Source organism: Terrapene carolina, unplaced genomic scaffold, assembly GCF_002925995.2.
Source record: "Terrapene carolina triunguis isolate 2854851 unplaced genomic scaffold, T_m_triunguis-2.0 Scaffold210, whole genome shotgun sequence".
NCBI lineage: Eukaryota > Metazoa > Chordata > Testudines > Emydidae > Terrapene > Terrapene triunguis.
Window position 1 is genome coordinate 14,415,652 of NW_020664561.1, and position 131,583 is coordinate 14,547,234.

At 45.3% G+C, this 131,583-nt stretch overlaps 2 protein-coding genes across 2 annotated transcripts in view; one reads left to right on the top strand and one right to left on the bottom strand.

Moving 5' to 3' along the window:
* LOC113405076 (ATP-dependent RNA helicase A-like) overlaps positions 1–43,462 on the top strand; it is a 47,415-nt gene extending 3,953 nt beyond the window's left edge. Inside the window, exons 4-28 of the mRNA XM_026655365.2 lie at positions 2,672–2,789; positions 3,044–3,156; positions 3,641–3,789; positions 8,171–8,217; positions 9,430–9,566; positions 11,397–11,486; positions 13,180–13,341; positions 16,751–16,828; positions 17,226–17,417; positions 18,686–18,827; positions 19,694–19,776; positions 22,312–22,468; positions 23,096–23,196; positions 25,110–25,323; positions 25,585–25,679; positions 25,847–25,920; positions 26,709–26,861; positions 29,623–29,783; positions 31,364–31,475; positions 32,199–32,360; positions 32,539–32,666; positions 34,543–34,772; positions 36,114–36,229; positions 37,186–37,386; positions 42,918–43,462. Of these exons, the coding sequence (XP_026511150.1) occupies positions 2,672–2,789; positions 3,044–3,156; positions 3,641–3,789; positions 8,171–8,217; positions 9,430–9,566; positions 11,397–11,486; positions 13,180–13,341; positions 16,751–16,828; positions 17,226–17,417; positions 18,686–18,827; positions 19,694–19,776; positions 22,312–22,468; positions 23,096–23,196; positions 25,110–25,323; positions 25,585–25,679; positions 25,847–25,920; positions 26,709–26,861; positions 29,623–29,783; positions 31,364–31,475; positions 32,199–32,360; positions 32,539–32,666; positions 34,543–34,772; positions 36,114–36,229; positions 37,186–37,386; positions 42,918–43,242 (3,540 nt within the window). The 3' untranslated portion in view covers positions 43,243–43,462. The remainder of the gene's footprint in view (positions 1–2,671; positions 2,790–3,043; positions 3,157–3,640; positions 3,790–8,170; positions 8,218–9,429; positions 9,567–11,396; positions 11,487–13,179; positions 13,342–16,750; positions 16,829–17,225; positions 17,418–18,685; positions 18,828–19,693; positions 19,777–22,311; positions 22,469–23,095; positions 23,197–25,109; positions 25,324–25,584; positions 25,680–25,846; positions 25,921–26,708; positions 26,862–29,622; positions 29,784–31,363; positions 31,476–32,198; positions 32,361–32,538; positions 32,667–34,542; positions 34,773–36,113; positions 36,230–37,185; positions 37,387–42,917) is intronic.
* A 7,429-nt stretch (positions 43,463–50,891) lies between these two features.
* Positions 50,892–109,969, bottom strand: LOC113407257 (testicular spindle-associated protein SHCBP1L-like). The gene is given in 13 exon segments (XM_026655560.1): positions 50,892–51,128; positions 56,434–56,556; positions 57,208–57,458; positions 67,172–67,325; positions 81,942–82,074; positions 85,216–85,434; positions 87,057–87,143; positions 97,367–97,581; positions 98,265–98,281; positions 98,284–98,409; position 105,941; positions 106,444–106,593; positions 109,724–109,969. Coding segments are annotated over 13 exon segments (1,959 nt in total).
* Between the last annotated feature and the right edge of the window lie 21,614 nt (positions 109,970–131,583).

Below are 131,583 nucleotides of genomic sequence, written 5' to 3' on the forward strand. Positions count from 1 at the left end.
GAGGGAGGGCGGAGAAGCGGAGCAGCGGCGCGTTCAGGGGAGCAGGCGGAGCGGAGGTGAGCTAGGGTGGGGGGGGCGCAGGAAGTAATGGGCGGGTAGAGGAACCGCTCCCCGCTCCAGCTCACCTCCGCCGAGTGCCCCGCCGCTTGGCTTCTCCTCCCTCCCAGTCTTGCTGCGCGAAACAGCTGTTTCACGCGCGGCAAGCCTGGGAGGGAGGGTGGAGAAGCGGAGCGGCGGCAGCGTGCTCAGGGGAGCAGGCGGAGCGGAGGTGAGCTGGGGCGGCAAGGGCACTTTTTCCCCATGCCCCGGAGTCGATACCTATGATGGCCGGCGCCAGAATGCCGCCCCTAGAAATGTGCCACCCCAAGCACCTGCTTGTTTTGTTGGTGCCGGCCCTGGGAGAGGGGATGGGAGGCAGATCAGATCAGTAGAATAAGTCAGCCACTGACTCACCACTCGCCTCCACAGCCCCCCTCCCCTGGCTTGCCTACTCACCCCCCACCACTGCCTGCTCGCTCGCCTCCTCAGCCCCCCACCCCACCTGCCCCCCCGCCACTGCCTGCCCACTCACCTCCTCAGCCCTCCACCCACCCGGCTCGCCTACTCATTCCTCGCCACTGCCTGCCCGCTTGCCTACTCAGCCACTGTCCCGCACCTGCCGCTTGCCTACTTGCCCCCCCCTCCCCCCACGCGGGCCGCACAGTGAGCCCACGCGGGCCGCATGCGGCCCCTGGGCCGCATGTTGTGCAGGCCTGCTTTATAGAATATTTAGCATTATAAAACAGGCTCCCGTTGACTTCAGTACTTCTACAAATCAGACCCTGGGTCTCAAGTCAGGCACTGAGAAATTGAGGAACATTCAGTTAATAACCACTGGTGAAAAGTCTGGTTTAAGTAACTTGCCTAACATCATGTAGGTACTCTGTGGTAGAGGCAAGGCTAGAATCTGTTTCTCCGTTCACCTGCCCTAACCATGAGACTATACTTTATCTTCCTTCAGTCCCCTACCTCATTCACTATGCACTTTGTAATGGTGCTGGCCAAGATGGTCAGAAGAGGAATTTGACCTGGGGAGGTGGAGCGGGGGCTTGCAGGGGGGGTGCTCTGCAACTGTGGGGCCTACTTCTGATCCCTAGTGCAGTCATTTCTCTGAGCAGTTTTCCTCTGGGCAGTGTCCATTGACTCCTTGGATGTCTTTGAGCACTCATGGGTGCTGTCAGGGGTTCTCTGCTCGGTGTCCCCTTCCAGTTCCCTGATTTTTCACACTATGAACTTCACTCCCATCTCTGTTTTTTTCATTTGTTGTCCCCAGTATTCAGTTGTGGCCTAGGTTCACTGTCCCCCTCCCTCTTAGCCGGGGGAAGGGCCTTTAGCTACCGGTGTGCGTAGGCCCGCTTAGGGTGACCAGACATCCCGATATTTGCTTGTTTGTCCTGCGTCCTGACCGATGTTCGGTCGGGACACTGAACAAACAAGCAATTTTGCCCTCCGCTCTGGCGCACAGGTGGAGCCGGGAGGGGCTCTCGCTCCCCCCCTCACTGCCCCATTGGATCCCTCCCCAAATCCCCGCCCTGGCCCCGCCTCTTCCCCAAGCACGCCGCATTCCTCCTCTCTCCCAGGCTTGCGCTGATCAGCTGTATGGCGGTGCAAGCCTGGAGGGAGGGGGTGGCCCCCAGCACTCACCCTGCAAACTGCTCCAGTCCAGCTTCTCCAGGAAGGCAAGCACGGCCCGGCAGAGATCCCACAGCGGCTCCCTCCGCCCGAGCCCCCGGTAGAAGGCGAGGCAGGCCTGGGCTTCCTGCGCTGCGCGCATGGCTCATGGAGGGTGGCCGGGAAGAGAGCCAGGCTGCCCTGGGGATCTAGCACAGCATGTGGGCTTGGCAGCTCCGGGCTGGGCCCCGCTCAGCTGTTGCTGCCACCATAGAGTTGGGTGGAGACTGGGCTGTGCCGCGGGGGGGGGGGGGGGGGGCCCCCCCGCCCCCCCCCCCCCCCCCCCCCCCCCGCCCCCGCCGCGTCCCGACATTTCATCTTTGTGACATCTGGTCACCCTAGGCCCGCTGTGTCCTGGAACCCGCAATAGGTACTCATTTTCCAACTTTTACAGCAAATGAAGAATGGTGTTTTATGGATAAATCTCCTTCACTACACAATTGTGATTCATTCCTAGAGCAGATCCTTTCTGCTAGCTGAATGGGCTGAGGTCCTGTGGGAAAACTATATGTGATTGTGTAATTAGACTATCATAATGCATATGTATAATGGGGCTGAATTAAGGTTGTCTAGCTAACTGCTTAACTTTTGAGTGCTTGATTTTTGCGATATTAGTAATGTTCTTTTAACATAGGTTTTTGTGTGTAATTATACAGTGCATTCAGTGTATCCTGTTTATCATGGATATAAGCCATGGGCCATAAGTTTGCATTTTTCCTGTCGCTTGAAGCAGCTAGGAATGTTAAATTGTGAGTTTTAGTAGGACACCTGAAAGAGTTTAAATGCTCAGCAGTCAAGCTTTTTAAATGTTTTAAATGGAAGCGTCTGACAGCAATGTTATATAATGAACATATCTTTAAATTGTATGACAACTTTTCTGACATGAGTGTTGAGTGAAAAGTTCTGTCATTTTATATGAAGTTGGTGGCATTGCCATTCATGGGCTGTTTCCCTTCCCCAGGCAGGAGCTGCTGATGCTCCGGATGGAATAGTGCCTGAAGCAAGGGGAGATGCTGGTGAACGTGTTTCTACTCTGGGCGGACCTCTTCCTCCACATTTGGCACTGAAGAGTGAAACAGGCAAGACTTTGAATATCTGTAACTTACATTATATATAGAGAATACATTTTTTTACCTTATAATATCAATGTCTCCTATGTGTGTTTCTTCATAAAGAAAATAACTAAAAGTAATTGAGTATTTCTGAGGCGTGGCTGGGAACAGTTCAGATTTTTCTCTTTCCTCTTCAGAGCACCTGACTTCTCAGCATGCATCTCACAATTGTTAGGAGAGGGGTTAACCTTTCTTCTCTCTTCCCCCCTCCCCCCCCTTAGGTGGTGGTCCGGCTGCTGGAGTTGGAAGCTCTGGCTATGGTGGGGCTCAGTGGGACCGTGGAGCCAATCTGAAGGATTACTATTCAAGGAAGGAGGAGCAGGAGGCACAGGCTGTAAGTTAACCTATCTAATTCTACTTTAGCTCTGAAACAAGTGTTTTCCACCCCTTTTAATGATTGATTAGAGTTTGCAGCCAGGCTTGTAATTTTTAGGAGTTCAGTATTTTGTAATTTTTTAACTGGCAGAAGATTTATCAGTGAAGAAACTAGCTGGGTACTGTTAACATCCGACAAACTGCTAACCACTGTAACTAATTTACTATCTTAAATTAGTAACAGAATAATTCTGGGTACACTGACGGTCAGATTGTCCTCATATCAACATTTATATTGTTTATACAGACTCTTTGCTGAGGCAGTCTGCGGAAATAGTCTTGAGGCCGTAAAGACACTTAAATTTCTTGTGAAAATTCCTGACTATTCTGTGGCACACTGACCAATTACTTAGGAAACTTGACTTTTACATTTTGTTTTAAACATATTTGTAACAAAACTTTACAGTTAGAGCCAGTAACTTTTAAATTGTTTTCAATATTAGACCTTGGAGTCAGAAGAAGTGGACTTAAATGCCGGTCTTCATGGAAATTGGACCTTGGAGAATGCTAAGGCGCGTCTGAACCAGTTTTTCCAAAAGGAGAAGGTCCAGGGAGAATATAAATACACTCAAGTGGGGCCTGATCACAACAGGTTTGCTAGTTTCACTCATATCCTTCTGTAACAAGGGGTAGAAACATTTGTGGGCAAGAGGAATCCTTTCTGGGACCCATCCTATTGATTTAGTTTGTAGCACTCCGCAGTCCTATGCGGGAAAGCTTTGTTTCTTGGTCAGTAGCTCTTAAAAAAAGGCAATGAGCAGTAGTCCCTGGAGAGAGGGGATTGTGCCTCATGTTAATCTTCAGCAGCTCCTTTTTTACTTTCTCAGTTGATTTTAAAAAGTGCCTTTGGCTTTGCAGTGTCCTATCCAGTGTGTTAGAAGAATGGCGACTGTGCTTCTGGACCTTGGGAGGGAGGGGGAAGAGATCCTTGGCATTGGGATGTGGATGACACTGTGGAGAAATCTTTGCCTGATGGTTTTGGCACTTGCTTAAAGAAATGCCTTTTTGTTTTGCATTTTATAGTGGTAATATTGCTATGATCTGGGTAACTGGGAGGTCTCAGTTTGATTGCAAGGCGATTATCCCAGCAGTAAATAATCATTTGTGCTACTCACTATAAAATGCATTAAGGAAACATTAATTTAACATGTAATGCTTAAATTAGGTTAAGCAGGGAATGTATCTAATGGAGACTTAACAATTGTTACCGCTAGAGCTGGTTGAAAATTTCCATTGGAATATGCTGATTCAATGGAATCAGTATTCTGTGGGAATGTGTTGTGATAGCATTGACAGTTTTGGCAGAAACCAGGAAGTCTGGCCAACCTGGTTTCCTGCCAACCGGTCAGGGTCCCAGGCTGCTCAGCTCCCTGGTGAGTGAGGCAGCAAGCTGAAAAATTCTATTTCAGTTCTTCTGAAATGGAATTCTTTCCAAGCTGTGGAAAAATTCACAATTTAGAGTTTTCATCCAAACTTGGGACACTTCTTCTCTCCCTTCCCCCCCCCCCCCCCCCCCCCAAAAATGTGAAACTTTTTGTGGCAGGGAAAGTCTGTTTTCTATCTTAATAGAATCTTTTTGTGGTGAGAAACGCTGTCATACTGTTTTTTAATACATCAGTTCTGTATAAATAAGCCTTTTTGGAAAGCTGCTGTGCCCTTTGCCATCCTAAATGTGTTCTCCAAAGGTTATGCTATTATCAAAAGAGACAGCTGGATTTTTGTTTTCTCTGATTCCAATATCCCTTGATCTACTCACAGAAGATTGCCAGGAACTCTGAAGTACCTCTCCAGTCAATTCCTATTAATGGTGGGAAATTTCATAAAAATCTTTTTCAGATATATGAACACATTATGTGTTTGACATCAAGATACAAGGTTTACATGAGTACCAGGGTATTGCCATTGCTTCAAGTCAGTTCACTTCCATTTCAGTTTCCAAATGTTGGGCACTTACCTCTTTCAAATCAATGGGGTGAGGATTAACTGTATACTACTGAGTACATATAAAATTCAAGTTCTAAGTGTTGTTCAGCAGAGTGTTTACTTCTGTAATCTGCAGGTTGCTGTTAGTGTATTTGGTGGTATGGGTTCCTTGTGGGTGGAGACCTTAAATCCATGTATTTGAGGAAAGTGGGGGTAGTGGTTGGTACTAGTATGTTTCTCAGCCTGCTTGCTGTTCTTCCAGAGAGCATTCCAGGGTGTAGTATTTATTACTCCCAGGAAGGCTCGTATGGATTACTCTCATGTGGATCAGCATGTTGGAAAGAGTGGATTGTGAGAGAAACCTGTTGCAGTGCATCTGACTCTTCAGAGCTATTCTAATATTAGAGGCCAGGAGTAAATTCCCCAGGGTTGAGTTCAATCCTTGAGGGGGCCACTTAGGGATCTGGGGCAAAATCAGTACTTGGTCCTGCTAGTGAAGGCAGGGGGCTGGACTCGATGACCTTTCAAGGTCCCTTCCAGTTCTAGGAGATGGGAAAGCTGCATTTAATAAAAAAAAAAAAAAAATGCATATTAGGTGAATATCCAGTAAAAGCAGAGGAATAGTTGCACTATATCTCTGGATTGAAGAAGTAGGGTGGTGGTAGTATTTTCAGGAAGCACCAATCCTCACATATATCTAGGCTTGGCAGAATTCAGTTTTTGATTTATTTATTTATTTATTTATTTATTTTTTAATAATAATTTTGACATATCATCAATGTTTTAAATTTTCAGGTGTCCAAAACTGAGTTTGTCAGACAGTTGATAATAACAGACACTGAGATTCAGAAAGTTAAAGCTTTAGAAACCAAACACAAATTGTAAATTGTCAAAAGATACAAGGAAAATAACCTTAAATCAAACTGTAAGTTCTCAAGCAGCATTTTTCTTACTTTGCTTATCTGTAAATTTAGATTATTATTGATGGTAATGTCTTTTGTCCGTTTGTATGTGTATGATGAAATCTAAACTTGCTGACATTTACCAATAAAAATCTAATCCTTCCAAGTCTACATATAACTTGCCAGTTCTGATCTTTTTAATATTCTTTATATTGAGTGTCAGTTTTACTCTTCCATACGTGAGAAATTTTAAAGGAGAAATATGTCTCTTCAGTGGATTTTGTCACTGTCCCTTCAAAACTGAGTGGGTACGGGTACTTGATAATAGCATACATTTGGAATCAAGAGGGTTTATTTTGAGTGACAGGAATGTAAATGTAGAACTTCTGGGGCACAGAATACAAAATGAATATTTTAGCAAATGATGGGACAAGACTTTTACCTTTTGGGGACTTCACTGGCAGTCTGGGTACAGCATTGCTGCTTGTTTCATGCTGAAAGGGGTAGCAGACGGCGACACCAGAGATCTGTGCTCATTCACACATGTGCTTCTGCTTAGGCCGAACTAAGCAATCACATGGGAGTCTATTGTAAACTGATTTCTGGTGTCGCTGTTCCCCCCTTAGGTGGAGGAGAATGAGATTGAGTGCTGACTATAAGCCTGGCTGAGAAACATACTGGCATCGGTGTCATTAATGAAAGGGTGGCTGTTGTATCCCTGAGAGCCAGTGGCCTTTGACTCATGAAGCCGCTGTGCCTGAAGGTCAGTTCACTGGTGGTGCAGGAAGGAGTCTAACATTTAACTTAAATCCTCACCTAACCTTTGTTTTATTTACAGCGAGAAATCAAGGCCGTGTCCTAGCTGCAAGGTTCTGCCTGCAGCAGTGGAAGCACCAGAGGCATAGTTTTCAGAGAGGAACTGCATCTGTTAGAGCCCAAACAACTTGGATCAGATTTGCAAGTTTAAACCCAGAGTTATAACAACATGGTTTTCATTTCTAATCTTCGAACACGCATTTATTTGTGCTGTGATTTAAAAAAAAAAAAGGGGGGGGGCAAAACTTGTGAGGTAGGTGCCCAATGCCCATTGAATTTCAGTGGAAGTTGGGTGTCTTACTCCCTTAAGCGTCTCTGAAAATCACAGCCTTAATCAATGTACTAGTAGTCTCTTTAACAAGTTTATTATATGGTTAGCAGTCTGAATGTTTGTGTTCTGACTGAAGTCAAAGCCAGAACACATGGAAATGAGGGCAATCTGAGCAGATTGCTCTAGATTTCAGTGTTAGGCAGTACTGCATATAGGATTCTTGTTAACAGAACAATTGACTACAATGCAAAAGCAACTCTGTTATCTGCCTATTTGGTCACACTTCACCATTTGATTCCAGGCAGGGTAGGAGCCTGTTCTTGTGTTGAAACATATATACCTTGATGCTGGAGTAAACAAGTGAAGATATCCAACACACACACACCCCATCCATCCATCCTCTTTCAGGCTCGTCAGATAGTTCTGTCTGGTGCTGTCAGTTTCTTAAGGTTCTGTTCTGAAAAGTAACTGTAAAATGACATCATGGGTATGTGTGTTCATGAATCCAGATCAGACATACTCAAATTACCAGACTTTTTTTTTTTCCAATTGCCACTCCTTCAAAGTCACTCTTCAGTTCAAAAGTTAAGCTGCATTTTTACTAGTATATCAGTCCAAATAGTGAGTGTGTGGGTTTTTTTGGTGTTGCCCATTAACTGTCAAGTTGCATAGGGAACAAATAAGGGAAGAATCTGGATCTGCAACTGGAACAATTGATCCATCAGTCAAACTAGAATCCAGTTTACTCAGCTGAATTAGTTTTTATGGGATTAAAAGCACTAGAATCTTATTTTAGTCATTAGTTGTTGAAGTATGACTGCTGCTCAAAATACACAGGAAGCAGATCGCACGATTGAGAAGGTGTCACTGTACAGAGGAAAAACCTTACATTTTAAGGTTAATGTTTCATTTGTTCTAGAATTAAGGAGGAAGTAATTGTTTTATAATTGAGTTTTGATAAGCTTTGTCTAAACAGTTGGAAAGCCTGGCCATCTTGGAAATGTCGGGTTCAGCCACTCTCAGGAATTAAAGCCTTAACTGTGTCTCTTTGTGTGTTACAGGAGCTTTATTGCAGAAATGACCATTTATGTCAAGCAGCTGGGCAGAAGTAAGTGTCCTCCTTTTCCTCCTGTCTGGCTAGTTATGGGTCTTAGAGCAGAGAAACATGAGAATAATTCTGAGTACATGCAACACTAGTTGGATGGTGTTCCATGCAATAATGCACTGCTGCCAGTGTCCCAGTGGGCCCCAGTAAGCAGCTTGCTGAATTGTGTGAAGTCTTCTCACCATTGACTGCTATTATGGAAATGTTCTTTTACCTTTTTCCCCCAGTAAACCTTTCAGCTGCTTGTTTATTAAACACATAGGCCTTTCCTTTGTACATTGTAAAGGGATGGCCTGTGATAACTGGCTACATAGTGTATGTCTGGTTAGTGAAATAGCTTAAGACTCTTGGCCTTGAACCACCTGAGAGATGCACGTATCTAGTATTGCACTGCTTGAATTATTGCTTTTAGAAATTATTTTTAACGAGCTGGCCTCTGCCTTCATGGAAGTCTATTTCAGTAAAGTCCAAAGCAAGCAAAGAGCTAGAAATAGGACCATTCAAGAAGACACCTTGCTCAGGTTAAGTATCTAGTCAGTGATCCAGGATAGAGATATATAAAGGACTAGGATGGGTGGGGAACCTTGGAGAATCACAAAAATTACGCAGTCTCAAACAGCTAGTTAGAAACCTGTGGGTTGTGTGGGTTGTTTTTTTTAAGATACCAAGCACACAAGTCTTACTCTTGTGATCTGAACTTATAGCAGATATCTACACAATTAGAAACTTCACCAGTCAATTAGTGATCTTTTTATAATGTCCATAATGCAGTAAAATTGATGTAGTGTGGTGCCTTAAAATGACCAAACTGTTAGGTATTTGAAGACACAAGAAAAACAAGTGTCAAGTCTTTACTGGATTTGTGGACTGGTGCCTTGAGATTGAAAATGGGCCTGCAGCATAGCCTGGTCCAGGTGGGTGCTGTAAGGGAGTCCTGGCTTTCACAAATATTGTGGAAAAAGCCCTGTTAAGCATGGGTAGGCTGAGTGCTATAAGGTAAACCTGCTTGCGTGAATACTATAATGTGAATTAACTTTTGTTGGTTACAGCCTGGCTGGAGCTGGGAGTCCCTCTTCTCAGTAGGGATCATTACTGAAACCTGCTTCTAAGTAGCCACTAAACCCATCTCATATTGCTATCTTATGCTAAAGCTGTTTACCCACACAGACAACATGCATCACTGGCTACTATAACCTTAATGTTTGTATGCTACAGGAATCTTTGCTCGTGAGCATGGATCAAACAAAAAGCTGGCAGCACAGTCCTGTGCTCTGTCCCTGGTCAGACAGCTCTACCATCTTGGGGTCATCGAGCCCTACACTGGGCAGACAAAGAAGAAGGAAGGAGAAACAGTGAGTCTGCTATAGGAGAAGCAGATACTATTCCTCTGAGTCAGAAGGAGCAGTGAACTGGTGTAAATTTGTCTCTGCTTGCTTATGCTCCATATTTAATGCTTGGGAAGCTAATGCAATTTTCTGATCTCCAGGACCAGAGATTGATTTTGATCTGGGGAAAGATGAGTGGCTGGGATGAACAGAGAAGCAACTGTGTGTGTATTTGTGTGTGTATGTATGTGTGTGCACATGCGCGCTTGGAGCAACAGAGAGGTATGCATGAATAACGAGTGGGGTACCGCAGGGGTCTGTTTTGGGACCGGCTCTGTTCAATATCTTCATCAACGACTTAGATATTGGCATAGAAAGTATGCTTATTAAGTTTGCGCATGATACCAAACTGGGAGGGATTGCAACTGCTTTGGAGGACAGGGTCATAATTCAAAATGATCTGGACAAATTGGAGAAATGGTCTGAGTTAAACAGGATGAAGTTTAACAAAGACAAATGCAAAGTGCTCCACTTAGGAAGGAACAATCAGTTTCACACATACAGAATGGGAAGAGACTGTCTAGGAAGGAGTACGGCAGAAAGGGATCTAGGGGTTATAGTGGACCACAAGCTAAATATGAGTCAACAGTGTGATGCTGTTGCAAAAATAGCAAACATGATTCTGGGATGTATTAACAGGTGTGTTGTGAGCAAGACACAAGAAGTCATTCTTCCGCTCTACTCTACTCCTGGTTAGGCCTCAGCTGGAGTATTGTGTCCAGTTCTGGGCACTGCATTTCAAGAAAGATGTGGAGAAATTGGAAAGGGTCCAGAGAAGAGCAACAAGAATGATTAAAGGTCTTGAGAACATGACCTATGAAGGAAGGCTGAAAGAATTGGGTTTGTTTAGTTTGGAAAAGAGAAGACTGAGAGGGGACATGATAGCAGTTTTCAGGTATTTAAAAGGGTGTCATAAGGAGGAGGGAGAAAACTTGTTCACCTTAGCCTCTAAGGATAGAACAAGAAGCAATGGGTTTAAACTGCAGCAAGGGAGGTCTAGGTTGGACATTAGGAAAAAGTTCCTAACGATCAGGGTGGTTAAACACTGGAATAAATTGCCTAGGGAGGTTGTGGAATCTCCATCTCTGGAGATATTTAAGAGTAGGTTAGATAAATGTCTATCAGGGATGGTCTAGACAGTATTTGGTCCTGTCATGAGGGCAGGGGACTGGACTCGATGACCTCTCGTGGTCCCTTCCAGTCCTAGAATCTATGAATCTATAATATTGGGGGGAGGGGAAGGGTTTTTTATTTGTGGTCACATTCTACAATAGTAAAACTAAAAATAAAAAATATCTATTTTTCAACTTAAGAACATAAGAACGGCCATACTGGGTCAGACCAAAGGTCTGTCTAGCCTGATATCCTGTCTCTGACAGTGGCCAATGCCAGGTGCCCCAGAGGGAGTGAACAGAACAGGTGTAATCGTCAAGTGATCCATCCCATCTCTCCCATTCCCAGCTTCTGGCAAACTTGATTTAACTTGTCAGCAGACCAGTCAGTTTCGGGTTCTCTTGTGTTAGCAGTGCTGCAGTATTTTGATTGCAAACACTGAAAGGAATGTTTACGTGTTCATTTTAACAAACAAACAAAAAAGCTTTGGTTTTTTTTAAAAACATAGATTTTTATTGAACTTAAATTTTGTTTAAAAAGTACCTTTAATAAATGTGAGTTCTGAGCTGTCAGCATCCCTTTTCACTTCTCTCCCCTTAGAAGCCTCTCGGTGTTCCGATATATTCTCCAGTGAGGTTCTTGTGGATATCTTGGGTTTTTATTATAGTATTTTTAATTTCACAGGTAGAACCTTATGAAGTGGTGATCTCTCCTGATTTGGAAAATCAGCTGAATAGCATCATACAGGAGCTTTCTCTTGAGGTCATGCCACAGGTGGGTGTATGGTTCAGACTTGGGCTGTCAAGTGATTAAAAAAATTAATCGTGAGATTAATCGCGCGATGTTAAACAATAATAGAATATAATTTATTTAAATATTTTTGGATGGTTTCTACATTTTCAAATATATTGATTTCAATTACAACACAGAATACAAAGTGTACAGTGCTCACTTTATTTTTGATTTCAAATATTTGCACTGTAAAAAGATAAGAAATAGTATATTTCAGTTCACCTAATACAAGTACTGTAGTGCCATCTTTATCATGAAAGTTGAACATACAAATGCAGAATTATGTACAAATAATAACTGCACTCAAAAATAAAACCGTAAAACTTTAGAGCCTACAAGTCCACTGAGTCCTTCTTCTTATCAGCGAATCGCTCAGACAAACAAGTTTGTTTACATTTACTGGAGATAATGCTACCTGCTTCTTGTTTACAATGTCACCTGAAAGTAAGAACAGGCATTCACATGGCATTGTTGTAGCTGGTGTCGCAAGATACTTACGTGCCGGATGCTCTAAAGATTCATATGTTCCTTCATGCTTCAACCACCATGCTGATGATGGGTTCTGCACGATAACAATCCAAAGCAGTGTGGACTAACACATGTTCATTTTCATCATCTGAGTCAAATGCCAACAGCAGGTTGATTTTCCTTTTTGTGGTTTGGTTTCTGTAGTTTCCACTTCAGTGTGTTGCTCTTTTAAGACTTCTGAAAACATGCTCCACACTTCATCTCTCTCAGATTTTGGAAGGCACTTCAGATTCCTAAACCTTGGCGCAAGTGCTGTAGCTATCTTTTTAGAAATCTCACATTGGTACCTTCTTTGCATTTTGTCAAATCTGCAGTGAAAGTGTTCTTGAAACGAACATATGCTGGGTCATCTGAGACTGCTATAACATGAAATATATGCAGGTAACACAGAGCAGGAGACACACAATTCTCCCCCAAGGAGTTCATTCCCAAATTTCATTAACACATGATTTTTTTGGAAGCACGAAGGGGCATGTGCGGCTCTCTATGAGCTGAGGGGTGAAAACGTTACCTACTATCTGGCACATAATACCTTGCAATGCCCACTACAAAAGTGCTATGTGAACACCTGTTTTCACTTTCAGGTGATGTAAATAAAGTGGGCAGTATTATCTCCCGTAAATGTAAACAAACTTATTTGTCTTAGTGATTGGCTGAAGTAGGACTGAGTGGACTTGTAGGCTCTGAAGTTTTACATTGTTTTGTTTTTGAGTGCACTTATGTAACACAAAAAATCTACATTTGTAAGTTGCACTTTCACGATAGAGATTGCATTATGGTACTTGTATGAGGTAAATTGAAAAATACTATTTCTTTTGTATATCACTTTTGCAGTGCAAATATTTGGAATCAAAAATAATATAAAGTGAGCGCTGTACACTTTGTATTCTGTGTTGTAATGGAAATAAATATATTTGAAAATGTAGAAAAACATCCAAAAATATGTAATTTCAATTGGTATTCTATTGTTTAGCAGCGCAATTAAAACTGCGATTAATCGCAATTAATTTTTTTAATTGCAATTAATTTTTTGTTAATCGCATGAGTTAACTGATTAATCGACAGCCCTAGTTCAGACACTTCATTACACTGTTTTTCCCCATCAGTCGTACAGTTTGTTTAAACATTTTTTTTTCTGAACTTGTAGCCTGAAGATCCAAGCTGTCCAGTTTTGCTCAACATTGGAAAGCTGGCCCATTTTGAACCATCTGTGAGACAGAATCAAATGGGAGTTGTCCCATGGTCACCCCCTCAGTCAAACTGGAACCCTTGGACCAGCTGCAATATTGATGAGGGTCCTCTGGCATATGTAAGTCTAAGGCAGTTTCTTAGAATGGATCTGTGCCTATTTTCATATTCCTGGAACTTGTAAATGCATTTTTCCAGGTTTCTGGGGAAAGTTCCAATAATCCATGGGACTTCATGGATTTTGGATTTGGCTGTCTGACAGCAGCCCCTTGCTTGTCCTGTTTGGCCATTTTGTTTCACACTGTCATTTTTGCAGCCCTTAAACAATTCCCATTAACTTCATAAGGCAAGCATATAGGCTTCTTTAAATTTCAGTTTATAACTATTCTCAGCCTGTCTCCCCAGGAATCCTGCTTTTGAAAGGAGAAACTGCTTCAAGCAGGTGTCACTTTCTTACCAGTCTGCTTTTCCATGGCTTCCAGCTACATAGAGAACAATGATGTGGCCTAGTAAAGAAAATGAAATGTTGGCTTGGCGGATGCAGCTGGCTTGACTTGAGTACCAACATAACCTGGTCAAAATAGGATACCCATAGCAAGAGTCTTGTTTTCTATTTTTCTGATCCAGTTTATGTCCCTATCGCCTCCCTGAGCTTTGCTTGCTTGGCTGAAACAATTATGCATTGTTTTTCAAAACACGGCCCTAGCAACAGTCCATTAAATGCAAGCTTGAGATGTGTTTGTTATTAAGATGTTGAATGATACTGCAGATTGAACATATACTTCATATCACTCACAAGATTTGCTCGGCAGGGTGTAGCTTCCTTTTTGCAACGGAGATTAATTGATCCTTTAGTAGCAAAGTTGAAAAATTATCACTATATTTAATATTGCCATTAATCGCACAATTAATTTTTAAGATTAATCGCGGTAGTAAAAAGATTAATCGTGTGATCTAAACAATAGAATACCATTTATTTAAATATTTTTGGATGTTTTCTACGTTTTCAAATATATTGATTTCAATTACAACACAGATACAAAGTGTACAGTGCTAACTTTATATTTATTACAAATATTTGCTGTAAAAAACAAAATAAATAGTATTTTTAAATTCACCTCCTACAAGTACTGTAATGCAATCTCTTTATCATGAAAGTTGAACGTACAAATGTAGAAGTACGTACAAAAAAAACTGCATTCAAAAATAAAACAATGTAAAACTTTAGAGCCTACAAGCCCACTCAGTCGTCCTTCTTTTCAGCCAATCACTCAGACGAACAAGTTTGTTTACATTTACAGGAGATAATGCTTCCTGCTTTTGTTTACAGTGTCATCTGAAAGTGAGAACAGATGTTCGCATGGCCCTGTTGTAGCCGGCGTTGCAAGATATTTATGTGCCAGATGTGTTAAAAATTCATATGTCCCTTCATCTTTAACCACCATTCCAGAGGATGTGTGTCTGTGCTGATAACTGGTTCTGCTTGATAACGATCCAAAGCAGTGCATGTTCACATCATCTGAGTCAGATGACACCAGCAGAAGGTTGATTTTCTTTGTTGATGGTTCAGGTTCTGTAGTTTCTACATCGGAGTGTTTCTCTTTTAAGACTCCTGACAGCGTGCTCCACAGCTCGTCCCCCTCAGATTTTCGAAGGCACTTATTCTTAAACCTTGGGTTGAGTGCTGTAGCTATCTTTAGAAATCTCCCATTGGTACCTTCTTTGCGTTTTGTCAAATCTGCAGTGAAAGTGTTCTTAAAAGGAACAACATACGCTGGGTCATCATCTAAGACTGCTGTAATATGAAATACATGGCAGAATGCTGGTAAAACAGAGCAGGAGACATACTATTCTTCCCCAAGGAGTTCAGTCAAAATTTAATTAATGCATGATTTTTGTAAGGAGCATGATCAGCATGGAAGCATGTCTTCTGGAATGGTACCCGAAGCATGAAGGGGCATACGAATGGCATATGAATACCTTGCATTGCCAGCTACAAAAGTGCTATGCAAACTCCTGTTCTCACTTTCAGGTGACGTAAATAAGAAGCCGGCAGCATTCTCTCCTGTAAATGTAAACAAACTTGTTTGTCTTAGCAATTGGCTGAATAAGAAGTAGGACTGAGTGGACTTGTAGGCTCTAAAATTTTACATTGTTTTGGTTTTGAGTGCAGTTATGTAACAAAAAATATATACATTTGTAAGTTGCACTTTACGATAAAGAGATTGCATTATGGTACTTGTATGAGGGGAATTAAAAAATACAATTTCTTTTATCATTTTTACAGTGCAAATATTTGTAATAAAAATAATATAAAGTGAGCACTGTACACTTTGTATTTTGTGTTGTCATTTAAATCAATATATTGGAGAATGTAGAAAAACATCCAAAAATAGTCAAACAATAAAATACCAGTTGAAATTTATTAACAGTGCAATTAAAACTGCGATTAATTTTTTTAGTTAATTGCATGAGTTAACTGCGATTAATCGACAGCCCTACTTATTAAGTATTGGAGGTGGTAGTTCAGCTAAGGTTTTTACTGCATCCTGCCCTTTTGTGCAGAATGGCTAATCTGTGGATGATGCATGTGAAAGATTGCCATTAGAGTGATCACTTCAGCAGTTCCTTGATGTATAGTTTTTCCATTCAGTCAGAGTACAATGCATTTGTATCTAGGCCTAAAACAGAGAGTTAGACTGTTACTGAAAACTTTTTGGGAAAACTAACTTTTTTAGAAAAATGGTCCATCCAAACTCTAGCATGCTGGTCTGGGTAGGTAAAGAAATGGTAGGATAGCTCAGGGAACTAAATGAAAAGATCCTGTTTCTTTTGGGATTGCCTGCGTTCTTCAGTCATTACTGATTAGAAAGTGAAGCTAAATCCTCACTATCATGGTTTTAAAAAATAAAACCTCACATCTTTGCAGTAGACTTTTCCAAAGGGCCTCTTACTATAAATTAGAAATCCATTTTCATCTTTTTTTAATATATATATTCTCGCATCCAAAGTTATGTAGAGTAGGAAGCTGCAATTTGGCACAGTGTCTCAAAGAGAATATTTCTACTGATGATCTCACCGCAAAAAGGGTGGTAGGTCTTCGTTATGAGAGGAAATAACCTGTTCCATGAGTCAACTTTCATATGGCATTCTAATGCCATAACATGAAAGATTACTGCATGTGATCTTTGTGATAAATACTCAACCAAACTCCTGGTCCATCGGTTCCCATATCCTGTCTTTGGAAGTGGCAGGCATGTCTTCTGATAATGGACTGTCAAAGTAATATTGATGGTGTACTCCTGATTTGTTCAAACTGCATCTTTTTAGAACTACAGATTTGCACATATAACTTAATACTGAATATTTGGATGATGAAGTATATGGGTAATGGGTCAGAGTTAAGGTTATTGTGGTAACATTGCATTAGTACCACTTAAACTTCTTATTGCATTAATGTGGTTATTTTCATTGTAAATATAAATAGATGTCTTCCTGACAAGTCTCTTAACCCTTTGTGTACTTTCCAGGCCACCCCAGAACAGATAAGCATGGACTTGAAAAATGATCTCATGTACCGCCTGGAGCAGGATCAAGAGTTACAGAGGGTAAGTCTGCTGCCTGTGATTTTTGGCATGCTGGTAAGTTTGCAGAAGCAATGCTTGCTGTAATTTTCTTCACCCTAGCCCTGGAGTTGCTGCTGTTTCTGAGTGCAGTAGACAATTCTTTGTGCTGGGGATTGTGGGTTTTACTCGGGATTGCTGGCAAGTGCTTTCAGGGGCATGGGGCACTACTGCTGTAGGAATGGTTGCTTTAATATGTTTTGCCCAAGTTCAAGAATGCTACCATTATGGGTTTTGCAGGAAAAGATCTCTCAGGTTCACAGATCCCACTAATGTGGAGTAGAGTACATGTTTTGCAAGAGTGGGACACTCTTGATGTAGATAGCGAGCAGAATGGGTTGAATTGCTGAATATTACGGGAAAGATCTGGGTCTCTTTTCAGATCCTACAAGAGAGGGAGACCCTGCCTGTGAAGAAATTTGAGACTGAAATTCTTGATGCAATCCATCACAGTCCTGTTGTCGTCATTCGTGGTGCCACTGGTTGTGGCAAAACCACACAGGTTCCACAGTACATCCTGGATGAATACATCAAAAATGGCAAAGCTGCAGAATGCAACATTGTAGTAACACAAGTGAGGAACGCGTTATAAATTGAAATTATTTAGGTTTCATGGTGGATTATGATAAAATACCCTTCTGGACATGCTATTAAATCTGAATGTAATTAAAACCATTCACGAAGGCTGGAGAAACTAAATCACATTCTAGACAGTTGTGAAAACATCTGCGATACTGATTACACTAAATTCATTACTCCCTATGCATGTGTCTGTGTAATGATTATTCATGTTGCAGTGGGCATCTGATAAGACTTGATCAAATAATCTTTGTGGACAGCACCAGAAAACTCTGCACTTGCATATACAGTGCAGTCCTTTCTGATACTTAGTAATGGAATATCCTAGTTCAGGGATCGGCAACCTTTGGCACGCGGCTTGCCAGGGCAAGTACCCTGGCGGGCCGGGCTGGTTTGTTTACCTGCCGCGTCTGCAGATTCGGCCGATCGCTGCTTCCACTGGCCGCGGTTCATCGCTCCAGGCCAATGGGGGCTGTGGGAAGCGGTGCGGGCCCAGGGATGTGCTGGCCGCCACTTCCTGCCGCCCCCATTGGCCTAGGATGGCGAACCGCAGCCAGTGGGAGCAGCGATCGGCCGAACCTGCGGACGCGGCAGGTAAACAAACCAGCCCTGCCCGTCAGGGTGCTTACCCTGGTGAGCCGTGTGCCAAAGGTTGCCGATCCCTGTCCTAGTTGATAGGTGGGGCAGGTCAGACCTATTGGTTATCTGAAGGAATGGGATCCAGCAGATAAGGGATATGGGGGCCTATGGAGATCAGCTGGCATATGCAAGATGAACCATTTTTTAAGGAAAACCCTGAGCTTGCACCTTTCTGGTGATCTGGTTTCCTCCATCATTCCCAGCTTAAGTAGTTTGCTTCTTGCAGTGTCTGCATTGTGATACTGTCCATTAGAAGCAGCTACTGACTTGCATCCTAGCTTCTATTTATTCACATTGTGCAGCAGGATCTGCTTAAGATAAAAATGTTTTGAGGTGCACTGGCAGCTGTGTAGAACTTTCCTATTACCTGCCCAAACTATACATGGCTCAAGCCAGTGCGGTTAGTAACATACTTTCATGAGTATTTTAAGAGTTTGGATTGTAGTTCTCATCTTTTTTGGGTGCTCACCAATGAGATTTGTCTTTAAATAACTATCCTCAACATTAAAGTTTGGGGAGAGGCACAGCTAACTTCCCCAGTCTCTCTCTACTTGTAGGTCTTTGAAATAGGTAAGTTTGCACAGTTTCATCTTTACAATGTGCAAAAAATGTTTCACCTCTCAGCCCAGGAGGATCAGTGCAGTTTCCGTGGCAGAGCGTGTGTCGTATGAGAGAGGAGAAGAACCTGGGCAAAGCTGTGGATACAGTGTACGATTTGAATCTGTACTTCCCCGCCCCCATGCCAGTGTGATGTTCTGCACTGTAGGTCTGTATTGCTTTGTTACCCAACCAGCCTAATATCTGAGTAACAGCTTAGATGCCTGGCACTAGTGCATGGGTAGGCAACCTATGGCACGTGCGCCAAAGGCGGCACGCGAGCTGATTTTCAGTGGCACTCACACTGCCCGGGTCCTGGCCACCAGTCCAGGGGGCTCTGCATTTTAATTTAATTTTAAATGAAGCTTCTTAAATATTTTAAAAACCTTATTTACTTTACATATAACAATAGTTTAGTTATATATTATAGACTTATAGAAAGAGACCTTCTAAAAACGTTAAAATGTATTACTGGCATGTGAAACCTTAAATTAGAGTGAATAAATGAAGACTCGGCACACCACTTCTGAAAAGTTGCCTACCCCTGCACTAGTGGCACTGATGACAGTGAGAAAACAGCTTTTGTTTTCAGGGAGAATCTGAATGAAAATCGCAAGTTTTGTTCACCTGCTCAGCAAACTTTTCTCCAATTACGGAAAGGGAAATGTGCCAGTTTAGTTTGGTCATTGGGCTCATTAGAGGTTTGAGAATGAATACAGATCAGATACCATATCCACAATATTCCCTCTAAGTGAGATGAGGAGTAGCCACCTGAAGTTTAGGATGGGGAGGTGGTGGGTGGGGAGAGGTGGTCTCTCTAGTCTCAACACTTGGGCCCCCTCCCCTCATTACATACAGGTGTAAATGTGGGGTTTAGACAAAGGGTTTCAAAATGTGCACAGTTCTTGTTGTAAACTGTTGTTGGCAACTCTCATAAGAGCATAGCTGAGGCTTTGTTATAAATGTTTGAACTGCTGTGATCCATGTCAACATTCAGCTGTTACTATCCCCATTAATGTGAATTCCTTTTTTAAGGTGTCCTCCTAAGAAAACTGGAGGCTGGGATCCGTGGAATTAGTCACGTTATTGTGGATGAGATCCATGAGAGAGACATTAATGTGAGTTACTGAGTTGGAGATCTGGATTGCTTTACCTGTTTACCAGGTCTTTTGTGTTTGCTTACTGTTTACTCTGTATGCTGTGTATGTGTTCCTGTCTTATGTGAAAGGGAATTGTGCATTTTACTAAATTGTATGGATCTGAGTCTTCTGTAATTGTTCTCAGTTGTAGTACTGGTTGAAATACTTCTGAGATGTTTCCAGCTGAAGATCAAGGCTTCACAGCTGCTTCTTACGTCCCTTTATAGGTCTTAGTAGGACTCTCTCCTACACTTTTGGCTTTCTCTTGCAAATAGAGCACTACAGTGCAAGTACTCTTTGTACAAAGTGGTTTGGTGCTGAAGATAAGAGTGAAAATTGGATAGACTGAAATGTTGTTGTCCTTCCCTTCCATTTTCTTATCTACAGTAATATACCACTTAATATGCTAGTACTTAAGCCACAATCATCAAGTTGACAACTACAATGCAGTAGTTCATCTTTAGTACAAAAATCTGCAACAAATTGAAAACTTGAAAGCACTGCAAAATGAGCAACATTTAATATAAAAGTGGGGATATTGTGCTGAATTTATTCACAATTAATTAAAAACTCTTTATTTTTTAATCTACCTGAATCTACCTTGGTTTTCCTAAGAATGGCCATACTGGGTCGGACCAGTGGTCCAACTAGCCTATTTATCCTATCTTCTGATTGTGGCTGGTGCCAGATGCTTCAGAAGGAGTGAACAGGGCAGTTTATCGAGTGATCCATCCCCTGTCATCCAGTCCCAGGGTCCCTTACCATCTTAGGTCTATCAGTGAGTTATTAGCCACCCTCAAGGAACTTATCTATTTGTTTTTTTGAACCCTGTTATAATTTTGGCTTTCACAACATCCCCTGGCAATGAGTTCTACAGGTTGACTCTGCATTGTGTGAACATGTCTTCCTTTTGTTTGTTTTGAACCTGCTGCCTATTAATTTCATAGGGTGAACCCTAGTTCTTATGTGAAGGGTAAATAACACTTCCTTATTCATTCTCCACAGCAGTCATGATTTTATCACATCAACCCTTAATTATCTTTTTCTAAGATGAGTAGTCCCAGTCCTTTTCATCTCTCCTCGTGTGAAAGGTGTTCCATATCCCTGATCATTTTTGTTGCCCTTCTCTGTACTTTTTACAATTCTAATATAGCTTTTTTTTTTCTTTTGAGATGGGGCAACCAGAATTGTATGCATTATTCAAGGAGTGGGTATACCATGGATTTATAAAGTAGCATCATGATTATTTTTTCTCATTATCTATCCCTTTCCTAATGGTTCCTAATGTTTGTTCCTTTCTGTTTTCCTCAGTAAGATTTGATTTCCAATTTTTAAAGGATGTCTTTTTGTCTCTAACCATCTCTATTACTCTGTTTAACCATGGTGGTGTTTCTTAGTCCTCGTGCAATTTTTTTATTTGGGGTATACATACAGTTTAAGCCTTTGTGGTGTTTCCATGCAACTTGCAGGCATTTCAGTCTTGACTGTTCCTTTTAATTTCCATTTAACTAGCCTCTTCATTTTTGTGTCATTCCCCTTTCTTTGGAATTTCTTTTTCTCTCTCCTCCCCCCCTCCCCCCCCCCCCCCCCCCCAAAAAGGGGATGTTAAATTTAATTACATTATGGTTTCTGTTACTGAGCTGTTCATCTATATTCGTTCTTGGACCAGATCCCACACATCACTTATGATTAAATCAAGGATTGGCTCTGCCCTTATGGGTTCCAGGACTAGGTGCTCCAAGAAGCAGTCATTAATGGTATCTTTCAGCTTGCCATACCAGAAAGCTGAATCTTATCACATGATTAAAGTTCAGTTTGTCAAAGTTAGGTTCCTCATTTGTACTATGAATCCTCCTATGAGCAAATGTACGTGCGTTTGTGGCATCCAGACTGGATGAGATGCACCTTTTCCTCTTCTAATAGGAGAGATGCTATTAAGGGCATGTACTGTATTGAGTAGTTAGATTTTTTTGTACAGAATTGGTGTTTTTTAAACTAAGAGGTGGTCTGAATGCAGGGAAAGCTAAACAGATAAGCCAGACTTAAACCGATAAATGTTTTCATAGTATGGATCACCACTTTATAGTGCCTCATCAATTACTTTCCTTCTCATTTACAGTTGTAGAATGTCCGTGTGTAGAACTACAGCAATTGTTCAGTTGTATTTTTTTAATGTGGACTGGAAACTAGAACTGCAAAGGGTTCTTTGGTGCTAACTTGTTGACATGGAAGTCAAAACCGCTTTAAGGAGGCACTCTAGAAGCAACTGAGACACTAGTCTAATCTGGTAGGGGGAAAATGAGCATAGGGAGTTGATAACTAGGTGCTTAATTCTCCAATATGCTAGCTGTTTTTCAGAAGTTAGTTTAGTTTGAAAGGTTCTTAGTAGAAGTGCTGTTCATGTGAATAGGCGATTACATAGTTGCTTATCTATTGTTAGGGTTACTGGAGAAATGAAAATGTTTCTGGCAGCCTTGGCTAGTTGGTTAACACTCCTGTTTTCTCTATATACAGACTGACTTCCTCATGGTGGTGCTGAGAGACGTAGTTGAGGCATATCCTGAAATCAGAGTTATCCTTATGTCTGCCACTATTGATACCAGCATGTTCTGTGAATACTTCTTCAATTGCCCCATCATTGAGGTCTATGGTAGAACCTTCCCAGTTGAAGGTAAAACACTGGCTGAGCATGTATTTTGAGTAGTTGCTTTTATTCAGTCTCTTTTCAATCTTGCACAGAGTAGAGGGGACAAAAGCTTAAACAGGTCACGTGAATCACAGCGTATCCTGAGATCTGGTCTATACCCTATGTCAGCAAAGAAGTCAGAGAACATTAACTACTACAGAGTGAAATTTTTCTGTTTCTCTTAGAGGGTTAAATAGTGATAGTGATTTAACAATGAGTTGCTTCTACATAATGCATACATCTATTGTCTTGAATAAACCAGCCTAAATGATCCAGTATAAAAATACACGGGAAGAGCCTGAATGGACAGGCTGGCTGGTTAGAGGTGAGGAACAATGGTGGGAGAGTGTGGGGAAGCTTGTAGTGCCATTGCCCATACTGTACTTATTCTTTGTATAAATTGAGGAGTTTGGTTTCCAAGGCTGTCAGTCAAGCACTCATCTCCAGCACTAGCTTCAAACTCTGAGTCCTCATCCTGCTCTTTCGAAACTTTATGGCTATCTTTAGGAAGGGCCTGTGTAGAGCTATGGTTAGAATATGTCCCTCTAGTGAAGCTTATGTGACTGGTTGATGGGCATCCTCTATACTAACTTGATGGATCTGTCCCTGCAGAGTATTTTCTGGAAGACTGTATTCAGATGACTCAGTTTGTTCCTCCATTAAAGGATAAGAAGAGGAAAGACAAAGATGAAGAAGGTGGTGAAGATGACGATGTATGTTGGGCTTGTTTATATATGTAAATTAAACAAGCACTGGCTGGAACCAGCGCACCAACGTAATGCATGCATTGCTGTACTCCTTTCTTACTTGGACATCAATGAGGCATTTGTCCTGTTAGGGACAGAACACAATTTAACCAAGTTAAATTATAGTACTGTATAGTAAAATTTTTCAGATTCTCTTTGTGGGTTAAATATTTGCAGTGTTTCAGAAAAGTATTGTTCCTACATTATTATACAAAGACTAATGGGTGAGCAAGAGTAACTAATCAGGGGACAGAGGTAGTGGTCAGACGGCAGAACAATGGTATAAAATGAATTCCTGTATAATTCACTGGCTGTGTTTTAATGACTGCAACATTGTTGCACTAAAATGCTTTCAGAAACCTTGTAACTATTGAAATAGTATGTGGGATTGCTGTTGATATATTTAACTGAATTTTCTGAATGCTCCTCTAATTGATGTACAGTAAAAGCTGTTTTATACAGCACTTCAACTGGAAAGCTCTATAAACCGGCATTTCTGATCTTCATTGAAAGTCCGGTTTATAGTCCAGTTGGTGTGTGGCTGGCAGGGGGTTGGGGTGCGGCGCGCAGACTCTGAGAGGGAGTTTGGGTGCAGGTGGGGTGCAGGGTGCCGGATCTGGGGGCCGCTCACCTTGGGTGGCTCTCTGGAAGCAGCGACCTGTCCCAGCTGCTCCTGGTTCCTGGCCAATGGGAGCTGCGGAGCCAGCACTTGGGGCGGGGGCAGCGCGCAGAGCTGCCTCCCACACCTCCGCCTAGAAATAGCCAGGACAGATTACTGCTTGTGGGGAGCCGCCAGAGGTGAGCAGCACCCCCCAGATCTGGCCCATCCGGCCCCCTCCTGCACCCAAACTCCCTCCCCCTTAGTTAACCGGCTTTTTTCATTTACTGGCACCCCCCATTCCTCCAACATGCTGGATAAAACAGCTTTTATTGTATTTATTTACCTTATAAAGTTCCAGTCCCATTTTGTCACGTCACCTGTGTTTTAAAAAATTGAACTGATTTGTGAATTCAAGCTTACTTCTTTTACTGCAGTAGATATTGCCAGCAACTATGCCTACCAAGAATTTGTATTCCTTACATGGCTGTAGGTGATGGTATCTTCTGTAAAAAGATACAGTCCTGAATCTTGTAATGACTAAGATCATTTAACTAGGGCCCTACCAAATTCACGGTCCATTTTGGTCAATTTCACGGTCATAGGATTTTAAAAATAAATTTCATGATTTCAGCTATTTAAATCTGAAATTTCACTTTGTTGTAATTGTAGGGGTCCTGACCCAAAGGAGTTGTGGAGGGGTTGCAAGGTTATTGGGGGGGGGGGGGGGGGGGGTACTCTATATAGTTCCTAATTTTCCCCAGCTGGCACTGTAGGTCTGTCTTATAGCAACCGAGGAGAGATCAACACCTCAGCAGGAAAAACTTAGTTGTAAAATCACAAAAAAAAATCGTTAGAGGGTTTGCGCACAGGTGTAGAACCTGTACTTCTTACTCCTTTTTTAACTTGATTGCAAATTGACCATTTCTCCTTAAAAGAAACAATTTTTTTTTTCAAACCTACATATTGGTATTTCCTTAAAGAAAAGCAGTTTGATGCTGTAATTATGGCTCCATTTGTTCTAATGGAGATTTAATTGGTTTGATAGTTTCCTACTCTTAAATTATAATTTTACTGGTTTATAATTCTGAAAAGTGAATATGTATAGAAAAAAGCTGGGGAACAAGGCCAGGCCAACTTGTCCTGTGAGCCAGGACTGAGCATAGGACAGTGTTTCCCATCCATCCATCCCATTCATCTATCTGGTTTGCATGGCCCTCATCCCCATAGTATCAGAGTGCCATCTGGTTAAAGGGTTTTTGTTTGTTCTCTACATCTGCAGGCCAACTGTAATCTTATATGTAGTGATGAATATGGTCCAGAAACAAAACGTTGTATGGCCCAGTTGAATGAGAAGGAAACTCCCTTTGAGCTCATTGAGGCCTTGCTAAAGTACATCGAGACCCTGAATGTTCCAGGAGCTGTGCTTGTCTTCTTGCCTGGCTGGAACCTGATATACACCATGCAAAAGCATCTGGAAATGAATCCACATTTTGGTACAAACAGCATTTGGTTATTTTCTACTCTGTGTCCTTCCCTCAGAACAGTTACTGGATGAATGTAAAGATGACTTGACTGAAGGAGTTGGTCCTTGTGTGTGTCTATATAGGATGAGAGCTGGGTTTGAGTAGATGGATGAGAGAAAGTGGAAGGAAGGTGTTTAGGTATGAAGCAGTGGATGGATAAGAGAGAGTTGAACTTTAATGTCTGATATATAACAGTTATAGTTGTTTAACCTCCCGGTGTTCATATTGTAGGAAGCCACCGCTATAGAATTCTGCCCCTGCATTCACAAATTCCTCGAGACGAACAGCGCAGAGTGTTTGATCCAGTGCCTTCTGGAGTGACCAAGGTGTGAAACTATGTCACCTACACAGAGACAGAGTGTAGTATCGTCTCTCTCTCCTGTACTTTTGAGAGGAGTTTTTTAATGCTGGCATTCTACATGTTACCTTACAGACCGTCCTTGGCTCCTTGTTACAATACATGTATTCTAATACAATTTTCCTGTTTTCATAGGTGATTTTATCCACCAACATTGCTGAGACTAGCATTACCATCAATGACGTTGTCTACGTTATAGACTCTTGCAAGTGAGTTCCCAATCCAGATCTCTATTTTACACAACGTATTCTTTGTTGGAATGCCAAGTAGTTTTTGCGAACATGCAGTACTTCCTTGTATTGCTGTAGCCCCAAGACTGAGTTTGGAGACCTAATCTGCAGTGGTTGTGTGCTTCCCCAAGCAATCTACACAGTTAAACAACCATATTGGTGTATCTGTAAATTGTCCTTGGTCAATTGAATACCATGCTAATGGTATTTATATGGGTGTCAGTGGGATTCCTGTATGCTGTTTTCCAAATGGATGATTTCATACTACAGACCTTGGTGTCCCTAGCCTCTGTTTGTCAGCGGGTGGAGATGGATGGCAGGAGAGAGATCACTTGATCATTACCTGTTAGGTTCACTCCCTCTGTGACACCTGGCATTGGTCACTGTTGGTAGACAGGATACTAGGCTGGTTGGACCTTTGGTCTGACCCAGAATGGCCATTCTTATGTTTAAACTCTCATTGTATGGTTGCTGGGGGAATATTAAGCCTTCCTATATTAGTCTGTTATGCACTCTGACTTGCTGTATGCACTTTGAGCATGTTATAGTCATGAATCACTAATTGCATTAGAGCTTTGAGCTGAGATTTAAACTTTTGGGAGAAGTCCAGGAAATACGGGTTCTGATGCAGTGAGTGGGGGCACTATTCTTTAAGCAGAAAGACTAGCACAGTTAACTTTTTTTATTCCAGTTTTGCTGCATTAAATGATACAGTGCAGACCTGCTTTGGCAATATTTGCTCTTCATTGTTTTTACTACTTTTACAGACAAAAGGTGAAGCTGTTCACTGCTCACAACAATATGACAAACTATGCCACCGTCTGGGCATCAAAAACTAACCTTGAGCAACGGAAAGGGCGAGCTGGCCGAGTGCGGGCTGGATTCTGTTTCCATCTGTGCAGCAGAGCTCGCTTTGAAAGGTGAGGCTGTGCCTCTTCTTCTGGGACAAAGGGACATTTGGGAGCACTCCATAAATTACAGAGCATGCAGTTGTGACCTACTTCAAACCAAGCAGAGGAAGCAGATTAATGCAAAATCATGGGGATAAGATTGCCGTGAACTATTGCATTTCCTCAGACACAGAATTTAGTTCCCGCTCTAGAATCTGTGGGTCCCCTTAGAAAACTGCCATGGAAAGCAGGGAAATTGTTTGAGATGTGACTTCAGGAGCAGTCCCCACTTGACTAGACAAGTATGGCCCAGCAGCCTGATGGAGTAACTGGGAAGAAAGAGCCCCATGCTTCACCCAGTGAGACACTGTTGAGGCCCAAGGTATTGAAAAGAAAAGAAAAGGGATTCTAGAATGAGATGCCACAAAAGACATCTGGATCCTACCAACCAAAAAGTGCATGCTTGTGTAGAGAGATGCTGGGATCCTACTCCTCTCCTAGAGAGGACAGCAAGTGTGGAAGGTGGTGAGAACCAGGTGAGGGGGAAAGATCTCAGAGGAGAGGAGGCAGGTAGACAGATGTTCTTCCTTTTTCCCAACTCCCTGGCCAGAAGCTGCTAACACCTCTTTTTGCTGCCAAAATGTTGTTTTTCTCCCACTTCCATCTGCTCTAACATTCCCAAACTGCTGAAACCTGACCCCTTCTCATTCCTATCTGCCAAACCTTTCCCCAAAGACACAGCCATGTAACCCTCACTGCCCAGCTGCAGGGGCTTACACAGCTGTCAGATTCTACTATATTTCACCCACTACCCTGCAAAACATCACCGTACACCCATTCCCCTGGACAACAGCTGCAGGATAGCTGTATGTTTATAGTGATTGATGTTAAGAAATCTCAGTTTCTGAAGCAGCATGTAATAAAAACATTCCTAAAATCTTTGTTGAATTAAACATTTAAACACATTATAGTATAATGTGATCATCTTAATTCATTATGAACTTCTGACAGCAAACTAGTTGCATGCTGTTAAAGAAATCATGGGGTCTTGTCAGAATTTAAGTTCAGCTTACCACAGAGAACATGGAACCCCAGGAATTACTGTGCTTAAACAGACAAATTGTAAACAGGAGATTGAGTCGTGTATTTCCAATGGGGTCCCACAGGGATTGGTTCTTGATCCTACACTATTTAACTTTTTTTTTTTTTTGTCAGTGATCTGGAAGAAAATATAACAACTGATAGTCTGTGGATGACACAGACTGAGGGAATGATAAATAATGACGAGAACAGGCCATTGATAGAATGAACAGGATTGCATGGTAAACAGGGTGCAAGCAATCAGTTTTAATAGGCTAAATGTAGACATCTGAGAACAAAGAATGTAGGCCATACTTACAGATTGGGGAACTGTAGCCACCATGATCTCTCTCTCAAAAAAATCAAAAACATCCTGCTTCCCAGGATAATGAGGAGAACATGAGCTCCCAGTGCAGTGCTGTGGCTGAAAAGGCTAATGCAATCCTTGCCTGAATTGGAATCTCTATTAGAAGCATAGGTTATTTTAGCTCTGTATTTGGCACTGGTGCAACTGCTGCTGGAATACTCTGTACGGTTCTGATGTCATTTTATGAAGAAAGTTGATAAATTGGAGAGGGTTTAGAGAAGAGCCACAAGAATGATTAAAGGATTAGAAAACATGTTTTATCATGATAGACTCAAGGTGCTCAATGTGAGATTAACAAAGAAAAAGTTTAAGGGGTGACCTAATTGTATAAGTGCCTGCATGGGGAACAAATATTGAATGGACTCTTCACTCTAGCAGAGAAAGGTATAACATGAGCCAGTTGAAAATAAGACATAAATTTTTTACCATGGGAATAATTAACCCTTGGAACAATTTACCAAACGTTGTGGTGGATCCTCCCATCACTGGCAGTTTTAAAATCAAGATTGGATGTTTCTCTAAATTATATGCATGAGGAATTATTTTGGGAAATTCTATGGCCTGTGTTGTACAGGAGATAAGACTAGATGATTACAATGATTTCTTCTGGCCTTGGAATCTCTGAAAGCCTAGCTTCATGCAGCGTAGAAGGAGAAAGACAGTTTGAACTGTGGAAGCAAGGGTAAGAAGTAGAAATGGATGGGACCATGTTCATTTGGGAGGCATGTTTATCCCAAACATCACATAGGATACTAACTGTTCAAAAACTCAATAATTTCTAGGGGTTAACACTTGAACTGTGGTCCTCAAGGCAAAGAGACTGAAGGCACTGTGTTAGGGAGAAAGGGGCCCAAGAGCTCCATCCCCACCACATCTCCATGTTTCTAGAAATAAATACTTGGCCTGTTTCCAGTAAGAGCACTCCTCCTTGTTGTTAACCCAAATGAACCAGGGACCAGCAGATGGTGTTGGGAGTGGAGGTGACAAAGTAGCCAGCATGGAAACTGGAAACAGGGTAGTGGTAATAGGCAGCCTGGAAGTAATTGACCTGCCTGAGGAATGGAAGATCTGTTCTAGCATTCAAGTTTGGTTGTGGAAAGGCAAGGAGATGAGAGAGGGAGAGAGAGGGTTCCAGTTGGAAGGGAAATGGGAATTTCTGAAGATAAGTACTGTTAATCAGTGCAGGTTGCAGGAAGTCACTGAGGGTGGATTGATGAGGTAACTTGGTGAATGTATTCATGTAGGAAGGCTAGGTTGCACTTGATTGGGATGATCTGTATTGGGGATCGGGAATGCATATGTCTAGAAGGTTGACTTGTTTTGTTCTCCCCTCACTGTTTTCAGGCTTGAAACTCACATGACACCTGAAATGTTCAGAACACCACTGCATGAAATTGCTTTGAGCATCAAACTTCTGCGACTGGGAGGGATTGGACAATTCTTGGCCAAAGCGATAGAACCACCACCTTTGGATGCAGTGATTGAAGCAGAGCACACACTCAGAGGTACTCCTGTTGGGCCACAAGGTTCTTTGTTAGCAAACCAAGAGATGTGACATTTACAGCTTTGAATGGTTGAGGGTCTCAAGGTCAGTTGTAAGTAGCTTTGACATTTATATTGCTAGATAGACATTTATATTTCTAGGTTTTCTTTGGCTGGAACAACCTGATGTCTGAAGACCTCCTTTGTGGCTCTGGAATGCATTTTCTGGGTAGCAGTGAGTTTCTGAAACTGGAGCAGTACTTAGAAGAACACACATGTTCCTCTATTTGACTTCCTAGCTTCAGGCTTGTTTTGTTACATTTTACGAGGATCTTGTGAAGCTGGCTACTACTGTATCTTCAGCTGTGAGACTCATATATATGAGATGCGACTGAGTCCACTGCATTAAAGCATTTGGGAGACTGGTTCAAAAGAAGTCTGATCTAGGCTGATGGATTGTGTTATAATTATTTTGCACTTCTATACTGCCTGGTCACCCAGTTTTGTGAGATCCCTTTGTAACTCCTTGCAGCTTTGGATTTAACTATCTTGAGTACCATAGTCTCAAATTTTGCCACCTGACTGTTCACGCCCCTTTCCAGATCACTTATGAATATGTTGAACAGCACAGGTGGTCAATACAGATCCTTAGGTAGCCCCCACTATTTACCTCTCTCCATTGTGAAAACTGACTATATATTTCTACCCTTTGTTTCCTATCTTTTAACAAGTTATTGATCCGTGAGAGGACCTTCCTCTTATCCCATGACTGCTTAGTTTACTTAAGAGCCTTTGGTGAGGGACCTTGTCAAGGGCTTTCTGAAAGTCCAAATAGGCTATTTTGACTGGATCTCCCTTGTCTTCAGGCTTTTTGATACCCTCAAGGAATTCTGATTATTGAGGCATGATTTCCCTTTACAAAAGCGGTGTTGACTCTTCCCCAACATAATGTGTTTATCTGTGTCCAGTCGTTCTGTCCTTTCCTATAGTTTCAACTAATTTTCTTGTTACTGAAGTTAGGCTTACTGGCCTATAATTGCCAGATCGCCTCTGGAGCCCTTTTTTGAAAATTGGTGTTACAGTAGTTACTTTCCAGTAGTCTCTAAGGTGCCACAAGTACTCCTGTTCTTTTTGTGGTTACAGAGGCTGATTTAAGCAAAGGTTGTATATCACAGTTAGTAGTTCTGCAATTTCATATGAGTTCCTTCAGAACACTTGGGTGAACTTCATTGTTTAAGTTCTTAAACTTCTCAATCTGTCATCCAATGGCTAATTAAATCTTTGGTTTGACTTTGGGCTTGTCTACACTGGCAATTTACAGTGCTGCAAAAAACACCCCCCTGAGCGCAGCAAGTTTCAGTGCTGTAAAGCACCAGTGTAGCCAGTGCACCAGCACTAGTAGCCACGCTCCCAGCGCTGGTAGCTACGCCCCTCGTGGAGGTGGGTTTTTTTAGAGCGCTGGGAGCTCTCTCCCAGCACTCTGCTATGACCACACAAGCCACGTTAAAGCACTGCCATGGCATCGCTTTAGCGTTGTCAGTGTAGACTAGCCTTAGGCAACTGCCAGAACCATCTTTGCTGATCAGTTAATCACTTGTTTCAGAGCTGGATGCCCTGGACTCTAATGATGAGTTGACACCTCTTGGGAGAATCCTTGCTAAACTCCCCATTGAACCTCGTCTGGGCAAGATGATGATAATGGGCTGCATTTTCTAGTAAGTTCCTCAGTATCAATGATGATTCTTGGCTGTCTTGCCCTGTGTTCTTGAATCTTCAGGCATCCAATAATGTCAAAAAAAAGATGCACCCAGATGGGCCGTGAATGGCACTGTGGGTGGTGGCGTGGAGGGGAAGGGGAGGAAACTGAATATTCATGAGATTAGGAGACAAATAACATCACTGAGTGTAGGGAGCCAAATATTCATGAGCTAGGGAGGAACTGAATGGCACCAGTAGAGACTGAATATTTATGAAGTGGGGGAATGGGACACTGAACACTTGTAAGATCGGAGTGAACTGTGGTTGGGGAGATGTGAACAGTTAGCATTTGAGAGACGAGGTGAAAAGAACCACGGGACTGAATATTCATCAATAGAGGTATGCGGGCGTTGGTTTTAATCATGAGGGGTGGTGTTGGAGAGCCCATTATCTGGAAGAGGGTAGTGAACAGGATTGTGAGAACAGATGGGGGAGGGGAAGAGGCATAATATTCATGAATGTGCTGTGAAATTCCAGCCACTGTCATTTGATCTAATTAATGTCTTTACCCTGGGAAGAGCTGCTGTAAAGAAGTCTCTCTCTAAGAATAAGTACTGAGGTAATGAGGCCCATGTCCTTAAGCAGGAAGTTTTTACTCATGTCAGTGGGCCTGTAACAGCTGTTGGCAACAAGTCTAGGAACGAACCCAGTCATAAATACTTCTATGGTTTTTGTTTCAGTGTAGGAGATGCTGTGTGTACCATCTCCGCTGCCACCTGCTTCCCTGAGCCTTTCATCAGTGAGGGTAAACGACTGGGTTACGTCCATAGGAATTTTGCGGGGAACAGGTTTTCAGATCATGTAGCCTTGCTTTCAGTCTTCCAGGCCTGGGATGACGCAAGGTATGTTGGCTTAGCACAGAACTTGATGGAAGATTAAGGGTAATATTGGGTGAGCAACTATGTGACCTGACTAGATAGCCAAATGGCTGTGTTAGAGTTTCCGTTTGTGGCACTCATTCTTCTCTTGTACAGATCTTCTTGAGTCCAAGTGAGTCTGTCTTGACTGTTTCCTTTTTAGAATGGGCGGTGAAGATGCAGAAATAAGATTCTGTGAACACAAAAGGCTCAACATGGCTACACTCAGGATGACTTGGGAAGCCAAAGTCCAGCTTAAAGATATTCTTATCAATTCTGGCTTTCCGGAAGGTAATATTCCATGGAAGTAGTCATTTCAGTATTGTCCTCTTCAATCTTTGAGAGTTGAGGGATAGGTTTCCAACCTGTTGGCTGGCTAATAGCCCAATAATGGTGAATACACAGCATATGGGCCCATGGTGAATTTGCCCCAGCACTGTTGTGCTGTCAAAACAGCTTCCACCTGAGTGTTGTTGCATGCATTCTGCCTCTCCTAGCGGAAGAGCAATTTAAGGACTTGTCTACACTGCATTAGTGCGCATATTGGGACTACGTTAATGAGCACTAGGGAACTTAGTGTGTGCCAGCAGGGTCCATGCGGACCAATCAGTGTGGAACACCCTAGTGCACACTAGAACTTACACCCCTCTAGTGTGGACTAATGCACAGTGTAAACAAGCCCTACAACTGCTTGTGAATTTAGCACTGCAGTGGTGGTAAATTCTGGAGGGCAAGGTTATGAGGAATTTGACGTTTTAAGTGGTAGTTGTCTTTTCAGATCCATCTCCATGGTTTTGCTTCTCATACTTCTCTGCCTCTTACCTCTGCCATATATGCTCCATATTGCAGTGATATTCCTTCTAGATGAGAAGAGCTAGAGACTGCCCTTCCAAAATCACTTGGCATAGCTGTTGCATTATCCGAAGGGAATTACTCAGGGCATTACCTCCCCACAGGATCTGAACACTGCCTTTCCTGCTCTGTAGTTTTCTGGGCTTGTGCTCAATCTTCACTACATAGCATGTTAGCTTAGAATTCTTTGTATTTGAGTTTTCATTTCCATTAAGCAGTGAGAATGTTACAATACATAGCAAAATCTCTCAGCTAGTCACCAATATAGGATTGAGCAAGACATGACTTAACACAGCCATGTGCAAATGGCAAGAAGTCAGATTTACTTTCAAATGGAGTCTATTCAGAGAGAAGACCAAATTTAAGGAAGGTACCTATAAGTATCCAAATTAGGTTGAATTTATAGAGACGTTGTCAACTTGAAATCTAGTAAATTTTAGTGCCTTCTGCGTAAAATTAATAGCAATGGCTAGGTCCCTAGTGGACTTTATGGGGTCCTTGCCTCTCACCCATTTTCAAGGTAAAAACTTTGATTGGGGTAGGGTTTGGGGCGGTTTACATTTATTTTGTTCTTGTAAGGTTGACTTTGTTTGAGGAGTATGCTTGGGTTGGGGTCTTTGGGTTAGGAGTCAATGCAGAGAGTTTCCATTCTTGTGGTGGAAGAAAAGCCCTTTTTTTTGAAGAGGAAGGTTTTGCAGTGTTTCCTAAAGATGGGACAGGTTCTAGATTTGATAATCTCTGGAAGTTTTGTTCCATGTTAAAAAGTTGATGGGAATCCAAAGTGTTGCTCTCCCTTTCATTTTCTTAATATCCAATAGTCTTTCTCCCTCTGTTCTCAAGGATAAATGCTACAATAATTCTCTTTCTGGGCTGAATGACCCAACAACCCCCAACCTGGGACTCCAGGTTTATTGTGACAAGCAGTGACACTATTACAACATCCAACTTGACCTCTTTGGGAGGTCCTATGTCTCCAAAAAAAAGATGTGATACAGCTACTCCTGGACAAGCTTTTATGTCCTTGTTCTTGAGCGTGTGGGAAGGGGAATGGCTTTAATTTGTAGTTTATTTTTCAGCTCTTTCCTCATTGAATACTAGAAAATGTGTGTTCAGTTTACTCATTACAAATACAATTCTTTAATGTTGTTGTGATGCAGCATTAAAATGCCCTTTTCTAAGGGCAGAGGTGTCTTGAGAACCAATGCCTAAATAAATAGTTGAGTCAGTAAATGTTCAGATCAAAGATCCTGAATAACTTAGTTGCACTGCACTATGCGAGATCTGGAAAGTAGCCTGTTTTCTGTTCTGTCAACAGAGTGTTTGATGACTCAGATATTTAACAACACTGGACCAGATAACAATCTAGATGTTGTGATTTCCCTGCTTGCTTTTGGTGTATACCCTAACGTCTGCTATCACAAGGAGAAGAGGAAAATTCTTACCACTGAGGGGCGCAATGCACTTATCCACAAGTCATCCGTCAACTGTCCTTTCAGCAGCCAGGACATGAAGTATCCATCTCCTTTCTTTGTTTTTGGTGAAAAGGTAAAGAGAACCGTGAAATACCTTCTTTGATAAGGTTACGAAACGTTATGCCCATTCTTCATTTCAAAAGGAGTCTCTCTGGCACTGTTCTATTTCTTTAATGAAAATGTTAGTGCTAGTGAAACAGAGTGGATTGCAGCCCTGGAATCCTGTATTCCAAGGCTTTTCTGTTGTATGGCAAAAAAAACCTGGAATTAGCCCTCTCCTCTTGCTGTTCCCTGCTCAAGGTCAGCTGATTCAGAATTCCATGTTCATTTATTTTATATTGTGCACAGTCCCCAAGTGTTCAGTGTGCTGCATATCTTTGTATTGACAAGTAACTGCTTTATAGAGTCAAGGGGCATGATGGAGGTTTAAGGAGCTGAACAGGGGACAGCTATGGCTTGTGGCACCCATGAAGGTGAGGGCAAGTAGCTTGTGTTTTGTTACCCAGAATGCATTTGAGTCTTTTGGTGCTGGGGAGGGGATTCCATCTCCTCTTCACTCCTGCGCAAAAAGGGGAGGGAGAGAGAATTATAAATTTGGGGGGCTGCAGGCATTAATTCCTTGCTCCCGTCACTCTAGCAACCCTGGATAACAGGCTGCCTCATTGGGGAGGAGTGCAATATCTGCCACAACAGCCAGCAGTGACTGATCTCTAACCGTAACTGGGCTTGCTAACACACCATTGAAATGAATGAGGCAGTTCATAGAGCCATTGTCTGTCTGTCTGCAGAGTTGGGCAGATGTCACTGAATTGGTTTATGCCAGATCCTATTTTGAAGGTATTCTCAACAAGTACCAAGTTCAGGTTTTTGTTTATATAAACAAAAGCCCAAGTTTTTAGCACAGTTATGCAGGAATTTAAAAATCTGCAATTGTGGGACAGTTGTATAATCACCAGGAATATATGGATCACTGACTATCCAAAGAACAGATTGCAAGCTTCCCCTAGAGTGCCCTACCAAAGTGCAGCATCCCAGATCTGTTGTATGGACTGTCTTTAGGGTGAGAGGAGAGTTCCATCTGATGCTGGGGCATTGTGCTGAGACTGACAAAACTTGAGGTGTTTTTGGTAAAGTGACACCTGTTCCTTAGGAACTGCATTGAGACCACAAAATTCACTTCACATGGACAAATGAACAGCTTTTAAATGGTAATGAATTTGTTTCAACCAACCAAAGCTGGATTCACAGCATCTGTCCTGATCTGACGAGCTCTGTGTCTCAATGGATTAGTAATAAATACAATCTCCCAGGGATTATCCTGTTTGTAAAAAATTCTGTTAGTTTCCATGGCCAGTGGAAGAAAGAGCCGTCTTAGTTCTTGAAATGGGAAACCATGTTCCTCTTCTACCTGCAGATCCGAACACGAGCTATCTCTGCTAAAGGAATGACTTTGGTGAGCCCGCTGCAGCTGCTTCTGTTTGCCTCAAAGAAAGTCTTATCTGATGGAGAGATCATTCTGGTGGATGACTGGTATGAACTTCTTAGTTGATCATGGATAACTGTGAGGAGAAACAGCTGGTGACATAGCTATAAGTATGTTTAGTATGGGAAATGTAGGTCAGGCCGTGCAGTAACAGATGAATTTCATCAGAGTATTCTCGTTGGTGTGTGTAAGGATGGGGGAACAGTTTATTTTGACAGCTCCTGTTTTTTCTGTAGATTATGTTCCTAAATTGAAAACATGAGGCACTGGCTGGATTCCACAAAAGCTGCTTTCCCTGAGATCAGTTCTGAATTAGAGGCAGTGTAGAATTTGGGTCACCGCCTCATAGACAAGCAGGAGGAAAGATAGCCTCATCGTTAAGACACAGGACTGGGTCAGGAGTGCTGGCTCTGCTACTGACTTCCTGTGACCTTTGGCAAGTAATTGGGGAAACAGAGGTAAAAAGACAGTCTTTACAATGAGGTTAATGCCTACCCACTTCTCAGAGTTGAAGCTTAGTTCACTAACATTTGTCAAATTTGAGATTATGGGATGGTGAGTAGTTTTTGATGATATCTTTGTGTCCGTAACAGAGCCTTGAAGAGCTCCTGTATTTTTGAGCCTGCTTTAACGTTTTGGCATCTTTTATTCCCAGAGGGTAATGGAGTAGTAACTGGTAGTACCTGAAGCGTTCCCCAGGTCCGAAGAGCAGGGAGTCAAAAATGTAGCAGCTGTTCTAATTGGCTTCTGATTTCTCTCAGTGCTGGGGAATCTCTCATGTTGCCAATCATACTTTTTCGGTTCCAGATGGCGGCATTCCCCATTGTTAGGGTGTTATCCATACTCTTAACTTTGAAGTTCTAAGTGTTTTCTGTGGTGGTTGGCACTAGACGCACTGAACACCTGCTCTGTGGAACATTGTTCTCTACAGCCTCTCTCCTGTAGGCTATGATGCTCTATATCTAGAGAGATCTTCATTTTGAAATCGTTTTTCCTGCTCTAGGATTAAATTGCGGATGTCTCATGATGCAGCTGCCTGTGTCACTGCCCTACGTGCAGCAATGGAAGCTCTTGTTGTTGAAGTAACTAAAGATCCTGAAATCATTAGCCAGCTGGACCCAGTGAATGAGCGAATGCTGAATGTGATCCGCCAAATCTCCAGGCCTTCAGCGGCTGGCATCAACCTCATGGCGGGCAACACAAGGTTAGCGCCAGTCTGTTCACGTATACAGCTGGATCCTTGGAGTAGGAAAACATTCCTGGTAACTTGGAAAGCCTAAACATTCCGAAGGCCAAAATGTGTCTGAACTCCTATGCCAGCAAAAACTCCTGTTGTGGGATTTAGTTTGGAAGCAGGCTGCCTGATGTGGATAATGAGTGTTGAAGTTTTTATATACTCATATTTTCAGTGAATCATAATGTCTGAAAATCTTCCTAAGAAACTGTGCAAGCAGTGAAGTTGCAGGTTGATGGAGGATGACAAAAGGAGAGTAAAATGATGGCTCCTGTAGTTAAGAGTTAATGAGGTTTGGTGTGATTGGCTATCCTGTGATACAGCATGTACCAAGGATCTTCTGGATTTCACAAACGAATTGAGGGGGCTGCTCTACTCATGCATGATTTTGAACTGTTTGGGAAATGCACACCATCACATACACAAAGTATACTGACTGTAATTCCTTCCCCAGGCCACGTATGTCACCCTCCCATTACTAGCAGAATTATAAAAAATGATGCATAGTAGTTTCAGGAAACTGAAATAACATAACCGTTAGGCCCTGAAGTAGAAATCTTTCAAAAACCTGGGAGAGTATGGTTAAACTATAGCAACTTGGTACGCACAGATGGTTACTCTGCAGAGAGTAACCGTTTCACTGGCCTGCAATAAACTTCACACCAGAAGACTGATCTTGGTATGAAGTGTTTGAACAAGTTAATTTCAATTTAACCCTACTGTCAAATTCAGAATATGGTACAGGTCTGTCGCATCTTACACTGGGGTTACGTTCCGCAGTCAACGCGTAAAGCAAAAATCGCATATCGTCAAAATTACATTGAGTGTAATGGCGGGCGGAATTGCCCGCACTACAGGTACAGTATTAAAATTGTTATTTTTCTTTTTTTTGTTTTTGCCGACTGCGTAAAGCTGAAATCGCACATGTTAAATGCGTGTAATATGTGACAGACCTGTAGTTGTAATCCAAGAGGCCATGGTACCCTGGTGTGTACATCATATGGCTTGAACATTCTGGCAGCTGTAGAGTTGATTTGGATTTGCAGTGGTGGGCATTAACTTGTCTACTGAATTTTACATACTCTGAGCATGTGTGATTTCCACCTACTCAAGGATATTTAGATTGCCTGCAATTTCATACCCTTCACATCAATTTGTGTTGCTCATTATACAAAACAGATTTAAGATGTAAAGATGACTTTTCCCAAATCTCTGGAGATATAGTAATGGTTGAACTGCAGGCAAGGAGAGAAATGTATTTGGTTGATAGTGTTTGACTTCTCCATTCTACCACAAATACTCTTCCTGAAGAGATCAGTGCATCATTTCTTGAGTGCTTGTCTAATACTGTGTGATGCTAGAATTCCCCCTTGGTCCTAATGGCTGCCTAAGAGCAGAAAACACTACTCTAACATTAGACTCATAGACTTTAAGGTCAGAAGGGACCATTATGATCATCTAGTCCGACCTCCCGCATGATGCAGGCCACAAAAGCTGACCCACCCACTCCTGGAATAATTCTCTCCCTTGACTCAGCTGTTGAAGTCCCCAAATCATGATTTAAAGACTTCAAGTTGCAGAGAATCCTCCAGCCAGCGACCCCTGCCCCATGCTGCGGAGGAAGGCGAAAAACCTCCAGGGCCTCTGCCAAACTACCCTGGAGGGAAAATTCCTTCCCGACCCCAAATATGGCGATCAGCAGAACCCCGAGCATGCGGGCAAGATTCTCCAGCCAGACCCGCATTGACCATTGATACTAATTACCAGTGATGGCACGTTATTGACCTATTGACTAGAATCACGTTATCCTATCAAACCATCCCCTCCATAAACTTATCAAGCTTAATCTTAAAGCCAGAGAGGTCTTTCGCCCCCACCGTTTCCCTCGGAAGGCTGTTCCAGAACTTCACCCCTCTGACGGTTAGAAACCGTCGTCTAATTTCAAGCCTAAACTTCCCGACGGCCAGTTTATATCCATTTGTTCTCGTGTCCACATTAGTACTGAGCTGAAATAATTCCTCTCCCTCCCTGGTATTTATCCCTCTGATATATTTAAAGAGAGCAATCATATCCCCCCCTCAGCCTTCTTTTGGTTAGGGTAAACAAACCGAGCTCCTCGAGTCTCCTTTCATAAGACAGGTTTTCCATTCCTCGGATCATCCTAGTGGCCCTTCTCTGTACCCGTTCCAGTTTGAGTTCATCCTTTTTAAACATGGGAGACCAGAACTGCACACAGTACTCCAAATGAGGTCTTACCAGTGCCTTGTATAACGGAAGCAGCACCTCCTTATCCCTACTAGAAATACCTCGCCTAATGCATCCCAAGACCGCATTAGCTTTTTTTCACGGCCACGTCACATTGCCGACTCATAGTCATCCTGTGATCAACCAGGACTCCGAGGTCCTTCTCCTCCTCCATTACTTCCAACCGATGCATCCCCAGCTTATAACTAAAATTCTTGTTAGTCATCCCTAAATGCATCACCTTACACTTCTCACTATTAAATTTCATCCTATTACTATTACTCCAGTTTACAAGGATATCCCGATCCTTCTCCGAATTGGCAATACCTCCCAACTTTGTGTCATCCGCAAACTTTATCAGCCCACTTCTACATTCAGTTCAGAGGTCAGTAATAAATAGATTAAATAAAATCGGACCCAAAACCGAACCTTGAGGAACTCCACTGGTCACTTCCCTCCAACCTGACAGTTCACCTTTCAGTACGACCCGCTGCAGTCTCCCCTTTAACCAGTTCTTTATCCACCTCTGGATTTTCATATCGATCCCCATCTTTTCCAATTTAACCAATAATTCCTCATGCGGTACCGTATCAAACGCTTTACTGAAATCGAGGTATATTAGATCCACCGCATTTCCTTTATCTAAAAAATCTGTTACTTTCTCAAAGAAGGAGATCAGGTTGGTTTGGCACGATCTGCCTTTCGTAAAACCATGTTGTAATTTGTCCCAATTGCCATTGACCTCAAGGTCCTTAACTACTTTCTCCTTCAAAATTTTTTCCAAGACCTTGCATATTACAGATGTTAAACTAACAGGCCTGTAGTTACCCGGGTCACTTTTTTTCCCCTTCTTGAAAATAGGAACCACGTTAGCTATTCTCCAGTCCAACGGTACCACCCCCGAGTTTACAGATTCATTAAAAATTATCGCTAACGGGCTTGCAATTTCTCGCGCCAGTTCCTTTAATATTCTCGGATGAAGATCATCCGGTCCGCCCGATTTAGTCCTGTTAAGCTGTTCGAGTTTGGCTTCTACCTCGGATACGGTAATGTCAATCCCCCCTCCTTTATTCCCCTCTGTCACGCTGCCTCTATTCCTAAGCCCTTCATTAGCCTCATTAAAGACCGATGCAAAATATTCGTTTAGATATTGTGCCATGCCTAGATTATCCTTAATCTCCACTCATAGACTTTAAGGTCAGAAGGGACCAATATGATCATCTAGTCTGACCTCCCGCATGATGCAGGCAACAAAAGCTGACCCACCCACTCCTGGAATAATTCTCTCCCTTGACTCAGCTGTTGAAGTCCCCAAATCATGATTTGAAGACTTCAAGTCGCAGAGAATCCTCCAGCCAGTGACCCCTGCCCCATGCTGCGGAGGAAGGCGAAAAACTCCATCTACAGTCTTCAGCGGTCCCACTTCTTCTTTCTTTGTTTTCTTCCTATTTATATGGCTATAAAACCTCTTAATATTGGTTTTAATTCCCCTCGCAAGGTCCAACTCTACACGGCTTTTGGCCTTTCTCACTCCATCTCTACATGCTCTGACCTCAATAAGGTAGGTTTCTTTGCTGATCCCTCCCCTCTTCCACTCTTCGTACGCTTTCTGTTTTTTCTTAATAACCCCTCTGAGACGCTCGCTCATCCAGCTCGGTCTAAATCTCCTGCCTACGTTTTCCCTTTCTCGGGATACAGGCCTCCGACAGCTCCTGCAACTTCAATTTGAAATAATCCCAGGCGCCTTCCGCCTTTAGATCCATAAATATGTTAGTCCAATCCACTTCCCTAACTAGTCGCCTTAATTTATTAAAGTTAGCCCTTTTGAAATCGTAAACACTAGTCTCTGATTTAATTCTGTTAATCCTTCCATTTAGTTTAAACCGAATTAGCTCAGATTCAGATTTAGTCAGATTCAGTGTGGGCAAAGCACACATCAGGGTTGGGATTTCTCTTGTAGAGTATGGGTGCTGAAGCTCCTCATCCAGTCTGTATAAAGAATGATAGAAATCAAAAGTTCTCCAGGCTCATAAACCACTATAAACTGTACCTGTGTTGCTCAGCACAGCAAACCATTAGACAGCAAGAACCACTTTTGCAGTTTTTACAAAAATATCTGAAAATAGTTGGTCTCAGTCCACACGAGTCTCACCACTTCTCATAATACAATACCTATTTGTGCTTTTCCATACCACTGGTAAACATGGCTGTGTATGGGGAAAGGGAGCTGTAGAGCTCTGTGATGTATACACATGAAAGTTCTAACAAAGAATCTTTTCTCTGCTTCAGTATCAGTCCTAGTACAGCTGCTGAAGGGGTGCGGGGGGGGGGGGGGGGAAAGTTCCTGTTTCAGTATCTTTTCTGCTTTAAGGAACAGGCTGACTCTCTTTCCCCTCCACCCCACCCCTTCCCTAACTATGTCAAGCACATCCTATTTCCAGTCCGCTCTTCCTTCTCCTGCAGGCTGTTTCCCATTATTTTCTCAAATGCTGGGTGAATTTACAGGGCTAAATGTTAATGACTTCAGAGACTTTAATGTTCGTTATTCTGCTGTTATATAAGCAGAACAGAAACTGTGCTTTCTGTGTATCATTGGACCATTGTTAGCAGTAGCCTCAAACGGAAACGGCTGAACCACTTTGGTTGAAATTCCGCCTGAGGCAAGTGACTGGCATGGAAAACTTCAGCCCCATAATGGGACTTTGGCAAAGTTATAAACAATTGAAAACAGAGTCTTATAGTAGGACATGTCAGGCAGCCCTGCCTCTAATAGCCTGTTTCATTCCTTATTTCTGATGTAAATAATTTAATAAAAGTGGGGGAGACTCCACTGTATGGAGTATAGGTAACTGATCAAAATGAGGGACCAACTTCTATTTTTTCTTAAACATACCTACGAGGGGCAAAATTGAGAGCCCAGCACTTCCCACATAAGCTGAAAACTGCCACCCCTACCTATGAGTGGTTATTTTTGACAAAGTCCACATCAGTGGACAATTTTATCTCCGCTTTAGAATTTTTTCAGAATGGGTGTGGTCCTGGACCAGATGAGATCACTCCGGGCTGCTCTTTAATGAAGCTTTACAGGGAGCAAATGTCTAAGTTGGGTGTGGGATTTGAGCATACTGCTCTGCTGCATAAGAGAAGTGGGAGTTTTTATGTTTTTGGAACTCTCCACTCTGATTGTGATGAAAATATTGAATCCTATAAAGTTGTGGGTGTTAAATTAATTTTTTCTTAAAACTTTTCTTTCCTAGGTTTGGAGATGGTCCTCGTCCACCCAAAATGGCTCGATATGACAATGGAGGTGGATTCAGAGGACGGGGAGTTAACCAGCGTGGCTCTGGCTATAGAGGTGGAGGCTATGGTGGTGGAGGCTATAACTCGTACCAAGGTGGCTCTGGAGGAAGAGGATACCAAGGTGGTTCTGGGGGAGGTTATAGAGGTGGGGGGGGATATAGAGGGTCTGGGGGAGGGTATCGAGGCTCGGGTGGGGGATATAGAGGGTACCAAGGTGGTGGGAATAGAGGTAATTATGGAGGTGGGTATGGGGGCCAAGGAAGGGGGCGTGGTGGTTATTGAAATCCATTGAAGTCTTTCTTGTACTCTACAAAAATGTGCATGTTTCCTTCTGGAATTTCTTTGTTACTAATACAGAAGTCTGTTTGTCATTCTACTTGTTCACAGTAGCTTGAAACGAATTGTTTAGGACTACTGGTGATATTATGTAAAATAGAGTCCTTACTACAGAGTACCACAGTCTGTATACTTTGTTCTTAATAAAGTGTTCTGTTCACAAGACGTAACATGTTTTGTCTCTGTATGATGTTTGGATTCTGGACTTGAGCATGGCTGTTTCCTTTTAGGTTTAGCATTTGTCTATAGGAGGTATGAGAAATTTGGGAGAAACGTCTCTTTATTGTCTCCAGGGTGTAAAAGAGCATGTGGGACAGATAGCAACAATTCTTCAGAATTGCAAGGGTTACTAGTCGTTGCTGCTTCAGACCATGATTGCACTGAATGGACAGAAGAAGAGGTTTGAAATCCTAGGACTTTGTTAGCCAATACGTAGTGAGGTGTAGAATACACTACATTAATAGATATTATGAACACAATATTAATATAATGAACCCGATTATATGTGTGTTGGGAAGCTACATTAAGTATTGTGCTCTCCCCACAATTCTGTTCACCCATGTCAAATATCCTACTACATTTGTCAAAGCTGAAATCGGCTTTACAATTAGAAAAATAGGAAACATGGCAAAGCAAAGATGCATGAATGCTTTGTATCAAGTTCAGTTAGGATTTACTTTCATGGCTCATCAACACATGGAGTGTAATATTCAAAACAAAATATGGGAAAGTACAGGGAGATACCAAGGACAAAACTGGCACAAACTCGTGGGTTAAACTTTAAAGTGATGTGTAAAGAGTTGTAACTTGTAAAATCATTACTACTAGCTGAAATGCATATCTTTGAAGCATATAGCTGCAAGCATTTGCTTCCCAGGAAGGTATGCATGTCTCCTTTTATTGTACTGCTTTGTCTTTAGACCATATATTTAGCTAAATTGGATTATTTGGTCTTGAACACTTTTAAGAATGATCCTTGAGTGTAGTCAAACAATTGGCTACACCTTTTAGTCGATAACTTGAACAGCTGATGTGAGGGGAATCTCTTCCTTTGCTTTAGACTGCACTGTGCAAATAGGCCCTGCTGCAGTGCCAGATGACACTGTCCCCTTTTACTGCAGATTTACAGCAATTTAGGTTGTCCACTGGTTGGCTACTAGTATGTGCTGCCTTGCTCTATAGAGAACTGTGCCTAGTGAGGTAATAACATGGGCTAGGTTTCTCTGGCTCAGATACAGGAACCTCCAAGGGAAGTGTTTGAGGTTGATGTAGAGATGTTTGCTGACTCTGAAATTAACTCGGAAGTATGAAAAACCCCATTAATCTAAACAGATATTAACTTACAATGTTGACAGGTAAGCAGTGAAATAACTTGTATGATGAGAGAGGATTTCTGTTATCTGCCCATTCTACTAGGAGTGGCAGCATTTTGGCACCATGAGTAAGGACAAAGGACCTGAGAGTCCAGTATGTATCTGACCTGCTGCAAGGGGGAGCCAAACTAACTCGGAGGGGCAAGCACAGGGAATCCAGCAGAACTCCTAGGTGTGTTTGGAAGCTAATAAATAGAGCCAAGGCCAGAGAATGTGATATATCATGCTTGTAATCAGGTGCTGTCTCAGATGAAGAGCTATGGACAGAACTTGAGTGTTACAACCTTTCCCTTGCCCCCACCACCCCTGATTTTAGGGGTCTAATTCTAAAAGAAACAGCCCCTCCCATAAGCCACAAAAATCATTAGACAGCAGTACAGTTCAGTAATTACCAACCTGGGCTGGATGTAAACTGGTAATGTATTGCTTAAAGACTTTATTCCATTACCAACTATCTGAGCTATCCACTCCTATTTTTTCCTCTAGTTTACTGTATGGTGCTCCTTTTTCTCCCTATTTTTGATTTCCTTAATCTTAGTATAAGGTGTAATATAGCCTATTGTACTAAATTATTGCACATGTACACTGAAACAAATATGCAGAAAACTGTATTTTGTAATTAGATGTGTATATAAAACAAACAAAACAACTTTAAACTAAAACAGATATATATATATTTTGCACAACTTCTATCCTCTCAGCTACTGAGCTTGTTAAGTGATATATGAATACTGCTAAGAATTCCCTCAAGGTTTCTCTTATTAATAGTATTGGGAAGTTCTTACTTCTGTTTTAGCAAGGTGGGAGAAGGCAGTGGGCTGATCTCTTGTGAACCACCATTGATGCTGTAACCTATTGTGGACTCAAATTACAGGCAATGAAAACTAAATTTAAATTAGTTGTCTTACACTGAGAAAATATAAATGTATATAATGGGGAAAATCCTATATAGTACAGCTTTCTGCAGCCCTGTGTCTCCCACAATTCTGCTACTTATAGGCTATTCCCCCACTCCTATCTGCTGGTTTCAGAGGCAATTAAAAGCTGTATCATAGCCTGTGCTAGACACATTCCCTTTCTTGACCTGAGGGCAAGATATTGCTTCCACCCAGCAATCAGTCATGGTTCTCTCTGCTCCTAATGTTGCCTCTTACATTTTTTTTCATTTTGGGGCATTAATAAGTAGCCTTCTTTGTTCTCTCCTCCTCTTGGACCACGTATTTAGAAGCAGGTGGCTGAAGCCACACACAGTCTCCACTGCAGTGCCTCTCTGCTGAGCTCTTCTTCCTCCTTTCAGGGATAGCAGAGCAGCTGCACAAGCACTGCGGTGGCTAAGCCTAAAAGGCTCTTCAGAGAGCAAATTATGCCCTGCCTGTTCTCAGCCACCTGACCGTAGTGTGGCTAGGCACAGAGTTTGGAGTTGGACAGGCATGTTGAGACTCCTATCCTTTCAAGCAGCTGTGATTTCATTCCAGAAATGCCCAACTGGCCAGAAAGAGCTGAACAGGGAGACCTAAGGATGCGGATTTCATTCAGCTGGCCCAGGGGCTAAGTCCTGAACTTTGAAACCACGTTCAAAAAAGTGGAATCCACAGTCCAGATCCAACCTAAGCAGGGCCCTCTAAGGTAAGCCTCAGAGTAAATACCTCCCTTCCAAATTTTCTCCTTAGACAGTGATTCCACTGCACTCACCTTTTGAAGAAATAATCGGGGCGGAATGGGTCTCTTGAAAAGGGTGAACACACTAACAGGAGGTTCTGATTCTTTGGCGCTTTCCGCTTGTAGAATGCTCTCTGATGTACTTAAGGTTGATGCTGCTATAGCACCTCTACCAAAAGATATGATTATTCCAACTGAAGGGGACTTCTTCCCCAAGGATCCAGTGGACAGCAAGGTGGAAGGCCATCCTTAGCAGGGATTCTGATGCCTCCTCAGAGCATCTCTGGCAGCCACAGGCTTTGCTTGAGTCACAATGTCATAGCTAAAGGACTTTAAAGCCCTTAAGGGCAGAGACCAACTGGACTTTATACTCAAGAAAATCTCCCAAACAGCATTGGTAGCAGATGCTTCAATGGATGCTATAAGATTTTTCTGCCCGTACCATGGCATCCAGCTCAGCAGCCAAGAGACGCATGGCTTCATCCCTGTAAGGTAGATACTCACTCCAAACAAATCCTGTGCTCCTCTGAATTCACAGGACCTCCCCTGGGAGAAAAATTAGACAAAAGTCAGTCCCTGCCCTCTCCAATTAGTGCTCAAAGAACAGACTACAAAGCTACTATCAGACACACTCCTTTTTTCCACCTTCCTCCCATAGGTTCCAGAGGAATGATAACACATGTTAAGAGAGAACCTTGGAACTGAGAAGTGATCAGAAAATCTAAGGGTGGCTTCCATGACCTCCACGAGTTCATTATGACAATGAATGAGTGTGCCTCCACCTAGACCTCAGTTTAGAGGCAGAAATTCTCAATTTCCAGATGAATATCTTGCTTTTACCACACAAGTAGATGCGAGAGAGGGTGCACCAGGGATACTTCCTCATGCTAAGGGCCCTGCCCCCTCACTTCTTCATCCAGTCTCCCATAACCAGTGACCCCACAAAGCGTTAGCAGGTCTGAAATGAGATTTCCCATCTGGACATAGGAGTGATGGACATTCCCCCAGAAAAACACTTCTCAAGGTTTTACTCCTCCTCCTTCATTGTTCAGAAGTGCACTGGAGGAGTCAGGGCCATACTCAACCTCTTCAAAAAGAGATGAAGAAAATTCTGGATGGAGTCCCTAGCTTTGATAGTGACATCCCTGTCTCAAGGCTACTTCCTAACCTCAGTGGATTTGGCAGACTCAACCTCCACATTCCACCACAGGCTTTTAAGATTTGCTTAATGGCACAGATCACTACCAGTACGGAACACTGCCATTTGGTCTCTTGGTCCCCAGGGATTTATGAAGATGCTGGCAGTGATCATGGGCAGACTCAGATCCCACAGTATTCACCTGTATCCCTTTCTGGACGAGCCCTGCCCCACAGCACGTAGTACCACGATCCAGACTTTGAATCTTCTGCAAGCACACGGATTTGTGATAAACACAAAGAAAAGTTCCTGGATTTTGTTGACAAGGATTATTCATCTGGATGTGGAGAAACACGTTAGCGACACTGATCTGTCAACCATCACTCAACAGATTCCAGAAGATTCAGGATCTGATATCCATGATGGACCAGTGCATGAGCCCAACCATAGCTGTGCGGATTCAGCTACTGAGCTTCCCGGTCTCATGCACCGGAATCTCCCCAGGGCAAGGTCACACATCAGGTGCCTCCATGGCCTTTCTTCTGAAAGTATGAGACCAATCCCCAGAGCGCATACAAAATCAGGTACTAGTCCGAAACCAGATTTCCTCCCTGAGATGGGCAGTCCCGGACAAGTTCCACAGAGCAGTCTCCATATGCCTTCCAGACACTCAGGCTGGCATTGGTAAGAACCTAGCAGATGGGGAGTACATATGGAGCCCAGGGAAAGGAATCATAGCATCAATTTCTTGGAGCTCAGTGGGTCAAACCAGCTGTTCTGAGATTCCAGAGCCACGTGGAAGGCAACTACATCATGGTGAGTCAGACAGAATGACAATGGTTGCATACATAAACAACTAAGGAGGGAGAAGCAGCGTTGCTCTACATGTAGAAGTGATGGAGATAAAAGTGTGGGCAGAAAAGATTCTCTGTTACATAAAAATAATCCACAGAAAAGAGGAACTGAACCAAAAGGCAAACTAGCTCAGCCATTACAATCTCAACAACCCAGAATTATCTTCAATCTGATCACACAGATGTTCGGTTCCCTTCAGCTGACCGGCTTGCCAATCACAAGAATGCAAAGTGGCCGAAATACTTCACGAGGGAAGCAGATCCAAGTCTATGGGAACAGATGCTCTGTCAAACGGATGGTCTGAAGGCTGACTATGCACGTTCTCGCCCTTCTTTCTCATAGGGAAAATGAGCCAAAAGATGCGGCGAGAAAAAGCAAGGGTGATGTTAACTCTACACTGGGCATAGAGACCCTGGTTCTCTGACATGATAGATCTAAAGCTGAAACCACCATTGCAGCTACTGGTGAACTCAGACATCCTTTATCAAGGACCATTTCTCCATCTGGATGCAGCTCACCTTTATGTGACAACCTGGCTGTTAAAAGGGATGTTAGCGCCACACGTGGCATATCTTCCAAAGTGATGGGGATTCTGCTGTCTTCTATGAGGGGTTCCACACTAAAATCCTATTTCTCCAGCTGGACCAAATTCAGCAGTTGGTGTCAAGAGCACAGAGTAAAAGATCGTGGGACTCCAGTTAATTTGGAATTTCTTCAGAAAGGAGAGGATAAGAGTTCATGCCAAGCACCGCAGCTTGCTAAGTGTCAGCCCTTCATAGTGTACTGGTTTACACTATCCCCTGGCTCCCTGGCCAATAAGCCTCAGGTATCCAGGTTCCTCATAGTATTTTCACTGGCCAGATCAGCCGTCAAACTGATTTTCCTGAAGTGGGGCCTAGCATTGGTGTTGAAAGCCCTAACCATCCATCCCTTTGAGCCTTGGACATAGCTGTATCACCATGTCACCTCTCCATCAAAACCTGTTTTCTAGTTGCCATCACAACCACCAGATATGGCTGCTAGTTCTGGAACTCATCTATGCATGAACCTTATTATGTAACCCATGATGGTAAGGGTGGTGCTAAGAATTTCAAAAACGTTCTTGCATAAGGAGAATTTGCCTTTCCATGTCTCATAGGAGACTGTCCTCCCTTCATCCTGTCCAAAGCCACAGCCACTGACTGGGAAGCTATGGCACACCTTGTATGTCAGATGAGCACTAAAGATTTATATCAAGTGTACAGAATCCATAAGGAGATCAGGCTCTCTGTTGGCTTCTTTTCACCCAGTATGCTAGGGCCTTAGGGTATCCAAGCTATCCCTGGTCAGATAGATCAGACTATGTATTGTGCAGACATACAAGGCATATGTGTGCTGGTCCAGAAGGAATTGAGGCCTATTCCACAAGACCCTATGCAACCTCTTGGGCCAAAAGAGCATGTGCTTCCACCACAGGGGTCTGCAGAATAGCGACATGGAGAAGGGCTAACATTTATTAGACACTATAGAGAATCTTCTGAAGAGGCTTCCTTTGGCAAGAGGGTGCTACAGACTGTAATCCAGTAATAACCTTGCTTTTTGAGCAATCCTGAAAATGTTTTTCCTTTTCTTCATTTGTTCTCTTACCCCTCCTTACTCCTGTCCACTGCTTGCTTTTTCCTATAGGTAGTAGAATTGTGGGAGATGCTGGGCTGCAGAATGGAAAATTTCCTACCTGATCATTTTGTCTGCTAGCAGCATCTCCAACGATTCTACCCCCCTCGGATGGCTTGTCAGCTGAGGGTGAACATCTTATTTGGATAGTTACCTTCCAAGCAAGGACTTACTGTACATAGTTATTTGGTTGGCATTGGAATTATTGTTACTAATTATTTTCTACAAGTTTTGACACAGCTTTTGAATGAATCATCTGGCAGTAGACTGGAGAAGGGGGTGTAGCTAGCACAGCTTTGAAATGCCTCTGCAAACTGCAGCCAGGAGAGAAATTGCCCATATGTAGCAGAATTGTGGAAGAGACTGCTAGCAGAAAGAAAATTACCAGGTAAGAGATTTTCCATTATCTACATTTTCTTGTGCAGCTCTACTGATAGTAACCACAATAGAAGGGTCACTGTGAATAAGTTAGCACTGGCATTTTAGTCAGAGTTGTCTAATCCTACTCAGAGTAGGTCTGGATAATGACTATGTAAGGGTGTTCTACATTAGTGCTCAACTGTTATTGCCAGTGCAGTTCTACCAGTGGTAGTAACAGTGGAGAAACTAAGGATCAGACAACTGTAGACACTAGGCTGTTGTTCAGTGTTATAAAATGACCTTTCCTAGCCTGCTGAGAGGAAAAATATCTGTTCCCAGTTTAAACTATTAAGTCAAAGGACACACACTGTAACCCAGGACTGAAGGTGTGTGTTAGAGTTAGATGCTCTAAAAGTTAACAAAGCACAAAGGGCAACTCTAGTCATTTTCCATAACATTAATTCAAAGAAGCATTTAAGACTAACAGTCTTCAACTTGGAGTACTGTTGCTTTAATCAAACAATTTTTATATACCAAAACATACATCAAATGCATGTTTAACTATTAACTATGCTGAGACCCTTGATATCATCTAGTGTGTTACTACTCATCTCTAGGCTCAATTCATGCATTAGTTTGGAAAGCATATCTTCCTCTGCATCTCCCGATGCAGTAAATTCCAGTATCCCTCCTGTAGTAGAGAGTTGGTCCATAGGCTGAAGGATGGTCACTCCATAACCATTGTTACTATAAATGTGATTATTTTTCATCTTCAGTTTAGGGACAGGAACAACCTGTTAAGGATTCAAAACAAACTAGTTTTGAAGGGTGCATTGTGCTCTTACACACTCAAACATGGCATAAAAGAATGCTTGCACTGTTCACATTCAAAAGAAACTCACTTTCCTTTATAGTTCTAAGTATTCCTCTCAAAATGACAATGCCTTATCTCAGATTTTTAGATTCTCTCATAACTGTTAAAAGGAGCAACCTAATTCAAATCTGAAAAGACTTAGCAAATACATTTTAACTTTTAAAACTACTGATTTTAGTACTAAGACTACAGTTTCAATTTATTGAAATTTGATCTAACATCCTTTGAAGCTTCCCACTTTCTATATTTAAGCAAGTATCTTTCTCAAAGTATAGTATAACTAGTAGCTTGCAATCCATTCACCATAGCCAGCTCTGCTGCCCTAGCAGCAGTTCACAATGGGACTGAAATTGTCAATCTTCCATTTTCTGACTGAAATCCTAATACAGGTCTGTAGCATCTTATGCTGGGGTTACGTTCCGCAGTCAGCGCGTGAAGCGAAAATCGCATATAGTCAAAATGACCCTTGAAAATCCCTTAAATCACCCATAAAGTACAGTTGTGTATACCACTCTGTACAGTACTATGTATCATACACAGCAATGTACAGTACAGTATATAAAGACTACCTATGCAAAATATAATTTTACAGTATTTTTAATAACATAACAGATGGAAGAATGAAAGAATAAAAAATGAAAACAGTACAGTACTGTAAACCTGAACAGTCACCGGTCATCCTGGATATTCTTGCTAGTCTTGTACTGTACACACTCCAATGATTAGTCTTCCTCTTCCCCTGACAACACGATCATTGAATCGCCAGGCTTGGGTGACGGAGAGCGAGTCGTAGACTAAGTGGTTGGCTCTGGTTCAGCTCGAGAAGTTGATTGTGTAGGCTCTGCTGCTGGTTGTTTTTTCTTTAAAAACATGGTGATTGGCAACTGTCACTGTTGTCTCTTGAGCTCCTCAAACATTTCTTGGTACGGTCTCTCATCATCCGTAATACAACGTGTGATTTTGAGGCTTCGTTCCATAGAAGGATCATATTCAGAAATTAAATCATTCAAGTGTTTCGCTGGTTGGAACACTTCAGAAAATTTATGAAGATTCCAACTTGCTGGCTCTTCCTGTTCGTCGTCATCTTCTGTAGACGATTTTATCAGTTCCTCTAACTCTTAATTAGTCAGTGTTTCTCTATGGCCCTCAATTAATTCCTCAATTTCTTCCTCGAGGATGTCGATGAAGCCATCACCACTCACTTGCCTGGCCACCTGAACAATGAGTTTCACTTCTTTGTCAATGGTTGGGAAACCCTTAAAATCATTCACACAGTCCCATAGGTTTCGCCAATATGCATTGACTGTTTCAGGCTTGATTGCATCCGTTGCCTGTTTAATATAAGTGATGCAATCCGCAATGTTGAAGGACTTCCAACACTCCATCACATTAACATTGGGATCATCATCCATAGCGGTAAGGATCTGTGAGAATGTAAGCCTCGTGTACGTGGCCTTGAAACAGCTAATGACGCCTTGGTTGAGAGGTTGGAGGATGGAGGTGGTATTGGGGGGGAGAAAGACGACTTCAACGTCGTTATGCGCAAACCGGAGTGCCTCAGGGTGGCCAGGAGCATTGTCTACGATCAGCAACGCTTTAAAGTCAAGTCCTTTCTCTTCAAGATACTGGTTGACCTCCAGAATGAAACACTTGTGGAACCAATCCAGAAATAATGCCGCCGTCACCCAAGCCTTTTTATTTGATTGCCAGAACACAGGCAGGAGATTTTTGTTCTTGCCTTTTAGGGCACGGGGATTTATTTATTTTTATATGGAGATATACCTATCTCATAGAACTGGAAGGGACCCTGAAAGGTCATAGAGTCCAGCCCCCTGCCTTCACTAGCAGGACCAATACTGATTTTGCCCCAGATCCCTAAGTGGCCCCCTCAAGGACTGAACTCACAACCCTGGGTTTAGCAGGCCAATGCTCAAACCACTGAGCTATCCCTCCCATTTGCAGCCCTGTAGAGCAAGCCCGGCTTTATTAAATGCCCAGTCGCATTGCCACAAAGCAACACGGTCTTTAGCTGCTTTGAAGCCAGGGGCTTGTCTTTCTGATTTCGAAATGTAAGTGCGGGTGGGCATTTTTTTCCAGACGAGCCCAGTCTCGTCAGCATTAAAAACTTGTTCTGGAAGATAGCCCCTTTCCTCTATGATTTTCTTTAATTGTTCGGGGTAGGCTTTTGCAGCCTCCTCATTGGCAGATGCAGCTTCACCAGTAGTCTGCACGTTTTTGAGGTTGAAGCGGTTCCTAAAACCGTTAAGCCAACCTTGGCTGGCTTTGAATTCCTTCTTATCAGAAGGCTGTCCCTTTTCGGTGAGAGGTTTGAACAGCGCATAGATGCTAAGAGCCTTTTCTCGCAACATGTTGCCATTGATAGGCACACGTTTACGGTTCATGTCTTCCAGCCATAAGTTTAATGCCTTTTCAGTCTTCTCTAAAGTCTTATCACGCACTTGGCTCGTCACCTTAGCAGTTACTGGAGCACTTGATGCCACGGCTTGACAAATTTCTCTCTCTCGAATCTTGATGGCACAGATGCTAGATTCGTTGCAGCCGTATTTACGCGCCACGTTGGCGATGGACATACCGTCTAAGTCAACACAGCCAGTTTTTCCTCCAGCGTTGGAACAGATCGCTGTTTCTTCGGTTGAGCACCAGATGAAGTAGGTGGCTTGCGTTTAGGGGCCATGTTATACGAAAAATATGTACTGTATCTTTAAACAGTACAGGTACAGTAGAATCTCACTCAGCGCGGCGAGATGCGCACAGTATGAGAGGCACAGGGGGACTGAGTACTGCAGTGGGAACAGCAGATTTGCTTCTCCCATCTCACACTCACTCCGGGGCATACGCACTATTTAAACTTTTTTTTTTTGGCCAACCCTCCAGGGTTATTATAGGGGAGAACCTTATCACAGGCCTAAAGACATGCTGTTGCTGTCAAGTCACAAAGCAAAAAATATTTTAGTGGGAACAGCAAATTCACGTCTCACGCTGGTGGAATCGCCCGCACTTCCCTCCCCACCCACCCCACCCCCCGACCGCGTAAAGGTGAAATCGCGCATGTTAAATGCACGTAAGATGCGACAGACCTGTACTGCTCAGCAGTTTGATAGCACAGCTACACAAGACACATGACCTATTCCATGTCCAACTCACTATTTAGTACAGATACTGACAAGAGAACACTGTGAAAAACTGTTTTGCTGAGAATTTAAATGTCAGGAAATTGATTTATTCCTTATGTATGTATTTTTACTCCTACAGCAAAACCCATATTGTAATTGTCTCAATGATTACCAGATCAGTCTTGCTCAATTTTTTTTTTTTTTTAAATGCCAGTTCCTACAAGCTCAGCCTGGTACCTGAAGTGAGTGATTAACCATTGGAACAAACTACAATGTGAAGTGGTGATTTCTCCATCTCTTGATGGCTTCAAATCAAGATTGGAGGCCTTTATGGAAAATATGCTTTAGTTCAGTCAAAAAAATTGTAGGGTTTCACACACGAGTAACTTGGTGAAACACAAAAGCCTGTGATCTACAAGTAGTCAGAGTAGATGGGACCATTAGTTTCTAAGTCAAACTATGAAAACAAGCTGTATTGGCTCATGGGCAAAATGCTATTACATGTACAATTGATGAGCACTGCCTTCTTGTGCAGATCATCTATAGTTTTTTTTGTTTGTTTGTTTTTTGTTAACTATGTGCTAATAGGCTAATCTAAGTCTTACAGATGGGAACTAAAATGTGACAGAAGTTGACTAAGAGGACCTACAAAAAAAAAACATTAACTCAGGGTAAATTCTTAACTGTTGAGTAGAGCAAGTGAGATCATGTGTAACAACCAGTCGAAGCAGCAATAAAGAGAAACTTCTTCACACCAAGGCCTTCGCTTCAGTGGAAAAAAAGGTATATTGCTAATTCAAGTTAGCTAACCTGAGGTACAATTCTAATGCAGGGCTTGTCTGCACTGCAGTGAACTTGAGTGTGATGGTGCTTAAGTTGAGTTGTCTGGCCCATTAAGAGGTATAAGCTCAATTGAGCTCAACTCATTAGTTGCTCTCACTACCTTTCTGGAGAGTGAATGAATGCAAACTCCACGCAAATGGCAACCTCTACTGATTTCCCACAATTCCTTTGTGTGCCCAGAAAGGAAAGACATGTTCTCCCACAATTCACTGGGAAAGTCATGGAGCAGCTCATGTTACTGCAGCACAAAGAACCACAGAATATGACCTCAGAAATCTTAAGTGCCACACGAGTGAGTGCCGTACTAGTGTGAACACAGCAGCTTGAGTGTTTTGCAATGTGGCCACTCACTCAAGCTAGGCTAACTCAAGAAGTAACTTGAGTGTAGATAACTCAAATTAATTTTGCAGTGTGTAGTTTTCACATGAGTAAGGCTACGATTTTGTCATAGAGGTCACGGATTCCATGACTTCCCAAGACCTCTGTGACTTCAGCCTGCAGCGGCTGGGAGCTGCAGGGTACCCTCATGGGCGGCAGAGGGATCCTGGAGCTCTGAACAGTCCCCACAACTGCCCAGTGACTTCCAATTTTGTTGTGGATATTTTTAGGGTTTCCGTGAATTTTTCTTTATTGCCTGTGACCTGTCCGTGACTTTTACTAAAAATATTCATGACAAAATCTTAGCCTTACATATGAGGTAGCAGATTGAGTTAAAAACTATAGTGGATCTTGGGACTGCCTCTCTTTCCCCTTAAAAAACACCCCTTCCATGCTGCCTCAAAAGAAGCCCATGCAGCAGGGACACTCCACCAATCCCCCACAAGAAGCCTGGGCACAGGGACCCCTTCCAAGACAGCCCTTCCAACCACCACCTCCGCCGCCCAGCATACCAGCCTCTCACTTTCCTAGGTACCAAATGCTCTTACTCAGTGTTCGCTCTCAGCGCCCTGATGCATAGCACTTCAGTAACTGCTGTACATTTGGTGTCTAAAAAGTTGAGAAGTGTGCTGGGACACTAGAGGTTACCTGGTAGGATTCATGAAATTCCACAGTAATGGTTGGTAGCCAAGGACTTAGCCACTGGATTCTTGAATTAGAAATTTTAACTAAAGAAATGCAATTTTTACAATAAACATGATGTTCCTCATTTCTTTAGCTTCCACTAACTTCTGCATTTGCAACAGTACAGCTATTACTTTATAGAAGTGTCAGTTACAATTGCTAGGAGAACACAGCACAGTTAGTTACCTTAATGTTAATTCCACCTAGGGCACCCTGTGAACTCTCACTGGTTTTGAAGTTATTGCAGTGGTGAATTTTGTTACCCTCCAAAATGGCTGTGCTTCCTGGGTGAAGCTCAACACCAGCACCCTGAAGGTTAAAACAAAAAAATTAAATCCTGAAAGTAAGGATTGCCACAGGAAAAGCATTCAGAGTACAGTCAAGTATGTAAAAAGTGGTTCTGCAATTTCGTATGAATATAAGATGTCAAAATTGGTCCACTGCAATTTATTATAATGAGGAATGGAAACCCATAAAACTATGCAATTATGGGACCTTGCAACTCCTGCTCACACTGGAATGAAGGGTGGAGTGGAATCATTATTCATTGCTTAGCATTTATTACTTTAAAATTACATCTTCAGGGGTATATTTTAGTCACTACATCAGTGTTTTACATGTAAAAAGTACCAAGCATGAAAATATTGCTTAATAATTCTCAGTTTGGTTTTTAATAAGTAGGAAAGCAACTCCCAGCTAACACTTAATTCCATAGGTGAGGATAGCACTCTACCCTAGTAACACCACAAATAAAAACAAGGCTACTGCCCTGAAGAGTTTAAACAAATTTGCTACAGAAAATTGGAAGTTAACTGAAAATTACATGTAAGTTTTCAAAACAGAATTTGAACTTGAGGTATTTCCACTTGCAATTCAACAACAGTATTTGTCCTGTTTTTTTTTTTAACATTTTATACTTGCTTGTATATTAAATTTATTTTTTGATATTTATGCACTCACCTGAGCTCCAGTAATCTCACTGTTTGTAATAGTCAGAGAAGCTCCAGTAAGCACACAGACTCCAGTTCCTTCACATTTCAATATACAGTTTACAAAAGTCATATGACCAGATTCAACCACCACAATACCATCAACAGTCCCCTGTTGTACTAAAGTGAGGTGCATTAGTTTCACATTTTGGGCTTTGGATACCACAAAACTCTCATGAGTAGGCTCTGAAACGATCACAATTTCTTCAGGCTTTCCAGCTCCTAGTTGAAAGAAGAAAAGCACTGTAAACATTTATTTCCACACTATACGTAAAGCAGCTAATACCTTTTTGCTGTTTGATTAACTGTTACAACATTTGGGTTAAAATGAGTATTTCTCAGTGAGGTGTTTTGGGTTTTTTTTTAAGTATCAAATTACAACGAATGACTTGCCTATAAAAAACGGTTACCTACCTTTCATAATTGATGTTCTTAGAGATGTGTTGCTCATGTCCATTCCAAGTAGGTGTGTGCGCGCTGCGTGCACGATTGCCTCTCTGGTCCCTTGAGAAAGCATCTAACCATGGGGTTAGCAAATACTGACCGCCCCGCTGCACCCGGGTGGAAAGAGGAAGTAAGAGCCAGATGCACCTTGATCAATGAGACTGCCAGCCCCTGCTGCTTTAAGTAGAATACCTAGCCCAGTATAAAGGGGATTGAAGACTGCGGCGGAGGGGTGCCCTTCTGCGAGGACCAAATAGAGAACCTTTTCTGCTTGACCAGATAAGTGGCATGAGTGGAGGGCTTTCTACTGCCAAGGAGAATCTCCCTACGTGAATTGGAGCATTGGAGCTCTAACGAGTTTAGCCATGAAATTTCCATGCTGTGAGGTGGAGGTTGGGGTGCTGGAGGTGGCCGTGGTCCTGCATGATGAGGTCCGGAATCGTGGGCAAGGCCATGGGCATGTCCACCAAGAGGTGTAACAGAGTGGAGAACCAGTGTTGGGGTCATGCTGGCTCTGAGAATCAACAATGCCTTGTCCTGCTGGATCTTGAGGAGGACCTTGTGGACGAGAGGGAAAGGCGGGAACACATACCGCAGGCACCCCGTCCACGAGAAGAGAGAGGCATCTGTGATCAAGCTGGGGCTGTGGTTCAGAAAGGAGCAGAACTGCTGGCACTTCCTGTTCCATGTTGCAAAATGGTCTAGCTGGGGAGACCCCCACCTCTAGAAGATATTGCTGACGACATCCGGGCAGAGAGACCATTCGTGGCCATGAAAGGATCTGCTGAGGCGATCGGCCAGTTCATTTTGTGAGCCCGGCAGCTATCATGCCTCCAACTGTAGTGAGTGGGCGATGCAAAAGATCCACAACCTGAGGGCGTCCTGGCACAGGGGAGAGGAGCGAGCACCACCGTGTTTGTTTATATACAACATCACTGTGGTGTTCATAGATTCTAGGACTGGAAGGGACCTCGAGAGGTCATCGAGTCCAGTCCCCTATTGTCTGTCAACACCGATACACATTTGCCCTGGAGATGGGCCTGAAATGTGTGGCAAGCTAGACACGCTGCACGCAGCTCCCTGACGATGTGCAGCGTTAGTTCCGCCTGGGACCATAGACCTTGAGTCCTGAGGTCGCCCATGTACACACCCCACCCCAGCGCCAATGCATCTGAGACTAGTAAGAGCGATGGCTGAGGTTTGGAGAAGGGTTCTCCTGCACAAACTACTTGTGGATCGAGCCACTAGTGGAGGGATTCGAGAACCCGAGGAGAGCGCGTGACCAGTCTGTCTAGATGGTCCCGGTTCGGCCTGTTCCTTTGAGCCAGCCACATGTGAAGGGGACGGAGCTGCAGCCTTACATGCTGCATCACTTAAGGGCAAGCTGTCATATGTCCGAGCAATTTTAGGCCATCATGGTGGGGAACCAGTGGAGACCTTCTATGATGGTGCTCATGGCTAGAAAACAAGACTTGTGCAGGAACGCCCTGGCCTGAGTGGAGTTCAAGAGGGCCCCGATTAATTCTATTCTCTGAGTGGGAATTAAGGTCAACTTTGCCACGTTGAGAATGAGACCGAGCCTGAGGAACATCACACGCACCAGGTTCACGTGTTCCTCCACCTGGGCTTGAGGTGAGCCAGTCATCTAAGTACAGGAAGACTTGTATCTGATGCTTTTGAAGAAAAGCTGCCACGACTGCCATGCACTTCAACACCTAGGGGGCCGCTGATACACCGAAGGGGAGGACCGTGAACTGGTAGTGCATGTTGCTGACCACAAATTGCAGAAACCGTCTGTGAAACAGGATTATGGAGATGTGGAAGTACGCGTCCTTCAAATCAAGGGTGGCATACCAATCCCCCAGATCCAGAGAGGGAATGATGGAAGCCAGGGAGACCATCCGGAACTTCAATTTCTTTATGAATCTGTTGAGGTTTCGCAGGTCTAAAATGGACCTAAGACCACCCTTGACGTTGGGGATTAAGAAGTAATCTGAACTCCAAAGGAACCTCCTCTACCGCCCCGAGCTGTAGGAGCGTTTGTACCTCCTGTACTAGAAGTTGCTCGTGAGAAGGGTCCTTGAAGAGGGACGGGGAAGGTCGGTGGGAGGGAACAGAATTGGAGAGAATATCCCAATTCTATAGTGCTCAGGACCCAGTGGTCTGAGGTTATTTGAGCCCAGACACTGTAGAAAGGGGATAGATGGCTCACAAAAGGAGAGGGAAGGATCCAGGTATTGAACTGGTGCTCCGTCCTCGGGCACACCTTCAAAAGTTCGGCTTTGAGCTCAAAGGCTGCTTAGCCTGGCCCTGGCCGGAGGAGGACTGAGATGGGCATCTCCTGATACTTCTGCCCCACTTCCTGCTATAGTCCTGGCTAGGAGGGGCAGAGTAGAAGCATGAGGCAACGGTGTGTGCAGCCCCATAAACTTGAGGGTCACCCGCGACTCCTTAAGGGTATGAAGCCTTGAGTCTCTCTGTTCCGCAAAGAGGCCGGAGCAGTCAAAGGGCAGGTCCTAGATTGTATTGTGGACTTCATGCGGGAGCCCTGAGACCTGCAGCCAAGAGCTGCGCCTCATGGCTATGGCAATGGCCATATTGTGGGTGGCCGAGTCTGCTGAGTCCAGGGCAACCTGAAGAGAGGTCCTGGCAACCACCTTGCCCTCCTCCAGGACTGCCCCAAACTTGGAGCAGAAGTCAGCTGGGAGCAATTCCTGGAATTTGGCCAGAGAACTCCAGGAGTTATAAGCATAGCGGCTCAGGACCACTTGCTGGTTCACTATGTGAAGCTGGAGCCCCCCGGTGGAGTAGACTTTCCGACCACAGAGGTCCAGCTTCTTCACATCCTTGGACTTGGACATAGGCCCCGGTTGCTCCTGTTGCTCCTTGTGGTTAGCCGCCTCTACCACTAAGGTGCCAGGCTGGGAGTGGGCAAAGAGGTGTTTGTGCCATTTAAGGGGTACAAAGTATTTACACTCTACCCCCTCGGCAGGATGGCGGCGGGTGTGTGCCACAGCACCTTGGTGGTATTTTGTATAGTTTTAATGAGGGGCAAAGCCACCCTCAAGGGCCCTTCAAGAGCCAGAATGTCCATCATTGGGTCCGTGTCCTCAGAGGCCTCCTCTGCCTGCAAGTTCAGGTTCTGGGTCATCCTCCTGAGTAGGTCCTGATGGGCCCTGGTGTCCATACCAGGCAATGTGGTGGAGGTCCCTGCCACCGCATCATCTGGGGAGGACGAGGACGATGCCCTTGGTGGCATTGGGTCTTCCTGACCCTCCGGCTCACAGGGATCCACCTGCGTGAAGGCCCATTGAGCGGAGCAGGTGGCAGCTGCAGTACTGAGTGCCACAGCCGCTATGGTGCCAGCGCCCGTGTTGGTACCCAGTCTTGACTGTTTGTTCCGTCTGGGCTTCCGCATCCTGATCACGGGGAGGCTCCCTGGTGACAGAGGAGGTCGATGGAGGCATCCGAGCCTCTGATACCATCGACAGGGACCTAGAACTGGGCCCCTGGGCTTGGTGGTAGGCCCATGGAGTCCAAAAGGGCCACCGAGTCAGCCCCTGCCACTGCAGCAGCCAGGACAATATAGGCACCAGCTGCCCCTTGTCCTGCCTCAGGCGGTGCTGGGAGCAGGACTGGCTATGCCGGGATGTGTAGGAGTCCACTTCTGAGGAGAAGTCCGAGCCTGACCAGGGTGGTGCGGACCTAGACAGTGCCGGGGAATGGTGCTGCATCATAGGCTTGCCCCTATGATGGACGAGCGCTGGTACCACTGTCTGTGCCGGAGCACGAGCTGGCGGGGCAGGATACTGTGCTGTCATGGAGATCAGGTCCCTTGGTGCCTCAAAGGTGTCTGGCGTGAAGGGAAGATCCAGCTCCTCCTGCACTGGGGAGTCCACCAGGACCAGACTCGACGGATCTCCCCAAGAGGCCAGAGTCAATAGTGCCAGCATAGACAGACCCAAGGTTGGTCCGCTGTCTTAGTAGGGGAGTGCCCCCTGTCCTCTCTCTTCTTTTTGTGCGGCACTGAAGACTACAAGTGGTGTCTCATACTGGAACTGGTTCTCGGTGCTGGGAATGGCGGTGCAGAGGCTCCTTAAATGAGTCCTTTCTCGGTGCCATGACCTCCCGCACTGAGGCTGGCGCACTACACACCAAAGTGCCCAACCCCGGGTCCGACACTATCTGGGCTAGCTGAGGGCAAAGGGCTGACTTCATCAAAAGGAGTTTCAGCTGAAAGTCCCGCTCCTTTTTGGTCCTGGGCTTAAAGCCCCTGCAAATTTTACTGTTGGACTGGTGTCCTTCTCCCAGGCACTTGAGACAGGAGTCATGTGGGTATCCCTTGGGCAGGGGCCTGAGGCAAGACCTGCACTGCTTGAAGCCCTGAGACCAAGGCATGCCCCAGTCCCAGAGATGGGATTGCGAGGGAGGGGTAACCCCCAACATAAACTTAACTAACTACAACTTTACAAACTATTTACAGAGAGATGAGAAGAGAATCCACTCTAGAGAATCACTTGCGAACGCAAGAGAAAAGCTGCTCCAATGACCATCACTGGTGGTAAGAAGGAACTGAAGAGGTGGCGGGTCAGCAGGGACCGCCATGAATGCGCCACTCCGGGGGGCTCCACAGCCGACATGACGGGTACCACTAGGGAAAAACCTTCCAACGACTGTGCACGTGGCGCGCACACACCTACTTGGAATTGACATGAGCAATCATTCGAAGAATTTAAGTTATCCAAATTTGTTCCCTCTCCAGATCTACTTGTTTCATTGCATGTGCCATGTTGCACTGAACCAGGACCTAATAATGATACACATTTAACATGCTGGTCAAATGCCAAGTGAAAATAGCAAAACATTATTTTGCTTTCCTCAATCTTAGTTCTATAAGCCTGGTGCTCAAAACACAGAAGTTCTGAAGACATGGAGAAATAAGTATCACTGTGGAGACAAATTCTGAGAACTCTATTTGTTAATGCAATATGCAGCTGCAGTGCTGTCTGTTAACAATTGAAAGTGACCCATGAAGCAGCAGCAGAAGAGATTTTTAGAATCCACCTTACTGCTCCATTCTAGAAAACGTATCCGGAGCTTGGTCTCACACAAACAGTCAACTTCTGCAATGTGCCCAAAGAAATGAAACTTCCTTCTTCCTGTTCTGTGAAGTTCCACCAGTGGAGATTCCTGAGGATTTAAAGAATATTTAGCAGAGCTCCTATATGATTCATATTTGGAGTGTATTTTGCTTCCAACACCACTAGATATCTGCGAGCTCCTGGCACCAATGAATGACCTTAAAAGATCTGCCTCTATATGAAAAAGGTTCACGTCAGAGCTGATGTTATTGGCGTCCGAGACTTCAGGGTCCATGACTGTTATGCCTATGACTTCTACGAGTACTGATCTGTTTTGAACTGACTTTATTTTGGAATTTATTCCTCATTTTCCTGGCTTTGAGACTAAAAGAGGTCTACTCTATTCAGTCAAAGGACAGCTGATTCAACATCAGAGTCAGGGTTTGAGCTTTTAAAGCCTCTTTGATGAGGATGGCATAAAACCTCTGCTGCTTACTGGTGCAGACTTGAGATTTGAAGGCTCTGCACACAGTGCAGCAGTTTGGGGAACAGGCTTACTGTAAGCAGAACAAACAGCAAATGCATGTGTCTGCCTCAAGGAACCAGGAGGGAAATGACATACATTGCTTAAATCCACCTTTCTTATCAGAATCCTTGGAAGTGTGATCAGCTGGGATCAAAAATCCTAGAACTCTAAGTCCAAAATAAAAATAAAATGTGCAAGGCAACAACCGTTTTACCAAATGTACTAAGTTATAGTTTGGGATGAAAACAACAAAGCCAATTGAGAGGGCTGGGTCTGCATAGCCTTTTGCAGTCCATGCTATGAACATCTGCTGCGATGAGAGGACACTGATGTAGCCTTAAGAAACTAACTGATAGATCTCAAGTTCGAATAGGCCAAGGCCACCTCAAAGAACCTTAACTTTATTTCTCTATTCTGAGTTTACTGACCATAATGCTACATTAACCTATTTTGCATTTAAAATTAGTTCTATTTATACAGTAAAGCCTGTCTTAAGAAAATATCTAAGGGATCAGCAAAGATTTGTTGAAGGGATGTTTTGAAGTGGTCTGATACTGTTGTCTATTAGTGATCTTTAGCAGAGAGTTCACTATTTAGGTAGAATACATGATACTGTAGTATAAGTGTTTTAGTTAGTGATGGTTACATTATTTACACTCATAAGTAGCTCCTCAAAGACCTTGAAAGAGAAGGTAATGGAATCTGGTTATACTGTGGCATAAAACAGGCAAGCCCATTAAGGCAAAGTGCCTGATGTAATCGAGAACTTGCTCTGATCCAGTAGAATCAAAAATCCAAACTAGGAACCCAGGAACAGGTATAAAGCAGCCAACATTAAGAGCACGGCTACACTAAGAGTTTACAGAGGTGCAGCTGCACTGCTGTAAACCCTCTAATGGAGCCTGCTCTAAGCCAACGGGGGAGAGCTCTCCTGTTGGCTTAACTACTCCAGCCCCCGTGAGCGACAGAAGCTATGTTGGTGGGAGAAGCTCTTCTGCTGACATAGTGCTGTTCACACCAGCGCTTATGTCAGTGTAACTTATGTTGCTCAAGGGGATGATTTATTCACATCCCTAAGCAACATAAGCTTTGACAACATAATCTGTAGTGTAGTCATAGCCTTAGTTTCCTTTCTCATGGATGTTTTGAATGAATGACTCAATGGTTGAAGACATATTATCAGGAGCCAAGGGTTTGTGCACACGTGTATTATGGACTGTGGCAAATTGCCGGCACTATTATGATGGGTCCCACGCTTTCGCCTCTTGTGGGGGTTCAGGGTGCCGTTTCTCACCCCTTAACTGGGGTATCAACTGTCCAACTAGTGTCCCCAAAAAAAGGGAGTGGAGAGGGAGGGACCCAGGCCCGCCCTCTACTCCAGGTCCCAGCCCAGGGGCCCTAGGGATAGCGGTGAACCACTTGAACTAGTGATTCCTTCCCCTGGGCTACTTCCCTCTCCGGCCCTTCAGCTTGTGGGGCTTCCTGCCCTCTCCCTGCTTGGGCCAAGTTTCTCCCAACCCCTTGTGTCTGTAGAGTCCCTCTGCTCTGCACAAGCCGGGTTTCCCTTTACCTAGGGTCTTGGTCTTCTGGCCCACCACAGCACTTCTCCAAACTGCTCTCTGCTTCAACTCCTTCAAACTGCTCTCCTCCAAACTGTTCTTCGCTCCAACACCAAACCACTCTGCTTCAACTCCTCCAACTGTCTGATTGAAGCAGGGGTTTATCAGGTGACTGGCTTCAGGTACTCTAATTGGCTTAATTGGTTTCAGGTGCTCTAATTAATCTGTAGCAGCCCCTCTTCCCTCTACAGGGAATAAGGCTCTCATCATCCTGGGGCTTACATATCTCCCATCTATCACTCTCCTGGCTGCCCTCTGGCTGTGCTATATCACAGGACATATTTAGTCTAGGCGGATGAGACAGATAGGATCTAGGAATAGACTTAATTTCAATACAGCTAGTTTGATGAAGACAAAGGTAACAAGCATCTCAGTTCATACTGCAAAGATGGCCCATGTTTACCAGCGTACACCATTCTTGAGCATTCATTAGACCTATCTGCTCTGAAGACTCCTAGGATCACAGAGACATTTGTTCACCTAAAGCAAGCAAAGCAGAGAGGCTGGGGACAGAGGCTGCCATTTCGGAGACCAGTGTAGACAATCGCTCAGAAGCATGACACGAAGTTACAGAGCTAGCCAGCTTGGGTAAGCCGTAAGAGGAATACTTACTAGCATATCTTCTGTTTCTCATCCATTTTAAATAAACCCTCCTGAAGGGAAGGCCTGACTAGATTTAAGAGAAACCAGTCTAGGGAATAATGGAAGGTTGAATGGGAGTTTAGAACTTGAGTTGTCCACAACTGGGATGCAAGAGGAAGTTTAAGTGCACCTGGATTGTTGCCAAATAACTTTACAGAATGCTATTAATTATTGCTTATTCAAGTGTGACACTAGTGCAAATCTATCAAGTTGTGGATTGACTAGGATCTCAGAGATATCTTCTAATCTAAGGGTTTACCAGATGAAAAAGAGTACTTCTAGATGCAATGTCATCACTTTAAGAGGAAGCCATGCAAGTGCTGAAAGATGAGATGGAGAGTACTTTAAAAATAAACTGTTAAGGGTACCACAGAGAGGAAAAATCTGTTAATGTCAAAAACAGATTCATTATTTTTCCAATTAAAAGGACCTAGAGCTTCAATTTTGCACCTGAAATCAGTTGCAGGTGTACATGACAGAACTGAAGTTAAATAATTTGTGCCTGACATTTTGCACTTGCACTGAATTGTATATGCATGATTGGCAGGCCAGTTTAGACCCTATTAAAAATTAGGGCCAAGACGTCGTCTTATACCAATACTAAATGCATCAATATTATTGGTGTTGGCCAAGCTAAGGAAAATTTTTCAGAAGGCTTCAGTGAAGAGGAACATATACTTTAGGGCTACTTATTGAGTTTTGGTTTTAATTTTCAGTTTCTTAGTTGAGTAACCTGAAGAAAAAAAATCTAGTTGCTAACCTGTCGAAAAAGGATATAAAAAGATTTTAGTCCTCACATTTACTACTTCCATATTCACTTGTTAACTAGGAATGCTGCCATTCATCAACAAGACTACTACATTACTGGTTTCTTAACAATGAATAAGGCTAAGATTTAGTCACGGGTATTTTTAGTAAAAGCCATGGACCGGTCACGGGCAATACACAAAAATTCATGGCCCGTGACATGTCCATGACTTTTACTATAAATACCTCTGACTAAATCTTAAAGGGACCACTGATGGAGAGCAGTCATCCCGGGGGGGCTGCTGCTGGGGGGGCCGGGGCCAGCGGCCAGCTCCAGCACCGGCTGCACCGGGGACGGCTGCTGGGGGCCACCCGGGGAAGCGGCTACTCCGGCCGCTTGGGGACCGTCACCGGGGGCCACCAGCAGCAGCTGCACTGGCCATCCGGGGCCTGCTGCTCAGGCTGTCCCCAGGGCCACTCCAGCAGCGGCTGGCTGCGGGGCTGCTCCAGGAGGGGCCAGTGTGGCTGTCCCCAGGGCCACCTGAGCAGCTGGCCCTGGGGTCAGCCACATTGGCCCCCACAGAAGTCATGGAATCCGTGACTTCTGTGACAAACATGGAGCCCTAACAATTCTTACTGAATTAATATATCACTAAATTCCTTATATACTGCATTCAGTTGCACAGTATTTTTACACCAGGGTGACTAGCACAACTTTTATTCTGTCTGTTTTCAGATTCAGTGTTACTAATCCCATTAGAATTCACAGTGGGTTCCCCCTGCCTCCCTATTTACTTGTAGTAATTGCTGATCTGAAGGACTGCTTTATATAGTTACAATTTGTAATGTTAAAAGTAAGTAGAATGCACTGCTGACCTTGAATAATAATATCCTCAGTTAACATGGAGAGGTTTACAGCCTTATATTCTCCCGGGAAAATGACCACACTATCGCCACTGTAACAGCTATCCAAAGCCATGTTTAAATTATCATGTTGTTGAAGCTGTGTCTCAACAGAAAAATCCTTAACCTGTACAGGAAAGAGGGAGCAACAACTATTAAGACAAAACACACAAACCCCATGAAACTTTTGAATTAACAGACAATCTTTTGAAATCTGCTGCACCGTTATTTCTTAGTGTCGTCTACCTTTGCAGAGTTCATTTCAAACAGCAGGATTGCATGTTGGATGTGGAGTCCCACGTTCCTGCCCATCCCAATCCCCTGTGGACATTCTCGAGCTTGCCTGGCTGCAGAGAGCAGCATGAAGGGAGTGACAAAAATGAACCTGCTCCTTTCCTGCCAGCTGCCCTCTTTTTTCCATAGCTAAGCTTTTTCCTCCATGAGACCCTGTCTGATCTCCAGCCCCCTCCTGCTCTTTCCCCCTGGACTTGAGGATTAGTTGCTCAAAACAGAGTAGCCTGCATGTTTGGAGTCATTTGGCTAAACTGTGGCAGCTGATCCCCACCAGTAGCTCCCTTTCCATGTTCTGTTGCAAGAAGAAAATCTTCACCCCATGTGGAGAACAAGGAAGAATGCACCTGGTCCCATGTCCCGGAGGAGACTCCCACCATTGCTGCTCCCCCTTGACCCAAAACTCTCTTCACTGGAGGTGCTCAGAATGGAGTACTGGGGAGAGGAAACTCAACCCTCATGTGAAAGGTACCAGGTAGATGGTCTTTGAGAGCTCGAGAGGAGGGGAAAGAGATATTAGGAGGTGAATGTGATATGGCTCAGTGCCCGAGAGTGTGTATGATGGATGTATATATGTCATAGGGTGGCTGGCCCTGACTCCCCTTATATCTACCTGTGACAGGATTCTTTAAGGAGAGCAAAGCCATCTAGGCAGCTAACTAGCTAAAACATACCTGGGCCTGATAAAAGGCTCAGTTGGAGGGAAGTGCTCCCAAAGATTCCAGCACAGTGGTGGGCAGCCCGTGGGCCCCACGCGGCCCACCAGAGTAATCCGCTGCCAGGCTGCGAGACAGTTTGTTCACACTTGCATGGCCGCCTGCAGCTCCAAGTTCGCCATTCCCGGCCAATGGGAGCTGCAGGAAGCAGCGGACAACGCGTCCCTGCAGCCTGCACCTCTTCCCGCGGCTCCCATAAGCTGGGGAACAGCGAACTGCGGCCACTGGGAGCTGTGGGCGGCCATGCAAATGTAAACAAAGTGTCTGGCGGCCCGCCAGCGGATTACCCTGACGGGCTGCATATGGCCTGCAGGTTGCCCACCACTGCTCTAGCAGGAGGATAACTATGGCCTGTTCACCTCCAAGCTGACACGTGAAAGGAGTAAAAAAGGGGCCAGCTGGCCTGAAGCATAATCCTGCTCCAAGAGGAGCGCTGTGGATGTACTCCTCATCTGAGAAGCATGAGTTTGTTTTGCATGATAACCCAGCTCTGGGATGGGTGCTAGGAACTCCTGAACTTGGAAGAGGGTGCTTGTCAGCATTAGCCCCCAGGTCAGAAGAAGGGTTGGAGTTGAGGGGCTTAATGAGATGCGGCTTTTTATACTCTGTAAAATAAGTTAATAAAACATCACAAAGAGTGTATCTTGTTCTGTTCCCGAGTCTGAGTAAATCATTGCATGACCTCAACAGAATAAGAGCGCAGCAGGACTGCAAGGCCACACCATACCCCAAGTGGGCATGCTTAATGGCATCTACCTGTTACAATATACTATTGGCATAAAGGAAGAAAAAGTAAATGATGAAGGGAGGAGGAGGAGAAAGATAAGGGGAGGGATTAGTAGAAGGAACAATTCATAATTAGGGCCCCTACCAAATTCACGGTCCATTTTGGTCAATTTCATGATGATAGGATTTTAAAAATTGCAAATTTAATTATTTCAGTGATTTAAATCTGAAATTTCACGGTGTTATAATTGTAAGGGTCGTGACCCAAAAAAAGGAGTTGTGGAGTAGTTGCAAGGTTAGTGTAGGGGAGGCTGCAGTATTACTACCCTTATGTCTGCATCTATCAGCACATGGTCATAGATTCCTGGAGTAACAGTACAAATGCCTTTCATACCAGACAAGGCGGGTGAGGTTATATCTTTTATTGCATCAATTTCTGTTGCTGAGAGAGACAAGCTTTCAAGCTTACTTAGAGCTCTACTTCAGGTCTGGGAAACGTACTCAGTGTCACAGCTAAGTACGTGGAACAGATTATTTAGCATAAGTAGTTCATACATATTTCAAGGGACCATTCAAGGTGAACAACCCTGCAGTGATAGAGGGGAAAGGAAAGGCAGGAGGGAAAGCCAGCTGGGGGAATTGTTAGTGGGTTATAGATTGTTGTAATAAGCTATAAATCCAGTGTGTCTACTCAATCCATGATTTTTAGTGCCTTAAAAAGTTATGAATTTAAGCTCCCAAACTCATCTTTTGAAAGTGTTGTGAAGGTTTCCTTTGAGGATGAAGACTGATAGGTCAGATACAGAGTGATCATGTTGTGGAAAGCATTCAACCACAGGTGATATGGTGTGTTTTGTCTTTTATCATTTTCCTGTGTAAGTTCATTTGAGAGCATAGTGATTGTCTGGCTTCACCAACATATTTGTTATTGGGGCATTTAGTGCATTGGATGAGGTACACCACATGATGTGATTGGCATGTGTAGGACCCATGGATCTTGAAAGGTGTGGGGGGTGTTGATCACTGTAGCAGTGGAGATACGTCTGCAGGTTTTGCATCTCTTGTTGTGACAGGGTCTGGTGCCACTTTGAATTGGTATGTTTTGGTCTATGGGGAGTTTGCTTCTGATTATGAGCTTGGAGAGGTTGGGGGATTGTTTGAAGACCAGAAGAGGAGTTTCAGGAAAGATCTCTTTCAGGATGGGGTCCCCATCAAGTATGGATTGTGGTTGTTTTGATGGTACCTCCATGTGGGTTCCAACGTTGGGTGTTAGGTGACAATTATGGGGGTGTGGTTAGAGGAGGGTTTATTTCTGTATTGAAGCATGTTCTCTCAGGGTATTTGGATGACCTGTTCCATGAAGCAATCTACTTCTCTGGTGGAGTGTTCTTGTTTGGTGAAGGCGGTTTTGCGTGAATTGAGGTGTATACCCAGTCTCTCTCCTCAGAGCATATTCTGTGGTATCTGAGTGCCTGGCTGCAGATAACAGATTTCTTGGTGTGTTTGGGGTGGTTATTGGATCTATGAAGGTAGGTATGGTGATCTGTGGGTTTCTCATATATAGTAGTCTGTAGGGTTCCATTGTTGAAGCTGATCAGGGTGTCCAGGAAGTTGATGCTAGTGTAGGAGTGTTTCAGAGAGAGTTTAAGGGATGGGTGGTGGTGGTTGAAGTTGTGGTGGAAATCTATGAGGGAGTTTAAGTTGTTGTCCAGATGATGAAAATATCATTGATGTATCTCAGGTATATCATTAGTTTCTAGTGCATTCATGCCAGACAGAAGCCTTTGAGCTTTAGGATGTTTATGTAGAGACAAGCTTCTTGAGCGGGCCATAGGTCCCAAGTTTAAAGGTGCTCTAAGAGAGCCTCCCTAAGTGAGGAAGTCTGGTGAACAGTCTTCAAATGTAGAGGAGCAGAAGGAAAGGTTACTCACCTTGTGCAGTAAACTGCAGTTCTTTGAGATGTGTGTCCCTGTTGGTGCTCCACTTTAGGGGGCAGTGCATCCCGGCACCGTCGATCGGAGATTTATGGTCTCACGCATGCGCAGTTAGTGTTTCGCGGTGCTGTTGGTGCCGCGTGTAGCGCACGCAGGACCTGAGCCCCCAGTTCCTTCTCTACCACAGGGTCCTCACTGTGAACGCCGAAGTAGAGGGGAGGTGCGTGGGTAGTGGAGCACCCATAGGGACACACATCTCAAATAACTCCAGTTACTGCACAAGGTGAGTAACCTTTCCTCCTCCTTTCAGTAGTGTCCCTGTGGGTGCTCCTCTCAGGGCTGCAGGGACTTTGGGTTCGTTCGAGTCATTGAGGTAAGTACTGTGAGACCCACTATGGCATCAGCCCTGGAGTCCTGTGTGACTGCATAGTGCTTTGCGAATGTGTAGACGGAGGCCCAAGTGGCCGCCTTATAGAGCTCTAGTATTGGAACGTTATTAAGGAATGCTACTGAAGATGAAATGGACCTAGTAGAATGTGCTCTAATAGTTCTGTATTCCAGATATGGTAGCATGTTTGAATGCATGTGGAAATCCATTTGGATAATCTCTGAGTGGATATAAAGTCTCCTTTCAAGCACTCAGTAGTAAAGATGAAAAGTCTAGGGGATTTCCTGAAAGGTTTGGTTCTTTCAAGGTAGAACACTAGCGCCCTTCTAATGTCTACAGTGTGTAGGGCGGCTTCTGTTGGAGTACCATGAGGCTTAGAGTACAATGTCAGTAGGTGAATAGATTGGTTCATGTGAAATGCTGAAGTTACTTTCGGTAAGAATTTAGGATGTGGACTTAGCGTGATCTTGTCCTTGAAGAATGTTGTGTAGGGGCACCCATGGCAGATCCTCCAATCTCGCTCATCCTTCTGGCCGAGGTAAGGGTGACCAGGAAGGCTACTTTCATTGATAAGTGGAGTAATGAGCTGGTGGCTAATGATTCGAATGGTGGTCTGGTGAGGCATTTCAGTACCAGGTTGAGGTCCCATGTTGGTGTAAGTCATTGAACATCTGGGTAAACATTTATGAAACCCTTGAGGAAGCATTTTGTAGTTGGGTGTGCGAACGTCAAAGTTCGATCTCTCGGTGGAATGCTGAAATTGCCGCAAGATGGACTCTGGTGGAGCTCATTGTTAAGCCAGTGCTTTTCAGCTCCAATAGGTATTATAAAATTGATGGTAGTGGTGCTGAATTGCTTGTCAGGTGTCTTCCTTGACAACAGGCGGAGAACCTCCATTTTTGAAGGTAGGTATTTCTCATAGTCAATTTCCTGCTGTTTAATAACATGTGTTTAACTTGTTCTGATCAGGTTATTTTGTCGTGGTGGAACCATTCAGGAACCATGCCTGTAGGTGGAATATCTCCAGGTTCGGGTGAAGAATGCGACCGTTGTGTTGAGTCACCATATCCAGTCAGCGAGGGAGAACTCGCGAGGTGTATATTGCCATGTGTAACAGGTAAGGAAGGATACCATGCCTGCCTGGGCCATGTCGGAACTATAAGGATAACCTTGTCCCTGTCTGCTTGTATCTTGTATATCACTGGTATCGGTGAAAACGCATACATGAGTTGTGCCTCCCATTTGATGAGGAAGGCATCCCCTAGTGACCGTAGTCCCAGTCCTGATCTTGAGCAGAACATCGCACATTTGCGATTCATCGGGGATGCGAACAGATCGATGGTGGGAGTGCCCCACCGTTTGAAGATTGAACTCAGGACTTCTCCATTCATCTTCCATTCGTGATCCTGAGAGAAGTACCTGCTGAGCATGTCTGTTGTTGCATTCTGACAGCCTGGCAGGTAACACGCTGAGATGTTTGGAATTGGTGCATACAACATAACAAAGTCTCATGGCTTCTGTGCATAGAGAATATGAGCAAGCACCTCCTTGCCTGTTGATGTAGAACATGCAGGCGATATTGTCGGTCATAATTTGAATGGATTTGTTCCATATACGAGGTAGGAAACGTCTGCAGGCGTTGCAGACTGCTTGTAGCTCTAGCAAATTGATGTGCAGTTAAGTCTCTCCCAGAGACCATTTGCCCTGTATGGTGTGTTGACCACATGTGAGCACCCCAGCATATCAGTGAGGCATCTGTGGTGATCACTGTTGTCGGGGGTTCCTGTTGGAAAGGAATACCCATACGGACATTTTGTGGACTTGTCCACCATTGTAATGAGTTCTGGACACTTTGTGGAACTTTGAGACGTTTCTGTAGGTTGTTTGCTTGGTATGTATACCGTGCGCAGCCAATCTTGTAGGCATCAAATATGTAATCTTGCATGTCATACCACGAACATCATGGCCATCATGTGTCCTAGTAATTGTAGGACAGTGCAAGCCCGAACTTGAGGACTGACTTGTACCTCTGAGATGAGGTTTGTGAATCTGATAAGGGTTAATGATGCCTTGGTTTTTATGGCATGGAGGTGTGCCCCAATAAAGTCTAGTTGTTGTACCAGGTTTATGGATGATTTTCGTTTGTTTATTTGTAGAATGAGCTCACGGAATAGTGTGATGGTGGATAGGTCGAATGGTAGTACTCTGTATTGGAAGTGTTCTCGTCCTATCGTTGAGGCTGGCATTATCATATGGTCGCTGTTGTTGTTGTTGCCTGTTGTTTAAGGAGTCTCTAGGCTCTAATATGGTTGGTATCTCCTTCTCTTTGCAGGGTGGGTGTAAATCCCCCAGGTGCGGACTGTGGCCCAAGAGACCTTCATTGAATGAAGCACCTCGTCTGTCTTCTGAGAGAAGAGTTATTCCCGGTCGAAAGGTAAGTCCTCTACTTTTGTCTGGAGTTCTTTTGATGTCCCTGAGGCCTGAAACCATGAGGCTTGGTGCGTTCCTACAGCTGTGTCCAATGCTGCCTGAAGGACTGTTTTGGATATGAGCTGGCCCTCAGTGACAATGGCCTGCAATTGTGTCTGTTTTTCCTCTGGGAGTTCAGATGTGAACTGGGCAAGTTTCCCATAGTTGTTGTAGTCGTATTTGGCCAGTAGTGCTCAATAATTGGCCACTTGAAACTGAAGGGTGCAGGAGGAATATACTTTGCGTCCGAACAAATCAAGTATTTTGTGTTTTGTCATGGGGTGTAAACTTGAATTGTGGCTGTTCGTTACGGTGATTTACTGCCTCGACAACTAGGGAGTTGGGTGCACAAATAGAAAAGTCTGCCTCCTTGGATGGTAGGTAATATTTTCTATCTGCTCTTTTGCAGGTGGGCAGAATAGAAGCAGGTGTCTGCCAGACGGTCTTCGCAGGATCCAAGATGGCCTCATTGATGGCACTGGCAATTTTAGAGGTAGATGCGGGTTGCAGTATTTGTACCAGCTTGTGCTGGTTTGTCTTTACCTCCTCTAGTGGGATGTCGTGGCTTTGCAAGACTCTTGAACAGCTCTTGAAACTGTTTAAAGTCATCTGCCGAGGCTGGCAGTGGGGGCATAATCGCCTCATCTGGGGAAGAAGATGAATTGTGTACAGAAGATGTCATGATCTGTGCCCATCTCTGTGTCCTCCCCCTTCCTGTGTCTCCAAGGGTTGTGGTGTGGGAGATGTTGGGTTAGAGCGCAGTTCGCGTCTATGCACTGTGGACAGTCTAGAAAGCTGAACCCTTTTTGAGCTCCATGGTTCCCAAAGCGTCCATTGCATTGGGAAAGCCATAGGAGGGTACATCCATGGGGGTCCACACCATGGTTGGTTCATCTGGTGTCTTGGACCCATGTGGCTCCACGTTGGTCAGTGGACCTTAGGTGAGGAGTGACGTAGAGATAGGAGGTACTGTCCCTGCATCTCCTCCTCCTCATCACTGGAGAACCGTGCTATGTCTTGTGGGCTGTGATCTCCTCTGGAGCCTGAGGGGGAGCCCTCGGCACCGAGTATCCGTAAATGTGGTGCAAATGAGATTTCTAAGTCTCTCTGGTACAGCGGAGATTATGTTGGTGCTGATTTCTGAGAAGTCGTCGGTGCCGTGGGTGTTTTCCCTTTCGTTGATAGTCACTGCCGATCGGTGGTGGTGTTTGGCTGGTGCCATCAGTGACGATTTGGTGGTGTCTACCCGTGCTGACTGAGTTGTCGGTGCTGGGTGTGGATGCATGGTGCCTGACCCACTCAGTGCTGAGTCCCGTACCGGTGAGCTCGGTGCTGTGGAGGAGGCATGTTTTCATCGGTGCCTCAACTCTGTTTCTTTTGCTCTGACCTTGGTGGTGCCAGAGGTGCCTGGAGCGTCATAGGTGCTCACTGAAGAGTAAGATGGCATCGGGGGTAGCAACCTTGCAGGAAACCGCCTCTGTTTTCATGGACCTCTCTGCAGAGACGTTTGAGCCCTCTTTTTTTGGTTTTTCAGAGGGTAGGTCTCCTTTTCCATCTTAAGGAGGGCCCAGAGAGGATGTCTGCTTGTCCGCCTCAGGCTGGAAGGACTTCTCCATCAAGATCATTTTAAGCCGGACATCCCTGTCCCATCAGGCTCTGGCTTTCGGGTTGCTGCAGTGGGGCATTACTGGGGAATATGCCCCTCACCCAGGCAGCATATGCATAAAGAGTGTACGTCTGAAACGGGCACGGCATCGCAGCAGGAGCCGCATCGTCTGAAGCCTGGAGACCCTGGCATTTTAACTAGGGATGATTGACTAATTGACAAGAAAAAAATTTTTTTAACACTAACTAACTATCTCTATAACAACTTTATATAAATATTTATCTAAAAACTATTTCTTAACGGTTTTAGGGAGAAGTGCTAACACTGCCCCTTTGCTCCGTCTTCCGCCGAGGACGGTTGAGAAGGAACTGGAGGGCTCAGGTTGTGTGCGTTCTACACACGGCACCAACAGTACCGCAAGACGCCTACTGAGCACGTGCGACCTGCGTGGACACTGCTACCATAAATCTCTGATCGATGGCGCTGGGACACACCGCCACCTAAAGTGGAGCACCCACAGGGACACTGCTTAAAGGGTATTCTGTTGTACATCTGAAGGTCTTTCCACCAATTTAACAAGGTGAGGATTTCTTGCAGGACCATGACCATCAAGTTCATGCAGTGTCTGCTGGATGTCCAGTATGACTACAGCTAGCTGGAAATTTTGCAACCAAATGTTTTTCCTTCCAAAAATGCCAATTCATCAAAAGCCAAATATTTTGCAGAAACATGTCAAAATAAACATATGTTCTGAGACAATACAGGCACGGTTTCGATGGAAACTTGCCTGGTTTTCTGCCAATTCACCCGCCCGCTTTGGAGTCAGGATCCACAACTTCATGGCAACCCTGTTATATGGACTGCCTAAGGGCCACAGATCCCAGGGCTTCCAGACTCCCACTTAGCATGGGGAGCAAGCTGACCCTGGGGCCTGGAAGCCCAAGCTCTATCCAGCTGAGGCTCTCAGGTCTAGGCTCCCAGGTCAACAGCAGGGAACTTGGAAACCCTGCGAACTTCCTTTGATGCTTTTTTTTCTCCAAATATTTGAGGTACTTATATGCCCTCCCCCATTTTAGTAGTATATCAGCACCTCACCATTTTTAATGCATTTACCCTCACAACACCCTGTGATGTAGGGAAGTACTGTCATCCCCATTTTTACAGATGGGCAGCTGAAGCACAGAAAAATTAAGTGGGGAAGACCATAAGGAGCAGGACACAGAAGATGATATACCCAAAGGGCACTAGATAAAGAGCTGCAAGAGACCCCATCTTGGCCACAGCCAGGTGGCAACTCCTGCAAAGCAGGCAAAAAGGAACAAAAAATCCTATATCTGGAACAGCTGATCAGGCAGCAACACACCTCCGAGGTCTCACTTTGACAATGAGCAAATATATCTCCACCCAAATCTGAATCTTGGAGGCAGTTTCCCACTTCTCTGGAGAATAGTCTCCATTGACCACAGAGAAGTGGGTAAGGGATGTAGTGCAGTTAATCCCTGAAACAAAGGGCCCCATTCCATCACTTCTTCATCCAATCCCCCATCTCAGGCAATCTCATCAAATGTGAACTGATGCTAAATGAAACCTCACTTAGACATCCTAGCAACAGAAAAGTAGCCCTCAAAAGATTCTTAGGCTATATGCTATTCATCATCCAAAAGCTTACAGGAGGGTCAGAGCATTCCTGGACCTAAAATGACTCAAATGGATGAAGAGAATGAGCTTCTGCATGCAAACTCTTGCTGTGATGGTAACATCCCTGTCCCAAAGGGACTTCCTCACCTCAGCTGACCTAGCAGCTAGATGCATCTCTATGTCCTTATGTCTGTGCTACCGCTGCCTACTCAGATTTGCTTATGACACAGGTCATCCCTGTACAAAACTCTACCACCATTCAGCATCTCTTCTGTCCTCAGGATCTTTTACATTATACTGGTAATGGTCATAGCCAGACTTCAATCTCAGGGCACTCACCTGTATCCCTTCCTGGACAACATTTTAATCAAAGCTCCAACCAGAGCAGCAGACCACGCTGCCACACTTTGGATACAGCAGTTAGACTCCTAGACTCATAGACTTTAAGGTCAGAAGGGACCATTATGATCATCTAGTCTGACCTCCCGCATGATGCAGGCCACAAAAGCTGATCCACCCACTCCTGGAATAATTCTCTCCCTTGACTCAGCTGCTGAAGTCCCCAAATCATGATTTGAAGACTTCAAGTCGCAGAGAATCCTCCAGCAAGCGACCCCTGCCCCATGCTGCGGAGGAAGGCGAAAAACCTCCAGGGCCTTTGCCAATCTACCCTGGAGGAAAATTCCTTCCCGACCCCAAATATGGCGATCAGCAGAACCCCGAGCATGCGGGCAAGATTCTCCAGCCAGACCCGCATTGACCATTGATACTAATTACCTGCGATGGCACATTATTGACCTATTGACTAAAATCACGTTATCCCATCAAACCATCCCCTCCATAAACTTATCAAGCTTAATCTTAAAGCCAGAGACGTCTTTCGCCCCCACCGTTTCCCTCGGAAGGCTGTTCCAGAACTTCACCCCTCTGACGGTTAGAAACCGTCGTCTAATTTCAAGCCTAAACTTCCCGACGGCCAGTTTATATCCATTCGTTCTCGTGTCCACATTAGTACTGAGCTGAAATAATTCCTCTCCCTCCCTGGTATTTATCCCTCTGATATATTTAAAGAGAGCAATCATATCCCCTCTCAGCCTTCTTTTGGTTAGGGTAAACAAACCGAGCTCCTCGAGTCTCCTTTCATAAGACAGGTTTTCCATTCCTCGGATCATCCTAGTGGCCCTTCTCTGTACCCGTTCCAGTTTGAGTTCATCCTTTTTAAACATGGGAGACCAGAACTGCACACAGTACTCCAAATGAGGTCTCACCAGTGCCTTGTATAACGGAAGCAGCACCTCCTTATCCCTACTAGAAATACCTCGCCTAATGCATCCCAAGACCGCATTAGCTTTTTTCACGGCCACGTCACATTGCCGACTCATAGTCATCCTGCGATCAACCAGGACTCCAAGGTCCTTCTCCTCCTCCGTTACTTCCAACCGATGCGTCCCCAGTTTATAACTAAAATTCTTGTTAGTCATCCCTAAGTGCATCACCTTACAGTTCTCACTATTAAATTTCATCCTATTACTATTACTCCAGTTTACAAGGTCATCCAAGTCTCCCTCCAGGATATCCCGATCTTTCTCCGAATTGGCAATACCTCCCAACTTTGTGTCATCCGCAAACTTTATCAGCCCACTTCTACATTCAGTTCCGAGGTCAGTAATAAATAGATTAAATAAAATCGGACCCAAAACCGAACCTTGAGGAACTCCACTGGTCACCTCCCTCCAACCTGACAGTTCACCTTTCAGTACGACCCGCTGCAGTCTCCCCTTTAACCAGTTCTTTATCCACCTCTGGATTTTCATATCGATCCCCATCTTTTCCAATTTAATCAATAATTCCTCATGCGGTACCGTATCAAACGCTTTACTGAAATCGAGGTATATTAGATCCACCGCATTTCCTTTATCTAAAAAATCTGTTACTTTCTCAAAGAAGGAGATCAGGTTGGTTTGGCACGATCTGCTTTTCGTAAAACCATGTTGTAATTTGTCCCAATTGCCATTGACCTCAAGGTCCTTAACTACTTTCTCCTTCAAAATTTTTTCCAAGACCTTGCATATTACAGATGTTAAACTAACAGGCCTGTAGTTACCCGGGTCACTTTTTTTCCCCTTCTTGAAAATAGGAACCACATTAGCTATTCTCCAGTCCAACGGTACCACCCCCGAGTTTACAGATTCATTAAAAGTTATCGCTAACGGGCTTGCAATTTCTCGCGCCAGTTCCTTTAATATTCTCGGATGAAGATCATCCGGTCCGCCCGATTTAGTCCCGTTAAGCTGTTCGAGTTTGGCTTCTACCTCGGATACGGTAATATCAACCCCCCCTCCTTTATTTCCCTCTGTCACGCCGCCTCTATTCCTAAGCCCTTCATTAGCCTCATTAAAGACCGATGCAAAATATTAGTTTAGATATTGTGCCATGCCTAGATTATCCTTAATCTCCACTCCATCTACAGTCTTCAGCGGTCCCACTTCTTCTTTCTTTGTTTTCTTCCTATTTATATGGCTATAAAACCTCTTGCTATTGGTTTTAATTCCCCTCGCAAGGTCCAACTCTACACGGCTTTTGGCTTTTCTCACTCCATCTCTACATGCTCTGACCTCAATAAGGTAGGTTTCTTTGTCGATCCCTCCCCTCTTCCACTCTTTGTACGCTTTCTGTTTTTTCTTAATCACCCCTCTGAGACGCTCGCTCATCCAGCTTGGTCTAAATCTCGTGCCTATGAACCGTTTTCCCTTTCTTGGGATACAGGCCTCCAACAGCTCCTGTAACTTTAACTTGAAATAATCCCAGGCGCCTTCTGCCTTTAGATCCATAAATATGTTAGTCCAATCCACTTCCCTAACTAGTCGCCTTAATTTATTAAAGTTAGCCCTTTTGAAATCGTAAACTCTAGTCTCAGATTTAATTCTGTTAATCCTTCCATTTAGTTTAAACCGAATTAGCTCATGATCACTCGAGCCAAGGTTGTCCCCTACAACCATTTCCTCAACGAGGTCCTCACTACTCACCAAAAGCAAATCTAAAATGGCATCCCCCCTCGTCGGTTCAGCAACTACAGTTGCTTCAAGAACATGGTTTTGTGATAAACACCAAGAAAAACTCTCTGATCCCTTCCACAAGGATAGCTCTGGGAGTGGACATAGACATTACTGAGGCAAAAATCTACCCATCACTGGACAGATTCCAAAAAATCCAGAACCTTACATCTATGCTAAAGAACATAAGGCCATCCGTAGCTCAGTGTCTCCAACTACTGGGTCTTTTAGTTTTGTGTATAAACTAAAAGTTTTGTGTATAAATCACCCCATGGACAAGATCCCATTTCATGTGTCTCCATGTGTTTCTCCTCAAAGTATGGACCCATTTGCTGGAAAATATACAGGATCAAGTACTGGTCCCAAGCCAGGTATTGGATTCCCTCAGATAGTAGGTAATCCCAAAGATTGTCTGCAAGCGTCTTTTCATATGCCTTCTAGACCCACAGGTGCTTAATAGATGCCCACTTAGGGGATGGGAGCATACCTGGGACACAGAACAGCACAAGGCACCTGGAACTCCATAGAAGGGAATCAAAGCATCATTCGCCTGGAGGCTCCATGCTGTTAAGCTCACCCTATGAAGATTCCAGAGGGAAAGGGGTCTGAGCAGGTCTGTATTCATTTACTTACTGAAGGCAAGGCTAGAGAAGCTGTGCCTACCTCCAGAAACCCATGAAGATCCTGAGAAGTATTCTTTCCCCCTGAATGAACAAGAAGTATTTTTTTTTAAATAACTTCTCCTGTAATTCTTTCCTAATTCTCCAGAGGCATAGGAAGCTTACTCAGATATGCAACTTCTTTTACTGCTGTTATCCAGAACTTCAAAGAGTTTTAGACCACTGAATGGTATCTTGCTCAGTTCAGTTCTGGAGTGGTGTCCACACCTGGAGGTGAGGCCAAGTATATCTCTTAGCTATGGTGGAACAAAAGGAGGCAATGGAAAGGCCAAGATGGACAGATTCAAGGGACAACTATCTCATGATGGCAGAATTTCTGGATGAACAAAAACCCAGGGGGGGAATGAGTGGGACAAAGAACCATCTGAGAGGAACAGAATTAAATGAAGCCATGCTGCAAGAACTTGGGGTGGTAAGACTGGATAAAGCAGCAAGAGTCACTTTCACAGGTAGAAGGCTTCTAGCTAATTCAAACACACATGAAGTTCCCTCTTGTGGAGACAGAGTGTCTAGCTTCATGACCTTTTTCCATGGCTATGGTGTCCACTGGTCCCTAGAGCAATAAGTAATAATGGACACCATCTCCAAAACACACAGAACAGTCTCTTAACGTATGAGCCTGTGACAGCCTATCACTAACTGGTGTGAGATACCCTTTTCTAGGACTATTGCTGGCCATGGCAAAGTGGAGCTACTGCCCTCCAAGCCAGAAAAGACACATCCCCATGAACACCCTGCTGCACATCTACTTCTGTCAGCTCGTCTAATGAGCTCTATGGTTAGATGTCTGCTGGAGGGAGAAGGAGAGAGAAAATGTGGAAGTGTGGGGGAAGGAATGCCAGCAAGCCACAGTAGCCAAGGTTTTCCGCAAGTGCTCTGCAGTGGAATGACAACAAGTTGTTTCTGCAAAGAGAGGTAAAATAAACAGAGCTTGTTGTGCAGTTACTAGGCTTACATATGGGGAGTTTTGACAACAAAACTTCTCACCAGCGAGCTACTTTTCTGAATGGGTATGGTCAAACCACTAGTCCATTTCAGACTAATGGATTGCCTATTAGAAATGTATATTCTCTCTCATCCCACGGACTGAGAGGATTCTATGCGACCACTTCAGTTAAATCAGGAAGTAAAAGTTTAGAGGTCACTTCTGAATAACTATCTCCTTCAAGACAGCTATGTACTAATATCGCCTAGGTCATTTGGCCTTGGTTTTGTTTAGCACACTTAGTCCTTCTGACTCACATAAAACATAATGGAAGTCTTCCTCACCATTTCTGATGTCATTGTTTTAGCTACAATATGAGTTACAGCTTTCCCATCATCTCTGTGTCCTCTCCTACGCCTCAGTATCCTTGGGGTCAGAGGTCCATGAGCTCTGTAATTTAGACCAAAATCTCTGTACTACAATTAGTTTTATACAAAGCATTTCTGACGGTATGTAAAATTGTTTGACTTTAAGAAGTTTTATGCTGAATTTATTAGATTTTAACAGATATATGCATTAAACAACATCTTCATCCGTGACAAACATAACAGACATCTCCAGCATCACAAAACTTTCAGTGTTAAATGCAAGATATGCAAAAGCAGCACATTTGGTATTTCCAAATTTGTTTAGACAAGTCACTCACCACTTTGCTGCCATCTCCAGAATCCTATAAATTAATATATTTCATGAATTTGGCTTTAGGGTCCTGGGCTTTGACCCATGTTTGAAAACAAACATTGAACTCTATTTAAACACTGTTCCCCATATAATCCATTCAAAAAGATTGTCTGAGTGACCAGTACAGGTAGGCCAAAAAATATTTTAAGGCCATTTTCAAAAAGCATCTTCTAGCCTAGATCAACAGTTTGACTCCATCTTTTGATACAACATAATTCCTTTACTATACCAATCCCCAATGAAAAGTACATATGGAGTGTCCAAACAAAAACCTACCAAAAAACCCCGACACATTTCTTAAAATGTAGGCACATCTTAAAGTGTGGTTATGGTTAGAAAGGGGACTCTTCAAATTATCTATGCTTCATATTCTTTCCTCCCTCAGTATAATAAACCACTTCCATTTTACAAAACAAAGAGAATTTAAATCTGCAAGAGATGCAGGGCAAGGAGGAGGATTAGAAGGCATTGGAGGTGGGGGGGAGGAGGCAGGACAGAAACAGAAGAAGACAGGGATAGGCTTGTTGGGGGAAGGGAAGAAAAGCAGGAGCAAAAGTGTCTGGAGCCACTAGACCACACTCCCCAGCAGAACCTGGAACTAAACCCATTATTCCCAAGTCTCAACATTACTTTGCTATCTAGGAAATCGCTGTGAAACCCACTGAAAGTATGTCTCTCCAATTCCCATCTACTGGCAGTCCCACACAGAAGATAAACTGCCTTCTATTGCTATCAGCTGTGTTAGCTCAAGTGGTAGAGAGCTGTGCCATGAACCAAAAGATCCCAAATATGCTGTTGACCTATGTGGGGGGTAAATCTGTTCCCACATAATGGAATTTGTTTTTGAAATTTAAGTTTAAAAAAAAAAAAGACTTTAAATAAATAAACAAACAGTAATGTAGGAAAGTCAAGCACTCAGAAGTTAGAAAATGTTAAAATTAAGTTTTCCTGTGGAGCCTTAATTCAGCTTCCTTGTGCATATGTTATGGTAGAGTTTAATTATGTGTTCATGTATATTTTTTCCCTACAGAACTCCTGCCTCATTAAGTTCACAGGACAAACTGTGCTGTAGGAATGAATCAAGGTTGTGTACTGAGTGAGACTGTTGTAGGACTGCTGCCTCATTTGTTGCAGAAGTTGGAAGATGTGTAGTGAATGAGGCAGAGAACTACAGGAAGAAAAAGATGATCTTATCATTAGGGCAGCTGAATAACATTATGGGAACTGAATTCTATCCCTGACACTGCCACAGAGTTCCTATGTGATGCTACGTATGTCACTTAAAGAAAACTTTTCACAGGTGGTCACTAATTGTGCATTCCTCATTTTCTAGGTACCTGGCTTGAGACACATGTGGGTTCATTTGCGTTAAGTGCTGAGCGCACGCAACTGAAGTCAATGGGCACTGTACTTTCAACATATAAAGTGCTATAAAATGCTACGTACTCTAAAAACCAAGCTTCAGGCTTCTCAAATTCAGCACTCAAAATTAACTGACACTTCTAACAATTTTGAATTTAAGCTTTGTACCTCAGTTCTCTATCTGGAAACTCGGGATATCCTCTCCTCGCCTCTCAGGGGATGTTGAAGATTAATTAATTAATGTTCATAAAGAACTAAGATACCTCAATGAGAAAAATACAGAAAACACCATGAGCAAATTAATAATTCTGTTCAAATTCTGCACTGAGTAGTGTGCAGTAAATAATGATGAGGATAGAAATAGTGAATAGTGAACCATCTATCCTGTGCACTGAATGAGGCAGGGGTCCCATGTGGGGGAAAAAGTGATAACATAATTAAAGACTGTCAGAGAACATATGCACACCAGGGCCTGAATTAAGGTTGCCTGTGGGCAACCCTAACTGGCATTTACCAATTTTTGAATGCTTGACTTTGCAACCTTCTTTTAACGTTGGGTTTTTAATATAATATGGATTTACAGTACATATTTTTATACAGTGAAATACTGCAGTTCAGACAGCATCTGGATAAGGACTGAAGTATGCTGATAAACTAAAGAAAAATGGAAGGACAGGGATTTTTCTAAATTTTAGTGATTTAATAGTTCCACTGGAGAGTAAGTAGCAATCAGTTGGTTACCTTAATGTAATAATTCCACTAGGGAGGATATCCGTCTCAACTACTGGCAGGAAGCTTTTAAATTCATAGTTTATAATTAATTACAGTGCTAGTTAACTTCTATTAACATTTCGAAAGGACAAGCAAGAAATTATGATGTTTAGAATGGATTTTGTTGTAGGGCCCCAAGTATGAACTAGTAACTATAGAACAGTGGTTCTCAAACTATGGGGCACACCTGGGAATGTGTCACGGGAGGTGCAAGCTGTGAGCACTTTTTTTTTTTTTGGAGTTCCAGCTGTCAACCCCAGGCGGCTGGGGCTTGGGCAGCAGGGCCATGCACAACCAGGAGGCCAGGGGAGGGGATAAAGAGGACAGCCGGAGGCCCGCCATCCCAGGGCTCTCCTCACCTCCCTCCCCCAATCCCTCACCAGGATGTAATCTGGGCTCTCCTCCCCCCTCCACCCCCCACCAGTCCTTCACCTGGAGGCAGCGGCAGGGCTCTGGCTATCAGCCCTGGAACAGCAGCAGCGCAGAAGTAAGGGTGGCAATGGGGAGCTAAGTCTGCTGTGAAAAGTGATATTGACAAATAGCACTTTTAACATTGCCACCCTTACTTCTGCGCTGCTGCTGGCACAATGCTGCCTTCAGAGCTGGGCACCTGGCCAGAGGTATATGTACTTGTGTGGCAGGGGCCGTAAATGACTACAGACACAAAGAAAGGGGACTCAATCAAATAAGTTTGAGAACCACTGCTATAGAAGTTACCTGAGGCGAAGGTCCTCCCATATTTTCAGCAATCCACACAGCATTACTAGTTCATAGTATTTTTTCCAACATTCAACAGCTTCTTCTGCTGTAGGTTCTTCTTTAATATTACTTTGGTACTGAATCAATTCCAAATGCATGTTTTTATACTTCTCCAGATTTTTTCTAAAACGTTGACCAATTGGAGCAGGAATAGTTCCATTCTCAATATCACACCAACTGTGAAAATAAAATAAAAATGTTATACTTCTGTTATAGGGCGTACAGGCCCCATGCTGGCAAGGAGGGGGTTAATGAAGGACTCTGGACCCAACTGGCCCCGGGTCATTACACCTGCAGCAGATGTCAGGTATGAAGAGGGGAGTTAAAAGAAGTCCCAGCTCAGTGCGGGGCTGATCAGGAAAGAAAGCAGAGCTCTGCTTCTTTGCCAAGGAAAGCCTGGTTTCAGCCAAGAGTCAGATACAGCTTGCTGTCTGGATGAGCCTCCCAAAGGATGAGACGACCAGGCCAAGTAAGACTGACCAAAAGGCCTGGCTGCATGGAGACATACCCTAAATCAGGAGTCTCAAACACGCGGGCCGCATGTTATTTCCTGTGGCCCTCCAAAGGCGCCAACTTCGCCAGCAGCCAAGCTCCCTTCTCGTTCCCCTTCCCCCCAGCGCGCTGTGTCCCTGCTCCTCCGCCTACCTCCCAGCACTTCCTTGGCAGCACTTAAGACTTTCCAGGAGGGGGGGGGGGAGGAGCAGGGACGCGGTGCACTCGGGGGAGGAGGCGGGGCGGGGATTTGGGGAAGGGGTTGGAATAGGAGCAGGGAGGGGGCGGAGTTGGGGCGGGGACTTCGGGGAAGAAGTTGGAATGGGGGCGAGGAAGGGGTGGGAAGAAGTGGGGTAGGGGCGGGGCTGCTTGAGACCCCTGTGATAAACTGTTTGTTGGGGTACCGGGCATCATCGCCCAGGGATCTCTCTGTTAGGGGTTCTGGACACCTAGGGATTCCCCCCCCATTGCCCAGGGGTCTCTCTTTTAGGGGTGCTGGGCACCCAGAGGTCCCCTCCCCATTGCCCAGGGTTCTCTCTGTTGGGACACTGCACAGTGTCTGTGATGAAGTGGAAATTTTCTGTAACATTTTTATAATTCCTAGGCGAGCCTCAGTTTCCCTCTCGACTTTGCGCTGTGACCGGGGGGGTGGAAAGGGTTACACAGTGCAGGAGAGAGTCGGCGCCTATGGCGGGCCACAGGAAACGGCCTGCAGGCCACGTGTTTGAGACTCCTGGTGTAGATCATCATCAGTGTTACTGACCACATAAGGAATAGTTACAGGTGTTTATATTTTATTAAAACCCCTCTTCACATTACAGTTTTTAAAAAGTTAATACATTGACTTTTAATAGCGTACTATATTACTCTTCATTTTTTTTCATTTTTGACTATACTTTTGTATTGTTGTATGAAAAGGTTTCAGTGATGTGGCCCTCGGGCCAATGTACTAGTCCTCATGTGGTCCTCGTGGTGATTTGAGTTTGAGATTCCTGCCCTAAATAGAAGGGCAGGATCCTGCTGAAGATTCCTTGGATAACTCTGTTTTTGAGTTCATAGCATTCCTTTATTTTTGGACTTTAATACCCCAGAAAAGGTAGGACTCAAGTGTGCCTTAGCTGGAGGGCTAAAGCACCAATGCAGTAGACCCTGTGAGAGGTGGCAACTGACTGTTGGATACCCTATGACAAGGTGAATAGTGCTCCAACGTAGGAGATCCCTCACAGCTTTTTTTTTTTTTTTTAAATATATAAAAGAACACCCCACACACACCCCCCTCAATCTCTTTTTTGGGATAATATACTTACAGTTTAATTCTCTCTTCTACCAGTGCCGCATAGGTCTCACAACTTTCATCTTCATCCCAGTCCCTCCAAAGGAAGTCGTAGAAAAACCTAAAAGATATATTGACATTACAGGGGGTCCCCAGTATACGTCAGGGTTGCGTTCTTGAAAAGGGTAATGGATACTGAAACGACAGATACCAGGGAATTTAATTTTTCCCCATAAGAAAAAATTGCCTGCCCCACTCTACTCCTGCCCTGCCTCTTCCCGCCCAGTTCTGCCCCCTCCTCCGAGCGCACCCCATCCCCGCTCCTCCTCCTCCCTCCCTCCTGAACCCCATGGGAAGCACCCAAAGAAAAGCCCTGCAAAAGGTGAAGCAACAGCTATGTGGATCGGAACACGTTCCCCTATTGGTGAGCGACGGATTCAAGAAATGACGGACAAGGGGGAGACTTATACTGGGGACCCCCCTGCATGATACTGCCACCACATTTGTTCTTGCGTGAGAAGCAGAAAAAAAAAAAGCTTCCATATGTTTTGGCAATCAACCTCATAACTTTTTACTGTGGTGATCTCAAGTTGTGAAAAACATTTTCACTTCATAAAAACTGCAACACCGCAAATCTTATTTCCCCGCAAGAAAAATCTGCTTAATTTCTGCAGTTTGATTTCTCTCTTCACCTCACCAGCAACCTTAGGTAAAATCTCAACAGCACTTCTATAAGTTCATCTATATGGTGGTTTATGGCTGTCCAAAAGAAAAAATGTAGTTACCTACCCTTCATTTTTCCTTCTCTGAAATGGGCACCTGGTGCTCCATAATCTGTTACAACTAGGTTACTCTTCCTCATCTTCCAAGCCTTGTGACTAAAAAAAATAAACTCCACTAGCTTCACAATGTAGTGCTGGCAATTAGAACTGATAAGAGAAGTGATTGCCTCTCTGTAACTCCCCAATCAACTGCTCATGCTAAGATGATAAATTATGAATTCCGATTATAACACAGGGAAATGGAAGAAACTGCTTACAGCAAAGAAAGATCCTAATATGAGGGAATCACAAGATTTCTCCATCTCTCCCTGCAGGAATATTCCATAAAGAGAAAAAAGGAAGAACTGAGACATTTCCCCTCCAACTGGAAATGAATGCAAATTAGGTGACAACCTGGGAGAGATCTCTCAGAGCACCAGATGCCCACAAGAGAAGGAAAAGTTACATGTAGGTAGGTAAATTTAACCTGTCTTCATCATGGGTACCTGGTGCTCAGTAATCCATTACAACTGGGAAGTAACCAGTAAAACGTATCTACATAAACAGGAGGGAAACTTGAAACATCAAGAGTGAACCACAAGGAAAAAACAACTGCTTGAGGATAGGTTTATTTTGTTTTACTTTTCTTCTGCCTTCCCTCAGCATGTGAAGTGGTTTATTGAAAGAAAGCCAAGAGAGAGCCTGCAGGACCTTCTGCCCAAAAGTTATCTCAAAGACAAAACATCTATTTAAAACAATAAAGGAATGCACTTAAGTCCACATAGCTATACTACAAAATTACTTCAAAGTACTATGCTATTCTGTCCAGGAAATGGACATATGCCTGAACTTTTACAAGAGGAGGGGGATCTTTTATGAACAAACTGTAGGCCTGACAAACTCCTTAATTTATCCATCTAGGACTAGTGCCTATAATGCTTTTGTTGCAATCTTCCTTAGGTCATCCATCTAATATTAAAATTGCATCCAATTTTCTTCAAGAATTAGTTTTATGTAAATAGAATTTGAATATCCCAACATCTAAAAGCAAGTAACTGATTCTCTTAGTGGTGAAAGAACTTAGGCCTGGTCTACACTAGGTGGTTTTTTCGAATTTAGCAGCGTTAAATCGAATTAACTCTGCACCCGTCCACACAACGAAGCTATTTAGTTCGACATAGAGGTCTCTTAAATTCGACTTCTGTACTCCTCCCCGACGAGGGGAGTAGCGCTAAATTCGACATGGCCATGTCGAATTAGGGGAGGTGTGGATGGAAATCGACGCTAATAGCTCCTGGAGCTATCCCACAGTGCACCACTCTGTTGACGCTCTGGACAGCAGTCCGAGCTCAGATGCTCTGACCAGCCACACAGGAAAAGCCCCGGGAAAATTTGAATTCCTTTTCCTGTCTGGGCAGTTTGAATCTCATTTCCTGTTTGGACATCGTGGCGAGCTCAGCAGCACTGGCAACGATGCAGAGCTCTCCAGCAGAGGTGGCCATGCAATCTCAGAATAGAAAGAGGGCCCCAGCATGGACTGATCGGGAAGTCTTGGATCTGATCACTGTGTGGGGCGATGAGTCCGTGCTTTCGGAGCTGCGATCGAAAAGACGGAATGCAAAGATCTACGAGAAGATCTCAAAAGCCATGACAGAGAGAGGATACAGCCGGGATGCAACGCAGTGCCACGTGAAAAATCAAGGAGCTGAGACAAGGGTACCAGAAGACCAAAGAGGCAAACAGACGCTCCGGATCCCAGCCCCAGACATGCCGTTTCTACGAGGCACTGCATTCCATTCTAGGTGCGGCCGCCACCACTACCCCACCACTGACCGTGGATTCTGAGGATGGGATATTGTCGACGGCCGCTTCCTCGGAGATGTTAGCGGACGGGGAAGATGAGGAAGGAGATGAGGAGGACGAGGCAGTCGACAGCGCTTACAACGCTGATTTCCCAGACAGCCAGGATCTCTTCTTCATCCTCACAGAGATCCCCTACCAACCGTCCCCAGGCGTTAACCCATACCCAGAATGAGGGGAAGGATCAGTCGGTAAGTGTTTTAAACATGTAAACGTTTATTTTGAACAGAACAGGAATATTAACAGTGGGTTTTTCATGATTAGTTTGCCCTAGGCGCTCTACTGTTTAGTCCTTGCCAGTGCAGCTACAGTAAAATACAGTCTATATGTCCGGGGATAGAGCTGAAATCCTCATGGGACATCTCCACGAAGCTCTCCTGGAGGTAATTGGAAAGCCTTTGCATGAGGTTCCTTGGGAGAGCGGCCTTATTGTGTCCTCCGTAGTAGGAAACGTTTCCGCGCCAGGCTATCAGCAAGTACTCCGGGATCATTGCCTTGCAGAGCATGGCGGCATACGGCCCTGGTTTTTGCAGGCTTTCACGAAGCATGCGTTCTTTCTCGGTCTCAGAAATCCTCATCAGTGTGTGTCGCTCATGGTGACCTGCTTTGAATTAGGGGAATGTTAGTATTGGGACTGCTTGCCAGTTCCTTTACAGAACTGTAACCGGCGGTTTACAGCCACGCGGTGGAGGCGGGAGAGGGACAGCATACAGGGATCTATCCTGGGGACAGCTGCGAGGGGGCGGGACAGGGGCAGAGTTCATGGTTGCCGGATTGCTGGCAGCAAGAACTGGCCAATGCTAGGAGCATTGCTTTGAACGTGAAAGAAGGGCAGTGCTATAATTTAAGTTTTAAGCAGCCACAAGTCTACGGCTTACCATGTCAGCCTGCTACCCAAATTCCGCTGTCCTGCCCCACTTGTCTGATCTGCACTGCAAGACCCCCAGGCACTGAATGCGAAGGTCGAAAATTCGACCGTGTCCTGAGTGCGCATGTGATAGGTGCTGTGCATGGTCTTGTTCACAGAGAAAGACTATGTTCTTTGTTCACAAAAAAAATCTTTCTGAGGAATTCACTCCCTTTTTCCCATTCCCACAGCTGCGACTGTCTCCCGACCTACCCTTGCATCACCCTCCCAGAGGCTGGCGCAGATTAGGCGCAGCAGAAAGAAAAGGACACGGGACGACATGTTCTCAGAACTTATGGGCTGCTCCCGTGCCGAGGCGGCCCAGCAGACCCAGTGGAGGGAGAACATGTCGCAATACCAGCGAGCACACAGCGAACGGGAGGAGAGGTGGCGGCAGGAAGACCAGCAGGCGACTCAAATGCTGCTTGGACTAATGAGGGAGCAAACGGACACGCTCCGGCGCCTTCTGGATGTTCTGCAGGACCGGAGGCAGGAGGACAGAGCCCCGCTGCAGTCTATCTGTAACCGCCCTCCCCTGCCACAAAGTCCCATACCCCCCTCACCCAAAGTCCCAAGAAGGAGGGGCGGCAGAGGCCGTGAAAACTGTCACTCCACCCCTGCAGACTGCTCAAGTAGCAGAAGGCTCTCATTCCCCAAAATTTGATAAGTCCTTTCCTTCCCGCCTCACCCAAGCCCCCGTCCCAGTTTTATCCCCTGTGTTGTTGCTAATAAAAAATACGTTTCTGTGAATTACTGTTTCCATCATGTTCTTTTAGAGGGGAGTGTGTTTGAAGGGGGGAGAAGGGGGATGGTAATTGGACAGGACAGTCACCTTTACCAGGGCACAGACAAGGGGGCAGGTTCAGCAGCAGGTCACACACACATTGCAGTCACTAGGCACCCTGGTCATTCTGGGAGGTGGTTTTCATGTTCTGTGTGGGGGGGGGCTATGTGACGGGGGAGGACGGTTAGAGATCTTATGCTGCGGTCCTTATCCTGGATCACAGAGCCATGCACCAGGAGATCTGTAACCGTCCTCCCCCTGCCAGAAAGTCACATAGCCCCCACACACAGAGTCCCGAACAGGAGGGGTGGCAGGCTCCGTTGAAACAACCAGTCCACCAGTGCGGACCGCTCTAGGAGCAGGAGCCTGTCATTCCTAGAGTTTAGAAGCATCCTTTGCATCACTACACTACACCCGCTCCCCACCACAGTCTGCGTCCCAGTTTCAACACTTTACCGCGAAAACCGTAATAAAGAAAATGGTGTTCATTAACAAATTTCCAGTTATTTCATTTTTAAACGTGTGTTGGAAGGGGGGGAACGGGGTGAACGGGGTATGTAACTGGAGAGGATAGTGAACATTAACTGGGTAAAGAAACGGGGGCAGGTTCAGCTTCTCTGTAAACAAACTTAATAGTCACAGGTTACCCTGCTCACTGAGGAACCTAGCTTTCAAAGCCTGCCGGATGCACAGCGCGTCCCGCTGGGCTCTTCTAATCGCACGGCTGTCTGGCTGGGCGTAATCAGCAGCCAGGCTATTTGCCTCAACCTCCCACCCCGCCATAAAGGTCTCCCCCTTGCTCTCACAGAGATTGTGGAGCACACAGCAAGCTGCAATAACAATGGGGATATTGGTTTCGCTGAGATCAGAGTGAGTCAGTAAGCTTCTCCATCTCCCCTTGAGAAGTCCAAAAGCACACTCCACAACCATTCTGCACTTGCTCAGCCGGTAGTTGAAGAGTTCTTTTTCAGTGTCCAGGGCGCCTGTATAGGGCTTCATGAGCCAGGGCATTAGCGGGTAGGCTGGGTCCCCGAGGATCACTATAGGCATCTCCACATCCCCAACAGTTATTTTGTGGTCCGGGAAGTAAATACCTTCCTGCAGCCGTCTAAACAGACCAGAGTTCCTGAAAACACGAGCGTCACGAACCTTGCTCGGCCATCCGACGTTGCTGTTTGTAAAACGTCCTCTATGGTCCACCAGTGCTTGCAGCACCATTGAAAAGTAGCCCTTTCGGTTAATGTACTGGCTGGCCTGGTGGTCCGGTCCCAGGATAGGGATGTGAGTTCCATCTATAGCCCCACCGCAGTTTGGGAATCCCATCGCGGCGAAGCCATCTATGATGACCTGCGCGTTTCCCAGGGTCACTACCTTTGAGAGCAGTACCTCAACGATTGCGTTGGCTACTTGCATCACAACAACCCCCACGGTAGATTTGCCCACGCCAAAGTGGTTCGCGACTGACCGGTAGCTGTCTGGCGTTGCAAGCTTCCAGAGGGCTATGGCCACTCGCTTCTGGACAGTCAGGGCTGCTCGCATCCGGGTGTCCTTGCGTTTCAGGGCAGGGGACAGCAACTCACAAAGTTCCAGGAAAGTTCCCTTCCGCATGCGAAAGTTTCGCAGCCACTGTGATTCATCCCAGACCTGCAGCACTATGCGGTCCCACCAGTCCGTGCTTGTTTCCCGGGCCCAGAATCGCCGTTCCACAGCATCAACGTGACCCATTGCCACCATGATGTTAACGGCGCGGGGTCCGTGCTGTGTGACAGGTCTGTGCCACTCTGACTTCATGTCCTCACCGCGCTGCCGTAGCCTCCTCGCCCGATTTCTCAGCATCTGCCTCTGGAAAAGGTGGATGATAAGGTGTGAGGTGTTGACAACGGCCATAACTGCAGCGATGGTCGCAGCGGGCTCCATGCTCGCAGTGCTGTGGCGTCCGCGCTGTCACTCACCAGAAAAGCGCGCGAAATGAAATGATTGCCTGCCGGCGCTTTCAGGGAGGGAGGGCGGGAGTGACGGTTGGATGACGACAGTTACCCAAAACCACCCTCGACACATTTTTTTCCCCAGCAGGCATTGGGGGCTCGACCCAGAATTCCAATGGGCAGCGGGGACTGCGGGAACTGTGGGATAGCTGCCCACAGTGCACTACTTCCAATGTCGACGCTTGCCCCGTTAGGATAGTAATTCGACTTTGTGAGTCCACACTTAGTGTGGATACACACGTTCGACTTTCTAATATCGATTCCACATATTCGAATTAAGTAAAATCGAACTACTATCATAGTGTAGACATACCCTTAGAATACAAGGAAAGCAAATAGATTACAATGTTCAAGTGGAAACTATAATTTCAGGGGACACAATTCTGGTGCAGGCCTGAAAATCATTTCATCTGCAAAAAAACTGCACAGAGATTCCAGATGGATAAAGCCCCCCAAACTTTAGACTTGATGACCCTTGCGGTCCCCTCTAACACTATGGCTCTATCAACTAACTCTCCTGGCCAATGTAATTGCGAACAGATAAAATGTTTTAATAAGTATGGGGAAAACTCCCCCATTTGTTTAGGAAAAATTAGATTATCTGAAACATTAAACTATTCTACTAGTCTCCTAACAGCATCTCTGCAGAGAGACAGCTTTAAGGAATTGGGAAATGTGAGGGTGTTGCAATAAATGCTAGAATTGGAAGGAATATGCTACAAGTAGCCTAACATTGAGACCTGAACCTTCAGGAAGATTGTGTCATAGTTTGAGCAAGTGCCTATCTAGAAGGAACTCCAATATATGTCCTTTCAAGAGCACCATGAGAATCAAGTTCTCAAAATCCTTTCAAGTTGCCAGATTTGTGGACAATTTCTAGATTTGACTAGGATGTTCCATGAGCTCTCCTGAATATTCATGCTCTAGAAGGCAAAAACTTCAATTTCCAGGCCAAACACTTCATGTGCTGAGGTCTAGAAGTTTGAGAGGATCCTGAAATATGTTTCCACTTGACCAGGAAGTTTGAAGTGCTTTTTTGGTCACATACACTAAGGTATTTTACTGAAGGCCTGAATTAACCTTTTCAAAAGACACCGCAGCCCCCAATATACTGGGCTGTCCATCTTAACTGTTGTAAAGATTGCTGTTTCTGCAGCTATAGCTTTTGCTGCTGCCTCAGTCTATGACTTGCTCCTTGAAGAGACAGAGGAATGCTTTAAAAAAGAAATGATAGAAAGAGTTTATAAATGGGGAGGGAAAGCTGAGATGAACATGCTCTGACCTTAAAGCCTTACTGAAGTGGTTTTAAAGCTGTGCAAGAAAACTCTCCTTTCTTAATGCTAACATTTTAGCACAGGATTACAGCCATTTGGATTGTCCATTGAAGCTGTCAAGCTAATGGTGTAAGCAACTAGCCACTCAGCAATATCACTTGAATGAAAATTGTTGTCAGGCTCAGTAAAGTGGCAGGCTAGACCAGTTTGGAACACGTGAAAGGAAACTGGAAGAGAGAAGCTCAGTCACATCCCTATAGATTCCAGCTATTTTGATGGTCTGTTATTGGTATAGGCAGGATGCTTGCAGTAGGGGCTAGGATGCTCTGCTGCACTCATAAGAAAAGTCAGCAACAGTGGTAAAAAGGCAAGCTGTTAGGCCACGCTGAGCTAAGGGAGGCCAGACAGAAAACAGGTCTACTGACAGGCTACCAGGATGGCCTAGATCACTCTGCATCCTGCAAAATACAAAAATCAAATCAAATTGGGGGCAGGGGAAGAGAATGCAGTGGTAATACGAAGAACTATACTAGGCCATACTGTCACCACACTTGAGGGTGTGGGTAACAAAGGGCTAGCGGGCATCAGCAGGCTGGACCAGGCCCCTCTACTGGCTCGCTGAGGAAAAGACAGCAGAAGGAGTGGATATACGGTGTAGGGAAATGCAGGCTATAGAATATGCTTCACAAATCCATATCTGCACAACCCTCAGGCTGCCCTAATATAATGGTAACTGATACCAAATACGGAGAATCTGAAACATTTGAGTGCTATGTTGTTGGGGTTTTTTTTTTTTAAACGATGTTTTCATTTTCAGAGCCTGTAGAAGTCAGAGCTTAAGCACAAGAAAAATTGTCTAACGCCCTAGACAGTTGGGCCAAAAACACCAGGTACATTGGCAAACTGAAAGCAGTAGGCAAGTCATGCTCCCAGGTTGTTCCTGACCCTGCTGACTTACCAGCCTCTTGGGAACATTCCTAGAACCCATACTTCACCACAGTCAGATGAGAAAAATAAAAAGCTAGGGGCCTCTGGCTTGTTGCTTCCAAAATGCCAGGTCCTGTTGCAGAATTTCCATTCCAACCAGCTTAAGGCTTGCCTGTCGGATGTCTGTAGAGTGGAGTGAGTAGGTGGTGATCATAGCTAAGCCTGCTACACTGCCATGTTTCCTCCTCAGTAATAGCTTTCCCGTACACTCCTCGTCTCAAAAATCCTCTAAGGCCTGGGTCTACACTACAAACGTACATTGGTATAACTACATCGCTCAGGAGTGTGAAAAATCCATGCCCCAGAGCAACGCAGTTATACCAACCTAACCCGTTATAGATAGCGCTAGGTTGACGGGAGAACTTTTCCTGTCTACATAGCTTCCACCTCTCATGGAAGTAGGGTTTCTCCCGTCAGCATAATATCTTCACTAAAGCGCTACAATGGTACAGCTGCACTGGTGTAGCTGTGCCACTGCAGCTTTTTAAGTGTAGACCTGCCCTAACCTACTAGGGGCACCAAGAAGAGGAAGAAAAAAGAAATATGCACAATGGAAGTAACTCCTGCTTAGAGATGAGTCCTAAGAGAACCTCCAGGTTCTTTGAGCAGAGGCAAAACACTGGGGCATTAGAGAGGCAATCACTACACCAGGGGTCGGCAACCTACAGCATGCATGCCAAAGGCGGCACACGAGCCAATTTTTCCAGCCCCGCTCAGGCCGCTGCCGGCCTGGGTGAACGGAACCCTGGCTGGTAGCAGGCTGAGCGGGGCCAGCAGCTAGGACGCTGGCAGGCAGGAGCCGGCGGGTGTGGGGTTCCTGACGCCGGCCCCTTGCCAGCCAGGGTCCGGCCATCGGCCCCGCTCAGCCTGCTGCGGCCTGGGATACCAGCCGCCGGCCCCGCTCACCTCGCTGCTGGTCTGGGGTTCCAGCCACTCGGCCCCCTGTATTTATGTGCCCGTGCTTAATTTGTGTTTTCGATGATTGGCCTTCTAAAAAAATCTCCCATGTCTCGCACCCCCAGGTTAAGAACCACTGCACTAAACTGATAAGATTTGCATTTTAATTTAATTTTAAATGAAGCTTCTTAAACATCTAAAAACCTTGTTTACTTTACATACAACAATAGTTATATAATATAGAGTTATAGAGAGAGACCTTCTAAAAACATTAAAATGTATTACTGGCACGCGAATCCTTAAATTAGAGTGAATAAATGAAGACTCGGCACACCACTTCTGAAATGTTGCTGACCCCTGCACTACATTGTGAAGCTAGAAAGAAATGGCAAAATATTTTCAAGTTGAAATGACTCATTGAAAGAAATCCTTTTCTGCAAACAGTTTGTTTCTACACATTAACAAGCATTTTGTCAGAAAATTCCTGACTGGCTCTACTCAAGATACAGTACTGCAAACCTTGAAAACACCATATGGTTGGCGCATTAAGATAAAAGGGTCAACACCTTTTAGAGTAAAAAAAGCAGAAGTATTAAGGCAAAGCACCAAAATCCAGATAGAGCTGCTGAACCTCAGGTCCAAAAGCTGTTCCCTCCTGGACTAAGTAAATCCAATCAAATTGCAAGGGTTTTTTGGGCCATTAACTGGACTGCATCAAAATACTTTTTCATCCTTACCACTTTTTAAACTGAGACTTTTGTTTGTGAATACTCTTACACTATTAATGAAGCAAAGTAAATCTTTCTAATCTTTCTATTTTAGGTACAGTTCCTCAGTTAACATTTTAGCATCTCTGAATGGCAAAAATACAGGGGAAAAAGCTAAATACCTCACAACGTCCAAAGCCTGGGCAATATCAAATACTACCATATCCTGCCCCTCGACAGGGTAGATTTCCAGCAAAGGTACACAATGGTCCAGTTCCTCCAAAACATTATCAACAAGCTCTCTTGGAATATTTGCAATATTAGAGGAAAATGGTTCAGCAACAGATATAGAAGCTTTCAAGTGAGATGAGGTGCTCTGAGATGGTTTGCAAGTAACCTAAGACATAAGAAATATATAGTTACAAAATGTTTTTAAAATGTCTGTATCTTTGTTAGTATGATCCTGCAATCCTGCCACACACACAGTTCTTATTAACTTTCATGGGAGTGCCACCTGTAGAACTGATCCATACTAAAAATAATTAGTGAAAATGACATCTTCCTTTAATTTTACCTTAAAGCAGTAGTATGATTTTAAGAGAAAATGATTAGTTTGCTACAGAATAGGTAAACTGAAAATTATGAGTTATTTTTTAATCTAAACACTAAAGACAGCTGTAGAGGCCAGTATTTAAGCCTGTTTATCACTCAGAGTGAGAATTTGCAATTTCATATTCTACTTATCTAGTATGTTAAGCTCAGTTTGAGGTTTTGTTTATTTACTAGGTAATCTCTTTGATCTGTTTGCTATCACTTATAATCACTTAAAATCTATCTTTTTGTAGTTAATAAACATATTTTATGTTTTAATCCAAACCAGTGTGCGTTTGACTAAGGTGTCTGGGGAAAATCTCAGCTTGATTACCACAACTATGCATGGTCCTCTTCACATTGAGGTTAAGCCCATATATAATGGCCAGATTCGACCAGGGCAGAACGAACAGTACTGCTCTGGGGTCTTAGGCTGGGAGGCTAGTGATTAGAGAGCCTGCATGTGACTGCAGCTGGTTGTGTCCCTACCTTTGTGAATACTGGTGAAAGTGCAAGCCTGGAGGGCTTTGCAACTTGTCACGGCAACACAGTGTGAAAGGGAGCTGGTGGGTCAGAGAGCTCAGTGATACCCCAGTTCTAGGTGGCACCCCGGGGAGGAACCTGTCACAGGAATCTTGTGGGGGGAAAATATAGCATGTAATCTCATAATTAAAGACTACTGTAATGTTTACAGGAGCAGAAGTTAAGATTGTGAAAGCGACCTTCATTTTGGCATTTCCAGACTCTGGAATACTTAATTTTTAACCTTAACTTCAGTACTTAAAAAAAAAAAAAAAAACGAAATTAAAAAATAGAAAATAATTTGTGTGTGACTACACATCACATGTCACAGAAAGGAAAAATTTAGTTAAAAAAAGAATTGATAGTCTAATCCTGTCCCTACCATTATCCTGTTTCCTTGAATTTGCAGGTTGGAGGATATTCTTTTTTTCCAGTTCTCAAGGACCAATATGCAATAACAAGCACTTGAACCAGTCTCAGAAGAAGCACTAAGAGATCGTATTGCATACCAGGATCCCCAAGCAGTGGAGTAATTATGTCCATAAAGTTGGGTGAAGAACAAAGACACTACTCCACAGCGAGATAGCAGCTCAACTCCCATGAGGTTTTGTGTAGTCATCAGTCAGGAGAAGCTCATTAAGTTTCAGCAAGAACTGTACACATCTCCAGAATGAAACTGGGGAAAGAGGAAAATTGTTTCCTCTAATTCACTTGTTTACCAAAATCTCATTCCAAGATTTTAGCTTCTTTATGGGACTCCCCTGGCATAAGGATTCCAAATTAGTGGGGATGAAGGGTAGGGTCATGAGATCTGTGAGGACCAAAGCATCTCTAAGTCCACTTTCCATAAGGTAAATAACCTCTTTTCCAATGCTTGTCCATAAGGATCCCACGCTGCAGGTGAGTGACCAACAGTTACCTCTCAAAAAAGCTGGCTGTAGGATTCCTATCCAAGATGCCACAATGGAATAATGATAGGTATGTGAACTGATCAAACTCCAACTAGCTTCTCTACAAATCTCAGGAATACGGAATGGCAGAGTATACAAAGATGGTATTTTCTACAATCTGACTACCATACACAATAGCTCAAAGTATGTCCTTTTCTGCACTTGAAAATGTTAGTAAATGCATCTAGTTCGAAAAGCATGCACAAATGGAGGACCTAAAAAACGGTTACTCACCTCTTGTAACTGTTGTTCTTCAAGAGGTAGTGTTCATGTCCATTCCAATCAGGTGTGCGCGCACTCACGTGCACAATGGCCGGATGATTTTCCCATAGCAGCATCTGTCAGGTCAGTCTGGGCGCCCCCTGGAGTCACGCCTTCATGGTGCTCAATATAGGGCCCTGCCGACTTGCCACCCCTTCAGTTCCTTCTTGCTGGCTAGAGGGGAAGGAGGGTGGGTCCTGGAATGGACATGAACAACGCATCTCAAAGAACAACAGTTACAAGAAGGTGAGTAATCGTTTTTTCTTCTTCTTCGAGTGCTTGTTCATGTCCATTCTAATCAGGTGACTCCCAAGCCCAAGTTCAGGAGGTGGGGTCGGAGTTGTCCACTGATTGGAGTACTGCTCATCCGAAAGCCGCATCATCTCTGGCCTGCTGGGTAATCGCATAGTGCATGGAGAAAGTGTGTATGGAGGACCACATCGCCGCCCTGCAGATTTCCTGAGTAGGGACCTGGGCCAGGAACGCTGTAGATGAAGCCTGTGCCCTGGTAGAGTGTGCAGTAATCAGAGGTGCAGGAACACCTGCTAGGTTGTAGCACTCACGAATATGGAGACGCTATCCATAACAAGATGAGTTGGGATGACACAGGCTGACCTTTCATCCTGTCCACCACTGCCACGAATAACTGGACTGATTTCCTGAATGGTTTTGTTCTCTCGATGTAAAAGGCCAGCGCCCTGTGGACATCCAGAGAGTGGAGCCTCTGCTCCCTGCCGCTGGAATGAGGCTTAGGGTAGAAGACCAAGAGAAAGATGTCCTGGTTGATGTGAAACTGCAACACAGCCTTCGAGAAGAAAGCAGGATGGGGCTTGAGCTGAACCTTGTCCTTATAAAACATGGTGTTGGGAGGGTCTGATGTTAGGGCCCTGAGCTCAGATACCCTCCTGGCCAAGATTATCGCTACCAGGAATGTCACCTTGTAAGAGAGGTAGAGCAGGGAGCATGTTGCTAAAGGTTCAAAGGGGGGCCCCCCATGAGCCTACAGAGGACCAAGTTGAGGTCCCAGACAGGGACAGGCTGACAGACATTAGGGTATAGCCTGTCGATCCCTTTTAGGAATCGGCTGACCATGGGGTTAACAAACACAGAGCGGCCCTGCACGCCCAGGTGGAAGGCCGAGATGGTGGCTAAGTGCACCCTTATTGAAGACCAGAATCCCTCCTGCTTCAGATGGAGGAGGTAGTCCAGAATGAGTGGCACTGAAGCAAACATCGGGGGCGAATGGCGCTGCGCCGACCAGACTGAAAATCTCTTCCACTTGGCAGGGTATATGGCTCTCATAGAGGGTTTCCTACTGCCCAGGAGGACCCGTCTAACCTGGTCTGAACAGGAAAGCTCCAACGGACTTAACCATGGAGCTTCCATGCCGTGAGATGAAGCGACTGGAGGTTCGTGTGTTGGAGACGCCCATGATCTTGTGTGAGAAGGTCCGGGAAGAGCAGCAAGGTAATCGGGGCTCTCACGGACATGTCTAGGAGAGTTGTGTACCAGTGCTGATGGGGCCAGGCCGATGCTATCAGTATGACCTGAGCTCCATCTCTGAGGATCTTGAGAAGCACCTTGTGAATGAGTGGTATGGATGGAAAGGCGTATAGGAGAGAACCTCCCCAATGGAGGAACACATCCGCGCTGGAGCCTGGGCTGTGATTCTGGAAGGAGCAGAACCGCTGGCACTTCCTGTTGCGTCACGTGGCGAAAAGGTCTACCTGGGCAAAACCCCACCTCTGGAAGATTTAAATTGCAACGTCTGGGCGAAGGGCCCACTCGTGGCTGTGAAATGACCTGCTGAGGTGGTCTACCAGCTCGTTCTGTACCCCAGGGAGGTACGACATCAGATGTACTGAATGTTCTACACAGAAGTCCCAAAGCATGAGGGCTTCCTTGCACAGGGGAGAGGAGCATGCACCCCCCCCCCGTTTGTTGATATAGAACACTGCTGTTGTATTGTCCGTCATGATTGATACACATTGTTCAGTTAGGTAAGGACGGAAGGTCTGACATGCTAGGCCTACCACTCTCAGCTCTCTGACATTGATGTGGAGACCCAGATCTGCTTGAGACCAGAGGCCTTGAGTTCTGCAGTCTCCCAGATGAGCTCCACAGCCCATCTGATGCATCCATCACCAGTGACAGAGGCGGCTGTGGGGCAGCAAAGGAAACCCGAGCACACCTCCTGAACATCAATCCACCACCGGAGGGAGTCGAGGACTGGGCGAGGCAGGATCACAATCCTGTGCAAACTGCCCTGGGCTGGCCGATATACTGACGCAAGCCACAACTGAAGCGGTCGAAGCCTGAATCTGGTATGCTGCACCACATAGGTACAGGCAGCCATGTGTCCGAGAAGTTTCAGGCAGTTCCTCCCTGTAGTGGTGGGGAACTGTCTGAGGCCTCGAATTATATCGTTGAGGGCCTGAAACCTTGCCTCCGGCAGGTATGCCCTAGCTTGGGTTGAGTCCAGTGCTGCCCCTATGAACTCTATCCTCTGGATGGGAGACAGTCAATTTTGCTTCGTTTAGAAGTAGACCAGGCTGTCTAAGGTGGCTCTGATGAATCTGACCTGAGCTTCCACTTGGGTCCTGGAGCGGCCTTTGATCAGCCAGTCGTCGAGGTAAAGAAATACCTTTACTTGGTGCCTTCGCAAAAACGCGGCGAAGACTGCCATGCACTTGGTGAAGACTTGAGGTGCTGCTGACAGGCCGAACAGGAGGACAGTAAATCGGTAGTGGGTACTGTTGACCACAAACCTGAGGTACTTCCTGTGGGGCTGAGTAATTGTGATATGAAAATGTGTGTCCTTCAAGTGGAGGGCGGCATACTAGTCTACTGGATCTAGTAAGGGGATGATGGAAGCCAAGGAGACCATGCGGAACCTGAGTTTCTTTATGAACTTGTTGAGTTCTCATAGGTCCAGGATAGGCCTGAGGCCGCCTTTGGCTTTCGGTATTAGGAAATACCAGGAATAAAAGCCCTCACCGCGTGTTCCTGAGGAACCTCTTCCAGTGCCCCTAGCGATAGGAGCGACTGCACCTCCTGGATAAGGAGCTGCTCATGAGAAGGGTCCCTGAAGAGGGACTGGGAAGGAGGGTGGAAGGGCGGGAGGGCACAGAATTGGATGGAGTATCCCCTCTCTACCATGTGGAGCACCCAGTGGTCCGAAGTGCAGGACCATGCATGGTAGAAAGGGGACAGTCAGGAGAGAGAGGTATGGTGGGGTAGATCTAGTCTCTGATCTGGTGCGCCGTCCTCAACCGCACCGTCAAAAGGCTGGTTAAGTGCCAGAAGGCAGTTTGGGTTGGCCAGAGCCCTGGCCTGAAGACGGTTGTTGTCTCCTCCTGTTCCTCCTCTGAGAACCGTCCCGGCAGTTCTGGTGATGGAATCTTGGCAGAGGTTGCGGTCTGAAGTGTCTCCGCTGTGTGGCTGGAGTGTGCAGATCCAAAGACTTGAGGGTGGCTCGTGAGTCTTTCAGGCTGTATAGCCTCTTGCCTGTCTTTTCAGAAAAAGAGTCACATCCTCAAATGGGAGGTTCTGAATAGTCTACTGGACCTCATAAGGCAGCCCCAAGACTTGGAGCCCCTTCTCATGGCCACCCCAGTAGCCGTGACCCTAGTGGCAGCATCTGCACTGTCCAATGTGGCCTGGAGGGAAGCCCAGGCGACTAGCTTCCCCTCCTCCACCAAGGCCGAGAACTTGGCTTAGGAGTCTGAAGGGAGGAGCTCCGTAAATTTGGCCATCGCCGCACAGGTGTTATACTAGTACCTGCTGACAATGGCCTGCTGGTTCGAAATAGGGCGCTGCAGACCCCCAGTAGAATAGACCTTTCTCCAGACAAGGTCTAGTCGCTTAGCCTCCCTGTTTTTTGGGGAGGGCCCTTGGAAATCCTGTCTCACATGGGTTAGCAGCGTCCACAACAAGAGAGTCGGGGTGAGTGGGAGTATAAATGTTTGTACCCTCTGGAGGGCACGAAATAACGCCTCTCATTGCGCGTGGCAGTGGGCAGCAAGGAAGCTGGGGTCTGCCACAGGATCTTGGTAGTGTCCACAATAGTCTTAATCAGTGGTAGGGCAATACCAGAAGGTCCTGAGGGGGTGAGGATGTCCACCATGGGATCAGCCTCCTCAGCCTTAATGCCCAGACTCTTGAGCAGCCCTTCGCAGCAATTCTGCAGCACCCTGTTGTCCTCAAGCACTAGGGCTACGGCTGTACCCACCAATGCCTCATCTGGCAACGATGAGAAGAAAGCACTTATAAGAAGCAGATGCTCCCTGCCATCCAGCCCCAGGAGATCCCGCGACTCTCAGGGCAGCATCGGTGCTGATGGGGCGCTCGCCGGCACCGGGGCTGTAGACTTCGAACCCGGTGTTGGCGCTGCCATCAGTAAGACCCAGGGAACCATCGATGGAGCCAGTGCCGATTCCCCCTGTCTGCGCCGATGAAGGTGGTGGGCCCATCGCTGGTATCTGTGCTGGAGCTGTCAGTGCCTGCGCCGTAATCAGCGCCGAAGTCAGGTGGCTCAGTGGTGCCAATGCTGCGGCTGGAGGTGTTGGCATATGGGCTGGCGCTGAGGCAAGCTGCATATGGCGGGATGAAGGTGGCTGAGGCCACAGAAGATGCAGCAGAGCCTTGGTGAAAGGCCTAGGAGGTCCAGAATGGCCACGGTGGTGGATTCTGCCACTGTAGTGGCCACACCTGGGGCTCTCTCCTGGACCTCGATCTTTGGCTCCTACTTCTCCTGGATTGGTAGGAGTCAGACTCTGACTTCCAAGGTTTCTAAGACTGAAGACCAGGGAGGAGCTGAGCCTTGGTGCCTCGAGCGTCAAGAGCTCGGGGAGCAGGTAGGCTCTCTGTTCGAGTGGGCCGGTGCCGAGGGACATGGAGAGGGGGAGCGCCTGGACATCATAGCTGGCTTCCCTCTTGACTGCGCCAGGGCGTGGGGCCGCCAACACTGGAGGTTCTTCCCTCATCGGGGGCGAGAACGGCACCGTAAGGTACAACAGGTCCCGAGCAGCTTCGAAAGCTTCTGGCGTCTAAGGGAGCTGTAGCTCCTGGCCTCTAGGGACCGGTGCCCGTGGGGGACTCAACTGCCTTGCCTGGGCAGGAGTCGACGCGGCCCCAGTGGGGGATTGGAGCTGTGGCCCACCTGGAGTCTCACTTCTCTGGACTTAGCCGGAGGTGACCAACTGTCCAGCTTCTTTTTCTTCTGAGGCAACGTTGAGTGGGATCAGTGCCTGCTCTCAGCCGGGCCTCATGAGGTGCCATGCCGGGGCCGAGCGTCCCAGGACCAGTCTTTTCTCGGAGCCAAGCTTGACAACTGTGCTGGGGCGCTCTGCGTCAAGGATGACATGTTAGGAGCCAGGTCCCCTGATCCTGGGTCAGAATGAGGGCGTACAGCTGCCTCCATGAGGATCACCTTAAGCCGCTGTTCCCTTTCTTTAAGAGTTCTAGAGCAGAACTTGCAGCAGATCTTACAACGATCCTTTTGGTGACCCTCCCCTAGGCACCGTAAACACGAGGAGTGTGGATCGCTCTTCGGCATGTGCTTCACCCAGGCCACACAGTTTTTAAACCCCGGGGACTGCAGCATACTACGGCTCCGGGGAGTCAGAATGGGAGGGACCCCCAACAACTCTAATTAATAATAAATAAGGTAACTATATACAGAGAACTGCAGAATGAACTTGCTAAGCAAGGGCTACAGGAAGTTTTAGCCAACCGTCACTGGAGGTAAGAAGGAACTGAAGGGTTGGCAGGGCCCTATATTAAGTGCAATGAAGGCATGACTCCAGGGGGTGCCCAGACCGACTCGACAGATGCTGCTATGGGAAAAATCTTCTGTACATGCGCACACACCTGACTGGAATGGACATGAACAAGCACTCGAAGAATAGTTAAATACCCATCACTGTGTGAAGATCTGAAAACACAGGTGTTTGAGAACTTCCTAGAAACATTTGAAAAAACTCAATGATTAGTGTGCAAGATGCTGTGAGCCTTGCTTATTTTTCCATTAAACTTTAAAAACCTAAATGCTTTATTTTAATGACAACTACCGTATATACTCAATCATAAGCCAGTTTGTTTATAAGCCGACCCCCCCCAAGATTGATAAGTAAAAATGGAAAAAAAATGTATAACCTGTTCATAAGCCAACCCTATAATTCAGGGGTCAGCAAACTTTGGCTCCCGGGCCATCAGGGTAAGTCGCTGGGGGGCGGAAATGGTTTGTTTACCTCGAGCGTCCGCAGGCACGGAGGTAAACAGTGTGTCCCGGCGCGCCAGCTGCTTACCCTGTTGGGCCAGGACAGCAACTGGTGGGGAAATTTTTTGGGGAGGGGGGAGAAGCTGGGAGTCAGGGGAGTAACCCCTGGGACCCCACCCCACATGACCCCACCCCTAGTCCGGGACTCTCACCCTCTCCCCATCCCATCCCTTATCTGGGGAGGGCCAGGGGAGGATGTCTTTGACCTGGCTAGAGCTGCTCCTGCAGGCTGGGCAGCGCGGCCCCAGCCTGCTCCAGTGGGCCAGACCGGGCAGCGCGGCCACATGATGTTCCAGTGGGCTGGGCCAGGCGGCACAGCCACAGCCTGCTTCGGCAGGCTGGGCGGGGCCGAGCAGCGTGGCTGCAGCCTGCCAGCCCTGGAGCTGCAGCTGCTTTGGAGGCTGGGGGGAGAGCAGCGTGGCCAGAAGCAGAGAGAATCTGGCCCCACCTCTTCCCTTCTGTCTCTACTGGCTGTACTGCCTCTCCTTGCTCCCTCTGTTGGGGGGAAGGGCTGTGTCCCACCTCTCCCTCTCTATACCCGTTCATAAGCCGACCCCCTTCTCTGGTGCTTCCCTTTTTTACTAAAAAAAAAAAAATTTGGCTTATGAACGAGTATGTATGGTAACTAGAATGAAAAAATAAAAAGGAAAATTACTTCAACAAGTATTCCAACAAAAGGTATAAGGACATCTTCAGAATTGATGAAGAAAAGCTCTGGATTGGTCTTCCAGACTCCAAGCCATTTTTCTTTCATCTTCAATTTCTCCAGAAGATATTTACTCATTGCTTTATTGGCATCTTCTGCCTATTACATGAACAAAGAGAAAAAATTCTCATCTATCTTAAAGGCACTGCAATTTTATATGAATTTATTTTTAATTAAAACTTCACATTAATCCATAAAACATGATACATCACTCTAAGGCAGTGGGTCCCAAACTTTAACAACCTGTGAACCCCTTTCACTAAAATGTCAAGTCTCACGAACCCCCTCCTAAAAATGAATATTTCCAGGGATTTTCTCCTTTACCTCAGTATAAACTATAAAAAGTAGTGATCTTGGAAATATAAGCATGTCATAAAAACACATTTTATTACACACTATTTATTATTAATTATTATTTATCATTACAGTATTTTTATTACATGATGAAAACGGCAACACTCTTCCAAGATCTCACTTTCGTAGCTTGTATCACTTTGAATAAGCCTGTTATACGACAAGACTCCTACGTTTCATCAAGGAATATCAGATGTGAAACAGCATAAAGGTATTTAAGAAGCCAGCTCAGAGTTCCTCCTACACAAGCATTCAAGTCTTGAGCAGTCCAGGCAAACAACACACGGTACAACAAAGCTTAAACTTGTTCTTCATAATAATTTTAAAAACAATACTAGCTGCCTATTTATTTTAAAAACAGCAAAAAATATCCACTTCCCTTTCCATTGCTTATAAGGAGTTTTGAAGTTTAAATCTCCTCAGTGTGCTAGATATGCTTGCTTTGATTTGCTTAGCTCTTGGAAGTCCAGAGGCTCCGGGCTGCTTGCCCCGTGCTGCCCAGGGTCCCTATGGACTGCTCTGTCCACCATTAGGGAATTTTTTCCCAAGAACCCCCTGTAACACTTTGTGAACCCCCAGGGGTTCACGAACCCCAGTTTGGGAACCACTGCTCTAAGGCAGTGGTTCCCAAAGTGGGGTTTGCAGAATGTTACAGGGGGGTTGCCAGAAAAATTTCCCTAAGGGTGAGCAGAGGACCCCGGGCATTGGAGGCAGCAGGTGGGACCCAATTGCAGGGCAGACAGCCGAAGCCCCAGGAAGAACAGGGCCGGGCAGTTGGGGCTGGCAGCCCAAGCCCTGCCTGTCAGCAGGGGAGCCGGCAGCCCGAACCACAGTGCTCTGCGTGGGGCTGGCAGCCCAAGCCCCAGGAAGAGCAGGGCTGGGCAGTTGGGGTTGGCAGCCCGAGCCCTGCCCGTCAGCGGGGGAGCTGGCAGCCTGAACCCCAGCATTCTGCGTGGGGCTGGCAGCCCAAGCCCCAGGAAGAGTGGGGCCGGGCTATTTGGGCTGGCAGCCAGAGCCCTGCCCCCGGCAGCCCAACCCCAGCGCTCCGCGTGGTGCTGGCAGCCCGAGCCCCAGGAAGAGCGGGGCCGGGCAGTTGGGGCTGGCAGCCCGAGCCCTGCCCCCATCAGTGGGGGAGCCAGCAGTGGTTCCGGACTTCCAAGAGGTAGGCAGAGTAAAGCAAGCGCATCCATCACACTGAGAAAATTTAAACTTAAATCCCTGGAAATATTCCTTTTTAGGAGGGGGTTCATGAGATTTCACAATTTAGTGAAACGGGTTTGCGGGCTGTTAGAGCAGTGGTTCCCAAACTTTAAGAGCAGCAGAGAAGAAGGATATAATGGGGAGGAGGGAGAAGGAAAGAAAATAATGGGTGGGGAGAGGGAGTACACTCTCTTATCAGGAAAGAGAAAAAAGCAAAAAAAGGAGTGAACCCCAGAGGGGGGGGGAAATACTTTAAAAAAAGTTAACAGACAATGTTAAAATTAAACAATACACAATTACTTTGAATCAGAGTGCTGTGAGAGACTGTATTGACAAATAATAACCAAATTCCTAAATTTTATTACGCTGCTACTCTTCAGGGAAAGAGGATGGATTTTAAATAGCTTTCCAGCTTATCAGAGACAGCCATTATAACTAAGGCTTGGTCCACACTGGGGCGGGGGATCGATCTAGGAAACGCAACTTCAGCTACGAGAATAGCGTAGCTGAAGTCAACGTTTCCTAAATCGAACTAAGTTTATTTACTGCGGGTCCACGCGGCACAGGCAAGCTCCCCCATCAACAGTGCTTCCTCCTCTTGGCGAGCAGGAGTTCTGCAGTCGACGGGGGAGCGCTTCTGGGATCGATTTATCGCGTCCAGATGAGACGCGATAAATCGATCCCAGAAGATCGATCTCTACCCGCCGAATCAGGCGGGTAGTGTAGACCTAGCCAAAGAAAGGAGGTAACGCTATCTCAAAACAGCACAGTGGGGAATCATTGAATAGCTTTTCAACTAATTCTGTCAAGTTAAGCTTTAGAATATTGAAGCTTATCAAATGACAATACATGGGAAGATTAAGACTCTGTACATACTATGAACCACCATCCTTTTTTTTAATAAATGCCAGTTGAGTGACATGACATAATTTAGGGTGGCGAGGTTATTTCATATCTGTGAGGTGTGCAACTTTTCCCAGAGGTTGGCAATTTATTTTATTTTACAGAGAAAAAAATGTCAATTTCTTGCACTAACACCATTGTGAAGTAGACGTGACACAGCTACTAAATAACATAAGAGACAAGGTGGGTGCCATACTATCTTTTATTGGACCAAATTCTGTTGGCAAGAGATACAAGCTCTCAAGCTACACCAAGCTCCTCTGCAGGACCTGTGTAAGCTGGAAAGCGTGTCTCTCTCACCAACAGAAGCTGGTTCAATAAAAGGTCCCCCATCTTGTCTCTCTCAGATCCTGGAACTAACAGGCCCAGTAAACACCATGGCACTCTGCAAGGGTGTTCTCTAACCTTACAGATGCCCCTTCTTGGATTTTTATTTTTCTTCCCAGCCCCTCCCCTTTCCATCTGCCACTTTCTCCTCCCTTCCCTTCGTTCCGATTGCTCTCCCCTCCCATTACATTCTTTACTCCGCCTCCCGGGGGCAGCGTCCGGAGGGCATGATCGCACGGTCCCTTATGTGGATCTTCTCGTTGGCTGGAGCTGTTTACCGTCAGAGGGCGGGCCCGCGTGGGGCTGAGCGCGCCTCGCCTCTTCGGATGCCCTGTAGAGCCCCCTGCCCCTCCCCAGAAAGGAACCCCTCCCCTCGCAGGCGGCTCCAGGGAACTCCCCACCTGCCCCGGCCAGTGCTGCGCTCAAGGGTACGGGCCCCGCTCACCTTGCAGCCCCGCAGCAGCCTGTCGCAGTACAAGGCCACCTTGTCCCGCCCTGGCACGGCCCCCAGGTGGGACGGGTACTGGGCTGGCAATGGGTCGGCCTCCGCCTCTTCTTCGCCCTGGCTGGAAAGAAGCGGCCGCCGGCTCGGCCCAGCGCCGGACGAGGGCCCGGCAGGCCATGAGCGGGAGTTCTCACCCGAAGCCTGTTCTATCTCGGCCGCCCCTTCCTCGGGGCCACTCGAGGCCATTGCTTCAGACAGCCACGCGCCTGGCGGCCCCGGGCCGTTACCCGCCGAGCCGGAACTACAGCCAATGGGCGGCCGGCGCGGGACACCCAGCCAATGGGGGACCTGGCTCGTGACCACCGACCGTTAGCATGAATCCGCCTCTTGTGCTCTGCTCTTCCCTCCAAACTAACCGCGCGCGCGAGCGAGGTTCCTCATGCGCGTGACGGGGCGGGGCTTCAATGGCTCTTCTTTGCGTCTCAGATTTCCTATCTCGTGCCCCGCCCCGTCGCAGTACGGGGGCGGGGCCGGGTCCTGCTCTCATCCGGGGAACTGGGGGTCCCGGGGATTCAACCACCTTACCTCTTTTTGGCTCCCTCCCACTGATAAGAGCCTTCCACATGAGCCGCTCCCCCCCACGGTCCCTTCTATTTGTTTGTGGCAGGAGTGTCCCCCTTGTTCTGGCGGCTGGTTGCGTGGCCTGGTGGCTGCTCAGCCGCCATGAAGCCCTTAGGGCTGGGTAGCAGAAGGGTTTTGTTTGTAACCTGATTCACACCCTGAGGTGCTGCCCCACACGTGAGGTGACTCCCTTGGGTCCGAGGGGATGGGGTAGATTGGAACACCAGGTGCCAGTATGCACTGCTTCATTGCCCACCAAGCAAAGCAGCCTGCTGGGGGGGCCTTCTCCCAGCATGCCCTCTCCTCCCCTCCACAGCCTGAGCCAAGTGGCTTATGGGGGTGCCAAGGCCCAGTGTGCTGCACTGCACGTTGCCTGCGGGACCCAGCACATGTTGCTCTGTCACCACCAAAGCAGGGTGGCAATTTCCATATATTCCTTAGGAATGTATAGTCATCTCTTCAGTGCAAACAAGTACAGAAATCCATGTGAAGACCTATTAACATCTCTATTGCAGAACAACATTCTTGGATGACAGCAAACGTCAGCTGCATGTGCGCTTCCTGTCTAGCATCACCACTTCTTGATAAATATTTTCTGGGTCCTTCATCTCCCCATACTAGCGGAAATCACTGAAAACCAAGAGCAGCCTGGAATGGTGCTTAAGGGCTAGACACAGCTTGTGGATTGTGTTTGACTTATAAGGTGCTGTGTTTTTTTGACCATCCCTGTTTCATAGACTCTTCAGAAGCTGACAACTTCTTAGACTCAGCCCTATCTAACGTAGTAATGTAAAAGAACTCTCAGAAATTATCTGACATCATTTTCCTGTTTAATGAACTGTCTCCTCATTTGGACTAACTAACTCCTGTTTACACCCTTGAACCTAAATAAATTGGCAATACTGTCAGGGAAAGATGAGTAAAACATTGTGGGAGAACATCTGCCATCTCACACGCCCATCTGGAAGGACATTTTGTTAGATAGTATTTGGGGTCAGTATGGGAAAAATGTTAGCTGTCTAGTATAATAATGGACTTCAGGGGAAAACTTAAGATTTCAGTCATGCATTTGTCCATCCTTAGTCATCCTGGACTTTCTGTCTGAATATCCAGATGTTACTAAAGTAAAACCTAGCCATGTGAACTCAACTGATGAAGAGCAAATAGCTACTTTTGCCATATTGCCCTGTACTTGTGTATCTGAAAGAGTGAAGTTTATTTGTTGCAAATCCTGTGCCCCTGTATTTGGGATCTGTATCAGTAAGACCCTTCCATCCTGGCTCATTTTGCTCACCTCAGACCTGGTAACTCATTCAGTCTAGCTCTTTCAGATAAATCTGAATCACATTGGAGGCCAGGGAGAGTAGCTGGAACTGACTGGTGCCCTGAAGAAAGAGGTGGGGGCAAAGAGTGGAGAAAGACCTTTAAATGTTTCCTCAAATGACAGCAAAATGAAAAAAAAAGGCTCTGGGTGATTATGAATATGTCTATGTTCAGTGAGTAAGAGGAATTATTTTTTCTCATTTTTTCTTGTTTATTCTACTTTGCCAGCAAAAATTGAAGGGCGTAGCCTGAAAACACCCTCAGGGAGCAAAACTCATTGAATCCAGTTTTGCACAATATATATCCAGATTCTTCCTTACTATAAAAAGACTCATGGGAGCTTCTGTGTCATGGAACAGAAGTTGGATATTCTTGTTTGCATTGTTTTGTCTGCTTTTGTTGTTGTTTGCTTGAATTTTGCTGTATATAACCTCAAATTCCATTTGTAACATGGGAAGAAGTAAGAGGAGAAACAATGCCAAGGGAAGCAGCTGGAGATTGTGAATCCCATGTATAAATGAAGGGGGGAAATCTTGGGGGACCCACTCTTGAAAACAATTTGAAAAATGGATGCACGCTGGAAGTGTTCTGAGGCCAGAAGAAATTACACCCTTTCCTTTCCTGGTTTTCCTTTTCCTTTTAGTCATTCTCAGTTCTGTTGCTCCTTCCCAATGCCTGAATTAACTGCTGTAGAAGCAGTACTTTGTCTTTCTGAGGATAAGAGGCACTCTTTCTTTTGGGAGGATTTTATCTAGCTTTCCCTTCCTGATTTCTAAATGCTTTTTCTCTGAAATCTCTTTTCTGTATCCTCTCCCTGGTTTTCTGCTTTATCTATTTGCTCATCCATCTTGTTTTCTTTCTTTTACCTCTCGTAGCTTTCCTTCCCTTTTTCCCTTTATACTTGTCTGTGTGGGTTGCAAACCTGTTCTCATTTGCCATGGCTGGTCTTCTGCTGATGCGGATTAGCTCAACCATTTGCAGCTATTCTTCCTCAGATGCCAAGAATACCCCATAAATCATTGCCCGGATCCCAGCAGCCTCTCCTTTGCAACTCTGTGGGAGCTTGTGGAAAGGATTCTGTGGCACATTTCAGGAAGACTGTTTGTGAGTGACTGAATGCAGGGTCACAGTAACTGAAAAAATATTGAGAATCTCTGATGAATTGTTCTCATCTATATGCCAAACAATTTGGCACCTGAAAGAGACAGAAACAGGAATGTGTTTATGGAGGATTCTGGGTTATGAAAAAATAGATTGAGTGACAAGCAGCAAATAGAAAAGCAACTCTAGACAGTGCTGATCAAGTGTGTGACAAAAAAAATTATTGGAATAGATGAGATGAACTAGGAAAAGGCAAACGCAAATATCCAAAAGTTAATAGACTTTATTTAAGAGAGAGAAAGATGAAGAAACCACTGGTATAACTGTAGAAGAATTACACTCACTACCTTTATAGAACCCCCAAAATAAGTGTAGAAACTCTTAAAATTCATGATAGAATTGACTTTTGATGCTTGATAAACCTTTAATATCTTACAAAGCCATAACATTTAATTTTTCTCCTCTAACATGCATATCGGGGGGGGGGGTTAGTTTTAAGTGTATATAAATATAAAAGGGGGGCTTATGCATTCAAAAATATACACATACAAAATTGCAGACACAAATTTAAGTGGCTGGATTGAGGCCCGGTTGAAAATGTGGCCCTAGATGTTTAATACTGTTTTCCTATTGCTGTATCAGGATTTTTGAAGCCCTGGTGCCTTTTTAAACTATAAAGTTAAAGGAACTTTGGTGATGAAACCTGAGTTGCCAAAAGTCAGTAAACCATTCAAATGGACTGTATGGTAAACCAACCTAAATTCTGATGTTTAACTTCTTGATAGCAAACAGCAGCAGTTCAGAAGAGTTGAAAATTATTATTTTAAAATGACATATTAGTGTGTGAAGCAAAGGTGACCTCAAAGGCTGAACTGCTTGATTAATGCTGCAGTCGCACCTGCTCAGATTAAAAACTGTTAAGTGAATTAACCTCTTTAATAAAATAAATCTCTTGTGCTCCAAGCTGTAGCAAATTAGTAACTGTTAAAAGAAGAGCAGAGGTTTCGTTATACTTCCAGAATGTCAATATAAACTAACAATTTATAAACACTTTTTATAAACAGGTAGACAAGCCATACATTGAAAGATTGACTTTTTTCAGTGTGATTACAATGAAAATATCATAATATTTTCTTCTATATTAAAACACAAAAATGGATATGCTATTATTTAAAGATAAAGAAAAAATAAAACTAAGATGCAGAAATTAGAATCTCTTTTCCAGTTTGATTCACTATATTTTTCTGTGTACTTTAGAGATCTTGTCAAGTTCATATATCTGCTATTCCCATGTTGAACTGAGGAGCAGAGGTGAAAAGAATGGCAGAATGCTGATGCTGGCACAGGGCAAATGTGGTTTGAAAGTAGAAAACTATCACTTTGTTCTACCGCCAAACTTTTTTTATATATACATTGTGGTATCTCCTCCTTAAATAGCTTGTTACTGACCCTTCAAAAGCAATGAAGATGGAGTTGAAACATTTAGAAGGAAACAGTCTATTTTTAATGCATTTTTAGAGATTTTTTTTCTTTCCATTGTTTGCAATATCCACTTAGAAGTTTAAAAATATCATTTCTTTCCCTAACAAAGTTATCCTTTTCCATTTGACACATGTTGATTTTTCTCCATGCTTAATAATGGTAGTAATAATAGTAATTATTAATAATATTTAGCATTCACATAGCTCTTTTCATGTTCAAAGTTAAGAGGACAAATTGTCCTATTAAAAAAAAACTGAACACACACACATACACACACACAAGGATACAAGAATTTCTGGGAGTTTCCACACACACTACATTTCCAACACATTGTTCCTTCACAGGGCAGAATTTAGCCATCTAGCCCTTGCAGAACGAGAACTGGCCTCTTAAATCCCCAGATCCTGGGAGATCCATAGATGACAGAACCATCCACATCGTGGTCTTCTATCTTCGCATGGCTCCCCAACCCTCATGGGAACATAACTCTACAAGAGCCATGATTCCATGGGATCCACCACTGGACCCCAATCAGTTTAGGTTAACAGCAAGTAATAGAACGCTAACAAAATCAACATTATTTTGTTCTGGGATCCTCAGTAGGGTTGGGGGTCATGGTACCTTGGAGAGCAGCCATGCTCCTGTCTACACTCCTTTCCACTCACGGATTGTAATCCTCCTTATGCTTAGAGCCCCTTCCCCTGGATCCATGGAGAGGCTTTCACTGGGTCAAGGAAAAGCAGGAGGGGATGATGCCATGGAGCTGGCACTCACTCAGCTACTCCCCAGCCAGATCACCAGAGCTGGATCCTCTCCAGAAGTAGAGAGGACCGTCTGGCCCATACTACTACTTTCTATTTGATTAGTAAGCCCTGACAAAGAGCTCAGCCATGCAGAAGACACAGAATGAATACAGATCCTGCCCAAAAGAGTTTATAATTAAAGGTCAGACAAAAAAGACAGGAAAATACAAAGCAGAGAAGAACTTGGAATAAATGTTTAACTTTTTATTAGTATGTAGTTTGTAGAGGCCTCAGTCAAGATAACTTTTTGCTAGGTACTATACAAAAGCATAGTAAGAGATAGTCCTTGAAGAGCTTACCATCTAAATAGATATGACAGGCAATGGGGCATAGAGAAGTGAACTGATTTATCCAAGGTGACAGAGTGGGTCTATGGCATGACATCTGAGAGGTAGGTATAGGTAAGTAGTATTATGCCCCATTTTACAGACAGGAAAATGGAGGCAAAGTTTAAGTTTATGGAGACTTGCCCAAGACCCCAGAGGAAGTCAGCATCAGAGCTACACTGCTACAGCTCAGGATCACACTACTAACCTACACCTCTTTCTTTGTTAGGGCCAAAATTGACATACTTCCTTTGAATATAAGCAAAACTGGTAGTGACACCTCTAGATAAGTTTGCCTAACATGTTCCTTTATAAGACCATGTTGCTAATAACTTTGCAAAACATTAGCTGTTTGGGTTGAAATTTTCCAAGCCAGGTGTCTGTCTCAGGCTGAATTTTTTTTTTAAATTTTCAGCTAAAGTCCAGATGTTTCTGTGAACATAGATTAGGGAAAACTATGTTGTTTTGCTCATATTAAAAAATTGGTACAACCAGTTCATTGAGAAACTCTAGCGTCTGTATGCCTTGGTGTCAAGGATATGCCTTTTATGTCCATGTAAAAATCTACCCAAAATTGGCTGAGTTATGACCCACTGAAAATTGCAGTTCACACATGCTCAGTAGCAACCTTTTAGAGTTTGTCTGTTAAGTTCTCTGAAGATTTAGTCTGGACTGAGCATGCTCTATCCCTTGGCTACAAGGGCTGAGAAGGACTTCCTGAGCAATTGCTTCTCCTGGCTACTGTGTCTGTTATGATGCCAGGTACTGGAACTGAGAGTAGAGAGACTGTCAATAATGTGCTCTCAGTGACCCCTAGTTGGCACCCAGGCAATGAGGAGAAGGCTGCCTGACCAGGGTTGGGTATTTGATCGTCCAAAAATGATTTGTCAATTGACCAGTCAGACATTGGTCAAATATTTGCAGATAATCTAAAAATGGTCAAATATTTTAAGCATTAATGTATTAGAACAGTAACAAAAAAAGAGTCAAACTTTATGGTCTCCAATAGGCTTAGTCTTAGATAGAGCCTTATACCTAAGTATAAGATTAGTCATGGGTATTTTTAGTAAAAGTCATGGACAGGTCACGGGCAGTAAACAAAAATTCACAACCCAGTGACCTGTCCATGACTTGTACTATAAATACCACTGACTAAATTTTAAGTGCTCTGGGGGACTCTACGGGCACAACTGCTGCTCTGGATGGGTGCTCCGAGGTGTAGGGGCTCCAGGGCATCACTGGTGCTCGAGGGGGAGCAGCCTGGGGCACCGCTGGTGCTGGGGGGGGGGTGGCCCAGAACCACCACTGCTGCTTGTGTGGGCAGCTGGCCCAGGACCACCGCTGCTGCTTACGGGGGTGTGGTGTGCCCCGGGATCACTGCTGCTGCACGTGGGGAGCGGGGTGGCCCAGGACCGCTGCCGCTGCTGCTCACGTGGGGGTGGGGCTGCTGCTGTGGGGGAGGGCGCAGCCTGGGACCGCCGCTGCTGCTGGGCGGATGGGACCACCACTGCTGTTTGTGGGGGGAGGGGGCGGGAACGCCAATGCTGCTCATGGGGGTGTGTGGCCCAGGGCTGCTGATGCTGCTTGTGGGGGGAGTGTCCCGGGACTCCTGCTGGGTGTGTGTGTGCGCAGCCCAGGACCTCTGCTACTGCTGGGGTGGGGGCATGGCCCAGTACTGCCAGTGCTGCTCCGGGGACCGGGAGGACCAGGACCACACAGCAGCCGCACCGGCCGCTGCAGAAGTCATGGAGGTCCCAGAAAGTCACAGAATCCAAGACTTCCGTGACAGACTCGCAGCCTTACTTATACCTAATTACAAAAAAAAGAAAAAGAAAAACCAAGTTACTTGAGTTATTTTAACTCTAAAAAATGCAAAACACAATGAATTTAAGATCTAAAAAAATGAAAGAATGATTATTAAGGTGCCCTGGGATGTATATACTCTATCCTGGCCCAGCAACCAAGGGGTTAATGCAGGTAGTCCCAGCCAATGCTGATTGGCAGCCTCACAGCAGCTGGAAGGATAAAAGAGCTAGGAAGCAGAGGGGTGGCTGCCAGAGGAGTGAGCAGGCTGGAGAAGAGAACTCCTGCCAGTAAGCTGCTGAAAAGTCGCTCAGAGACAGCACCCTAAGAAGGGATGACCAGACCAGCAGGCTGAAGAGCCTACAGAAACCAGGGGGAGGTAGGAAGGAGCTTAGAGCTTGGCTGGAGTCGAGTCCTGGTTTGGCTTGTCTAGGTTGAGGACTCTGAGCTGGAACCCGGTGAAGTGGGCAGGTTTGGGTTCCCCTACCAAACCCCTGAGGCATTTAAGAACAGAAGGGATTTTCAGGGCACCAGGAATTGACTGACAGCCCTGCTAGACTCTGTGAACTGAGGTGCAATGCTCTGCCTGGCTAGAGGTGGTGCTGTTGCACCAACACACCAGCTCACATATGTTTTGTTTTTTTTTAGCAATGTTAGGTTAGCACAGTGGTTCTCAACCATGAGCATGCGTACCCCTGGGTGTATGTGGAGGTCTTCCAGGGAGTTCATCAACTCATCTAGATATTTGCCTAGTTTTACAACAGGCTACACAAAAAGCACTAGTGAAGTTAGTGCAAGTTAAAACTTCATACAATGACTTGTTTATACTGCTCTATATACTGTACACTGAAATGTAAGTACAATATTTATATTCCAATTAATTTTTTTTATAATGATATGGTAAAATGAGAAAGTAAGCAATTTTTCAGTAAGAGTGTGCTGTGACACTTTAGTATTTTTATGTCTGATTTTGTAAGCAAGTAGTTTTTAAGTGAGGTGAAACTTGGGGGTACGCAAGACAAATCAGACTCCTAAAAGGGGCACAGTAGTCTGGAAAGGTTGAGAGCCACTGGGTTAGCATTTAAATGTGAATAATACTCAAGACTGAACAGTTACAAAAGAAAAATGAAATTAAACAGAAGTAAAACTGATAGTAACTGTAAAAAGAAAAATGTAATGTTTAAATGTATTTATGCTAAGAAGGCAGCAGGTCACCTCTTTAAGCATCTTGCTTTTCATTATCTATTTTTATCAACTTCAACTGCTTCATCTCTTCTTTTTTTGTCACCATCAGTATCTCATTCTTTCTCTTAATCTGGTGAAATACTGTGTCAAAACCCTGGTGCAATTCTGCTAAAAGTTTAAGAAACTCTCTTTATTTTTTTGAAGAGCATCATCATGGGAATGCCTGGGTTCTTTTACACAGCTACCCAATGTATTATCCCACAACCACCATTCACCTAACACACGCACTTCCTTTTTATATTAGCAGGCTTGGAAGTTAGGGACCTCTAGTCTATTGAGAATATTTCTCAATTAGTAAGAACAGAATGGATTATCAATCCTTTATCGAACAGCCTGAGCTCATGCATGCAAAGGGCTCTCACACAGCTATATAAATCAACACAAAACAGTTCTCTGCCATTTTCCAAATGGATCTGGGTAAACAGTCTCTAGTCTTTATAGTAAGAACCTCACCACACACTAGTGTAAGTCTAAGTATGAGAGGAATGTTTATATAGTCGGGTGTATGTCAGTGAACCCTTCTAGAAGGATTAAACTCTCATCTTCCGTGTGACATGAAAATCCCCTAGTGCAAGAACACCACATTTGTTTTTTTCTCTGCTAGGTGAGAAAGTTGTAGTACAGTGACAAAGATAGCACCCAGTCCAGAGTCTAAGGGTATGTCTATACTACAAGAGTAGTTCGATTTTACTTAAATCGAATATGTGGAATCGATATTGCAAAGTCGAACGTGTGTGTCCACACTAAGGACGGTAATTCGACTTTATGAGTCCACACTAACGGGGCAAGCGTCGACATTGGAAGCGGTGCACTGTGGGCAGCTATCCCACAGTTCCCGCAGTCCCCGCTGCCCATTGGAATTCTGGGTCGAGCCGCCAATGCCTTCTGGGTAAAAAAATGTGTCGAGGGTGTTTTTGGGTAACTGTCGTCATCCGTACGTCACTACCGCCCTCCCTCCCTGAAAGCGCCGGCGGGAAATCAGTTCGCGCACTTTTCTGGTCAGTGACAGCGCGGACGCCACAGCACTGCGAGCATGGAGCCCGCTGCGACCATCGCTGCAGTTGTGGCCGTTGTCAACACCTCGCAGCTTATCATCCACCTTTCCCAGAGGCAGATGCTGAGAAATCGGGCGAGGAGGCTACGGCAGCGCGGTGAGGACATGAAGTCTGAGAGTGGCACAGACCTGTCACAAAGCACGGGACCCCGCGCCGTGAACACGGACTGGTGGGACCGCATAGTGCTGCAGGTGTGGGATGAATCACAGTGGCTGCGAAACTTTCGCATGCGGAAGGGGACTTTCCTGGAACTTTGTGAGTTGCTGTCCCCTGCCCTGAAGCGCAATGACACCCGGATGCGAGCAGCCCTGACTGTCCAGAAGCGAGTAGCCATAGCCCTCTGGAAGCTTGCAACGCCAGCAGGGCCGGCTCTGGCTTTTTTGCCGCCCCAGGCAAAAAAGCCTCCGGCTGCCCCTCCCCCCCCGTGGGGGGGGAGGGGCGGCCGGAGCCCCGGGGGGAGGGTGGCGAGCCCTGGTGGGGGCTCCGCTCTCCCCCCGGCGGCCGGGGGGAGGGGGCGGGGGGGGAGGGCGGCCGGAGCGCCGGGGGGAGGGCGGCGAGCCCGGCCGTGGCCCCGCTCTCCCCGGGGGCCGGAGCGCCGCGCCACCCCCCTCCAGGTGCCGCCCCAAGCACCAGCTTGGTGGGCTGGTGCCTGGAGCTGGCCCTGAACGCCAGACAGCTACCGGTCAGTCGCGAACCACTTTGGCGTGGGCAAATCTACCGTGGGGGTTGTTGTGATGCAAGTAGCCAACGCAATCGTTGAGGTACTGCTCTCAAAGGTAGTGACCCTGGGAAACGCGCAGGTCATCATAGATGGCTTCGCCGCGATGGGATTCCCAAACTGCGGTGGGGCTATAGATGGAACTCACATCCCTATCCTGGGACCGGACCACCAGGCCAGCCAGTACATTAATCGAAAGGGCTACTTTTCAATGGTGCTGCAAGCACTGGTGGACCATAGGGGACGTTTTACAAACATCAACGTCGGATGGCCGGGCAAGGTTCATGACGCTCGTGTTTTCAGGAACTCTGGTCTGTTTAGACGGCTGCAGGAAGGTATTTACTTCCCGGACCACAAAATAACTGTTGGGGATGTGGAGATGCCTATAGTGATCCTCGGGGACCCAGCCTACCCGCTAATGCCCTGGCTCATGAAGCCCTATACAGGCGCCCTGGACACTGAAAAAGAACTCTTCAACTACCGGATGAGCAAGTGCAGAATGGTGGTGGAGTGTGCTTTTGGCCGTCTCAAGGGGAGATGGAGAAGCTTACTGACTCGCTGTGATCTCAGCGAAACCAATATCCCCATTGTTATAGCAGCTTCTGTGTGCTCCACAATCTCTGTGAGAGCAAGGGGGAGACCTTTATGGCGGGGTGGGAGGTTGAGGCAAATAGCCTGGCTGCTGATTACGCCCAGCCTGACAGCCGGGCGATTAGAAGAGCCCAGCGGGATGCGCTGTGCATCCGGGAGGCTTTGAAAGCTAGGTTCCTGAGTGAGAAGGGTAACCTGTGACTTTTCAGTTTGTGTACAGAGAAGCTGAACCTGCCCCTGTTTCTTTACCCACTAAATCTTCAGTATCCTCTCCATTTACATACCCCGTTCCCCCCCTTCCAAAACACGTTTAAAAATAAAATGACTTGAATTTTGTTAATGAACACCGTTTTCTTTATTACTGTTTTCGCGGGAAAGTTTTGAACCTGGGACGCAGACTGTGGTGGGGAGCGGGTGTAGTGTAGTGATGCAGATGACGCTTCTAAACTCCAGGAATGACAGGCTCCGCAGTGGTGGACTGGTGGTTTCAACGGAGCCTGCCACCCCTCCTGTTCAGGACTGTGTGTGGGGGGGGGGCTATGTGACTTTGTGGCAGGGGGAGGACGGTTACAGATCCCCTGCTGCGTGGCTCTGTGATCCAGGATAAGGACCGCTGCATAAGATCTCTAACTGCCCTCCCCCGCCACAAAGTCACAGAGCACCCCCCACAGAACACTAAAACCACCTCCCAGACTGACCAGGGTAACTAGTGACTGCAATGTGTGTGTGCCCTGCTGCTGTCCTGTCCAATTACCCCTTCCCCCCCTTCAGACAGACTCTCCTCTAAAGAACATGATGGAAACAGTAATGAACAGAAACATATTTTTTATTAACAACTACACATGAAACTGGGGGGTGAAACTTGGACGGGGGCTTGGGTGAGGCGGGAAGGAAAGGACTTTTCAAATTTTGGGGAATGAGAGCCTTCTGGTGCTTGAGCAGTCTGCAGGGGTGGAGTGAGAGTTTTCACGGACTCTGCCGCCCCTCCTTCTTTGGACTTTGGGTGAGGGGGGTATGGGACTGGGTGGCGGGGAAGGGCGGTTACAGATAGACTGCAGCGGGGCTCTGTCCTCCTGCCTCCGGTCCTGCAGAACATCTACAAGGCGCCAGAGCGTGTCCGTTTGCTCCCTCATTAGTCCAAGCAGCGTTTGAGTCGCCTGCTGGTCTTCCTGCCACCACCTCTCCTCCCGTTCCATGTGTGCTCGGTGCATTTGGGACAAGTTCTCCCTCCACTGTGTCTGCTGGGCTGCCTGGGCTCGGGAGCAGCCCATAAGTTCCGAGAACATGTCCTCTGTGTCCTCTTCTTCCTACGCCTCATCTGCGCTAGCCTCTGGGTGTGTGATGCCAGGCTAGGTTGTGAGACAGTTGCAGCTGTGGGAATGGGAAAAAGGGAGTGAATTCCTCAGAAAGATAAATTTCATTGTGAACAAAGAACATAGTCTTTCTCTGTGAACAAGACCATGCACAGCACCTATCACATGCGCACTCAGGACAAGGTCGAATTTTCGGCCCTCGCATTCAGTGCCTGGGGTCTTGCAGTGCAGATCAGAGAAGCGGGGCAGGACACCGGAATTTGTGTAGCAGGCCGACATGGTAAGCCGTATACTTGTGGCTGCTTAAAACTTTGATAGTTGCACTGGCCTCCTTTCACATTGAAAGCAATGCCAGTCCCTGCTGCCAGCAATCCGGCAAGCATGAACTCTGCCCCTGTCCCACCCCCTCGCGGCTGTCCCAGGGAAAGATCCCTGTATGCTGCCCCTCTCCCGCCTCCACCGCGTGGCTGTAAACCGCCGGTTACAGTTCTGTAAAGGAACAGGCAAGCAGTCCCAATACTAACATTCCCCTACCTAATTCAAAGCAGGTCATCATGAGCGACATCACTCTGATGAGGATTTCCGAGACGGAAAAAGAAAGGATGCTTCGGGAAAGCCTGCAAAGACCAGGGCCGTATGCCGCCATGCTCTGCAGGGCAATGATCCCGGAGTACTTGCTTCTCTCCTGGCGCGGAAATGTTTCCTACTACGGAGGACCCAATAAGGCCGCTCTCCCCAGGAACCTGATGCAAAGGCTTTCCAATTACCTCCAGGAGAGCTTCGTGGAGATGTCAATGGAGGATTTCAGCTCTATCCCTGGACATATAGACCGGATTTTACTGTAGCTGCACTGGCAGGGACTAAACAGTAGAACTGCTTGGGCAGAACAATCATGCTACACCGGACATTGTTTGATTTTTTTTAAGTAGTTGCACTGCCAGGGAGTGAACAGTTAAGCGCCTAGGGCAAAGTAATCATGAAAAACCCATTCTTAATATTCCTGTTCTGTGAAAAATAAATGTTTACATGTTTAAAACACTTACTGGCTGAACCTTCCCCTGATTCTGTGTCCGGGTTAACGGCTGGTGACGGTTGGTAGGGGATCTCTGTAAGGGTGATGAAGAGATCCTGGCTGTCGGGGAAATCAGCGTTGTAAGCGCTGTCGACTGCCTCGTCCTCCTCATCTCCTTCCTCATCTTCCCCGTCCACTACCATGTCCGAGGAACCGGCTGTCGACAATATCCCATCCTCAGAGTCCATGGTCAGTGGTGGGGTAGTGGTGGCGGCCGCACCTAGGATGGAATGCAGTGCCTCGTAGAAACGGGATGTCTGGGGCTGGGATCCGTTTGCCTCTTTGGTCTTCTGGTAGCCTTGTCTCAGCTCCTTGATTTTCACGCGGCACTGCGTTGCATCCCGGCTGTATCCTCTCTCTGCCATGGCTTTAGAGATCTTCTCATAGATCTTTGCATTCCATCTTTTGGAGCGCAGCTCGGAAAGCACGGACTCATCGCCCCACACAGCGATCAGATCCAAGACTTCCCGATCAGTCCATGCTGGGGCCCTCTTTCTAGTCTGAGATTGCACGGCCATCTCTGCTGGAGAGCTCTGCATCATTGCCAGTGCTGCTGAGCTCGCCACGATGTCCAAACAGGAAATGAGATTCAAACTGCCCAGACAGGAAAAGGAATTCAAATTTTCCTGGGGCTTTTCCTGTGTGGCTGGTCAGAGCATCCGAGCTCGGACTGCTGTCCAGAGCGTCAGAGTGGTGCACTGTGGGATAGCTCCCGGAGCTATTAGCGTCGATTTCCATCCACACCTAGCCTAATTCGACATGGCCATGTCAAATTTAGCGCTACTCCCCTCGTTGGGGAGGAGTACAGAAGTCGAATTTAAGAGACCTCTATGTCGAACTAAATAGCTTCGTGGTGTGGACGGGTGCAGAGTTAATTCGATGTAACGGCGCTAAATTCGACATAAACTCCTAGTGTAGACCAGGCCTAAATTATTACATTCAGAGTGCACACTAATTTCAATCAATTTTGCACATACATAGGCAGGGGAATTCACCCCTGCTCTGCAACCCTTTCCACTGGTGTAAAGGGACTGCTGGAGGGATACAAGATGTGCTCTTGGGAATACCCTGCGCGCACACACACACACCTCTTCTCTCCACACAGGAGGCCCTCAGGCCGGGGGCATTTCATAGAGTTGAAGTGAGAGGAGGTATAATTAAGGCAGTCCTGTGCCCCAGAGATTCCATGTCACTGCAGTGACCCATAGGGAGCAGCCATGAAAGGCTGCTGTATAACTATAGGATGTGGAGTAACTCAGGGCTTGGCTACACTTGCGAGTTAGTGCACAATAAAGGAGCTCCGTGCGCACTAGCTCACTCCCCGTCCACACTGACAAGGCACGTAGAGCGCTCTGACTCCGCGGCTACAGCGCTGCTGGTACTCCACCTCGGCGAGTGGAATAACGTTTGCTGCGCCTCCGCTGGAGCGCCATGGTGCCAGTGTGGACAACCTGTCCTGTTAATGCGCTCTGATCGGCCTCCAGAAGTGTCCGACAATGCCTGTTCTAGCCACTCTGGTCATCACTTTGAACTCTACTGCCCTGCCTTCAGGTGACCAATCGTCAGACCCACCCTTTAAATTCTCTGGGAATTTTGAAAATCCCCTTCCTGTTTGCTCAGCCAGGTGTGGAGTGCCCTCAGCTAATCTTTCCAGGTAACCATGCCTCCACCCGCCAGGCGATCCCCAGTATGGAGCAATGGCGAGGTGTTGGACCTCATCAGTGTTTGAGGGGAGGAAGCTGTCCAGTTCCAGCTGCGCTCCAGCCATAGGAATTATGATACCTTTGGGCAGATATCAAGGGACATGATGGAAAGGGGCCATGACCGGGACGTACTGCAGTGCAGGATTAAAGTGAAGGAGCTGCGGAATGCCTACCGTAAAGCCCGCGAGGCAAACAACCGCTCCGGTGCTGCCCCCACGACCTGCCATTTCTACAAAGAGCTGGACACGATACTTGGGGGTGACTCCACCTCCACTCCGAGTACCACCATGGACACTTCAGAGCCCAGTTCAACAAGGCAGGAGGAGAAGCAAAGCAGGAGTGAGTGTGCTGAGGCATGTAGCCTGATTTTAGGGTGTACTGATAATATTAATTTGGATAATATGGGAATTTAATTTATTTTATTAATATTAATAATTATCATCAATATTAATTAGTATGGGTTTTAGGCTTGCCAATCTGTTTGATCAGAAGATAAGTTCTTGTCCTGAATCAGGCTCCACAGAATTTATAAAGGACCCTCGGGGGTATTACAGGAAGCTCACACTGAGACAGATATAGTCTTAAAGACTTTTTATTACAATCAATAATAGTAAGTAAATGGTAAAATACCCAGAGTTACAAAGTTACAATTGCATTACTGCTATTCAAAAGATACATATGATAATATAGTATTACATGCAACAAAGCTTTGGTTAACATACTCACACCCTTCCTTGATAACCTGGTGGTAAGAGACACAGGGCCAGCCTTGCGGTTCAGGTTTCTCAATTCTTGAGCGAGGGATGCAGTCCTTAGAAAATGCTAAGCGCTATCAAAGCTGACTAGGGTTTACTTGACTAACTTAAACTTAAATAAAAAACCTAATAAACAAACTAAGAATAAAACTTAGGAAAACCAAGCTTAGCCTAGTTCCCTTGAAACTTAAAGTTTAAGAAGAACAAGTATAGCCTACAAGTAGTAGCAGTCATCGTAGATAGAGTGGAGGAAGTAAATGAGAATAGAGTAAAGTGAGAACGGAGATAGTGAGAAATGGAGTAAAGTGAGAACAGAGAGAGAAATGGAGATGGAGTAAAGTAAGAACGGAGATACTCTACTGAGGTGGGTTACCTCTTTTATAGGGCAAATGCCGGACCTCCTTCATCTTATGCCCAAATTTCATTCCTCACCCACAGAAATTTTAGGGTACACTTACCCCATAGGCTAGTATGTATGTGCGTATTGATGACAGGTATGTACGCACAACAGTCTCTTGTGGTGTACTTGTTAAGTCTGTGGGGAAAAAACCCCTATGCCATCTTCCATTGTCTATTGGTCTAGATAAAAGGTCATAGACATAGGCGTGGGTACTCATCTATTTAGGAAACAAGCTATAGGTCAACTTTGCTTTTTGAGTAAAAGGTCTTAATATAGATAAGCTAAGGCAAAGTTAGCATAACATACAGAATATAGCCTGTAGGTCTCTTGCATTACAGCCAAACTTACTTTAATATAAATCTATAAACCTATTACAATAAACCAAATACTTAAACTATAAGAAAAGATATAGATATAGATATATACAAGCAAGCAGGTTAGTCCTATAGGCTACAGGCAGAGGAAGGCACCCCAGAATCCCTAGATGCATGCAGCCAGGGGCTGTTCTCAAGCCAGGAGGAAGGTAGCCAGTCGCGGCGGCCGGTACTTGGGGAAGGACAAACACCAGAGGAGGTTCCCGGTAAGCGGCTTTTATTTTGGGAAGGAAGTTATTCGGTGCGGGCTTTTAGGGCGAGAAGGGCTAGGGCTGCATGCATGCCTAGATGCGAAATAGGGCATTGATGTGCTCTCACCTCATGGTAATTGGCCTGAGTGATCTCTTCAAAGGTCTCATCCAGAACTTGGGCAATGTGCTTGCGCAGGTTTCTCGGGAGAGCCACTGTGGTCCTTGTCCCAGTAAGGCTAACTTGTCTGTGCCACTGTGCCGTGAGGGGCGGAGGGACCATTGCTGCACACAGGCAAGCTGCATCTGGGCCAGGGCAGAAGCCTCATTGCAGTAGAAGACCCTCCCTTGCTTCCTAGGTCACCCTCAGCAGCGAGATATCTTCCAGGACGAACTCCTGTGGAAAATGTGGGGACAGTGTTCAGTATAGGGGCCCCCTGCCGCTGTTGGCTCTCCCCATGGCACAGAAACCCAGAGGACAGTACAGCCGTGAAACAATCAGTCACGCTTGACCCTGTGATTACTCACCATTTTGGGTCTCCCGTGGGTTATGTGCGCTCGCTTTGGGATGGGCAAATTATGCTATTGTGTAGACTGTGCTTGCCCGTAAGTACAGGGGAACCATTGCTCTGTCTGGTGTGAACAATGCTGCCTCTGTTAAGTGTTGCATTTCGCCTTTACAGATGCAACCTTGAGATCTCAGCCGTCCGTGTCATCACCGGATGAAAGATTCCAAAGAATCAGAAAGAGGCCACATAGAAGCAAGGAAGACATGTTGCATGAAGTAATGCAGCATTCAAGTAATGAAAATCAAAAAGTGCAGGAGTGGCGGGAGAGTGAAAAGAGGATCCAACAGCAGAACAAGGAGTGCCGGCACAAAAGCGCGGTGCTCCAGCAGCAAAGCACGGATTGGCTGATAAGCGTAATGGAGCGCCAAGCAGATTCAATCCAGGCCCTCGTAGCCATGCAGGCAGAGCACTACCGTGCCAACCTCTCCTCCTCTCCCCCCCCCCCCGCAGCCCTTGTCCCAAAACTCTTTCCCTTGTGCCCCCATTTCACCTCCAACCCACTTTCCCCAACATCCGGGTTCTTACCGCCACCAGCTGCCTCCAACACCTGGAGCTTCACCACCCAGCCCTGCAAACTACGACCCTTACCCTTGCACTCAACCCCCATCACCATGCAGGATAGCCGTCCTGAAGTGCAGCACTCATTGCACAGCACTCCAGACAGGACATACGCAAATCTGTGATTGTACCGTTCCCCACCCCACCCCCTTGTCCTTTCTGTTTCCCAAGCAATTGTTTCTTTTCAATAATTGAATTTTCTTTTCAATAAATGGATTTTTTGGCTTTGAAAACATTCCTTATTCTGGCTGGATAACTGTACTCCGAGAGTAGTTATGAATGGTTCCCAGTCCTGCTGCAAAGGTATAACAAGTGGGGTTCTGCAGGGGTCTGTTTTGGGACCAGCTCTGTTCAATATCTTCATCAACGACTTAGATATTGGCATAGAAAGTACGCTTATTAAGTTTGCAGATTATACCAAACTGGGAGGGATTGCAACTGCTTTGGAGGACAGGGTCATAATTCAAAATGATCTGGACAAATTGGAGAAATGGTCTGAGGTAAACAGGATGAAGTTTAACAAAGACAAATGCAAAGTGCTCCACTTAGGAAGGAACAATCAGTTTCACACATACAAAATGGGAAGAGACTGTTTAGGAAGCAGTATGGCAGAAAGGGATCATGGGGTTATAGTGGACCACAAGCTAAATATGAGTCAACAGTATGATGATGTTGCAAAAAAAAGCAAACATGATTCTGGGATGCATTAACAGCTGTGTTGTGAGCAAGACACGAAAAGTCATTCTTCCGCTCTACTCTGCGCTGGTTAGGCCTCAACTGGAGTATTGTGTCCAGTTCTGGGCACCGCATTTCAAGAAAGATGTGGAGAAATTGGAGAGGGTCCAGAGAAGAGCAACAAGAATGATTAAAGGTCTCGAGAACATGACCTATGAAGGAACGCTGAAAGAATTGGGTTTGTTTAGTTTGGAAAAGAGAAGACCGAGAGGGGACATGATAGCAGTTTTCAGGTATCTAAAAGGGTGTCATAAGGAGGAGGGAGAAAACTTGTTCACCTTAGCCTCTAAGGATAGAACAAGAAGCAATGGGCTTAAACTGCAGCAAGGGAGGTTTAGATTGGACATTAGGAAAAAGTTCCTAACTGTCAGGGTGGTTAAACACTGGAATAAATTGCCTAGGGAGGTTGTGGAATCTCCATCTCTGGAGATATTTAAGAGTAGGTTAGATAAATGTCTATCAGGGATGGTCTAGACAGTATTTGGTCCTGCCATGAGGGCAGGGGACTGGACTCAATGACCTCTCGAGGTCCCTTCCAGTCCTAGAATCTATGAATCTATTGCATAAAGTAAAAGATACCTTAGCCCAGGAAAGAAACTGCTACTGCAAGTCAGTGTAGCAAAAACAGATTCCTACTAACATTGGAACCACTGTACTTCACTCCCGTGCAGGGCACCAGACATTACTGGTGGCTTTCAGCCTCAAATTGCTCCCTCAAGGCATTCCTAATCCTTGCAGCCCCACGCTGGGCCCCTCTAATAGCCCTGCTCTCTGGCTGTTCAAATTCAGCCTCCAGGTGTTGAGCCTCCGAGTTCCATGCCTAAGTGAATCATTCACCCTTCCCTTCACAAATGTTATGAAGGGTACAGCACGCAGATATAACCGCGGTGGTGCGGTTATCTGCCAGGTCCACCTTCCCATACAGAGAGCGCCAGCGGCCCTTTAAACGGCCAAAAGCACACTCCACAGTCATTCTGCACTGGCTTAGCCTGTTGTTGAACCGCTCCTTGCTGCTGTCAGACTCCCTGTGTAGGGTTTCATGAGCTACGGCATTAAAGGGTAAGTGGGTCTCCAAGGATCACAATGGACATTTCGACTTCCCTTAGGGCAGCGCTCAATCTCGTGTCCTTGTGCCGCAGGGTGGGGGCGAGCTCCTCACACAGTCCCATGAAAGTGGCTTTTCTCATCCAAAAGTTCTGCAGCCACTGCTCGTCATCCCAGACTTGCATGACGATGTGATCCCACCACTCAGTGCTTGTTTCCCGAGCCCAAAAGCAGCATTCCTCGGTGGTGAGCATGTCCGTGAATGCCACAAGCAAACTCGTGTCGTATGTGTTACTCGAGTTGATATCGTCGTCGGAGCCCTCACTGTCACTTTGGATCCTAAGGAATAACTTGACCCCCAAACATGACATGCTGGCGAGACTCGTCAGCATACTCCTCAGCAGTTCGGGCTCCATTCCCGCAGACCGAAAGGGAAGACAGAGCGCGCAGTACAAAAAACATTGAAAGATGGTGCCAAATGTGGACGGAAGCACAGGGAATGCTGGGATGTGAACCGATGCATCACGGGGCATTGGGACAGGACCCAGAATGCCCCGCCCCCTCCGCCCCCTTCCCACAAACCACAGCGCCAGAATGGGAAGAGGTGCTTTGTGGGATAGCTGCCCATAATGCACCGCTCCCAATGCCGCTGCAAGTGCCGCAAATGTGGCCACGACAGTGCGCAAGCAGCTGTCAGTGTGGACAGACTGCAGCGCTTTCCTTACTGTGCTCTCCGAAGGCGGGTTTAACTCACAGCGTTCTACATCTGCAAGTGTAGCCATGCCCTCAGAATTAGTTAAAGCCACCTTTGCATCCTTTCTGCTTGGACTCCCTCTTGTGTGCTACACCTTCTAAAATGCACACTATGCAATCTGGCCCTAAAAGTTTTAAAACATTTTTTAACACATGTTCTCAGTGGTGTGGAAGCAGAGAAAGAACTGACAGGAAGGGGATTGCAATGCATGACAGTTTGTTAGCAAGAGTCAGGCTAACTGTAACCCTAATAACGCGAGATTTGTAGAAGCGAGGAATGTGTGAGGCGAGTGGGAAAGAACTGTGTGAGAAGTTGTTGCGACCTTGTGTAGATAATATGGAATGTAGACTAAGAGTCTACATTAGTGAGCAAAACAAGATATCAGAATGACCTATGTATAAACAAAATGCAGCTGTTGCTCATTATTGTCTGTAACAAAAGGTATAAATGCTTGCTGTAATTGTTTGCCTGTTGAGAGACCTGATTAGCTCTCTCCCTCTATGCAATTGATAGAGAGAAAATAAAGTATCTGACTTGCTGTACCCAAACAAAAAGTGAGAACTCTGTTATTCTCCGACAGTGGGCGTGCACAATATCTTTGGTGGTTCTGTTGATTTTTGTGCTCTACATGGACAGTTTCAAGTCCCATTCAAATCTTGGCCTCTGTGCTGAGATTGCCAATGAGGGTGCCAAATAGTCCCACTATACTGTGAGTGTGATTTTATTATGTGAATGTTTGTCCAACAGGAAGATTGAGACTCCCAATTATTACACATAGGCCACAAGTGCTAACAACTCTTGATCACGTCCAAGAGGGGTTGTATTTAAACCAGTGACCTAAAGGTAAAAGGCTGCATATCCCATTGCTAGTCTTGAATCCATTCCCTCCAAAGGGGGGTTCTAAAAAAGAGAAAATCAGAACACCCCTGAAACCCATTCACTCACTCTATAAAGCAACCAACTTATGTCTCTTTAATTTACATAGAATCTGTTTCTTGCAAAATTATCTCATTAAAAGGAGCAGAGAAATTTTATTCACATACCAATGGTTATCGTGCAGATTGACTTGATGTAATCTACAAATGAATAACTGAGGAAGTCAGATTTAAATAAAATAATCTGTAAAATTTGCTGTGTTTGTACAGTAGGGTTACCATATGTGGAGTGTCCCAAAAGAGGACACTCCACGGGGCCCCGGCCCCGCCCACGCCCCGCCCACGCCCAAACTACGCCCCTCCCCCAAAGTCCCCGCCCCAACTCCGCCCCCTCCCCTGCTTCCCGCGAACATTTGATTCGCGGGAAGCAGGCAGCAGGTAAGGGGGGGGGG